Source organism: Dunckerocampus dactyliophorus, chromosome 10 (genome assembly GCF_027744805.1).
Source record: "Dunckerocampus dactyliophorus isolate RoL2022-P2 chromosome 10, RoL_Ddac_1.1, whole genome shotgun sequence".
Lineage (NCBI taxonomy): Eukaryota > Metazoa > Chordata > Actinopteri > Syngnathiformes > Syngnathidae > Dunckerocampus > Dunckerocampus dactyliophorus.
In genome coordinates this window covers 1,262,711-1,406,889 of record NC_072828.1, presented here as the reverse complement: position 1 = coordinate 1,406,889, position 144,179 = coordinate 1,262,711, and the positions used below count along the sequence as shown (strand labels likewise).

The window sequence follows — 144,179 nt, the reverse complement described above, 5'->3', positions numbered from 1 at the left end:
GCCGAAATGAGTTTTCTCCGTAGGGTGGCTGGGCTCTCCCTTAGAGATAAGGTGAGAAGCACTGTCATCCGGGAAAACTCGGAGTAGAACTGCTGCTTTACTGAGAGGAGCCAGATGAGGTGGCTCAGGCATGTGGTCAGGATGCCTCACGGACGCCTCCCTGGGGAGGTGTTCAGGGCACATCCGACCGGTTGGAGGCCTCAGGGAAGACCGAGGACACGTTGGAGAGACTATGTGTCTCAACTGGCCTGGGAACACCTTGAGAGGAGGAGCTGGACGAAGTGGCCAAGGAGAGGAAAGTCTGGGCCTCCCTTTGCCCCCGCAAGCCGACCTCAAAGTGATTCAAAGAGGACACATGCAACTCTGTTTCAACCCGCATCAAGGGTGACGTGATGCGACACCTCAGCAGATCTTGCAAGGCCTCAGTTCAGCGAGGATTTCATAGACTAACTCGTGAGAAGAGAAGAACAACATCGACCACAAGTGACAGAACTTACAGTCGTCAATTGAGTGTTTAATTTTGTATTTTCAAAATGAAACTTTTTTTTGCACTTGTATGGCAGTCCATTCCATTCCATTCTATTTTCCTCCGCTTATCCGGGTCCGGGTCGCGGGGGCAGCAGTCTTAGTAGGGAAACCCAGACTTCCCGGTCCCCGACCACCTCCTCCAGGTCCACCGGGAGTACACCAAGGCGTTCCCAGGCCAGCTGTGAGACATAATCCCTCCAGCGGGTCCTAGGTCTTCCCCGGGGCCTTCTCCCGGCTGGGCATGCCCGAAACACCTCACCAGGGAGGCGTCCGGGAGGCATCTGGACTAGATGCCCGAGCCACCTCAGCTGGCTCCTCTCGATGTGAAGGAGCAGCGGCTCTACTCTGATCTCCTCCAGGATGACCGAGCTCCTCACCCTATCTCTTAGGGTGAGTCCCGCCACCCTACGAAGAAAATTCATTTCTGCCGCTTGTATCCGCGATCTCCTTCTTTCGGTCATGACCCAAAGCTCGCGACCATAGGTGAGGGTGGGAACATAGATCGAACGATAAATTGAGAGCTTTGCCTTCTGGCTCAGCTCTCTCTTCACCACGACGGTCCGGTACAGCGACCGCATTACCGCTGCACCGATCCGCCTATCGACCTCATGCTCCAACCTTCCCTCACTCGTCAACAAGACCCCGAGATACTTGAACTCCTCCACCTGGGGCAGGACCTCATTCCCAACCCGGAGGGAGCAATCCACACTTTTCCGACTGAGAACCATGGCCTCAGATTTGGAGGCGCTGAGTCTCATCCCAGAAGCTTCACACTCAGATGCAAACCGTCCCAGTAAACGCTGAAGGTCACAGCCCGATGAGGCCATCAGGACCACATCGTCTGCAAATAGCAGAGATGAGATCTTAAGGCCCCCGAACTGGACTCCCTCGACACCTTGGCTGCGCCTAGAAATTCTGTCCATGAAAATTATGAACAGAATTGGTGACAAAGGGCAGCCTTGGCGGAGGCCAACGTTCACCGGAAACAAGCTTGTCTTACTGCTAGCAATGCGAACCAAGTTCCTGCTCCGGTTGTACAAGGACTGAATGGCACGTAGTAATGCGCCACCAATCCCATACTCCCGGAGCACCCCCCACAGGACACCGCGAGGGACACGATCGAATGCCTTCTCCAGGTCCACAAAGCACATGTAGACCGGTTGGGCAAACTCCCAAGTACCCTCCAGTACCCTTGCAAGGGTGTAGAGCTGGTCCAGTGTTCCGTGACCAGGACGAAAATCACATTGCACCTCCTGTTGCTGAGGTTCGATTAACGGTCGCACCCTTCTCTCCAGCACCCTGGATTAGACTTTCCCAGGGAGGCTGAGGAGTGTGATCCCCCTATAGTTGGAACACACCCTCCGGTCACCCTTCTTGAAAAGGGGGACCACCACCCCAGTCTGCCAATCCAGAGGTACTGTTCCCAACCTCCATGCAATATTGAAGAGACGTGTCAGCCAAGACAGTCCCTCAACATCCAGAGCCTTGAGGAATTCAGGGTGAAACTCGTCCATCCCCGGAGCTTTGCCACTGGGGAGCATTTTGACTGCCCCAGATACCTCAGCCACGGTGATGGAACTGTCCGCGTTCGTGTCCTCAGCCTCTGCTTCCTCTATGGAAGGTATGTCAGTGGGATTGAGAAGGGCCTCAAAATATTCCTTCCACCGCCCAACTATATCCTCAGTTGAGGTCAGCAGGCCCCCGTCCCCACTGTAAACAGTGTTACCGGGCACTGCTACCCCTTTCTGAGGCGCCGGACGGTTTGCCAGAACCTCATTTGAGGCCGACCGAAAGTCGTGTTCCATGGCCTCACCGAACTCCTCCCACACCCGAGTTTTTGCCTCAACCACCGCCGAAGCCGCGTGCCGCTTGGCCTGCCGGTACCTGTCAGCTGCTTCAGGAGTCCCACGAGCCATCCATGCTCGATAGGACTCCTTTTTCAGCTTGACGGCAGCCCTGACCTCTGGTGTCCACCATCGGGTCGGGGCTTGCCGCCACGACTGGCACCGACCACCTTGCGGCCGCAGCTCCTATCAGCTGCCTCAGCAATGGAGGCACGGAATAGAGCCCATTCAGACTCAATATCCTCGTCCTCCCCCGGGATGCAGGCGAAGCTCTGCCGGAGGTGAGAGCTGAAGACTCGACGAACAGGAGACTCTGCCAAACGTTGCCAGCACACCCTCACTGCACGTTTGGGTCTCCCGGGTCTGTCCAGCATCCTCCACCGCCATCTAATCCAACTCATCACCAGGTGGTGATCAGTTGACAGCTTAGCCCCTCTCTTTACCCGCGTGTCCAGAACATGCGGACGCAGGTCTGATGATACGACTACAAAGTTGATCATAGACCTGCGGCCTAGGGTGTCCTGGTGCCATGTGCACTTATGGACATCCTTATGTTGGAACATGGTGTTTGTGATGGACAAACTCTGGTTCGCACAGAAATCCAACAACATCACACCGCACGGGTTCCTCCCAATCACGCCCCTCCAGGTCACACTGTCATTGCCCACATGGGCGTTGAAGTCTCCCAGCAAAACGACGGAGTCACCAGTTGGGGTGCTCTCCAGCACCCCTCTGATGGACTCCAGGAAGGCTGGGTACTCTGAACTGCCGTTCGGCGCGTACGCACAAACGACAGTCAGGACCCTTTCCCCAACCTGGAGGCATAGGGAAATGACCCTCTCGTTCACCCGGGATGACTCCAACACAGAGGCACCGAGCCGGGGGGCTATTAATAAGCCCACACCAGCTCACCGCCTTTCCCCTGCAGCAACTCCAGAGTAGAACAAGGTCCAGCCCCTCTCGAGGAGTTTGGAACCAGAACCCAAACTGTGGGTCGAGGTGAGTCCGACTATATCTAGTCGGAATGTCTCAACCTCTCTCACAAGTTCGGGCTCCTTCCCCTCCAGAGAAGTGACATTCCATTTCCCAAGAACCAGATTTGGCTGCCGAAGACCAGGTCGCCTAGGCGCCCGCCCTCGACCACCGCCCAAAGCGCAATGCACCGGACCCTTATGCTTGCCCCCGCAGGTGGTGGGTCTACGGGGAGGAGATCCCGTGTGGCTTGTTCGGGCTGAGCCCGGCCGGGCCCCACGGGTGAGAGCCCGACCACCAAGCGCTCGCCTGCGAGCCCCTCCCCCAGGCCTGGCTCCAGGGTGAGGCCCCGGTATCCCACGTCCGGGCGAGGTGCAGTCCCTCCTTGTGTGTTTATTCATCAGGGTCTTCTGAATCACTCTTAGTCTGGCCTGTTTGCCTTGGGAGACCCTACCAGGGGCATATGGCCCCAGACAACATAGCTCCTAGGATCACTAGGGCACACAAACCCCTCCACCACGGTAAGGTGGTGATTCACGGAGGGGTGTATAGCAGTCACAAATGCTAAAGTTTACAACTTATTTTTTGGTCAAGTGGCCATTACTTCCAAAATGCCTGTACACTTAATAACATGCAGTATAATTGCGGAACAGATGACAGTGGTCCCAAGGTTAACAAGTTTTTCAGGTTAACATCCAAGATGTTTACTAAAATTGGATTGGATCACGTGCACAAGACAAAATCTTGCACATGATCACGCAATGCACTGTGGGCCGTGGGTGCCATTTTAACGAACACATGGAATGCACAAAAGACAAAGGCAATGGACCGTACCGAGACAACAAAACTGTAATTATTTCTGCATCATCTGCACGTAAAACTATAATTATTGTCTATAAAATGTGTTTTGTGTTAACATTTTGGGGTGTTTGGAATGGATGAATTGGATTTACATTGTTTTCTATGGGAAAACTTGCCTTGGTTAGATTCCGTTTTGGTTTAAGTCGGACCTTCCGGAAAGGATTCATGACGTTAACCAAGGCACCACTGTATTCTTTTATGTATTTTACATGAGTCAAATTTGACAGCAGCGCTACGTTTTGGAGGTGAACAAATTGCTGTTCTATGTTTGTTGTCCTTTTTTTGTCCAAGGGTGTCCACTACAGGTAAAATGATGTTTAATGTTCACTTCTCCATTTCATATGTCACGTTTGTGGCATTGTTATTTCAATGTAAAACCGTGCCAGCCTTTAACAGACCTCTATAGATTTTTTTTTGTGCAGAAACAGTTTAAAAAAAGGGATTGCCCTCCAAGCATAAACTCCTCTCCTCCTTCTCCCTCTGCAAAACTAGGTAAACGTGATGTGAAATGTTCAGTTGCCCATTCATTTGTCATTCTAATTATTTTTACATCATTTTCTGCGTGTAAAAATAATTGTTGTCGAGCAAATGTGTTTTGTGTTAACATTTTAGGGTGTCTGGAACGGATTAATTGGATTTAAGTTATTTTCTATGGGAAAACTTGCCTTGGTTAGAGTCCGTTTTGGTTTGAGTCGGCTCTACTGGAACAGATTAATGACGTTAACCAAGGCACCACTGTATTTCTCTCTTTTTTACAGGAAAAATAGCATCTAAAAAAGCATCCTTGGAGGAATTGTGTTCAATGGAGACCTTGCAATGCATCATTTTTGCCAACGTTCAATATTACTGCTTAATACTGCATAGTTACAGTGGAATTGCAGAAATGAAGGGTATCTTACACACACACTCTCTCACACCTCTGTGAGAGTGACAAAGCCATTATGTTAAAAGGTTAGCTCGACGGGAATTCCACTCGCACTTAATTAGTCTCCCATCACATTTGTCTTTTTTTTTTCTTTCTCGCTTTGCTTCTTTTCTCTCCTCGCTTCCCACAACGTTCGCTTGTCTCACCTCTAAAGATCCCGCTTTATCCCGCTCCATCTCTTTATGCCTCATTATTCACAAATCAGCTCTTTTACGTGTTTGTGTAGCGGTGCACCTGGACTACAGAGAGACATATCAAGGCTGCACACACACACTGGCGTGCACACAAACGATGCAGCGACATGCGCACGGAGTGTCTTCACGCCGCCGTGATCACGGCGAGTGCAAATAAATAAGCATAAATCCACGGAGTCGTCTGTCTGGCCGCTGCAAAGCTTGGTTGACCCACATATGCAGCAGGAGCCTGCTAATCTCCTCCTTTGAGTACAAGCAGTGAAATAAAAGGAGGGACGGAGGGATTATCAGCGGGCTGGGTGGTGGGGATGACACAGGAAGGGACGAGGGAACGGAGGGGGGGTGAGATGGAGGAGGAAGAGAGAGAAGTCCAATCCTGTTATGATGAAATGGCTTGACTTGAAATTGAAGGCATCGCTCCCTCCCTCCTTATCCCTGCACTCTCTCTCTCTACATATACAGTATATATCACAGTATATACTCATATACGCAATACATGCAGTATATATCTACTTCATTCCAAAATAGATGAGGATTCAGGTCACAATTTCAGCCAAATGCTGCACATCAGCACACACAAACCCACGGTGTCTTTATTGTACAAAAAGGAGCACCAGCTGACTGACTGACACTTTTGATGCACAAAGACACAGTGAGGCTGAAATGAAAGGAGGGAGGAAGGAAGGCCAGCCAGCTGCTTCATGCGTCCTCAGGAGTCCGCAGAGGAAAGCGTCCGGCTGCACAGCATCCTGACTCTCTAACACAACATCCTACAATATCCTGCCTGTTCTTGGGCCCCCCCCCCGCAGCCCGACAGGAAATAATAATCTGCTCCAGGGTGAAATTGGCGCAATCCTGAAACATTTCTACGAGTGTAGAAGAAGTTAACCAAATTCAATAACAGTAGAAGGTCAAAACACTCATACGCTGTTTGTTGTTACGCTCACATTCACATTGGAAGCCATTATTTCTTCTATCGATGAATGAATAAATGATCACTGTTTCGTGGCAGACCATGGAGTATTTTTAGTCCAAAAATATTGAAATATAAGCTGTATGTAATATTCTGGCCACTAGTTGTCAGTAATGTTCCATTATGGTGACATGACATTAGATTACTGTCAGCCATGGCATGTCCCACACGATGTTCTCCTCCCATCTAGAGTGGAAGTGGTAGATTTGTAGCTTCTTTATCCTTTGTCCTTCCGTCTCCTCCTATAGTTGCCGGGTATGTGGCCTACCAGAGCAAATAACCACTGGGGTCATTGCATGTGAAGTACGATGAGTGGTCAGCATCCAGCAGCTAGCTCTGCATGCGCTTTAAATTGTTTCTACTCAGCTGCTGCTGTGAAAGTCACGAGTGTTGTTCTTTACAACCAACTGGTCAAATTGGTTCCACTTCTCCTGACCGTGACAAGTGACTTTCCACAAACTAGGATTCAATATTAATAAATGGAATATTTTCATAGTGATGGCATAGAAAACCTGCTTACAATCTTCTAAATAGGCCTTTTTAACATTAATAGAGCCCTCTAGACATGAAATAACACCCCTATAGTCACCTTTATACTCCTACTACCCAATATAGTAGACATAAGAAGAGAAAATGAGACATATCAGACATAGAAAACCTGTTTACCACCTTCTAAATATGTTTTTTAACATTATTAAGAGCCTTCTAGACATGACATTACATTTGTATTGCCCATTATAGTAGATAAAATCAAAAGAAAATAAGGCATGTCAGACATAAATAATAATAACATAGACTCACATGTCAGTGGCAAATTACTATCATTGTTTTTTTTTTATCTCTTCTATCTCGCCTTGATTGTTTTCTTTTTAAATGAAGTTTATTATGACACTTTGGCAGAGCTGCTGGAAATGTGTATTTCTCTTGGAGGTGAATAAAGTATCTATCTATCTAGCAGTGCCTTGTTGTGTTTTTCTGGACAACGTAGCTCCTTGCGGCTTTAAAAGGCTTTACGCTCGTGTTGGCCAACGTAGTAGACAGAATAAGAGCAAATAAGCTATTTAAGACGTAAATAAAACTCCTGCTCCATCTCTAGTGGCCAATGTAGAGTACTACATTCACAAGTGCAATGCGTCCTCTGACCTCTAATTGTATTTTACTTCATGTACTTTCATCATTTAGCCATTTTTATGCTTGAAAACGCTTCATTGAGGCCAAGAATAAGTAAAAAAAAAACACGTATAATAGGCCTGAAACAGTGACTGTGAATATGAATTCATTTTTGGGGGGGAAAAAGACGATACTGCGAGGAACGACTGTATCGCTGATGTCTTTTGAGGTCATGAAGGGGTTAAAGTGAAAGCATAAAGTTTAACATCCAGATGCAGCATGTGATTGTAATGTCAAACACGTCCCCGCTTCTTCAAAGTGTCTTGGGGCCATTTGAGAAGCTTTTACAAGGGCACGCAAAGAACAGTTAGGTCTCAGCCAGGCATATTCAGATACAACAAATAAATCAATGGCTTTGGAGCGATAAATGACAAAGAAATGACCTGACATGAATGGAAAATGTAAAGACTATCTACAAGACCCCAGTGATCTTCATTTCATTTGTGGTCATTGACTAGCATTCCCGTAAAGGATGAATATTTCTATTATTCATCTGGCTTCTGCCACACTGAAAGGCATCTGTCTTAGCGGCCCTGCCATAACAAAGGGTCCACTGTTCTTTGGGCTTCATCATTTGTTTCATTGATAAATCATCACATGGCTCGTATTCTGTACGCTGTGTTTTACGTTGTTGGAAATATACTTGAAAATAAATCAATAAACCACTTCAATCACAAATGCATTTCAATTGATAAAAAATGTACGCATGACACAAATTAGGTGAAAGTGTTGGTATCGGAACGGTATCGCCGATACCAGCCTGAATTTGACTTAGTATAGGATCGGAAACAAAATCAGCGGTATCGTACATCACTAATATCAGTATAACAAAGCAATATGAGTATAACATGGGTTAGTAATATCAGTACAATATAGTAATATGAGTATAATATAGTAGCATGAGTATAATACAGTATAGTAATATGATAATATAATATAGTAATATGAGTATACCTATATGTATAATCCATATACTGTATGACTAATATGAGAAAATGCATTCAAATGTAGAAGTGGTGTGAAATGGAAGAAAGCACTGAAGGAGAGATATAGGCAAGGGGGGGCTGTGTTACAGTTCAATTCATGCTGGGACATGCGATGCCCGCCGCCGCTGCTGCTGCTGATGATGATGAGGAAGCGAGAGCGATAACAGCGACAGGATGTTAAGAGGAAGCTGGAAGCGAGGAGAGGAAATAAGTCGGCCGGTTTCACGATTGATTATTTCCCGCCGCAGCTAAGAGGTCTCTCTTTACCCTCCACTGCTTTTATCTCTTCCCAGGTCTTTATCAATGGCCTCTTCATCGCCATCCCTCCTGTTTGCACTCCTCTTTCATCCCTTCCATGCATCGCCACACCGCCTCACACATTCTTTGCGGCATCAGCCTCTTTTTTTCCCTCCACGGTTTCAAACGTTTGTTGTGACACCTACAGGAAGTCAACATGACGCGAGAAAAGCTCGGACTGGACTGTACTGTGAAGACTTGGTCGAGGACTCCGCAGCAAACAAACACTTGAACGCAGCCAAGCTTTCCTTGCACAACAAACTCCGCACAAGCTTGGAAGCAGACAATGAACGGATGGTCTTGGCAAGATGAAGACATGACGGTCAATGCAAAGCATGCCAGGGACAAAAACATGTCATGCTTTCAAAATAAAGGCACATCAAGTCATTATATTAGCAGAACAAAGTCACAACTGCACTACAATAAAGTCAGATTTTGTTACGCTGCAACATTCTATATTGTATTAAGTACCGTAATGCCTTTTTTTCAAGAAAAAAGCGTGAATATTAGAAGAATATTAGTATTAGTAAGAATATTATTAGTAAGAATAAAGTAATTTTACAAGAATTATGTAATATTTTTCAAGAAAAAAAAGTCATATATTTTTTTTGTTTGAATATTACAGGAATAAAGTGGTTCATTTCCAAAAATAATGTTTCTTTTTTCAAAATATTTTTTAAAGAAAATAACAATGTAGCCTTATGAGAATAAAGTCTTGTTTTTGAGATAAAAATCTTAATATTAGAAGACAAAAGTTGCAATTATACATATTTCAAGAAAAAAAAGTTGCAAGTTGTTTGAATTATTTTTTAGAAAAGGTCAAGTGGAACATCTCTACAATTCAGTTCTATTAAATTATAATATTATGTATTGTAATATTTACATTTCTAAAAACAATAAATGTCTTTTTTTTTCAAGAAAAAAGTCTTCATATTAGAAGAATAATGTTGCAATTTTACTAGAAATATGTCATATTTTATAAACAGTCTTATCATTACAAGACCAATGTCATTTTATAAGCACAAATTCAATAAAAGTCAGGAAAATTACATGAATAAAGTGTTCCTTCGCTCTATCGCAGATGTTTTTGGTGCAATTTTAGTGCTGTTTTTTTTTAACAGCATATGAACGCTGTTACAGGCCGAGCCTGGCCCTTTAAGAAGAATTGCATTGTGGGAAGTTGAGTGTTGTGGTTGGGTGCTTTAGCAGGAGGTGCTGGTGTCTCCCTCTCCTGTCTGCACCGCCCATTGTCTTCTGCATCCTGATTGGCTGTACACCATTGTCAATCAATCGCCTTCATGCCGTCTCCTGTTGTGGTCAAGGCTTCCAAACTAGCTAACCGTGTGAGGTGCTTGCTAAGCGCCAACACTGTAAACAATAGAAGAAACAGAGGAAGCTGTCGCAAGACGGTTGTAAGTCAAAGGACATTTGAACTTTGAGAGTGTTTCAAATGTGAGAACATGATCATGCCTGTCTGAGTAAAGTGTATCAAGTGTATGGTGGGGGCTTTTACAGCCTAAAACAAACAGTGTATCGTCATTGGAAACAAATGAAGTTGGCTACTTTGCAGATTTCACTTATTGCGGGCTATTTTGGGAACCTATCCCCCGCCATAACTGCGCTTATTTTTGTGTGTCCTTTTTCATGATGACAGAGCAAGTGTTTTGCTGCGTCTGTCTTCCCTTTCCTTTTCTGAAAGATTGGCAATCTTAGCCTGTGTTCCTCTTGTACATTTGTAGTGCTTTTCTGCGCCGCACGGACACAGAAGGATGATTTCCTGTCTGGCCTTCAAGTCCGGACCTCAGCTTTGTGTTTTGTGACGACTGAACCGACGTAACAACAAAGACAAATCAATGGCGGATAAAAAGAGACAAGCCTGGCGATAAGTCACCCTACTTGGCACTAAGAGAACCTCCACACAGTAAGTACGCTAACTCTTTCAATCCCACAAGTCTCTGGCTTTTAAAATGTGGTTTTCAAATCCAAAGTTATGACCTTCTGGGTTTTCTTCTCCCTTCCCTGCGTGTGTGCGCGTCCCTCCCTGTCGATACTGGTGTCTGCTGTCGGGGTTTGGAATCAATACGAACCATCCATCTGTCAGTTTAATTGTGCATATGTCGCGCTGTAGCTACCAGAGCGATGATTCCATCATAACAAAGATTATTTATGGCTTTCAAACGGCGGGCCGTGTCTTTGCTTTCAGAGCGGAAAGGAAGTGTTTGTTATATTCGCCAGCGCTCATACGCGCGCTTTCAAATACCATCAGTCAACGCATCTATTAAGTGAACCACCAAGTCACAAAGGACATAATTGGTGAAGCATAAAGGCTTGAACGTGTAAAAACTGTAGGCTTTCTAAAGCGTAGGTCACGACCCGCGCATACTCTTGTCTGGTGTTCCCCAAATCGCTGCATTTTTTGTTGTTGCTGTTGTTGGTGGAGAACGTAGTTGTGGTGACCATGAAGGAGTGAGATCTCGACACACATGGAGGACGCACAAAATATGTGAACGTGCATTGCCCGCACTAATTCCGCATGAGGGGTGCACGTGTGGCGCCACACATAGGAGTCGGCGAGTGCCAGAAACAAGAAAAACATGCGAAAGACACACGTCGGCCGTACAAACGACGCGCAAAGACTTACGAAGTGCGTACGTTTGTCCCGCAAGCTGAGAAAAACGTAAGCACCTGTGGAGTTTGTTTGACGTGACAAAGAACCTCAAAAATCAGCACATCACACGCGCGCCCTCCATGCCTTTCTTGCTGTTTTTGAATGTAGACCGGCCGTAGGAGCCCAAACGACCGGACCGCCGGTGACCTTGGCTTCGCTGAATCGCAAATACGCAGCGAACCACTGTAATTTACACCTCGTTCAGGGTTGCGTTTTTAAAGGGGACCCGTCACACTCATTTACGGGCCTTTCAATGGAGCAGCTACACACAAGAACCCGCACTGAAAGCTTTCTAGATCTTCCAGACGCTGCACCTCTTCCTGCAGTGGTTCCTGCCCTCCGTCCAAACGGTCTGCATAATTTACTCCACGCCCGGCCCCCCTCTAGGCACAAGCTCACTCCGCTGTGATTGGTCACACTCCCTCCGCTCTATTATGCTGCACCAATGTTTCCAGTTCCGGATACTAGGATCCAGAATATGAACAAATAGGGGACCTTTGGAATTTGCATCATAGGAAGAGGACAAATGAAGCTACGAACATGCAAGCAACACCATTACCAAGCCAAGACTCTGTGCAATCTGGACTTGTTGGATCTTCAAAAGCTATGGAGGTACATCCACGAGAAAACCGCCGTTACGAGAAATGTTATTTTTGTCAATAACTGATGAATCTTATGAATCCAGTTGCTGATGGTATGTTTTCATGGTCAAGGCATCTAAATCATCCATCCATTTTCTATGCCGCTTATCCTCATTAGGGCTGCTGGAGCCAATCGGGTGACAGGCGGGGTACACCCTGGCCTGGTGTCCAGCCAATGGCAGCGCACATATAGACAACCTATCACATTCATACCTATGGACAATGTAGAGTCTCCAATGAAGCTAACATGCATGTTTTTGGAATGTGGGAGGAAACCCCCCCACACACGGGGAGAACATGCAAACTCCACACAGAAATGCCCAAGGGAGAATCCAACCCAGGTCTTCCCATCTCCAGACTGTGACTGTGTTGGCCAACGTGCTAACCACTAGACCACCGTGCGGGCCAGGAATCTAAATATGTAGATGAAATAAACGTAGGACTAATATTTATGCTGTAAATCATAATATGGGGGGGTAACTATGGCGCTTGGCGGAGTGCTTTTCTAGTTTTTATATTTTTTCATTGTGCTTTTCTTCAAAGTAATGCTAAAATCTCGCCTCGTCTCATTCTCGTAGACCCAATGCCAGTCATGATCAACCACACCAGCGTGTTGCCTTTTGTGTATTTTGCCTTGAATGCAAGTGAATCAACAGGTTAGATATTTGCACACCTTCATCTCCAATGCAAGGTAAAAGGCAGCAGTGTTCTGTGTTTGGACAGACACCCGCTGCTTGATGTTGGCGTGCTATAATTACCCTCACCGCCAAACGACACCATGATGACGGGGTTAAAGTTAAGTGCGGCAGCCTTCGTTTGACTGCATTAGAACGTTTCAAACAATGGGTAGCTTTTCTGAACAAGCGCATGGGGCAGGCTGAAGCATCACTCTGTGATGCGGGAAAAGCTCATTTCCATATATGGAGGAGGAACAACTACATGACTGAAATAAACTCACACCCACGCAAATTCACAAACTGTCACTAATTGTTGGAGTGTACACAAAACACGCAATCTGATGAACACTCACACAGAGCACCGGTGCATTCTCTTACCTGTTTGTGCATCTCAATGTTCAGACCGTAGGACATTTCGTAGTACTGTGGAGACAAACAAACAAACACACAAAGACGTTGTTATCCAGCGCACATCAACAGTAAGAATGCACAACCAAATCCATCTATGTGTTGACATGCGGTTGGTATCGCACAGCAGCAGGATTTACTACGGAAAAGGATGCGTGCTAACTGGTAAACAAGTGTACTTTGGCCATTAGCTGAAATCTTTCAACAGGGCCGTCACAGGATGTCGCGAAATTAAGATTTGCCCTTCAGAAGAAAAAAATGTCTTGTAGGCACTTGGCCTGGAACCAAAATGAATAAATGAATCACACGATAAATGGAAATGAGGTGGATAATCAGTATATTGCCATGTGCATGCGTGTCTGTTTTCCTCCAAACAGGCAGGAAGAGGGTGGAGGCGGGGCTGCTGGCATACACACAGAGTGCAGAAGAGTGTAATGTACTTTGCAGTAGAAATGATATTAGTAGATTGCGATGTATTGCCGTATTTTGTCATTGTACTTTTCCCCAAAGTCAGGTTAAAATCTCGTCTTGTCTCGTTCCCTTAGACCAGGGGTCGGCAACCTTTAGTCCATGCTAACTTGGAATGACATCACATTCCCTACCATGCTAACTTGGAATGATATCACATTCCCTAACATGCTAACTTGGAATGATATCACATTCCCTAACATGCTAACTTGGAATGATATCACATTCCCTACCATGCTAACTTGGAATGACATCACATTCCCTACCATGCTAACTTGGAATGATATCACACTCCCTAACATGCTAACTTGGAATGATATCACATTCCAGTCCAGTTCTGGTTGGAGTTCAGTGATGGAGAGCGTAGTTCCAGGAAGTAGCTGGGTTTTCAAAAGTAAAGAGTTTGGCTTCTCAAAACCACATGTGTTCAAAAGACTAAGCGTTCAACTAAGCAGAACTACGTTCTTCATCACAGAAATCTGACCAGAACTGGACTTAGGAGACCAAGTGGGGGGTAAGCTGCTGTTAATGGACTACGATGTTGATGGGGATGTCATACAACTTCATGTCAAAACATCTGAACTATCCCTTCAAGAACGCAGTCCCACAAATTATGAATATTGTACAAAACCCCCCAGAACATTTTACGTTTAAAGGAAACATTTTAGGAATGTTGCCCATCATCCACAATCCCTATGTGAGACATGAACACACGTCTTTCTTTTTTCTGTGCTGTCTAAAGATATAAAAACAGATAAAAAGAGGCAGCTAATTAATGCACGTAATGGGACGCACCTACTCCGCCTCCAAAAAGCGCCAACAAGGCTCCATTTCCACCATGTGAGCTGCATATGAAGCACATTGTTATTATTATTGTTATGAACATTGTTACGCCCAAGAACTACGTTAAAGGCGTGGTGACACCTCACCACACCACACATGCTAGCTACTAGTCGGCTAGCGACGAGCTTCACTGCTGCTGCCGCCACTGCTGTTGTGTTTTTGTTTTTGACGCTAGGTGTGGCGTTCCTTTTTGTCTTGCTATGTGAAATCAATGCACCCAGGAAGGAAGTTCCCAAAACACCAAAGTATTACATGTTATCATGAAGCTGCATGGTAGCCTAGTGGTTAGCATGTTGGCCACAAAGTCAGGAGATTGGGAAAATCTGGGGTCGAACCTCCGTTTTGGCATCTCTGTGTTGAGTTTGCATGCTTTCTCCGTGCGGGTACTCCGGTTTCCTCCCACATTCCAAAAATCTGCACGTTAGGTTCATTGCAGAGTCTACGTTGTCCATACTGTACTGTAGGTATGAATGTGAGTGTGAATGGCGGTTAATGAATCATGTCAGGGACCTTTAAGCCTTTTAGAAAGGATGGTAAAAGAGTGTTGCGGGACACAATACAATACAGCCTGTTCAGCACAGCATCGTGTGAAGCAAGTCTGCTGGTTGCTAAACGTCATCAAATACGTCGACCACGTAACAACGCCATTCTCCTCCCGACTCCTGTCTTCTGAATCTCTGCAGATGAGGCCGCTTGCTACATGCATGTGCGGACGCGCACGTGATGCTCTGTGATGATGCTGATGGAGCGACGCTGGCATCCAGCCAGCAAGGCTCCATCACGGTGACAAAGTCGGCTTCGGCTGCTGGATGAACAATGTCTGACTGATGAGAGCGACACGACTCTCGCCCTCTCAAACGCCACTCTTCTCACTCGCCTCCGTCAGCCTCTCCTCTTTATTCCCATCCTAGCACGCAGCCTGGCTTTCTCTTCTTTTGCCTGTGCGGCTGTGTTGTGCCATCCTCAGGTCTTTTAGTCCTTTCTACTCATCGCTATCAATCATCCATCTTCCATTTCAACCCTGATAGCTTTGAATGCTTGTTCTCTCTTATCTCACTCCAGTGCTGATGTGTACTTAACTCTCTCTCGTTCCTCGTTCACCCCCCCCCCCGCATAGAAACACCCACCTTCGCATGGCAACGCTGTTAAAGCTGTCCCCTGGCTGCGTCTGGGATGTAACGGGCGCGTGACATCTTACTTTCTTCCATCCTGTCTCCCTCTCCTTATTCGTGTAGACCATCAGGCTCTTCACTTCTGTCATTACGCGACTCTCTTTTTCACTTTTGCACCCCTTCTGCTTCATGCCCACACAACCACGGTTACTAACGTTTGGACTGCACACAAAAGGGTGAAACTGTGGCAACTGTGCTATTATTCTTCTCACAAATGCACCACCAGGAGCCACTGTTATTCTACCCCAAAGTTTGACCCCCATGAGTCGGATCGACTGAAATTTCCCACGGAGCTCAATGTGCCCCACAAAACGCCCACTGTAACTTTCGGTTGTGTTACGTTTGCTCTTGGCCACCGTGCTGCCGCTCACTTTGAGGGTGTGGGCCATCTTCTGAGAACTTTTTTCCACACTCCCTGTGAGTTCTTTGCCATGAGGTGCCATGTTGAACTTCCAGTGGCCAGCATGAGGGAGAGTTACAACCGCGTCTACACTTGCACGCATTTTGCCTCCGCATTGTCCTGCAATTTGCCACGGCAATACGTGTGAAGGTCAAGGTCAAGGTCAAATCCATTTCCAACAGTTCCACTGCACAAAGCGCGGTGTAGCAGCCGATAAAATACGAAAACCACAGTAAAAGAAACAGCAGTAAAAGAATACACAAAAACAATAAGGCTTCCAATAAGCCAGTCCAGAAAGGTAACACTTCAATAGGGATTGAAGATGTTTCAGCGTTTGTGAAGATCTTTTAGGGGCCGCCTATTCCAACGTCTTGGACCCGCAACAGAAAGATTTCTGTTTCGATCTTGGAGTGGTTGAAAGCCACCGTGAGCTGGACATCACTGTTCTAGCAGCAACGTAAACAGACAATAAGTCCATTTGGCGATTTAAAGACCAAAAGAAGAATTTTAAACATCAACTTTGCTTAAATACAGTATGTTATATACTGTTTGTAAGTATGTTCTACATTGTTGTATAGCCAATGTATTCCACCCTTTTCACCCCGTGATCCCATCCTCTCTGAATGGGACTGTTTACTAATCCGTCACAGTGTGGATGCTAGGCCTGTCACGGTAACACATTTTGATGGTTGATAATCGTGCTATAAATTATCAACGATAATCGATAGAAAAGCTAGCCCTCGCCTCACTCATTCCTTTAATTTGAACATACAACCAATGCTCCCAGACACAAGCAGAGTGAACTCTCTTGTCATCCAGCCTGTGCGCTACAGCAAGACGAGGAAATGGAACAGGCATACGTACATGTCACTCATGTCCATTTATACAGGCGCCAATATTATCGAGCTCGTTTTTTTCTATCTTTCGATGAGTCGTTTTATGGGTTATCGTGACAGGTCTAGTGGATACACCCAGCAGGACGTCATGGAAGCCAAAGAGTGTTGGTACAGTGGCGGCGCTGCTCTGTTCTGCTCCAGGCAGAGGCAAGCAAGCTTTGGATTGGTGAAGAGGCCTTGACAATCGTGCGCATGTGAGACCCTGGAGACTGAAAAGAAGAAAGTCCACCTCACTTGTTGTCCCTTGAGAGCGTTGAATTAAAAATGACATTCACGGCAGCGCCACCATGTCTCAGTTCTATGGAGCGCTCATGAAGGAAAAACATCAAATCAAACGACGTTAAGTGACAAGTGCATTCATACTGAGCAGCTAAACTGAATGGGTAATGAATGCATGCAAATGAAAAAATGACTGTACACAAATGATTGCACACATGTTGTCCATAAATATGCAAATGCGGCAAACTTTACCACATGACCAGTGTTGCCAACACGTATTAGCGAGTACTCACATCACTCTTGACCCTTTTTTCTTCTGTTATTGAAGACTTTTGGAGACTCCAACGTGAAAAGGTGCACAGGGGCGTATTTAGTCATTTGGGGGCCCAAGGTAAACCCAGTCATTGAGGCCTGCCACATCCTTGTAGTATGGAATTTAGGCTGTCAGCCATGTTTGTATGCCCCCGCAAAACAATGTTAAATATTAGAGTTGATAATATACTAACAAGTTTGATTATGAGAATTTCTTTCCATTTCCTGAGCTAGATAACTTTTCCTGGGGGGTTATTATTACTTAACAAGTGAATCATCTCAACGCTTTTACTGCAATTGATTTAATGCGGCGTCACTCTCAGCTTCATCTGCAGAACTACTGCATTCTCCGCGGCAGACACTTGCTGTCGTCATGTGCTTACGTTTGTTGTGACGGCGAATAAGGTTGACACTTTCGGTGATTTTGATAAAAAAACTGTTGTCTTTCCTCTCACACTCTCCTCTTCTGAGTTCCGCTGGGGTGACTTATTTTTCTCCAAACCGTGACAAACAAGTTTGTTTTGCTACCGTCGTCCTGAAACAATCGGCACATGTGCAGTAACACGAATAGTCCACTCCATGAGAAGGGAGGGGGAGTGGTTGAAACCATCGTCACATATTACGCATTTTGATGTAGTTTTAAGCACGTGATTAAGACTAAAACAGTAACATGTACTTTATATTGTCGCTGTTTTGGGGGCAATATATGACACATTTAAGCCAAGTTGATCATTCATGTCAATTGTTTTTTTGCCGTAAAAAATAACATTGAAAGGCATATTTCCTGTGTTAGATGTGTACTTAAATATTGAATTATTAGTCATATTTTTTTAAAAACGGCAGTTCTTTCAGGGTGTGGAGGAGGCGGAGCTAATAACGTCTACAGTTCTCTATTCTCTCCAGTGCTTTCTCAGCCTGCATGGTCCAGCTGTGGCTGAACTGCTGCTGTTTGCTCTATATTTTATTATACTACGCCCGCTCGTTTGTTGAAGGCTTTTGCTGGAACACTCGAGGAGACGGAGTAAGCTTGTTCACATTTGAAAGACACCATTCGCCTCATTCGATCAGCAACTTGGTGGGACATGTGTCTTGTCTCTGGTGGATGGTGGCTCTGTACTCATTGAGTGCTTCTAACTCATCCAATACCAAAGACATATTTATACGTTTTTATAAACACGAACAACGTATTTATACGTCTTTTTTTGCGCAAGAGGTAAAAAGAGGTGATGATGCAACTCACCACTAATGCATCTCACTTGAGAGAAATTTGAAGTCATAAAAATGGCATTTGAAGTGCATCCTGTTTTAGTCAGGAACTGATATTTCCCTGAAACGTACCTATGTTCTACTGCTGATTACTAAAGAACAAAAAAAGGTAGAAACAAACTTTTTTTTTCTGATGAAAGAGGGGAGTGTAATGTTTCTTTTGGTAGGTTCCATGTTTATAAAAGCATACAACACAATATTCTGTGTGCCTTGAAAGATCAGCACAAATGGTCTAAAATGGCCGCTACTTCAGGGGTTGTCTTTTGGAAAATGGCTGGGATTGAATGAGTTCATTTGATGTTGTTTGTGTCTTATTTTTACACAATACATACTATATGATAAATTAGACGGCCACAATTTATGCATTGCTACTATTTGCGTCCATTCTGGTTTTCATTCATGCTAATCTACGCAGCATGCGCGACAATGCTTTGCTGCGTTGCTTAAGAGACGGACTGTCAAGCAGTTGCTAGTCTTCCGATACCCGGCGCATGTCTCTACAATCCATTCATCTAAGGATCCGTGGCTGATTCTTCTCCATCCATCCCATGCAACCGCATCTCTCACTTATCAACCGGATGTCGCATCTGTTCACAACCCTAATCAAACCTGAATATGAGTATCTCACATCAATTGGAATGTGATACAGTATTTATTGTAAAGAATCAATAAACACGTAGGTTGAATGTCAATGTAGTACATTACACTACTTAAAACTACATGCCAGTAGGACTGGTTTAGTAATACTGTACAACTTACGAGTGTGACTGCCTTTTTTGTGTGTTTTTTAATGGGTTCATGCTCATTTAACTGCCTCCATCCCCCACTGTGTCCCATTATATAATCCCTGTGTTGTGTCGCTACGCTCTACACTGCGTAAGACCACTTGTATGTGCCGTTTGTGTTTATGCAGGAGATGGACAAAGCGCGTGTGTGTGTGTGTTTGTGTGCACGTGTGTGTATAAGAGACACAGCCTGGCAGAAGGTCAATAAGCCAACTGGCTGACATCATTAAGCAGGAACGACAAACACTAGCCACCCAGAGAGCAGACAAAGAGGTGGGTGTGTGTGCGTGTGTGTGTGTGTGTTTACCACTGTAACTACACTGAGGCTTAAGAATGCCAGCCTTGTGTAAACAGCACCTAAACAGTAATCAATCTGCAGGCGATCACAGGCATGGTCACTGTGCGCTTAAAACCAAGCTATAACATGAGGTACACCAGGAAGTGACTTCACATCAACTTTATTTACTTACAGAAGCGGACACATTATAGGACATAGACCCCTAAAGACGTGTGCTAAATTTCACGGTGAAGCGGCTTAACACCTTGGGTCGATCGCATAAACGTCACATCAGTCACCTGACATTAAGCTCCCCTCCTGATTAGCTGTTGCTCCTCGACGGCATAGATGAAGTGGTTATTCCGTACGATGTCTATACTGTATCTATAACAAAAATTGTGCGTTCACTTGTAGCGGCTAGTTATGGAGAAAAAAAAGTCAATAGTTTGATGGCTTTGCTTCGCGTCCTGAACTCCACTATAGAAATGTGCGTTTTCTACACTTTGTTTGTTTCATTTCTTCTATATCGTAGTACATGACGTGTGTGCCTAATACTTTGACTGACATACTACTCAGGGTGTGTACACAACTATTGAGGAATTATGTGTAATTATCTTTGTTGGATTGAATTGTGAATTTTTGAATGATATCAACTACTTTGATGACCTGTAAACTTTGCAGCAGCGAATGTGAAATACTAATCAGTATTTACTGTAGTAGTTTAAGAATCGTTACTAATCGAACCGTTATACCCCTACTAATAACTGGCGGCCCTACTAGCATACACTAGTACCTGGTGGCCCTACTAGCATCACTAGTATGTGGAGGCCCTCCTGGTGGCCCTACTCGTGTATACTAGTACTTGGCAGCACCTGGGGAGTCTCTAGTGCCAGTCTGGGGAGTCTCTAGTCTCTAGTCTCTAGTCTATCATCTGCTTAGAACAATGTCCTTACATCTCTCCCCCAAAGATTGTCTCAATCCATGGAAAGAGCGGCCACTCCAGTTGCCAGGATTCAACCTTTGCGGACTACCATGACTTGGATGTGTGAGAATCTCTCTCAGCCATTGTGGATAGAAAGACAGCAGACTTTTAAGTGTCAATGGGGGGTTATCTAAATGGGACATCATGTGCTGGTGGCTTTACTGGACTCACAAAGCATGCGTGTACACACGTGAATGTAACTTGAGTTTCCCTTGTGTTTGTGTGTGGGCAAGCGAGTGAGTAAAAGCATTGTTCCCGGGTGTCTCACGGGGGAGCTTGTCTCGCTCATCTACCCTCCCCCACAGCAGGGATGGTAAAACATTTATGAGTAGGCTGGTCCAAAGCACATCAGAGGTCAGGTTAGCAGGCTACGAGTGATGACTCCATTAGTTCTGACATTCAGTCTGACAGCAGCTCCTCTTGCAGCCAGTTTCATCAGTAGGAGAGTTAACTCAAGTACTGCATGCAGGGAAGCGGGAATTTTAAGGAGGGCGGCTTACTTTGGGGGAGACCTGGTCCAGTCTTTTAATCCCTGTGTCCTGCCTTGTTTCTAGACTCCTCAGACTGCTTTAAGGCTCTTAAAAATCCATCCTCCCCTTCATCTGGCCCTCTTAAATCCCTAAACAAGTCCCACTCTTGGAAGGTAGCACAACTTGGAGACTCCTCCTTCCATTCTTTGGAATCCAAATGGTGGCCAAGGGGTTAGCATGTCGGCCTCACAGGCAGAAGATCAAGAGTTCTCCGTTTGGAGACAAAACATGCATGTTATGTTAATTCAGTGGTTCTCAATTATTTTCTGTCATGCCCCACTGGGGGACAGAAATGTTTTCATGCCCCCCCAATTTGAAATACTATTGACAAACTGAATTATCTGTACTGGACAGACTGAATTTGAAACTGAAACCAGCCAAATGCAACAAAATGGACAGCAGTGAAGCATACCAGTACAGGCGTATTTAAGAGTCAAACTACATGCCGGGTACGACACGTTCACACATGTTGGCAGGTCTGCACTAATACTGGAAGTCCTCCCTGCCTCTCACGCTCCCCTGACAGTTCGCCAACCCCAGCCCGGGGGACCCGCCCCACTACAGTATTTGAGAAGCACTGTGTTAATTGTAGACTCAGTGGTTGTTTGTGGATGTGTGTCCTGTGATTGGCTGGCTGATTGATGGATTGATTGACAGGGCGTACCCTATCTCTCAACCAAAGTCAGTAATAGACTAGCACCTGGCAGTCCTACTGGCGGACCTATTGCCAGCCCTACAAGCGTCTACTCCTACCTCATGGCCCTACTGGCGTCTACTAGTACCTGGAGGTCCTACTGGCGGCCCTACAAGCGTCTACTAGTACCTGCCGGGCATACTGGCAGCCTGCTAGCGTCTATTATTACCTGGCGGTCCTGCTGGCGGCCCTACTGGCAGCCCTACAAGCGTCTACTAGTACCTGGCGGCCATACTGGCAGCCCTGCTCGCATCTACTACTGGCAGCCCTACTAGCGTCGACTAATACCTGGCAGCCCTACTACTGTTTACTAGCATCTGGTGGCCATATTTCCAGTCCTACAAGTGTCTACTAGTACCTGGCAGCCCTACTAGTGTCTGCTAGTACCTGGCAGCCCTACGAATGTCTACAACTACCTGGCAGCCCTACTAATGTCTACTAGTACCTGGCAGCCTTACTAATGTCTACTAGTACCTGGCAGCCCTACTAATGTCTGCTAGTACCTGGCAGCCCTACTAGTGTCCACTAGTACCTGGCAGCCCTACTAATGTCTGCTAATACCTGGCAGCCCTACTAGTGTCCACTAGTACCTGGCAGCCCTACTAATGTCTGCTAATACCTGGCAGCCCTATGAGTGTCTACTAGTACCTGGCGACCATACTGGTTGTCCTGCTAGCGTCTACTACTACCTGGCAGCCCTACTAGTGTCTACTAGTACCTGGCAGCCATACTGGCGACCCTGCTAGCAACTACTAGTACCTGGCAGCCCTACTAGTGTCTACTAGTACCTGGCAGCCCAACTAATGTCTACTAGTACCTGGCAGCCCTACTAATGTCTACTAGTACCTGGCAGCCCTACTAATGTCTACTAGTACCTGGCAGCCCTACTAATGTCTGCTAGTACCTGGCAGCCCTACTAGTGTCCACTAGTACCTGGCAGCCCTACTAATGTCTGCTAGTACCTGGCAGCCCTACTAGTGTCCACTAGTACCTGGCAGCCCTACTAATGTCTGCTAATACCTGGCAGCCCTACTACTGTTTACTAGCATCTGGTGGCCATATTTCCAGTCCTACAAGTGTCTACTAGTACCCGGCGGCCTTACTAGTGTCTACTAGTACCTAGCGACCATACTGGTTGTCCTGCTAGCGTCTACTACTACCTGGCAGCCCTACTAGTGTCTACTAGTACCTGGCAGCCCTACTAGTGTCTGCTAGTACCTGGCAGCCCTACTAATGTCTACTAGTACCTGGCATCCATACTGGCGACCCTGCTAGCAACTACTAGTACCTGGCAGCCCTACTAGTGTCTACTAGTACCTGGCAGCCCTACTAGTGTCTGCTAGTACCTGGCAGCCCTACTAATGTCTACTACTACCTGGCAGCCCTACTAGTGTCTACTAGTACCTGGCATCCATACTGGCGACCCTGCTAGCAACTACTAGTACCTGGCAGCCCTACTAGTGTCTACTAGTACCTGGCAGCCCAACTAATGTCTACTAGTACCTGGCAGCCCTACTAATGTCTATTAGTACCTGGCAGCCCTACTAATGTCTGCTAGTACCTGGCAGCCCTACTAGTGTCCACTAGTACCTGGCAGCCCTACTAATGTCTGCTAGTACCTGGCAGCCCTACTAATGTCTACTACTACCTGGCAGCCCTACTAGTGTCTACTAGTACCTGGCAGCCCTACTAATGTCTACTACTACCTGGCAGCCCTACTAGTGTCTACTAGTACCTGGCAGCCCTGCTAGAGTCTACTAGTACCTGGCAGCCCTACTAGTGTCTACTAGTACCTGGCAGCCCTACTAGAGTGTACTAGTACCTGGCAGCCCTACTAATGTCTGCTAGTACCTGGCAGCCCTACTAGTGTCTACTAGTACCTGGCAGCCCTACTAGAGTCTACTAGTACCTGGCAGCCCTATTAGTGTCTACTAGTACCTGGCAGCCCTATTAGTGTCTACTAGTATCTGACAGCCCTACTAGAGTCTACTAGTACCTGGCAGCCCTACTAATGTCTACTAGTACCTGGCAGCCCTATGAGTGTCTACTAGTACCTGGCAGCCCTACTAGAGTCTACTAGTACCTGGCAGCCCTATTAGTGTCCACTAGTACCTGGCAGCCCTACTAATGTCTGCTAGTACCTGGCAGCCCTACTAATGTCTACTAGTACCTGGCAGCCCTATTAGTGTCCACTAGTACCTGGCAGCCCTACTAATGTCTGCTAGTACCTGGCAGCCCTACTAATGTCTACTACTACCTGGCAGCCCTACTAGTGTCTACTAGTACCTGGCAGCCCTACTAATATCTCCTACTACCTGGCAGCCCTACTAGTGTCTACTAGTACCTGGCAGCCCTGCTAGAGTCTACTAGTACCTGGCAGCCCTACTAGTGTCTACTAGTACCTGGCAGCCCTACTAGAGTGTACTAGTACCTGGCAGCCCTACTAATGTCTGCTAGTACCTGGCAGCCCTACTAGTGTCTACTAGTACCTGGCAGCCCTACTAGTGTCTACTAGTACCTGGCAGCCCTACTAGAGTCTACTAGTACCTGGCAGCCCTATTAGTGTCTACTAGTACCTGGCAGCCCTATTAGTGTCTACTAGTATCTGACAGCCCTACTAGAGTCTACTAGTACCTGGCAGCCTTACTAATGTCTACTGGTACCTGGCAGCCCTATTAGCGTCTACTAGTAACTGGCAGCCCTACTCGAGTCTACTAGTACCTGGCAGCCCTACTAATGTCTACTAGTACCTGGCAGCCCTATTAGTGTCTACTAGTACCTGGCAGCCCTACTAAAGTCGACTAGTACCTGGCAGCCCTATTAGGGTCTACTAGTACCTGGCAGCCCTACTAGAGTCTACTAGTACCTGGCAGCCCTATTAGTGTCTACTAGTACCTGGCAGCCCTACTAGAGTCTACTAGTACCTGGCAGCCCTATTAGTGTGTACTAGTACCTGGCAGCCCTACTAATGTCTACTAGTACCTGGCAGCCCTACTAATGTCTACTGGTACCTGGCAGCCCTTTTAGTGTTTACTAGTACCTGGCAGCCCTATTAGTGTCTACTAGTACCTGGCAGCCCTAGTAGAGTCTACTAGTACCTGGCAGCCCTAGTAATGTCTACTAGTACCTGGCGGCCATACTGGTGGCCCTGCTGGCATCCACTAGTACTGGCGGCCCTATCTGCGTCTAAGGGTCTGAGATAGGCTCTAGCTTACCTGTAACCCTAATGAGGACAAGCATTAGATAAAATGAATACGAAAAATGAATCTGTTGCTCCAGAGCAGCCCCTACAGTTGAAGAACAACAACTGCCACCAAAGGGGTTATGTTTCTATCATGTTTGCATCTGCATTTTTTATGTAATCAACCAGGATTTTGATGATTGTGTCAAGAATGTTCCCAAAACATTTGTGTTCAAAAATGATGCACCACAGCTGGCTTTGTCGGCCTTTTTGCTGTCCGAAAACCATAATTAGTAGGGGTGTCATGAGACACTCGCTTCACAAGACGATACGATATGATGCACGAGATTCTACGAAAAGGAGATGAGACGAGATTTTCACATTACTTTTAAGAAAAGTACAATAAAAAAACATACAACATATATGACAATACATTGCAGTCTACATATTGAATTTCTACTGCCGGTAGGTTACACTCTTCTTTCTGCACTATGTTGCACTATGCTACCAACCTGGCCTCCACCCACTGAAACCAAGTGACTGTAACAAAAGGGCTCACTCCATTCATGCTGTTGTTCTATGGCACAAACGTGCCAAGGTGTTGGGATGGGGCGCTCAGGACTATAAAAAAGTATAACGACGTCTTTGGTATTGAATGACTTCATTCATTTTTGAAAAACTGTGACAGAGTGATAATCGAACTGCAACATTGCAAGGGACGACTGTACTCCACATTTCCCCCCCACTTTTTTCTGCTCCCCCCACCAAAAGGCCCCTCTCTATTTTATATTCCCAGCATGTGTGGCTCAACCCTTTTACTGTTTCATATACTGCACCTTCCTTCTTATCTTCTCTACCCTCATGCCGTTTCTTCCTCAGCTCCTTCCTCCCTCTGCCCTGCCGTTACCAATTTGGTGGAGAAAAAACGTTGCTGAAATGTTGAAGCCAGCGTGGCATCCTGAATGTGAGAGATGAACTGTGGGCTTGGTACTAGTACGAGTCCATATTGTAGTACAGTGGTGCCTTGGTTAACGTCATTAATCCGTTCCAGAAGGTCTGACTCAAACCAAAACCAACTCTAACCAAAGCAAATTTTCCCATGGAAAATAATGTAAATCCAATTGTTGACCAAAAAACGTGCTAACCGGGGCGGATGCTAACCAAGGTACCACTGTAAAGCCAATCGCGGGTGAGTTTGTTTTCCATGTCCCCGCGTTACAAGCTTTTCTGCTTCATTTGATCATCAGCTAATGTTCCATCAGTTTCCACCACAAAGGGGAGATGACTGGGTTTCATCGAGTCACTATTTTGTGTTCTGAATTCGGATGAAACAATATTTTGTCGCTGCAGCACAGCCAATTAATTACACAGACTCCTGCAGAGCCTTTGGATCTCTCTCTCCTTCTCTCTCTCTCCCTCTCACACATAATGTGATTCCCCGCTGTGAGCTGTCACCCGCCAGTGGTCCTTTTTTATGTTTTTATCAGCCATTTATAGTAAACTCACTGAAATACAGAACAAGACAAAATACCTGCTGCACATTAAAGGATATTATATTTTTGTGACTTTTAAAGCAAGTAATTAATATTGCTGTATTTATTACAAAAAATATGTTTTTTTCCAGAGCAGCTTTTGGTTTTTCTTCATCCATCCGCATGGAAGAAATTGTGTGCTTCTGCTCCCTCATAATGAGGCGTTCAGGGACCGTTTTTAACACTGGCTTAGGTCCTCAAGTATTGTTGTGTAGCCTTGTAGACTACAAGTGCCGCGTGGAAAAAGTCTTTTAATGAGAGCAAGGCAAACCACCGCAGAGGAGAGGCTGATGAGGACAATTGCAAGTCTGCTTTTTGGTAATTGTGTGTGCACTTTTCCAGCATGTGAGCGCCACGTGAACAGTCATCATGCTACCATACATACGTACGTACACACTCAACACTTGCGTCTGACGCAGACACGGGCAGCGGGTGCGAGACGGCAGTGAAATCTGAGAGGCATGAATTATAAATGAAACCCCACACACACAAATACACAAACATTGCACATGTGTTTCTGTGTTCGTGTGTTGTTTCCATCTACTACTGGCACAACACGCTGCCGATATCTCAGCACGCGTGCAAAGACATTAGGAGTGAAAAAAAAAGCTTTCAGATTGAAAGCGGTGCAGTGCAGCCTGAAGTTGAAATTCAAACCCCTACGACTCAAGCATTACAGCGAACATCCAAGGATTTGTTTACATTTTGCTTTTCCTTTGGATTTTGCCTCAACAAGCGAGTTTTGAAAGGAGCCACAGTGTTGGGAATTTACAATCATAAAGTCCCCGACAACATACGTACAGTAGCTCCTAGGCTCAGCTGTCATATTAACTCAGTAGCAGTAGTTTGTTTCTACCTTTTTGCGGTCTTTAGTTATCAGCAGCGGCCGCACGGTGGTCTAGTGGTTAGCATGTTGGCCACACAGTCACTCTCCCTTGGGCATTTCTGTGTGGAGTTTGCATGTTCTCCCCGTGTGTGTGTGGGGGGGTTTTCTGGGTACTCCGGTTTCCTCCCACATTCCAAAAACATGCATGTTAGCTTCATTGGAGACTCTAAATTGGAGACTCTACGTTGTTCATAGGTATGATAATAGGTATAGGTTTGTCGATATGTGCCCTGCCATTGGCTAGCCACCAGTCCAGGGTGTACCCCACCTGTCAGCCGAAGTCAGCTGGGATAGGCTCCAGCATACCCCCGCAACCCTAATGAGGAGAAGTGACATAGAAAATGGATGGATGGATAGTAATGAGCAGTAGAACATTGGTACGTTTCAGGAAAATATCACTACGTGATACCATTACGTGCATTCTTAGCCGCCTCTTTTTAGCTGTTTTTATGTCTTTAGAAGGCACAGAAAGGAGGAAGACATGTGTGTTCGTCTCACATAAGGATTGTGGATGATGGTGCACTTTTCCTTTGAGAGAGTTTCACTTCTTCCTACACTTACAATACAGTTAAAAATGCTCCAATGTTATTTAAAACACAGCCTCCTCAGTTACTAAAGGTTTCATCTTGGTCCACAAGGCCCGCAACACCTCTAACCATCCCCTCCATCTCGTCGTAGAAGATTTCCTGCTTCTGGGACGCCAACAACCATACTCCCCTTCTGCCAACATGCCACAGGTCTCCACCACCTCCAGTTTCAACCTCATGGAGGAGTGGAACAAGACACGGGAGAGCTCCACACAACCAGAGCAGATGACACTTATGAGCCACTAACCAAAGTCGCACCAGGATCGGACCTGCCGAGGTGGGAGCGGATCACTCTCAACTGTTCGGAGCAAACATCTCCCAGCGGGGAGGGAGAGCAACAGCGGAGTGTGTGTGGGGGAACACCACAGTGTGTGTATTTGTATTTGTATTTGTATTTGTACTTTATTTATCCCACAGCAGGGAAATTCACCTGTTACAGCAGCAAGCAAGATACGCAAGTAAAGAATACATAGTGACTACAACATGGTTCAGGTGGTGCAGGTGTTGTAGAGCCTGACAGCGGTCGGTATGAAGGACCTGCGGAACCTCTCCTTCTTACACCGTGGGTGTAACAGTCTGCTGCTGAAGGAGTAACCCGTATGCTAAGTATTCCATGTTACTGTATGATGAATGTACCTGTTACTACACGCTCACAGCATGGATAGAAAACCACTAAACCTTGTTGGAGCTTTTTGGACGTGTTTTAGTAGCGGCCTTTCTAGGCGGAGGAGGTGTGTCCCATTACATACATGAATTACCTGCCGGATTGTGGGTGATGGACAAATTTCCAAAAAAAGTGCACTTTTTTGCTAGAAAACTTGGCTGGAGCAATTGTGTGATATGCCACAGTTGCTATTTCTTATACAAGAGAGAAAAGGTTTTATGATGGCAATTTGACATTCGAAAAGACTGAAGGACCTTGGGAGCTATGCCAAAGCTTTGGACGTTCCTTTCCTGCTGCCCCTCCCACCCGCCTATGTTTGGTTTTATTCATGGTGACCGCAAATGTGCTGTAAACACACCCATTTTTCACAAACCATGCGTGTCAACTTGAGCGGACACACGCTGGACCAGGTCCACATCAGGGGTGCTCACTTTTTCAGCCTGCCAACGACTGTACTGTACTATATGACCACATCCCAAAGGTCTACCTCCTACTATAGACACAGAAAATATATTGTATATTTATTCTATGTATTAATATGAGTATGTATGTACGATGTACATGTATATCAGGCATGCACACACTTTTTCAGCATGCAAGTTACAAGTAGACATGATCTATCTCTTAACCAGTAAACTTTGAAACTACGATACTAACTACTCGTGATTAGTATTTCACATTCACAGTTTCCAAGTTTACAGTGATATCATTCAATTCAGTATGGCGATAAAGATAATTACCCATAATTCCTCAATTACAAGTGAACGCATAACTTCCATCCATCCATCCATCCATCCATCCATCCATCCATCCATCCATCCATCCATCCATCCATCCATCCATCCATCCATCTTCTAAAGCTTATCCGAGGTTGGGTTTGCTTGGGCAGCAGCCTAAGCAGGGAAGCCCATATTTCCCTCTCCCCGGCTCCTGCTGGCGGATCCTGAAGCGTTCCCAGGCCAGTTGAGAGACATAGTCTCTCCGTCTCCTGGGTGTTCACCGAGGCCTTCTGCCAGTTGGACGTTCCCTGAACACCTACCCAAGGAGGCATCCGGGAGGCATCCTGACCAGATGCCCGAGCCACCTCATCTGGCTCCTCTCAATACGAAGGAGCAGCGCTTCTACTCCAAGTCTCTCCTGGAGGACAGTGCTTCTCACCTTATCTCTCACCATAAGGGAGAGCCCAGCCACCCAACGGAGGAAACTCATTTTGGCCACTTGTACTCGCCATCGTGTCCTTTCGGTCACTACCCCAAGCTCTTGACTATAGGTGAGGGTAGGAACGTAGATCCACCACTAAATTGAGAGCTTTGCCTCACCACAACGGACCGATGCAGACGTCACCCAATCCGCCTGTCAATCTCAAGTTCCATCCTACCCTCACTCGTGAACAAGACCCCGAGGTACTTCAACTCCTCCACTTGGGGCAGGATCTCATCCCCGACCCGGAGATGGCACTCCACCCTTTTCCGGGCGAGAACCATGGATTCAGACTTGGAGGTGCTGATTCTCATCCCGGACGCCTCACACTTGTCTGCGAACCGATCCAGCGAGAGCTGAAGGTCACGGCTCGATGAAGCCGGCATGACCACATCCTGCAGTCACCGAACCGGAACCCCTCAATGCTCTGGCGGCACCTAGACATTCCGTCCATCGGTGACAAAGGGCAGCCCTGGCGGAGTCCAACCCTCACTGGAAACGGGTCCGACTTATTGCATAGGCATCTTACCACTCACTTCATTTGTCCGTAGTCGGAATAATAAAGATGAGAGTTGCATCTCCATGTCGCTGGAGACATCTGTTCATCACTTATGTTGCAAGGGCGAATCTGGAGGAGCGCTTAATGTCGGCTGACTGATGTCACGTGGCATCTACAAAGTGACGTTTATGATGTGGGTGACACACACGATCGACCCACACCGCCTTCGCGATTGACCGGCAGCTCACGATCAACGTAACGGCCGCCCCTGGTCCACACAGACGGGTTGTGGACTGCATCACATCACGTGCCATTGTATGAATAAATAAAGCCGTCTCTTCAAAACCCCTTTACACATGTGGGAGTTAACACAAGCGCGTTGATTATGATATCTGACTGTTTTTGAAGACCTTGAAAGCTTCTCTGCGCTTCTAAACATTGCATTTTCAGGCATTTTCCACCGAGGAGCCTTCACACCTAAACAGCGCTTGCTTAACACATCCTGAGGCAACAGTTGCTTTCAGAAATGTACACAAGACTGCAAATCAGCATAAAAGTGAAGAATACGGGATTAGCATTGCTATCAAAGATATCACAGATGCATTTGAGCGCTAAAGGTTCGTGATGTGTGCGCACCGGCGGCTGATGTTGACTTTGCCGACAATAACAAATGTCTGATGTCATCCTGCGTGGTATTTAAGGATCCTAAAAGTGATGAATAGGAATAGCAGGAGCAGTGCGGCGTCGTGAGCAGAGCAGGGGGGGAAAACACCCCCCCCCGATGGAAACGGGCCTTAGTGTGGATGACAGGCCTAACAAGCTAAATATAGCCTTCTGGGTTATCTCCTCTGTGGGCACAGCCAGTCCGTTGTTGCTTCACATTATTTACGTGCCTGAGCTTGCGGTCCTTTGCTTCACTCACACACGCCACCGCTACTCGTTATATTCCTCCGTCTCCTCTCTTTTCCATTGGCTTTTCTCTCCATCTTGTATCACTCGTCCATCTCTAGCTCTCTCCTGTCCTCATCACACCCTCCTTTTCAGCCGCAATCTGCAGGGGGGGGGGGGGTTCCTCCGGTCTGTCACTCTCTCAGCCATTTTTCTCTGCCTTTGAGCCCCCCCCCCAACACTCCCCTGCCTCCTCCTCCTCCACCCCCCCGCTTCCCTCTCATCTCTGAACCACGGCCCGTGAAGCATGGCGCCATGTTAGCCATCCAAAATAAAACAGCCTGGGGTGCTAAGTGTGTAGCATCTTTACCTGCAGCTGTCACAGGGAACACATGGGCTCCGGTGTTACACAAGCAGACACACACCATCATCCTCACACACCACGTCCGATATGAACCACAATAAGACTTCTAATGAGCCCGTCTGAGCTGCTCGTTCTGCTCGGCAACAACATCTTCATTCAAGCATTTATTATAATAGATAACAAATGAAAAAATGAATCAACACAATGAATGAAAATGAAGCGGATGACCAACATGCTGCCATGCGCCCCCGCACGCGTCTGTTTTCCTCGTCTACCGCCTCCAAACAGGCAGGAAGAGGGTTCACGTTCAGCGCCAACGGCATGAACGGAGTGAGCCCTTTTGTCAGTCACACTGCCTCTTTGTCTCGGTGGGTGGAGGCGGGGCCGCTAGCATGCACACAGAGTGCAGAAGACTGTAGCCTTGTGAGGAGGAATGCAAGGTAACGGAGGAGAAATGGTATTTTTTCATTGTGCTTTTCTCAAAAGTCATGTTGAAATCTCCCCTGCTTCCTGGTGATCGCCATCGATGTTATTGACTTACTTTTTTACGTCACAGCATATTTTCCATGAAATTAGGCGTTTCCAACAAGTTATTGCAAGAATGCTAGAAAGTGTTGGATTTGCCCCACATCACCTACTTTTGTGGCTTTATGGGTTCACATACCTTTTCCGTGCTCAAAATGCTTTGGAAGGCCTTTTTCCTTCTAATCCCAGTGGTAGATTCCAGATGAATGCACATGGATACCTTCTCTGAACATGATCTCGTTCAAGAAGATCTATTTTTAATGTGTTCACCTGATAATTACTGTGCACCCCTAGTATTGTGCTAAAAAAAGCACCAAAAATGTTATCGGTCATGGAAGGGAGGCGGGTGAGTGGTCCAAAAAAAGGCAAATAACCAAATAAACATTGGTGTGGCTGGAGGGAACCTCCTGATGTCGCGATTTGATCAACTCCGAAAGACGGCTGTGAGTGGTCAGCATCCAGCAGCTTGACTGTATCTACCTCTGCATGCGCTTTATAGGACTGATTGCAAAACTCCTGTGTGTTCCACTTCCTGCAGCGCTGTCTACGATTAACTCATCACTGGCATTCATGCTGGCTGAGCAGCTTGCGTCTCACCACCGTTACAACATCGGTTCTGTTGCAGCTGTATTGTGCAACAGGCGGAACAGGTGCGTCCCATTACATGCGTTCTTAGCGGCCTCTTTTGACCCGTTTTTCTACCTTCAGAATGCACATGTTCATGTCTCAGAAGGACTGTGGATGACGGGCAACACAACGTGCACTTTTCCTTTAGAAGAGGGGTGTCCAAACGTTTTCCACTGGGGGCCACGTTCTGAAAAATGAAAGGATGCAAGGGCCACTTGGATATTTGGGAAAGCAACACATAGAGGTATGCTAAGATGCTACATGTGGCTCAAGAAAAAACTGCATTTCAGCTTTTTAAATGTAGTGAAAAGCTACTAAAAATGATTGTTTTTCCATAATAACGAGTTTATTCTTGTAAAATTGCCACTTTTGTTCTTCATTCGATTATGACTTTTTTTCTTCATATTTTGACTTTATTCCTGTAAAATGACAGACATGAATGCTTTTTCCATATTTGCCAACTATTTCTTTTCAGCTTCCCTCTTAAATGATAACTTTGTATCTTTAGAAAAAAATGTATTTGCTTTATTTCAACGTTGTCACTAAAATGATATTTTTCCTCATTTTACAAGTTTATTCTCATAAAATTGCAACTTTTTTCTCATTAGAAAACTATTTTTTTCTCTTACTATTTTGACTTTACTCTGCTGCTGTTTTTCATTTCTGCTGTTGATTTTTTTCATTTTTGTTCCCAAATATCTCAACTTCCTTCTTGTATATTTTCTTCTCCTAATATTTTGACTTTCTTCTCATGTTATCCATTTTCCCCCAACTTAAGTTTCCAAAAATGACAACTCTATTATTGTTTTTGACTTTAAAAAAAAGCAAAACCTTTTTTCTTGAGTATTTCAACTGCCTGCTACTGCAACGACATTTCTTTCATGCTAATACTTCATTCCTGTGAAATGAGGATGGATTACAGCTCTTCCCTTAAGTTAATTCTACTAATGACTTTCCCATTTTTGCTGCTGTTTTTTTTCTAGTTTTCTTGTTAAATTACATTTTTAGACTGTGCTGCGGGCCGATAAAATCACAGCCGCGGGCCACAAATGGCCCCCGGGCCTCACTATGGAGGCTCCTGCTTGAGAATGTATTTTCTATCATTAATATTCCATTTTCAGGAAATACCAGCTTCTCTCCAATTCTCGCCCGCTTCCAGTTAACGCCAGGTTCTTTTTGCACTTTCGGTACATAAACGGCAACACCTTTACGCTGTGGATACCAAATATTACGTCAAATGTTACATAAAACGACAATTTTATCAAACGTTTTAAAACACTTCCAATCATGCTAGCAAGCCAGCCATGTTTCAAAAGACAAGCCCTTCAGTAGCCTTTTTAGACCTTTTTAGCTGATCTTTCAGGGCACACAGAGCATTGTGTTGTATGCTTATACAAACATGGAACCCACCAAAACAAACATTACACTCCCCTCTTTCATCAAGAAAAAAAAGTTTGTTTCTACCTTTTTGCGTTCTTTAGTCATCAGCAGTAGAACATAGGTACGTTTCAGGGAAATATCAGTTCCTGACTAAAAGCAGCAAACAACTGCACCAACATGAACAACACAAAAAACACAAAAAACGTATAACGGCGTCTTTGGTACTGAATGGGTTAACAGTAAGGGTTTCACATTTTGGGAGTATCAGTCTATCGTCTACCACCTCTGTCCTCCCCACCCCCAGCTCACGGTCCTGATCCCGCCTGGCCCCCCAGGCACTCACCATGATGTAGTGCCGCTGCATCTCCGTCTTCTCGCTGGCCAGCTTCTCACACTCCAGCTTCAGGCTGAACAAGGACACACAAGGACATGCAAATGAGACACTTTCACTGGCGTGTCGCCAAGTATGGTCATTTCACACACGACCCGGCAGGGTGCAACACTCTCTCGCCACAAAGTCATTAGCGGCACAACTGGTCTATGCATTGGGCACACTCATCTGCCATGCGGTTTTTGCGTTTGGAGAGGCTAATCATGCCGCGCTTCTTTTACAAATAATATTCTTGCAAATAAACACAGCTTGTGCAAATAAGACAACACAAGTTACATGAGAAGGTTAGGGCTGTCAAATGATGGAATTTTTTAATCTGATTAATCACTGTTTCAAATTAATTCATCATGGTCAGGACAGGCGTTGAAAAACAGTTTGTCTCAACTAAAATAGCAGGTTCTCCTGCTATCAACAAGTATGACAGGTTAGAGCAAATAAATTACACAAAATTCCCACTTTTCCCTACAAACCTAACAACTGTTCCTGCTGCCACATTTTTCAGCCCATTTCAACCATTCCAAAGTCAAAATGCACAACTCAATCAGGACGTTTAGCATTCCTGGTATATTGCGGTGTCATGCTATGTGATGGCATGCTAGCTGTTAGTATGTTAGCATTGTAGCGTACTTTTATGAATATTTACAGACGCAGACAGCGCCACCATGCTGTGTTGCATGCTAATGCACGGTAATGTTAGCATAGTAGCATTCTCAGCCGTTTCGATCAGTAAAGGTCACAGTAACAATTTATGCTATCAGGTTACGTGTTAGCATGCTAACATTAGCACAGTAGCATTTTCTGCCATTTTTCTGCATATTAACATACACAGACACTTAGCGCTACCATGCTAGGTGTTACATGATAATGTTAGCATTAGCATAGTAGCCTTTTTAGCCGTTTTTATCAGTAAAAATCATAGTAACAATTAGCGCTATCATGTTAAGTGTTTGCATGCGAACATTAGCATAGTAGCATTTTCTGCAATTTTTCTAAGTATTAACATATGCAGACACTTGTGCTACCATGCTAGGTGTTGTATGCTAATGTTAACATGTTAGCTAGCATGTTAACATTAGCATGGTAGCATTTTTAGCTCTTTTAATTAGTATTAACATTGACAGACACTCTATCTATGCTATCATGCCAGGTTATGCGTGTGAAGGTTAGCATGCTAATATGTTAACATTATCACAGTAACATTTTTGCGTTTTCATGAGTACAAACTTATATAAAAACTTAGTGCTATCATGTTAGGTGTTAGCATGCTAACATTAGCACAGTAGCATTTTTTTACATTTTCCTAAGTATAAACATGTGTAGACACTACCATGTGCTACCATGCTATGTCATGCTTTGCAATTGCTTGCTCTACCTTTTTTGGTTGATTTTCCTGTGTTCTAAATGCTCATATTCATTCTGCATTTTGACACTCACGCCTTTCCTGCTCATTTCCGTTTTTCCCTTCATCTCTTCATTCTGCTTAAGCATTTACACGCAGTGTGTCATCCAGTGAGGTGATATATACTTGTAGTAAATGATATTAAGAGTAGGGACTAGGGATGATAAATAGCCTTTTGGCTAATTCTGTCATATTCTGTCATATGTTTATGCCCATACGGGCTGATAATATCGGCCCATCCCTGCTAATATGGCATTAACTCATACCGGAAATGTGAACATGTACCTGTGATACTGGGCCTGGAGGAACTGGAATTCCTCCTTGATCCGGTCCAGCGTTTCCAGGACGGTGAACTTGAAAGACTGGCCAGGTTGCAAGGGGACCTTCATGGGGGGGGCACAGACAGAAAGGCCGACATTTAATTGCATGTGTGTGCATTCAAAGTGTGCGTGCCTTTTCGCTATATAATACAGAGTAAGTGCATGTGCATGGCTCATGCGTGCGTGCGTGCGTGTGAGCGAGTAAGGGAAGATGAAAGTGAGAGGAAAGGTCACTTCCTCTTCCCACACATCATAAAGCTGTGTCCTTTCTCTGTCAGTGTTCTCCTCCTCCTCTAATGACTCTTCTACTTCCCACCCCTCCTCTTCCTCATCTTCCCCTCCCTCCCACTCCCCCACATTAGCGTCCTCCTGCCAGCTTGCTAATGTATTCCAGCCTACAAAGAGCTGCGAAGGGAGGAAATGTCATTAGAATAACTTAGAGGGAATCACGGCACCTGCTAAAAGCTAAAGAAGGAGCAACAAAACAAACATCTCTCAGGGGAACGCACCCCCACCCCACCCCACCCCCACCAGCCTTTCAAGCTACACACACACACACACACCACCTTCACCCACCATACTTGTCCTGAGGCTGGAGGCGGGGGTAAAACTTAATAACAGCGCCACCATGTGGTGTATTTGCCAGAAAAGAAACACGGGCTTTGCGCATGCTTTGACACATTTTCAACCTTTTGTGTGCCGCCAACACAAACAAACAAATACAGCGGTGTGAAAAAGTGTTTGCCCCCTTCCGGATTTATTTTTTTGTTTAATGTTTGTCACACTTAAATGCTTCAAAATGCAGTTTTTAAATGAAACTTTTTATTATTAAGGAAGAAAAAACATCCAAACCTACATGATCCTGCGTGAGGTTGCCCCCTCCAGAAAGAAAGTAATTGAAATCAATCAGTGGGGAAAAGGTTATAAAGCTCTGGGACTCCAGCCAACCACAGTGAGAGCCATGATCCACATGGGACAACCCTCCCAACCAAAGCGACCCCAAGAGTGCAGCAACGACTCATCGGAGAGGTCACAAAAGACCCCACAACAACATCCAAAGAAGTGCAGGCCTCACTTGCCTCAGTTAAGGTCAGTGTTCATGACTCCACCATAAGAAAGACACTGGCCACAAACAGCTCCAAGACCAAAAACAACATTAAGGCTCATCTCAATTTTGCCAGAAAACATCTTGATGATCCCCAAGACCTTTGGGAAAATACTGAAAAGTTGAACTTTTAGGAAGGTGTGTGTCTCTCAGAAAAAGAACATGATATCAACAGTAAAATCTGGTGGTGGTAGTGTGATGGTCTTCAGGACCTGGAAGACTTGCTGTGATAAATGGAAGCATGAATTGTGCTGAAGGAGAATGTTGGTGACCTCAAGCTGAAAGCAACTTGGGTTCTGCAGCAGGACAATGATCCAAAACACGAACAGTCGGATGTTGGATTGGCTTGAATGGGTTGACAAAAGTGCAAAGGCTGGAAAATTGAAAAATGGCCCATTCGTTTTGTATGGGAAAAATGTTGTGAAATTTGGGGAAATCTGGGACTGTTTTGAAATGTCTGAATGGATCAATAACTATTCCCCAACGAGCTGAACGATTCCATGCTGGACTGGTTTGAATCAACTGGAAAATGAACGCTGAAGCAGTCACACAATAAATGACGGCTGAGTGTTACGGCAACACTGGAAACAATCATCTGAGATTTCAAGAATAAAGTTGTACTTTTATAAGAGTATGAGAATAAAGAGTTAAAAGTATGAGAATAAAGTGTTACATATATGAGAATAAAGTGTTAAATGTATGAGAATAAAGAGTTAAATGTATGAGAATAAAGTGTTAAATAAATGAGAATAAAGTGTTAAATGTATGAGAATAAAGTGTTAAATGTATGAGAATAACGTGTTAAATGTATGAGAATAAAGTGTTAAATGTATGAGAATAAAGTGTTAAATAAATGACAATAAAGTGTTAAATGTATGAGAATAAAGTGTTAAATGTATGAGAATAAAGAGTTAAAAGTATGAGAATAAAGTGTTAAATAAATGAGAATAAAGTGTTAAATGTATGAGAATAAAGTGTTACATGTATGAGAATAAAGTGTTAAATAAATGAGAATAAAGTGTTACATGTATGAGAATAAAGAGTTAAATGTATGAGAATAAAGTGTTAAATGTATGAGAATAAAGTGTTAAATAAATGAGAATAAAGTGTTAAATGTATGAGAATAAAGTGTTAAATGTATGAGAATAAAGTGTTAAATAAATGACAATAAAGTGTTAAATGTATGAGAATAAAGTGTTAAATGTATGAGAATAAAGTGTTAAATAAATGAGAATAAAGTGTTAAATAAATGAGAATAAAGTGTTAAATGTATGAGAATAAAGTGTTAAATGTATGAGAATAAAGTGTTAAATGTATGAGAATAAAGAGTTAAATGTATGAGAATAGAGTTAAATGTATGAGAATAAAGAGTTAAATGTATGAGAATAAAGTGTTACATGTATGAGAATAAAGAGTGAAATGTATGAGAATAAAGTGTTAAATGTATGAGAATAAAGTGTTAAATGTATGAGAATAAAGTGTTAATATTAGGAGAATAAAGAGTTAATGTATGAGAATAAAGAGTTAAATGTATGAGAATAAAGTGTTAATATTAGGAGAATAAAGAGTTAAATGTATGAGAATAAAGAGTTAAATGTATGAGAATAAAGAGTTAAATGTATGAGAATAAAGTGTTAAATGTATGAGAATAAAGTGTTAAATAAATGAGAATAAAGTGTTAAATGTATGAGAATAAAGTGTTAAATGTATGAGAATAAAGAGTTAAATGTATGAGAATAGAGTTAAATGTATGAGAATAAAGAGTTAAATGTATGAGAATAAAGTGTTACATGTATGAGAATAAAGAGTGAAATGTATGAGAATAAAGTGTTAAATGTATGAGAATAAAGTGTTACATGTATGAGAATAAAGTGTTAATATTAGGAGAATAAAGTGTTAAATGTATGAGAATAAAGTGTTAAATGTATGAGAATAAAGAGTTAAATGTATGAGAATAAAGAGTTAAATGTATGAGAATAAACTGTTACATGTATGAGAATAAAGAGTTAAATGTATGAGAATAAAGTGTTACATGTATGAGAATAAAGAGTTAAATGTATGAGAATAAAGTGTTACATGTATGAGAATAAAGTGTAAACTCTGTTCTCGGAAATTTACAACTTTTATTTTCATAAATTTAGGACTTTTTTTTCCTAAATTTACAACTTTATTCTCAAAATGTCTGATTATTTTAACAGTCTGTCGAAACAGGCATTGCCTGAGACAGCTAAGAAAAGGAAGGGCTTATGTGACCTTTGGCCTTGAGCAAAGGTAATATTCCAACTTTTTTTCTCATGAATGTATTACTTTTTTCTCACAAAAGTACGACTTTATTCTCGTAAATGTACGACTTTTTTTATGACTTCATTCTGGTCAATTGGCGACTTTAGTCTCGACATCTCAAATGCTAATTATTTTTTCAATGTGGTCCCTGCAGCATCGGAGCAGCGTGGTGGCGTCTGGAACCAATGAAGTGCCACAAACGAGGGACGACGGGACACCAATGCAGTAAACGTCAAGGACTGATCTCGTTTTATCCTTCAATCACGTAAACAACAATGTAAGCAAATCAACAAGTCGCCCCAAACACACAAATCTGTCCATCCCAACTCAGCGGCACAGAGCAAAAGGCAACACGCTAACGCTGAGCTACAAGGTTGGCGGTTTCAGTGGCGAGCTTCATTAGTCTAGACAAGCACAATTCAATTAGATTTCAATTAGTCCGCCGGTGGAGGTCAGAGACGTGGTGGGTTCCTCCAGTAATTAATCCGCAGGGCCGAGCTGAGCCGAGCTAAAGTGAGCGGAAGCAAGACAGCAAGGGGATGTCTACATGGGCACCATGCACGCTAACTCTGTGTGTGTTTGGGCAGGCGGGGGTGCGGGGATTCTGACAACAGATCCCCACTGACCTTGATTTACACAGCAGACCCTATGGGGAGGGGGGGTGCTCAGAGTGTGCGGTACGGCAGCAGAGTTGATAGCGATCTAGCACATATGACCATGACATCACTGACTACTTTTTGGAAGGTGTTTGTCCCATTACATTCCATCATTTCTTACAGTATCAACAGTGAAATATGGTGGTGGTAGTGTGATGGTCTGGCGCTGTTTTGCTGCTTCAGGACCTGAAAGACTTGCCGTGCGGATGTTGCTGACAGGTCCGCCCCGCCCAAAGGCAGCCGCAAGCCCTGATGTGCAGCTCTACGCATGCAAAGTGCAAATGAATTGCTCTTCACCACAAGGGTGTGCTCTCACGAACCACAGTGAGTCACAAACACAGCATCATCTGTTATTCGCTGTTCAACTGTGCTCATTCTAAAAGGTTGTCAATAGCCAACGTGCGATGGGAGAACTTTGAGAGGCGCTGGCCGACATAAAACATGACTTATTTTATTTTGATGAAATGATGGACAATTTTAAATGAACAAACCAAGAATCAAGTTTATTTGTAGTTCTAAATGTAATTTAGGTGTTGTTACTCCCTTTCTTTGTCTCTCTACCAGGTTATGCTATTTTCTTACAGCATCATACGCATATTCTATGCAAATGACACAATGACGTCCTCTCGCGACATCTAGGACAACCGACAGCTACTTTTCTTACTGGAGAGTTGGCAACAGTGATGGTGGGGGGGGTAGCGGAAATGTAAAAAAAACGCAGAAATAGCAGCAGGCAGACGCGGTACTAGGCTACTCCTCGGCCTCGCTTTGCCACGCCCAACTGCCAGTATTTCTCAGATGTTGGCTCACACGATGTGAACAGTGTTGTTTCCAGCCACGTCATGAAGCTGATAGGCTGATGCTGTATCCATTAGCTTCACAACAGATATGTGCAAGACATGAGTGATAAATAAATACAGAACAGATCACGGCAAATTTGTAGTGCAATAATCCATAAGAACAAGAATAATTATAATACATAATAAAATAATAAAGCCCAGTCCTGTCAAGTGCAGTCCTTCCACGACAGGAGATATGTGATGTTACACATATCGGTATCGGTATCGGTTGATATCGGAATTGGAAATGGACAATAGGACAATATCGGCGTATCAGTGATTGGCAAAACAGCCAATATCGGACATCCCTGCTTCCATCCATCCATTTTCTATGCCGCTTGTCCTCATTAGGGTCGCGGGGGCATGCTGGAGCCTATCCCAGCTGACTTCGGGCGACAGGCGGGGTACACCTGTGGACAATTTAGAGTCTCCAATGAAGCTAACATGCATGTTTTTGGAATGCGGGAGGAAACCGGAGTACCCAGAAAACCCCCCCACACACGGGGAGAACATGTAAACTCCACACAGAAATGCCCAAGGGAGAATCCAACCCAGGTCTTCCCATCTCCAGGCTGTTACTGTGTTGGCCAACATGCTAACCACTAGACCACCGTGCGGCCCAGACATCCCTACTTGTAACTTTACATTTCGACTTTTAATTAGCAGCCAGTTAACTTAGTGCACTCCAGTTTGCTTCAAGACGCAATGGATCAATAATTAATCAGCATAGTTAATCGACTAATTGATTACATGGGAACCTGTTCCGAATAACACCTTTATGGGGTACAAACAGCAGTTAGAAGAGACAGCTCCATCCTTTGCTGGTGTAAAAAGGCGGCCAGATAGCGAGATTACAATCTTGCTTGAGGTCATTTAAGCGCCGTTAAAGATAAAAGGGACCCGAGGGGGGAAACGTGTACAATATTTACAAAGATGGAGGCGTCGGTGGCGTATGTGGGCCACGGCAAACATTTGTTGTTGAAGTTGAGCACGAGTATGTCGGGTCTCTCCTGTGCTGTGACAGATGGCAGCGCAGACTGTTTGGGGGGTCCGAGAGGCTGTCACCAAGGGCCAAAAAAACAGCCTATCGCCGCCCGTCTTCTCGTGTGTGTGTTTTTGTATAGATGTGTGCTCGGTACTTGTCTGTGTGTGTGTGAGAGCACGAATGCATGCGTCACAGAGGATCCTGATACCGAAAACTGATCCAGTTAATCTAGGCGGTGGATGGGGAGGAGGGGGAGGAAGGGGTCTCACACGTACGCGCACACACACACAACTTGTGGGACAGCAGTGAATCACAATTTGGACGCGCTGGCACGGGCAAAGCAGGGAATTAGGGAGGATTATCTATGGCGAGTCGAGGGAGGGGCGGGGGGAGTAAACAGAAGGAGGGGAGGGGAGGTCTGTTTTGACTTGATCATAAACAGGATGGAGGCAGCGCCCCTCGCCATGACCATCGCCACCTGTGTCAATGTCCCTGCTGTCGTGACGACCTCACCCAAGAATGGTTCAGTAATGCACAAAAATAACAACAACAGGCCTGCAACAGATAAGCACTACAAAGACAGACAGACTGATTGCATGGAATTGACTTATCAAAGTACAATGGAGAGCACTACTTGGCTGCAACCAGCAGAGGCGCTGTTGATTTTGTACAGAACATTCAGAGAGTCCCCAATCCCATTGTAAATAATATTTATAAAACCATATTTATGTCATCAGGCGTCTATTAACTGTATGCATTACTGGAGATATTCTAGTCGCAGGTATGCTGGAGCCTATCCCAGCGGCAGGGTAGACCCTGGAAAGGTCGCCAGCCACATTCACTAGAGATATTCCAAAAATATTCAAACGTTGTGTAAAACATCAAAGCAAACATTCCTTTTTCAAGGGCAATTGATGACAATAAAGGCAAGCGCAACTCACTTGAAACGCTACGCCACAAGCGTCGGGTATATTAGAATAATCACAAATGGTGAAAACTGATGCTACCGTTGCAGTACTTTCTGCTGCAAAAGTGCAGAGACGTCACAGATAACATCCACTGCATTCGTATTTAGTGTAGCATACTTCTAGACTAAGCATAGAGGGGGAAAAGACAAGTCGCATTTATTTACAAATGTATTTCACAAAATTCAACCTCACAATAGCACGTTTTGGCAAAATCGATATTTCCATTTGATGAACTTTTGATCTGATTTGATTATTTTTGCATGAACTTTCCACCTCTCACTGTTTCTTTGAACTTGCTAGCTAGATGTGCTCAGGTCGGCCTGTCCGCGCTCATGGCTGGCTTGTTTCCAATAGCGGGAGTGACGACTGAACAAGTTCCTCGCTCCTGTATCTTAGCACACTGATAGAAGCTTGTTTGTGTCTTCGTTCCTCACACTTCTGGGCAGACAGCGCTTTTGGATAGACTGCCTTCTGTTCAGTGTCGACTCAAAGCTTCGATAATAAAACAGACAAAGGACCACTTGTTTCTGTGGACAATCTTCATTAATAGAAAAAAATTGCCCAAACACACAAACAACAAGAGGCTGAACAGCTATGTTAGAGTAACACATTAACAGCTACTCAACTACACATTAGCCTTAAGGACATACCTGGGAGGCTAACTAAACAATTTGAACATAACAATAAGCCAGCAATCCCAACAAGCAATACCAGTAAGCAAGTTCACTAAGCTCCAAATCTCAGGGCGCCCTCTCGTGGATGTCCACGGAAATGTGCTCTCCTTGGTTTATGTCAATCAGTATGAATTAACAGCTACAAACATGTTCAATTACACGTATATTTTAATATACAGTCGTCCCTCGCTATATCGCAGTTTGAATATCGCTCCCAAACTAGATCACGGTTTTTCACCGTTTCGTGTTTGACTATGGCATATTCCATCCATCCATTTTCTATGCCGCTTATCCTCATTAGGGTTGTGGGTATGCTGGAGCCTATCCCAGCTGACTTTGGGCGACAGGCGGGGTACACCCTGGCCTGGTGTCCAGCCAATGGCAGGGCACATATAGACAAACACTCACATTCATACCTATGGACCATTTAGAGTCTCCAATGAAGCTAACATGCATGTTTTTGGAATGTGGGAGGAAACCAGAGTACCCAGAAAACCCCCCCACACACGGGGAGAACATGCAAACTCCACACAGAAATGCCCAAGGGAGAATCCAACCCAGGTCTTCCCATCTCCAGACTGTGTTGCCAACATGCTAACCACTCAGCCGACGACCAACTGTGGCATATTATTAGTCAAAAAATATTGAAAGACAAGTTCTGTGTAGTATTGTGGTCACTATGAATCAGTAATGTCATGAGACATGATGTTAGATTACATTACCTTTCACGCTCCTTGGAGACTGGCTACTGAGCTAGCAGAGCCCAGCCGACATGCCATGGCTGAGACGGAGTGAAAAAAAGGTTTTCCTCTCATTCTGCGTGGAAGTAGTACGTTTTTGGCTTCTTTGTCTGTCTTCCCCACTGCGTTTAAAACACTTTCTGACTTTCAAATCTCCATTGGGCATTTCTGTGTGACGTTTGCATGTTTCTCCGGGTACTCCCCCGGTTTCCTCCCACATTCCAAAAACATGCATGTTTCATTGGAGACTCTAAATTGTCCATAGGTGTGAATGGTTGTTTGTCCTGTTATCCTGTAGCCTGCGGAATGTGATGTAAACATAGAATAAGTGTGTAGAAGTGATTATAGGTAAAATCATATTTAGAAAGTCATAAATATTCCGTTTATTAACATTGAATCCTACTATCTGGAAATTCACTTGTCACGGTCGGGTCTGGAACCAATTAACCGCCATAAACAAGGGATTACTGGATAAGTTGCATCTGATTGTAACTGGCAGGACCAGCCAAATAAAAAAAAAAAAAAATCCGGTAAACTATTTAGATATAGGAGGATTGTACAAAGTCAACTGGCCATCAAAAAGTTCAGTGGTGATCATGCCAACTTCTGCAAAGTCTCTTATCTAAGCCGGCATGAAGTCTTTGAGAACTGGAACCGTCACATTCAAGTGCACGGTAGCTGCCGACGTCCTTGCACAACACTCGCAAGTGATACCGCAATCATCCATCTGGTGGCTGACGTCAGCGCGATTCGTTTTGCATTCTGTCTGAACGCCATCATCGGGGGCTTTGTTAGTCTCTCTCGGTTCATCTTTCATAACAGGCAACTTCTGTTTTTTCTCCCACCCGCTGGAAATGAGAGCGCAAGTGTGGAACAGATGAACGTCTGCGAGTGATTGGGTAAGAAATAATTCGATCTGGCTGCTCGTCTTCCTCGCGTCTCCCTGTTTTGCCCCTGGCGCGCTCTGCAGACGCACGAGTATCCACACGGTGTTGGCGGGCAAGCCCGCGCAAGAAGGCATCCGCAAACACAAACTTGTTCTTCAGCACATTTCTGGCTTCCACTTCCACCCCGTCGTTCTTCAACACGCTTTCTTCATTTTGCATGAAAGCGTCTCTGAGACAAGCACAGACACATTCGGATAGAGCATGAAATAATAATTGGCTGGTGAAATATTTAGGGGCAAAAGGCACAATGAATAGATGAGACATGCTGAGTTTTGGTGCTCCTGTGAACAACATAACAGCATACTGCTTTTGGACTGATGGGAGGACACCCTAGCAAGGCTGTGCCCGTTTGCAGTGTAGTCTTATGAGCACAGATCACGGATGTCACGGGTAAACACGAAGGGCCAGTCTAGAGAGTCTTTCTTAGGTTGGCCTTTAAATTGGCTGAAAGTTTGATAAGAAGCTGTGATGTGCAGCCGATACACGCAACATTTCAGTCGTAACACTATCAAAATATCTGCTTCTATAACGACAGCGTTTACCGAATTGTGGAAATCCAAGACTTCTGCAAGCAGCAGAGGCGCCGTTGATTCAGTCTCGACTAGTTAGCAGTCTGAAGAAGATCATCATCACATCAGCTTTGGGTCATCAACATTCAGGAAGCGACTTGTGAATTTTTCCCCTAGGTGATCAATGAGTCGTCCCTCGCCATATCGCGGTTAAAAATAGTTTGTTAATAAAGGATTGCTGTTTCGTGGATGACTATGGCTTATTGTTGGTCAAAAAATATTGAAAGACAAGTTATATGTCGGCGCAAGGTGGCCTAGTGGTTAGTATGTTGGCCACGCAGTCAGGAGATTTGAAGGATGTGGGTTCAAATCTCCATTGGGCATCTCTCTGGATTCTCCCCGTGCGTGTGTGGGTTTTCTCCGGGTACTCCGGTTTCCTCCCACATTTCCAAAACATGCCTGTTAGCTTCATTGGACGAACATGCCATGACCAACACGAATGTGCCATGGCTAAAATCAAGTGAAAAAAAGATTATCTTATCATTCGGTGTGGAAGTGGTAAGCTTGTGGCTTCTTTGTCCGTCTTCCCCACTCCGATTAAAACACTTTCTCAAGTTCAGAATAAGTAAATTGGAGAGGCTAACTAGTTAGCTCACTAGCTTGCTATGCTGGTCTTTCATCCCTGCAGTGGTCGCGTAGCCTGCGCAATGTGATATAAACAAAGAATAATTGGAGCGTAAAAGTGACTAAAAGGGTGTTACTTCATGCCTAGAGGGCTCTACTCATGTTAAAACCTGTATTTAGAAAGTCATAAACAGGTATCACGGCTTTTGTTACTCAGTGCTGGGTACATTGGGGCACTGTGTTTATTACAGCAAAGCCCGCTACTTAAGGAAATACGGAATTAATACTCAGCACATACGTGCTTATATTTTCAAGAAATCACACTGTTTTTAAAAATACATATATTCTTAGACTCCTCATTGTCTTCCAATAGTCTTTCTGCTGTTCTTCATGGGAGGTTCCAGAAGCTCAGTTGACAAGGGACCTGAAATGACTGGAAAGACCGAAAATGATCCATCAAGTCAAAAACACGGCATGCTCGCTCACTCGGCAGTACATTCATGCGCGTAATAAAGAAACGGCAGTTCATCCATGCCGTCGCTGAACCGGGGCAGTGGAGCCAACTGGCCCTGGCCGGCGAGGCTCACTGGGAGACGACAGTTCAGTATGAGTCTTTTAAGTAAAATGGCACCTATGGTTTGCGATCGTTGAGTAAAATTGAAAAATCGTCAGTTAAAAAATGTGAATCGAGATCACAATTTTACGATTTTTTTTTTGTCCAGCCCTAACAGTTTGTTTCGCTTTCTGATGTTTTTGTTTGTGTGTTTCTGTCAAATGCAGGATGAAATAGCGGACGAAACTAGCACATCACAGAACCCATTGTGTCGTGCATGGCAGTATCATTTTATTATGAAGACAAATGTTAGGGTGAGGGGTTGCAAGTCCAGGGGGGAGGCTTCAGTGGACACAGCTGCATGACAAACGCAAAGTCCAGGGTGCACGGAAGATTTTTTTGGATGTCCATAAAACTATTTTCAACACACACATGTATTCTCTCATTACTAGAGCGTGTGTGTGTGTGTGTGTAGGTGTGTGTGTGTGTGTGTGTGTGCGTGTGCCATCCGAGGCAACCGTTTTGCCATCAGCGTTTCTACTTGGTAATTAAACCAAAGTCAGACTTTGGACGCCATTTATTGTTATTATGTAGGGCCCTATGATTTCCGTGTTAACAGAATTGGCCAATAAAAACTGAATCTACTGAAACTCGTTGAAATTGACTTTTAAATGCTGCCATCCTGAGGAAAGGTTTCCCTGAACGAACTGAAGCATTTCCCCGGCAGAACGCTCAATCGTGGCGGAATCTCATCGCAAACACTAACCCGCCCCCTCCTGCACTAACCATGTTGAGAAGGCGACCTGTGAATGGAAGCTAGCGGGGTGAGCTTAGTTTAGCTGAGAATGCTAGTGGAGCTGTGTGTGTGCGCACGACTCAGGCCGTAGGAGTGTGTTTTAGAGTGTGGGTTTTCACGCTTGCTAATGCAAACCAGCATTTTACGATACCCGCTGACGTCGTGCAAGTTCTGAGCCAAATAGGGATGAGAGGCATGTTTATTCTTGCTCCCAGCTCGTCTTAACCATCAACAGACATTCTCAACACACACAACACACGTCCGGCCTTCAAAATAAGAGCAAGTTTGTTGAGGATGTTGTGTGTGCAGAGGCTGACATCCCATGAGAAAAGTCAGCCAAGCGACACTCTTAGCGAATGATGGCCAATGATGTATTGCATCAATAAATGTAAGCATTTAATTCGCAGATACCACAAAAGTACATACTCCATGCTGGAAAAATAAGTGTAAAATGTAAAAAAAAAGAAAATAAAACGTAATTGGGGAAAAAATAAAACAGATTTCATAGGGCCCTAATGATACACATGCAGCAGCACAAGGATACAAACGTGGACAGCAAACGCCACACAAGAAGCCAGCACTGAGGAGCAAATGTACACACAAAGCACGACAAGAACACATATAGTACACATAAAAGGCACACGCACAACAATGACAAGCCTGCACAATCTAACACGACTTCAACACGCACCAGGGGTGTCTGAACACTCATCATCTGGGCTTCTCGTTCATATGACAATGGATGGGATCATTTTGATAATGCATGGAAAGGCAAAGACACAAACACTCCTATTTACTAGATTACGCTTGTGTGAACGTCATTTCCAGTTCCACGGTTATCATCACACACTTCTTCTTTGCCATCAAATCAAGCGCTTCTTTTTTCTCCTGCCTGTGATGTTAAAGGCCTGTCGTAACTTCTTTCTCCTGAGGTCACTTCTAAACAGACATTTACCATAAGACCTCCGTGGTCTTATGGAGCGTGTGCCCGAATACAGTGCACCTTCCTGGGCCACGCCAGGTGGCTCCTCCCCCTCTATACTGTGGTTCTCCTGATAGTAGTGATGTGGTAGCAATGTCATGATATTTGATTAGGACTAATCAACAGGTGCAGTTGGTCAAATCCTAATTAGCTGCAATCCGTCTTACCTCCCGGCGTACACAAACTGCACTTACATCTAGGCCTGTCATGATAACAAATTTTGTTGGTTGATCATACTGTAAATTATCATCAATATTATCAAGATCTCGGGTACAAGCGGCCAAAATGAGTTTTCTCCGTAGGGTGGCTGGGCTCTCCCTTAGAGATAAGGTGAGAAGCACTGTCATCCGGAGTAGTCCGCATTGAGAGTAGCCAGATGAGGTGGCTCGGGCTTCTGGTCAGGATGCCTCCCGGACGCCTCCCTGGGGAGGTGTTCTGGCCAAATCTGACTTGAAGAAGACCCAGGACACGTTGGAGAGGCTATGCCTCCCAACTAGCCTGGGAACGCCTCGGGATCTGCCGGGAGGAGCTGGACGAAGTAGCCGGGAAGAAGCAAGTCTGGGCTTCCCTATCCCGACTCGATCTCAGATAAGCAGAAGAAGATGGATGGATGGATGGATGGATGGATGGATGGATGGATGGATGGATGGATGGAGATATACAAAAGGAATCGCTTCCCTGTAAAGTTTATTCCTGAGCTGCTCACTGAACTCACGATTGCATGAAGTCAAACACACAATTAGAGAGTTGTGTACGACAGTTGAGGCATATTTTCCAAATGTATCTTTAGCGTGTTTGAATTTGGTGGCGGTCCCATCCTAATTCCCCGACCTTCTCTGTGTCTGCACTTCAGTAGCACATTTGCATGAGAAGCAACAACAGGAAATGAATATTCCAGCTGCAGTTGTCTGAAAAAGAAACAGGAAGACCTACTTAAGCGTGCTCTGAATTGATGGCTGCTGGAAGGCAAACAAATGCACACGTGAAGGTGCATGCGTGTTTGGCACTCTCGCACCTCGCCATGGATCATATTCCGTGGCAGCGCCAGAAATAAAGCCGACAGAGGGGCTTAGAGAAATGGCGTTTAGATGTTGGCCGGGGTCAAGCTTGATCACAAAGGCTGAGCATGGCGGCAGGAAGCATCTGCATGATTCTTTAGTCTTTCCATCTTTTACTTCATGCCTTTCTCCCACTTCTCTCTTTATGAGTCCTATTAGCATTCTCTGTGCAGACATTATTGATTCCTCATGCCTGACTCTTGTGAAATGTCATTCATAATTCTGTATGATAGTTATGCATATGTGTGTGTGTGTGTGTGTTATCTGGCTGGCAAGTCGCTCTGCAGGCGGACTACACACGGCAAAGTGGCCACTGACCTATTTGTAGCACAGACACAGAGAATGACAAATAAATCTGATTATAGCAAGCAGGCCGCGCTCCCCCGGGAATAAAAAACGTCCTTGGTCACACTGAGCCCAAGCTGTCACTCACCCCTCTGGGATCTTTTTTTTTTTATTAGTCCCTGCGTATTTAACCTTTATCTCACTTTGCATTTAACCTTTACTTTTACTCTGGCAGCGACATTCACGCCAGTGTTTGACTGCACTTGAAGGCGGGAAGTGAAGGAAGAGGCTTTTTATATACACGCGTTGGAATGAAATGAGCATGATGGAAACACACACACACACACACACACACACACACACACACACTATAGTGAGTTGCCCAGACAGTCGGGTCACCAACACCACCAACCATCTACAGGATGAGCACTGTTGAGGGACAACATAATGAAGTTGATGACAGACCCAGAAGAAAAACATCAGGATGTGCTTACCGGATGCCTGCCCTGAGGGTACATGATCCCTGGAGAGGAGAGGCTTCCAGTCCGTTTGATGGCCAGGTTCGTCCCCTGGCCCTCCACTCCTCTGCCCTCCACTGGTTACACACTCGGAAAGTCCTCTTCTTCTTCTTCTTTTTGCAAATTCAGTCCAATGCTTGTTTATCCAAGAGTGTCATGAGAAGACCCCAGACTTATTCTCCTCTTATCAGTCTTCCTCCTTCTGTGATCAGTCAAGGTCCAAACATAGTGACATGACAGAATTACTTCCCACCCACCTCCCCCCTTCTTCTTCTCTCCTCTGCACGTCACGTCGCCGGATGCCCCTTCACCCGGTCATCCAATGACAGAAACATAAACACACAGATGGATACTCTTCTTCTCTGCTTGGTCTTTCCTCCTCCTCTGTGACACGCTGAGTGCTGCTGCAGAAGAGGAGGGATAGGCAGGGGAGGAAGAAAGAGAGTGCGTGTGTGTGTTAGCTTTGTTTTTTTAATATGAAATTTAAAAAAAATTAAAAAGCATGAGAGGAAAGCAGGAAAGAACAGCAGGTCAGTGGAGGATCCAGCGGGCTTTTCAGCAGCAAACCCTAGACTGTAATATATTGTGCCTGTTGGCTTCAACACAAACAGGACAGGCTGCTAAAGCTGCTCTTAAGGTGGACTGAGCAGATAGCTGAGAGAGCGAGAGAGAGAGAGAGAGAGAGAGAGAGAGAGAGAGAGAGAGAGTGATGGATCTTTTTGCAGTTGTGGTCACACAGACAAAGCAATCAGTCATGCACAAAGACTGATAAGGAAGTGAGATTCCCAAACAAATGCGGCCACATTCATACACGACTCATGACAACCATCAGCGCAGGCGCACGCACACACACACACACACACACACACGACTGTTAGTCAGGTTTGATAACGCCAGGCATATTATCTATTCTTCACAATGCGTGGCAGTTAAACCAGGGATTCTCAAACATTTTGGGACCAAGGCCCGCTCACAGGAGACAACATTTCAAGGCCTCCCTAATAATCCTGATGACAATTTAAAAATAATCCTAATAATAATAATAATGCTGCTATTTGTTCTAGATGCCATTGGAATTATTTATATTTACAACATATCAACCTAAATACAGTCGTCCCTCGTGAATAGCAGTTAATTGGGTCCAGACTCCATCGAGTTCAATGAGGAGCTATCCACATGGAAATGTTTTCAGGTGAAACTGACAAGTAATTATGATTTCAGCCTTTCATCCGCATGGAAACGGCGTTCTGGGTGACCTGAAACGGTAACGGCTTCCAGAATGGGACAATCTGAAAACGCCGGCTTGTCATTTCCGTTTTTCCAACAAAACGCTGTTTTACAGAAAGAATGTCACAGATCCATTGCCGTCACGTGACCGGAAGTGAGCTTTGACGACAAGCCAACATAATATCGGAGTATTTGGACGGACATGACTCACCCCAGTCGACATTCTCCTGACACTTTGTTGTCTTATTCTCTAAAATGACTCGCAGAAGTAATTCCACTTTGTCGTCAGTCTAGACGAGCCTTGGAAAGCGGAAGCGATGGCTTCTTTCTTCTTCTATAGTTTGGTGTGTGACGTGGTTCCGCCTGCATGTGTGTTTACAGAGCCACATGTAGGTGTGCCTTGTGTATTACAGTCTTCCCTCGCTCCATCGCGGTTCGCCTTTTGTCTCTGTTTCCTGGGTTGTTTAGTGCAATTTTTGTTTTTTGTTTTTTTTTACAGCGTATGAACGCGCATTGTGTTCTGCGATCTGATTGGCTAAGGGAGAACTCGCCCATTGTCTTCTGCGTCCGGATTGGCTGTAGACCAAAGTCAATCTCCTTGTGCCAGCCCGCACAGCGGTGTCTCCTGTTGTGTTGATCGTTAGCAAACAGCTCGCCTTGCAGTGTGACTTGCAAGTTTTCTCCCCGACAAAACCCACAATGTCGACGAAACATTCTGCACCCAAAAGGAAGAGGAAGCCATCCATATTGGACTTCTGGACATGCTGAAACTGCGGCAGTAGGGCACCATTACGAAATAAATGAATGTTTGGTTTGAGGAGGAGGAGGATTGCAGAAACATACAGTATTTTAACAAGGACGCAAAAACGCTACAGCTGAGCGGCGCCAGGAGTGAAATACACGTGAGTCACGATTAATAATTTCTTGTGTTCAACCTAGTAGGTTGATCACTGAAATTCAAATATGAACTTCGAGAGTTTTTAAACAAGAAAGAAATGTGATAAAAGGGTATAAAGTGTATGGTGAGGGCTTTTACAGTCTTAAAACAGATGTAATCATTGTAAACAAATAAAGTTGGGTACTTTCAGGATTTCGCTTATTGCGGGCTATTTTGGGATTTTAACCCCCGCAAAAAACAAAGGAACACTGTACATCCTTTTCAGCCAGTAATCCGTTCCCGTCTGGATGCAAGTATTTACTAATTCGCCACAATGTGTTTTATTCATTGTTTACATCACATTCACACTCTAATATCTAATTTGTAATCATGCTTATGTCTTATCAATGTTTTGTGTCATTACTGCCGTCTAGTGACCACAATACTACATATCACTTGTATTTCAAAGTTTTGACTAATAATAAACCATAGCCGACCACCAAACAGCTGTCATTCATTCATTCATTCATTTCTGAAAAACCACGATATATCGAGGGATGACTGTACTTCTGTTTCATAGAAATGATCTTAAATGAATTGTATTTTTCAAGTAAGAAATCTTAATGCTTACAAAAAATGAACAGTAACAGGACCGCAATCGTCCAAATCAAGGGTCTCAAACAGACCTTACCTGGGGACTGCTGGAAGTAGAGTCTGGGTGAGGCTGGGCTGCCTCAGGTATTCCACCGGGAGTGCTCTGGCTTCCCAGCAAGCCTTGTGGGCAGGCACGTGTTTTATAAAAAGTTAGGTACTTAAAGTTCAAGTAGTAGTAGTTCATGTGAAAGTTATCGGCTCACTGTTTCTTTTATGGGCCCAGTGGTTCCTACTCATGGTTACGCCCTTTTTAACAATACTTCATTCACGGACCCCCAAACTAGGGCTCGTAGACCATTGGGGGTCCCTTTATCCCAGTTTGAGAAACAAATGCACACAATAAAGGCAGTTTCAAAAATAAAACTAAAAGGTTTCTCACTGAGTGTTCGTTGCATTTTGCTAAGAGTTGACTAGAATTAGACAATAGAAGTAGCATAGAATTAAACAATGGATGCACTGTTACTTGAATTTTGCACAGACAGGTTCCTTGGCAACCTTATCAAGCTTGCAGCTGCTTGCACACGTAGAAAACAGACACCCACACCCTTGATTGAGACTAGTCGGAACCAGTTAGATGCAGACACATAGTCACATACTGAACCACTCAGGAAAAGGTGACGCCCCTGCATGGGCGGGACTTAAGAATAGCATAACAAGGTAGGCACTTCCAAGTTCCGGACCTCCCTGCTTCCTATCAGAGGTCCAGCGCTGTACTTAGTGACATCTTCCAAACAATTTCTTCACAAAAAATTATTGAAAATACAGAAAAGTATGTCCAACTAATGTCTTCTCGGGATAGACGAACTTGTACGTTTTCAAGAATTATGCAGAACTTTTCACAGTGACGTTGAAGACAGTGTTGCTATTCCCGTCCAAAGCGAGATGCTCGGCGACTGCCGAACACTAGACGATAAAAACACACTCCCTGCCATCCACGCATCAAACATCAACGTTATAAGCTTCTCCCTGGAAAACCAAGTGTAGGTTTGTATACCGATGGGGAGTCTATTCATTCTGTTCTTTGTCGTGAACGCAATACATAATCACTATAGATTATTATAATGTCTGTGGGCTTAAAACGTTACACGAAGTCACACTATTTCAAGTGTTTCCACGTAGAGAGCACCAGTCTGGCCCAGACGTCTTTTGGCGCTGCGCTTAATGACTTTATCCCGGGCAGCTCTGCCTTTGAACTTGATCAAACAGCCATTAATCCGCAACACTGGTGAATTGGACACAGCCGTGCCTCTTGGCATGTCATCGCAGGGTTTCCAGTAAGACAGAAAGTGCATTTCATAACAAGAAGGTCAGCCAGAGGGCAGCCCCAGAGTCTTAATTAAGGTCACATCCAGAGTTCCTATCATCCTGTGCAATCCATGACCAAACACCACTTCTTGGGAATGCCTCCTTCAACCAACCTTCACATTGAGATAGAGTTGCAACAATGAATTGATTAGTCAATGGTTCATCGATTACCCAATTAATCAACAATTATTTTGGTAATCGATTCATGTTTTTTTCATTTAAATACGCAAATATCCTGTGATTTCAGCCTCTCAAATGTGAATATTTTTGAATTTCCTTTGTCATCCTTGAAAGCATACCTATTATCTTTGTGTTTTAGCCCAAACAAGATATTCACACACATCAGCTTTGACTTTGGAAAGGAGTGATGGGCATTATGCCTCTTTTCTGATACGTTGCGGACCAAACCACTAACTGTTCTACTGTTTGCTTCATATTGATTTGGTCCATCTAGGGCAGGGGTCGGCAACCTTCACTATCAAAAGAGCCATTCTGCCCCCACTTATACCCAAGAAAAATAGTCTGGAGATGCAAACGTAGCAAGAGTTTTAGTCTTGTTTATAATTTATTCAACAGAATACCACAAACAGAAGTGAGGTTTGTGAAATCTTTTTGAGTCCTTCCCGTATTAATTTGTGTAAAAATGATCAAATGGTTTGGCATAGTGCAACAATACCTAATACCTACGTATAAGATAACCCCTCTTTTTTAAGGCCCAAATCTGACGACAATATCAAATCAAAGACAGCAAAGGACAGCATTTTCAATTTGAGTGAAATAACAACCGGTAGATTGCAATAAAAAAGGAGGTAACACTTTACAATAAGGTACACAAAATTACAGTAGTTAATGAGGAACGAACCTACCTAACCTTAACCACTACTCATTAGTTCCTCATTAGTTCTTCATTAGTTCCTCAGTAACTACTTTACACAATAGTTCCTCATTAGTTCTTCATTACTTCCTTAGTAACTACTTTACACAATAGTTCCTCATTAGTTCTTCATTAGTTCCTCAGTAACTAGTCTAAATTTGTGCCTTAGTCATTAGTTACTCATTAGTTCTTCATTAGTTCTTTGTTAGTTCCTCAGTAACTACTGTATTTTTGTATATGTTATTGTAAAGTGTGACCAAAAAGACCAAAAAATATGCAGTCAAACCTCCATTTTCGTAGGCCCCAGTTTTCTTATGATTCAATTTTCGTCTCAAAATTTTTCCCTCAGTTATCATAAACTCTCTGTTTTCAGACAGTATTGCACGTAACAAACTAGTACGTTTGCCCTGTACTCTTTCATTTATAATGAAGTGCCCAAACGTGTTAAGATGGAATATGATGGTGACCCTCCAAAGTGGAAAATATTCCATCCTCACACACCCTACACCCTACAGCTAAGAATTACACTGCAACCTCGGTTTTAGTTCCAAAAAGGACGAGTACGTGAGCGTCTTCATCGAGTACTCCAGACTCAGTGGAACACAAGTCTTTGTTGAGTATGCGAGAGTCAGTGAAACTCGAGTCTTGGTGGAGTACCCGTGAGTGAGAGAAACTCTAGTCTTCGTCAAGGACCTGTGTGTCAGTGAATCTTTAGTCTTCATTGAGTACTCCGAAGTCAGTGAAACTTGAATCTTTATCAAGTCTCAGTGAGTCGGTGAAACTCGAGGCTTTGTCGAGTACCTTTGTCAGTGAAACTCGAGTCTTGGTGGAGTACCCGTTAGTGAGAGAAACTCTAGTCTTCGTCAAGGACCTGTGTGTCAGTGAATCTTTAGTCTTCATTGAGTACTCCGAAGTCAGTGAAACTTGAATCTTTATCAAGTCTCAGTGAGTCGGTGAAACTCGAGGCTTTGTCGAGTACCTTTGTCAGTGAAACTTGAGTCTTCATTGAGTACTCGGGAGTCAGTGACACTTGAGAGTCTTTGTTGAGGGCGCATGTGTCAGTGAAACCTGAGTCAAAAATACAAATACATTTCATAGAGAATAATTAAGAGTATTACATGCAGAAAACAATGCTAAACAATGAATGAACAAAAATATTGGAGCATGGCACTTACTGATGTGGACTTTTGAAAATTTTCGCCAAAAACCTAATCATACGAAAAATATGGCATACGTAATTTGACTGTCCTGCACTTCTTTGGAGGAGTGTGGTCTTACACCTGGATACTGGCCTCACGGTAACAACAGTGCTATAGCCAATAAATACATTGGAACACTTACATTCGCGTGAAAAGACGTCATTCACACTACATCACCTGTCAACCACAGAGTTCCACTTCTCTCTACTTCCGGTTCCAGACATTACAAGCTGCTGAAATCACGGAAAGACTCATTCCAGAACCTTCTACGTCTCAATTGAGTCCATTCACACACTGACTGCGTCTAATGGCTGGTTCCACCTTAAAAAAGAAAAAAACTCTGCTTGCCGGGAGTCTCTCCTAGCGCGCTGAATGGACGAAGGCCACCACTGCTGCAGCCAATAGCGATCACAGACCCCCACGTTGGGTCCTGACGTTATCTGAAGGACTGGCCAATGACAGTGTAGAAGCCGCTTTTAAATGGACGTGGACGAGAACGAGGAAAGAGGAAGGACAAAGAGGAGTCTGGGGGGGGGATTGTGGGTATTGAAGTTCCGATTATTCAATACACACTGCATTCGGACATTTTGGAATGATATAACAAAAAAAGTTTAACCCTGACAATATCAATATGAATGCTAAATAAAAAATGTGCACGAGTTCAACTGTGATAGTAGAAGTTGTAATAAAAAAGACTACAAAAATGGCCACACACGCTTCTATGTGTATGTATGAATGAAGTGGGGGCGAGCCTGTAAACAAATGTGATTTCTTGACCTTGCAGTGTAAATGTTTAACATGAGCTTGTGTGTGTATGACTGTTTGGTGTGATATGTGGAGTATATGCCACAATTAGCACCACATCCAACTTATTTCCTGCTCCCCGCCAGCGGGAAAGAAGTGTGTCACTCGTGTTGGCATATTTAATATTGTTCGGTGTTCATGTGCTGACTTATTCACTCATTAGCGATGGCATTAAAGCTTTCAGAGGATACCACCAAGGCGTGTGTTGATTGAAAGTCTTTAATAGAAGCTACAGAGGAAGAAAATAGCCTTTTATGATCACAAGCAGGGGCGTGGTCATAAACATATTAGGTCAAGGCAACAATGACACTAACAGGTTTCTTATTAATAAAACAGGCACATCTTCCAATTAAGCCTCAAAAATAACATTTAATGGTTAAGTAGGAGTTAAAGTAACAGTAAGTAACAATTATCTGTTGCTCAAGGGCTCCCCCTACAGTTTTAAAGTGTGATTTACTTGGGAGTCAGTGAAACTCGAGTCTTCACTGAGTTTCCGTGAGTCAGTGAAACTTGAACACTCGGGAGTCAGTGAAACTCGCGTCTTCATCAAATACATGTGAGTGAGTGAAACTTGAGTACTTGGGAGTCTGTGAAAATCGAGTCTTCACTGAGTACACGTGAATCAATGAAACTTCAGCACTTGGGAGTTAGTGCCCATCAGGCAGCGAAACTCAAGTGCTTGGGAGTCAGTGAAACACGAGTCTTTGTTGAATACACGTGAGTCAGTGAAACTCAAGTCTTTGTCGAGTACTCGGGAGTCAGTGAGACACAAGTCTTTGTTGAGTATGTGAGAAACTCAAGTCTCCACTGAGTACTCGTGAGTCAGTAAAACTCGAGTCCTTGCTGAGGACCTGTGTGTCAGTGAAACTCGAGTCTTCAACGAGTAGTTGGGAGTCGGTGAAACTCGAGCCTTTGCCGAGTACCCATGAGTCAGTGAAACTCGAGTCTTCGTCGAGTACTAGTGAGTCATTGAAACTCGAGTCTTTATTGAATACTTGAGAGTCAGTGAAACTTGAGTCTTCATTGAGGACCCGCGTGTCAGTGAAACTCGAGTCTTCGTCAAGTACCTGGGAATCAGCAAAATTCGAGCCTTCGCTGAGTACCCAAGAGTCAGTGAAACTTGAGTCTTCGTCGAGTACCTGTGAGTCAGTGAAACGCGAGTCTTCGTCGAGTACCCGTGAGTCAGTGAGACTCCAGTCTTCGTCGAGTAGCCGTGAGTCAGTGAAACTCGAGTCTTCGTCAAGTAATTGTGAGTCAGTGTAACACGACTCTTTGCCGAGTATGTGTGAGTCAGTGAAACTCGAGCCTTCATCACGTACTCGTGAGTCAGTGAAACAAGTCTTCGAGTACTCGTGATTCATCTTGTGTAGAAAAGGAGAGTAAGGACAAGGATGACACATGAGGACGATGTCAAGAGCCCACATCGTGCAACATGCAGAGGCTAAGTGTGTGTTTTTGCATCATGTTTACCATTTGTAAGGAATGTAAAGAACAGGGGGGGAACATAGTGTCCGTGTCACGTCACGTGTACACACTCGCTGCTGCTGTGTGCACATGGCGCTGACAATATGAGCTGTGAAGTGTATTTTTATGTGTTTAATTGTGTGTGTGTGTGTGTGTGTGTGTGTGTGTGTGCAGGGCATCCAGGCTGCAGTAGTAAGCAAAGTGGTGATCAGCCAACTTGGCACACGGCAGTTGTGCGACTAATTGGAAGCGAGGCAGGCTGCACTGAACACATTGGCTGCTTGTGAGTCTGCAGCCACTCACGCGCTTGTCAGCCTGTTTTGTTTCCTGTTTTCTTGTTGTTTTATCTCGACTAAGTGACTGATTTCGTCTGTCAGTAAAATAAAGTGCACATATGAAACAGCAGTTATGAAGATGACAACACACCTGTCATTTCAGTGGGAAGGCACCCTTCCATGAAAGTTTGGTTTTTTTTGCTGCATGCTTTGAATGGGAAGAAGTAGTGCCATCTGGTGGACAAATACAAAAACACAAAATTGAATGCCAGTCTTCCAAAGTGAAATCTTAATAGGCTAACTCAAAGTACAAAGATGACTGTTCTAAAATGTTTCACCAATTCTTCACCAATCTTGGACAAAATTGACACGACAATAAAAAAGGGAAGGGGACAAAACGGTCTCAGGATCTCTTGGCAAAAATGCAAATAAAAGAGTTTAATGATTCCTTTAATTAGTCGGTCAATTAGTCAGTGGAGCTTTCGTTGTGTACCCATGAGACACTGAAACTCGAGTGCTTGGAAGTCAGTGAAACTCGAGTCTTTGTTGAGTACTTGGGAGTCAGTGAAACACAAGTCTTCGTTGAATATACTTGAGTCAGTGAAACTCGAGTCTTTGTTGAGTACTTGGGAGTCAGTGATACTCGGGTCTTCATCAAACACACTTGAGTTAGTGAAACTCAAGTCTTTGTGGAGTAGTCCAGAGTCAGTGAAACTCCAATCTTCATCGAGTACGCGGGAGTCAGTGAAACTTGAGTGTTTACCAGACCATCCGTGCTTCGTCCTTACTTGCTGAAGGCTACCTGCGAGCAGTCAACATGTCTGCACGTTGACGCTTACACCACACCGATATCTCACTCTGCATCAAATTCCCTGGTCGGTTCCTGCTGGAGTTCAATACTCTGCTGCGCTGTAACAAAAAGAAAAGAAAAGCTCTGCTGTTTTAGTCAATATGGCCTTCTTGTGTGCGCACGCATGACGTCAGTGTGATGTTGCAGCAGCAGGTGCAGCATGAAGCACACACAGCGTTAGCCAAAGGTGAGTGCAGAGCCTGAGAGCAGATGCGTGTTTGTGTGTGTGTCAGGAGAAATAATGCTGGAAACATATGTGTGTGTATGTGTGTGTGTGTGTGTGTGCGTGTGTGTGTGTGTGCGTGTGTGTGTGTATGTGTGTGTTGGCCTCGGTGCAGATGGAGGATGTCAGTGGTGAAAAATTCATGATGCCGTGTTTAGAGACTCCTGAGGGGATATGTTGATGTTCAACTGCTGGCCTTTGTGAGCACACACGCATACACACACACACATACACACACACACACACACGCACGCACGCACGCACGCACGCACGCACACACGCCTCAAAGGTGTGTGTTGATAACATGGAATGAAAGAGCTGCAGCAGACAAGCACACTACGATTGTGTTGCTTGGATTTTTTAAATCTATTTGTCACAAATGTTAGCACTGACGCACAAAAAAAAAGGTGCCTCCCAAAACCTTGCTCACACAATTTACAAGAATAAAGTCATACATTTATGACAACGAAAGTTGTACATTTACAACAAAATAAGTCGTTAATTTACGAGAAAATAAGTCATAAATTAACGAGAATAATGTTGTAAATGTACAACAAAAAAGTAGTAAATTTACAAAAATAAGATTGAAGAGTTTTGTTGTGATATGCACAGTAAAACAGGCAGTTATACCATGCAATGGAATTCTTATTCTGTTCATTCTCCCAAAAAAGAAAGAAAAAAAGTCATACATTTATACGAAAATGTCACAAATTTACGAGAATAAAGTTGTACAGTTATGAGCATAAAAGTCATAAATGTACAATAAAAAAGTAAATTTATACAAAAATTTATGAGAATAAAGTCGTACATTTATGAGCATAAAAGCCATAAATTTACAAGAAAGATGTCGTAAATTTCTGAGAATAAAGTTGTATATTTACGAGACAAAAAAAGTCCTAAATTTACAAGAAAAAGTAGTAAATTTCCGAGAATAAAGTAGTACATTTTTGAGAAAAAAATGGTAAATTTACAAGAAAAAAGTAGTAAATCTACGAGAATAAAGCTGTACATTTATGAGAAAATTTACAAGAAAATAAGTCCAACATTTACGAGAATAAAGTTGTACATTTAAGAGGAAAAAGAGGTAAATTTAAGAGAATAAAGTCGTGCATTTATGCGAAAAGAAGTTGAAAATCTCTAAACAGTATGTGAGCTACGTCCTCCCTGGAATGCCAACAGGAAGCAGTATAGACCGTGCCTTGTTTAAGCCCGCGAGTCTCGAGCGCTGGCCTGACGACCCTGCTAAAGGCTACACCGTGACTCCTGTCCCTCACGTTTACTGTGTCTATGTGGGAAATTGGTCGAAAGAGCCGAATAATGAGATGACATCGTGCTACTCCAGTAGTACGTGTCATGTTCTGTGTGCTGCTCTGCTGCCCTCTTTCTGCCATATGCTGCAGCACACCTCCAATCATATGAGCAGAAATGGCACGTTCAGCCTGGCAGGACAAAAGTCCTGAATGAATGAAAGTGTGTTTTTCATGTGCTTTGCTGGACTAAATTCTCTGATGTAGCGCCAGACGCCGTTTGTCATCCCTTCATTGCAAGCCAGTCATAAAGGCTGAGTGATGAATGTGATGACTCATGGAAGACTATGAGTGCACGTGAAACGTGCCAGTTTGTGTGTGTGTGCGTTACTTTCGTAATATTTTGTAGCCACAAAGTCAAAAGTTTGAGTTAACCCTGAAAGCAAAAGTGCCCTTTTTTTGGAATGTTGCCCACCATCCATATCCTCACGTGACCCATGAACACACCATGTCTTTCTCCTTTCTGCTAAAGATATAAAAACAGGTCAAAAGAGGCAGCTAAGAATGCATGTAATGGGACACACCTACTCCGCCTCCAAAAAGCACCAACAAGGCTCCATGTCTATCATGTGAGCTGCATATGAAGCATATTGTTATTACTATTGTTATGAACATTGTTATGACCAAGAACTACCTTACTGGCGAAGTGACACCTCGCCACACCACACTACCTAGCCGGCTAGCTATACCTGCTGTAATGTCAAAATCAATATTTCTGTTGCTGTTTTGTTGCAGTTGATTTTGTGTGAACTTTCCACCCCTCGCTATTGTGCTATCTTTATTGCACATAGCTAAAGGTTTAGCCGTTTAGCTACCTTGCAGCTGACTCCTCTTGAGAGCAGAAGAGTACTCCACCAGAGAAATGCACTTTCTCCCCCTGATTACGTCTGCGTGAATGTGTCTGTTCTGGCAGACAGCACAGCTTTCTTTTGGACTTGTGTCCTGAAGCTTCCATAAATAGACAAACGACAACTTGGTTTCTGTGGACCATCTGACCATCTCAGAAATAACTGCCAAAACATCTTGGCTTCAGAAAGTGGGATCCCAGGATCAGTTACCTTAGACAGTACCTTAACACTGAGTCACATACTGTGCGAGCCAGGATGCAGAGAGAGGGACCCGAGTGCAGCTAAAAATGTTATTTCTTTAATTGTAGCACAGCAGGAGCACAATCTGACGCCAACAAGCGGTAACAATCACACACAAAGCACGACAAGACAAACAAAGGACCATGCACCTGAACTACACAGAAGGGCAACTCAAATTAGCAACAAGTGCTGGTGATAAAAGGAAAGGAAAGTACACAAACACAGAACAGGACAAAACAGGAAGATCTACCAAAATAAGAGCCTAAGAAGAGGAAGTGAGGACTAAAATGGAAAACAACAAAACAGTCACGCGGGTAAACATACGGGGCGTGAGACTGCATGAAGTCATGAAGTCAGCAAAGGCTACCATCAGTACTACACTACGCTGCCAGGGACTGAAACCCTGCGGTGCAGACGTGTCCCCTGCTGAAGCCAGGACACGTCCAGGCTCGTCTCAAGTTTGCTAGAGAGCGTTTGGATGATCCAGAAGAGGATTGGGAGAATGTGATATGGTCAGATGAAACCAAAATAGAACGTTTTGGTAGAAACTCAACTTGTCGTGTTTGGAGGAGAAAGAATGGTGAGTTGAATCCAAAGAACACCATACCTACTGTGAAGCATGGGGGTGGAAACATCATACTTTGGGGCTGTTGTTCTGCAGAGGGACCAGGACGACTGATCCGTGTGAAGGAAAGGATGGATGGGGCCATGTGTCGTGCGATTTTGAGTGAAAACCTCCTTCCATCAGCAAGGGCATTGAAGATGAAACGTAGCTGGTCTTTCAGCATGATGCAACCAAGGGGTGGCCTCGTAAGAACCATTTCAAGGTCCTGGAGTGGCCTAGCCAGTCTCCACATCTCAACCCCAAAGAAAATCTTTGGAGGGAGTTGAAAGTCCGTGTTGCCCAGCGACAGCCCCAAAACATCGCTGCTCTAGAGGAGACCTGCGTGGAGGAGTGGGCCAAAACACCAGCAAGTGTGTGGAAACCTTGTGAAGACTTCCTGAAAGCGTTTGACCTCTGTCATAGCCAACAAAGGGAAGATAAAGTATTGACATGAACTTTTCTTATTGACCAAATACTTATTTTCCACCATCATTAGCAAATAAATTCTTTAAAAATCAGACAATTTGATTTTCTGTTTTTTTTTTCTCATTTCATCTGTCATAGTTGAGGTTCACCTATGATGAAATAGGAGACCTCATCTTTTAAGTGGGAGAACGTGTGCAATTGGTGGCTGACTAAATACTTTTTTGCCCCACTGTACATACAGGGCCACATTTGTAGGTTAAATAAAAAGCAAATAAAGTAAAGAAACAAAAAAGTGTTTTTATTTTGGAAAAGTACATATAATGCCATTTTTTGCATATAATGCCATTTTGCTTTGTTTCTTTCTAATGCTATTGTTTCTCCTTTCTTTTTCAGTTGCTGCCATGAATTGGACTGGTGAGCATCGCGCTTTCATTGTGGAAACGTTGATCAAAACAAAGGAATCTGTAACTGCAACACAACGAGCGTTCCGTTTGCACTTCAATCTTGGTAGACATGATCCGTACCAGCAAACACCATCTTGTTATGGTCACCAACTTCACAGCTACTGGATCTGCATTGAGTGTGTGGACAAGAATGGATCCCATTTGGAGCTTGAGCCTGACGGAGGAGGAGCTGATGATGGCCTCGATGGGGAAGGATCCCATAAACTTAGGAGCTCGCTTCCTGCTGGTCCCTGCTAGCGGCAAATCCTTAGCCGACAACCACACCTCCTGGCCCACCTGATAGTCCGGTGCCGGAACCCTATGGCGATCTGCCAGGCGTTGATTACGTGCCGCTGTCCTCTTACGTGCCGCAATAGTCTCCCGCCAGATTCTTCGGGCGCGGCGCAGGTGGGCCTGAACGGATGGGACTGCAACATCCGATTCCTGAGAAGGGAATAGCCGAGGCTGGTAACCGTAGGCAACCTTGAACGGTGACATACCTGTGACCGAGCTTATAAGGGTGTTGTGGGCATATTCTACCCAGGGGAGGTGGGAGAACCATGTTGCTGGATGCTGGTGGCAAACACATCGTAACGCCGCCCCCAGGTCCTGGTTGGCCCGCTCTGTCTGGCCGTTGGTCTGAGGGTGATGTCCCGAGGATAGGCTGACAGATGCTCCCAATGTTTTGCAAAAGACCCTCCATACTCGGGACGTGAATTGAGGGCCCCTGTCGGAGACAATGTCCAGTGGAATGCCATGAATACGGAACACGTGTCTTACCAATAGCTGTGCTGTTTCCAGGGAAGAAGGCAGGCTTGGCAGGGCGATGAAGTGGACCATCTTGGAGAAGCGGTCCACTATGCTCAAAACAACAGTCTTGCCTCGAGAGGCGGGTTGTCCGGTAAGAAAGTCCAGGCCGATGTGGGACCACGGGCGGGATGGGATGGGTAGTGGCTGAAGCAGTCCAGCAGGAGCACGGTGAGGAGTCTTGCTTCTGGCACAGACAGAGCAGGCCGCGACAAATCCTCTTATGTCCGTCGTCATGGATGGCCACCAGAACCTCTGTGCCACCGCGGCTTGTGTGCGACTGACCCCAGGATGACAAGCCACCTTGGACGAGTGCCCCCACTGTATGACCTCAGACCTGAGTCTTCCTTGTGGACAGCCTTGAGGTGGTTCCATTCCGTTGGTGGCCTCGGAAACCCTTTTCTCCACCTCCCACTGGACTGCCCCTAACACCCGAGCCACAGGTATTATGGTTTCCGGTGCAGCCTCCTCCTCTGTGGTGCCAAAAGTCCTGGACAGCGCGTCGGGTTTGATATTGCGTGAACCGGGTCTGTAGGTAATGGAGAAGTTGAATCTGGTGAGAAAAAGAGACCACCGGGCTTGACGGGCATTGAGTCTTTGGGCAGTCCTGATGTAAGCAAGGTTCTTGTGATCGGTGATGACCATGAATGGAAGAGCTGCACCCTCCAACCAATGACGCCACTCCCGCAGCACGAGAACGATGGCCAGCAGCTCTCTATTGCCCACATCATAGTTACCATCTGCTCTTGTGAGGCGACGCGAGAAGAATGCACACGGGTGGACCTTTTGGTCGACTGGGGACCGCTGCGACAGGACGGCTCTCACTCCCGTATCCAATGCGTCGGCCATTCGACCACCGCCTGGATCTTAGCGGGATCGGCACGTATCTGGCCCTTCTCCACTATATACCCCAGGAAAGACACGGAGGTGGTGTGAAACTCGCATTTCTCTGCTTTGACATACAGCCGATTCTCGAGGAGTCGCTGGAGGACAAGCCGGACGTGACGGATATGTTCTTGTATGCTCCTAGAAAAAATGAGCACCAGGTGATAAGCGTTCCGAAGATCTAATTTAGAAAATACCTGTGTGAGAAGGCAGAGTCCATCAAGGGAAGAGAGTACCGGTTAAGGAGAGTGATAGTGTTAAGTCCTCTACGTATAGTCGATACATGGCCTAAGTGACTTATCTTTCTTGGTGACAAAGAAGAAGCCCGCCCCTAAAGGTGAAGAGGACGGGTGGATAAATCCTGAAGCGAGGGATGAGGAAATATAATCCTTTAAGGCTTGTTGCTCAGGAACCGACACGTTGTATAATTTTGCGTTAGGTAAGGTAACATCGGGTAGCAGGTCAATAGCACAGTCGTACGGACGATGCGGGGGCAGAGTTTGGGCGCGATCCTTACTAAAAACCTGCTTAAGGTCATGATAAATCTCGGGTACGCCGGATAGTTCGATCCTCTCTTCGACAACAGGGATAACCGGAGTGTCTGTGACGGCAGAGCGCAAACAATTTGCGTGACAAAAGGGGCTCCAGTTAATGATACGCATCTGGTTCCAATCAGTAGTGAGATTATGTAATTTCAGCCAATTGATTCCAAGGACTACTGGAGCGGAGCAAGACGGCATTAAATAAAACCGGACCTTCTCAAAATGATTACCTGATAACCTGAGTGACAAAGGTTCGCTTTGGTGAGAAACAGCCGCCAAGAGACGCCCATCCAAGGATTGAACCTCTTTAGGGGAAGCGAGCTCTAATGTCTTGAGGTTACAAGCTTTAGCAAAGTTAGGGTCTAGAAAGCAGTCATCTGAGCCAGAGTCGATTAGCACCGACACCTGGATATTCTCCCCCCCTCCCATGATAGTTCCATGGATCTGCAGTCTATGTGGGGGTGCATCCGTCTGGCAATGAGCCGTATTGGTCGTATACTCACAGTTACCGAGCGCGGGGAGATCCCCGACTTTAGGTTGATCGATCCCAGATGCCGATGTGAGGCTCTTGGTCGATCCCGAGGTCAATCCCTGTCTCCGTCGAGGTCTGGCAGGACACTGTTGTAGCCGGTGATCCGGATCACCGCAGTACAGACATAGATCCATCTTGCGGCATCGGGTCCTTTCTGCTTGTGTGAGGCGACGAGCTCCCAGCTGTATCGGGGTGTCCATTGGCTGCTCTGCCGGTAAGTAAGCTCATAATGAATGCTATCCTATCTTGGTCCGAGCCATAAGTGGTAGGCTGTTGGTTGAACACCAGCGAACATTGATGCAAAAATTGTTCACATGACTGTGACTCACCCGAAAAGCGAGGAGGGTGAGGGATATTAGGTTCCCGTCCTGGGCTAGGAACCAACGGCGTTAACGAGCCAGGGTTGGGATTAATCAGTGCAGCTGTGGCAGCCTCGTCCTCCTGCGGCAGGTGTGCACACAACCTAGCGAGACGTTGGTCCATGGACCCGACAGCCAAGGAGAGTGCAGCAATGGTGTCCATGAGGTCCTGCAGCTTCTTATCATGGCCGCCAACCAGGTGGCCCTGATGAGCCAAAGCACTGCGGAAGTGATCCATCTCCGCGGGATCCATTGTGGCCAGATTGTTCTGTCACAAGGGGCGGATCCCAACGCAGAGACAGGAGTCCAAAATAAGATACAAAAGGTTTAATAACAGAAGGTCACCCGAGAAAGGGAAAAACACAACCAAGGCAAAAAGTACAAAACCAAAAGTATAAACAGAAAACGCTGTCAGCAAAAGGCTGACAGGAAATAACTATGAATTAACAAAGAACAACTACAGGCAAACCTGAGCCGGAACAACGGTAGGTATACAAGTCCAAAAGCACGACACAGAGCGGTAATGAAGGGGAGCCAGAAAGCAGGGAAGCAGGTGAGGAGCCGGACCAAGCGGAACAGGTAACAAGGGGTAGCAAGGAGTACAATCTGGCACTGGCTTCTCGTTGATGCTGGATATATGAAGGGTGCTTGATGTGATTGTCAGCAGGTGTGTGCTGGGAACTCCACCCACACCGGCTGAAGCTGCACAGAGAGCAAACAGACAGAAGGCGGCAGCAGAGCGACAAACACCATCGTAACACCATTGGACTGATATCATTTTGAAAACATCATCAAACAGAATGGCATTATATGTACTTTTCTTCTTTCTTTACTTTATTTGCCTTTTATTTAACCTACAAATGTGTCTATATATCCATCCATCCATTTTCTATCCCGCCGAGGGGAGAATCGAACCCAGGTCTTCCCGATCTCCAAGCTGTTACTGTGTTGGCCAACGTGCTAACCACTAGACCACCGTGTGTCTATATATGTGTCTATATATATATACAGGGTCAGGCAAAATGATATTATATATATATATATACAGTATATATATACTGTATATAATATGTATTATATAGTGTATATATATTATAATATGTACTATATAGTGTAAACACTAAGTCCCCTACTAACGAACATCGGAGGTGCAAACTTCAGGAGATACAAACACAAGCCGACTAGTCGATATTTTCATGTGTTTTGCCTTATAAGTCCATATTCATGCTGTACATGCTTGACCAGCAGAGGGCACTGTGACACTGCTAATGGGACCAACAGCGGAGAACAAGAGGAGGAGGAGGGGAGGAGAGAGAAAGCTACATTGTGGCTATATGATACAACCCGGACAGAGCGTGTGATTAAAGTTGATGAAGAGTTAATAGGCCTGCTTAATTCTACACCACCCACAGAACACTACCTCTTTTAGAAGAGTCTAACCACCACCACCGTTTGTTCTTTTTTTCAATATCTCCTCCTCCAACTCCTCCACAATGACGTATGCTCGACCACTCCTCTTCAAAGGTAAATAACATTTATCATTACGTATTATTATATCACTTTTATTATTGTTTTTTTCATTCATTATCCTGGTTTCATATTACTACTGCATCCAAACTCATATTTACATACATACACATATACTGTATATGTATACACGTACATGTAGTACCTATATCATTGGTAATACTACCTTTTACCCTACTTAAGAACAATTCAACGTAAGAACGGTCGTCTGGAACCAATTGTGTTCGTAAGTTGGGGACTTAGTTTATATACAGTGTATATATATATATATATATATATATATATATATATATATATATATATATATATATATATAATATGTACTATAGTGTATACTATAGTGTATACTATATATATACAGTCAAACTTGTCTATAGCGGCCACTAGAGGGAGTCTGTAAAAGTGGCCGCGATAGACAGGTGGCCTCTATAGACAGGTTGGCATCCAGTTTGAATGTTGACGAGTAGAGGAAAAAAAAAGAAAAAAAAAAGGGGGGGGGGGGGGGGGGGCGAAGAAATAATAATAATAATGTTGACCAGTAGAGGGCACTGTGGGACTGCGGATACAAGTTGTACAGCACTACTGATGTTTTTATTCTTTTCTTGTGTTTTCTTTCTTTTCTTGGGAGAATGAACAGAATAAGAATTTCATTGCATAGTATAACTGCTGTTTTACCATGCATATGATAATAAAACTCTTGAATCTTGAATCTACTAGGCTTGTTATTATCCATGACCCACAGAACAAAGCTGTGCTAGTAATGTCATACGCTTGTTTTTAATATTTTACTTTTTATACGGCAGAGTGTCATTACAGCTTTAGTTCATCGAGAAGTGACGGTGGGCGTCCCGAGCAGGAGAGCTAGGCTCAGTGCTAGCTGTGAGTTTGGAGAGAGTTGGGAAGTGTGTTTATGTTGGCGTGGATGTAAAGTCCTGCAGTGTTCTCCGCTGTTAATAAAGCCATTAAAGTGCATCGGCGACGTGAGTCTCTCCTTCCCCACAACAAGCGGCATTACAGTATTGACCAGTGCACACCAGGAAATAAACGGTATCATTTCTTGCAGGCATTGCCGGGACAGCTATGTAGTGGGGCTTGTTTAACCTTTGCCTTGTGGGCAAGCAGGAAGGAGAGACGATGCTGAGAGATGTGTGTGTGTTCTGAGCTGCTGTCTGGTGGCCGCGTTCAATAAATAAAGTTGGCAGAAGCAACAGGAGAAGTTTCCTTCTTTGCTTCGGAGCTGAATAACACTGACAAGTTAACAGACTAGTAGCGAACAGAAAAGAAGACGGCTTTGTTTGTGTCGAATACAGAAGATGAGGACTTTGATGGATTTGTGGATGAGGATTGATGAAAAATAACGTGAGTACATTCTAAAATACTTCAATTAAGTACAACCCAACTCAGTTTTGCTCCCGCTGCCGCATGCATGCTAGCGTATGTTTTTTTTTTTATTGTAGCGTCGCTGGGAGCACGTCCTGTTCCCAGCCTACTTTGCGGTAATGTTTTGGTGCAAATGCTCTTAAAGTTACATGTTTGACCAGGAAATAGCAAGCTCAAAAGAAGACGGCTTTTTTATGTGGAACAACTGACAGTTTGTGTGGATCTTGTGAAAGATTGTGACTGAGCTAGGACTCAGTAATTAAAGTCTACACACGACGGCTTCATTGATTGAAAAACAAAACATTTTCGTGCATGAAGCTTCTACTTGAGTTGGTAATTTGGCCGCTATATGCGGTCAGATATTGACCAAGGGAGACAAAATGGGTGGCCGCTGGCCGCGTTGGACAGGTGACTGCTATACACAGGGTCTATAACATGTACATTTGCTGGGGGGGATTTCTCAGTGGCTGTGATAGGCAGGTGGCCGTTCTATAAAGGTGGCCGCTAAGACAGGTTTGACTGTATATATATATATATATATATATTGTATATATGTACTATATAGTGCATATATATGGACTATATCAGGGCTATTGAGAGTTTCCAATTAAGCTAAACAGCAAGAAGAAAACATGAGAGAAAAGCAAATGAGAAAGAAAAAGAAAGAGAGAGGCTGAGCATCTCAAAAGACATGAAGACGCTAGTTTGTGTTTGAAGAGGAAGAAAGCAGGTGGATCTCATGAGGAGGACGAGGAGAAGGAGGAGGAGGAGGAGGAGGAGGAGGAGGTGCCACCAGAGCAGAGAGTTAGCCGGAGGTGTTTTCATACTTGAGCGGCGCTGATGGATGAAGGTTGGTCGAGTTGTGAATTAGTGATGAGGATCGTGATGAAAGCGCTTCCACAAACATCACAGCCGAGCAGCTCGCCTCAGCACCGAAAAGGAGGCTGGAGGTCTCCTTGATGGACACGATCGGACCGGACCAGACTGGCCTGCTGGTGAACTTGTGAATCCTCAGCATCCAAACATCCATCCTGCGCGTCGACGTCTGCACAAGTCAGTGTTGACGCCTTGGATTTGACACCAAACTTTCATCGACTGGAACTGTAAAACATTCCACCCAACTTCTCCGAGCTTCCTGAGAGCACGTGTGGCCTGCAGACACCATCATCCTTCCTCCATGTGTCCTGCTAACAGCGCGGAGCTCTGCTTATCGGCTGCTTTTGTCTGGCATGTGATGAGTCAACTGCAATCGACTCGAGTTTAGTTGGGGAAAAAAGTCTTTGAAATGGTCGAATCCATTGGAAGTCGTCGTTATGTAGTGGAAGTGGTCTCGTCAAACGTCCCATCATGCAACAGCGCTGACAGAGAAGGAAGAACAACAGCATCTAACGGCATCCATCTAAGAGCCAACCACTCCTTTCATCCACTCTACAGGCTGATTTTTAAAACCTGACATTTTAGTATTGTGGTGAAATAAGCGAACAGGGGTTAATAGTAAAACATAAACATAACTCGTAAAGCACTCGGACAGCGCAGACCTCCGCCAGGCGCCAAAGCCCCCCCATATTGTGATTCACAACATAAATATTAGTCCTACATTTGTATTATCGACATATTTAGATTGCTAATTTTATCATGCTATCAGTACTAACATGCTAACTTTAGCATGCTAACACCTAGCATAATCGTGCTAAGTGCTTATACATATGTGTCTAACTATGAAAATGGCTAAAAATGGTACTATGTTAATGTTAGCATCCTAGCAATGCTAACATGCTAATGTTAGCATACTAACACCTAGCATGATAGTGCTCAGTGTTTATATATGTGTTTACCCATGAAATTAGATAAAACTGCTAGTATGCTAACAGCTAGCATGATAGTGCAATGTACCCGGAAGGCTAAATGTCCTTAATGAGTTGAAAGCTTTGATGTTGGATGAGTCGCTTGAGAAATGTGGAAGTGGTAGAAGTGTAACCCGCCCTGTTTCGCACCGCCCGCACCGGGTCTCGAACGCAGGACCTTCGCAATGGGAGGCGAGAGCGCTGACCACATGGCCAAAAGCCCGGAATGTTGACCGCGTGTTCAGCGCAGCTCTTGAGGCACAGGGAGTGAGGTTTACCAACGTACACTCGCACAGCCTCACAGGCTGGCATCCGCTACACAAGGTCATAGCAGTTATAAGAAAAAGTGTGAATTTGGGGAAAATTTTAAATTTTGGATTTTGGATCACGCCCAAAATGTAATCAGTTCCTTCATAGCCCATTTCCAACAACTCCTGGAAATGTCATCTAAATCCATTGAGAACTTTCCAAATGATTTTGAACACGGACAAACAGACAGACAAAGGCGGGCGCTGCGCTTGGCGGAGGAAATAAACGCGCTTCATACTTTGACTGAGGACAGATTGACGTTTTTACTCCCATGAACCAGGAGGGCATGTCTGCTTCCAAAGCAAAAGTAAACAGGCAAAGAGAGATGACACGTTGATCATCAACCGATCAAAGCCTGAGCGTCCGTTTGGCTGCAGAGGGCGAGAAGACGCCACATACTGGATTTCACCGCCTGTCTTTGTTGTTGGCTAAACTTGCACAAAACCTTTTGGCATTTTTAACAAACTATTTCTCCTAATATTAATGTTTACTATGATAGAGACTCAGACATCATCATAAATATAAATAACAACAATGATGACAAACGCTTCTCCACCAAAACAGCAGCAGCAGAAGAAGAGTGTTTGTTTGTGATGAAAAAGAACCAGAATTAACACAACAGCTGCAACACATTGTTTCATGCCATCTCGATGATTTATCTGTTTGTGCTACGCGTGAGATCAGCACGGCCTCACAGCCAACGTGACGTAACAATGTGGAACATACAGAAACCAACAGGTAGTACACGTCCTGTAATGCTGAGGAGACTGAGGTCCTTTGGTGTGTGCAGGACTCTTTTACGGACCTTTTATGACTCTGTGGTGGCCTAAGCCATCCCAGGATCAATAGGCTGATCAGGAGAGCGAGCTCTGTCCTGGACGGTCCTCTGGACTCCGTGGAGGAAGTGGGGGAGAGAAGGATGTTGGCTAAGCTGACATCCATCATGGACAACACCTCTCACCCGCTACATGACACTGTTGTTTCCCTGGGCAGCTCCTTCAGCAGCAGACTGTTACACCCACGGTGTAAGAAGGAGAGGTTCCGCAGGTCCTTCATACCGACCGCTGTCAGGCTCTACAACACCTGCACCACCTGAACCATGTTGTAGTCACTATGTATTCTTTACTTGCGTATCTTGTTGCTGCTGTAACAAGTCAATTTCCCTGCTGTGGGATAAATAAAGTACATACATACATATACAGACTGTATACACATAGTACTTTAATGTAGTACATATTCCTCAAGCAGTGCAGTACAGTGCAAATACACTGGAAGCTTATGTGCATACTAATAATATTCACCGGTACTGCGGCTGGTGTATTGTAGTATCGTGCGTGTACGCTGTTATGGTGTCAAATGTTGCTGTGCGATCGCTGGAATGTTGTCAACATAAATGGAATATTGATAAGATAGACTTCATCATACAGGGAAGACTCCAGGGAGGGAAGGAAGGAGGGAAGGAGGGAAAAGAGGAAAAAAGGGAAGGTCAGTTGCAGAGAGGACACACGGAATTCATGTGTGTGTGTGTGTGTGTGTGTGTGTGTGTGTGTGTGAGAGAGAGAGACAGGAAGACTGTTTCTCATTTGTCTGTTTCCTGCTGCTGGAGGGAAGCAGCTGCTACGCTCACGCATGCACACACACACGCATACACACACACACGCATGCACACACACACGCATGCACACGCACATGCATGCACACGCACATGCATGCACACGCAAACACAGCAGCGACTGCACAGGTAGACGAGGCGCTAGCAAACAACCAAAACATTTATCAGACTGTTTTCTTTTGCGACAATGTACTTGAAATGATTCCTTTCCAGACGAGTGCAGTCTGTGGTCATCAATACATGACTGATGGCAACAACCGCTGCAAACTGTCCAGTGATATCACATCCAGTGATATCACATCCAGTGATATCATATTTCAATTAGCGCTCCAAGTGTTGCGAGCGACGCTCAGGAAGAAGAAGACCGACAAGTCCACGTGTTCACACATTGTCCTCTTTGAATCACACAAACGTGGAACAACATTTCAGTCACATGATGGGGTCGGCCAGGAAGGGGCGGGGCTAGACCTGCCAAGGGAACACATTTTGCATTTTTTGAGACCATTTTTTCTTGAATGATATATAATGTACTTGCATAATAATGCACGTACATCACATCAAAAGCAATAGGCTTTTATTTGTCAAGAGTGTTTAAGATCGAAATCGGAGCATCAGAGCTTTGACGTGATTGTAAAAGCTTTCTTCGCGTAAGCTAGTTGGATGACAGCCTTCCTGCTCCGCTTCTACAAGGACCCAATGGCATGCAGCGGCGCCACCAAGCCCGTACTCCCCAAAGGACACCCCCACAGGACACCGCGAGGGACACGGTCCCATGCCTTTTCCAAGTCCACAAAGCACATGCGGACCACTCGGGCAAACTCCCAAGTACCCTCCAGTACCCTTGCAAGGGGGTAGAGCTGGTCCAGTGTTCCGGGACCAGGATGAAAACCACATTGCACCTCCTGTAGCCAAGGTTGGACTAACGGTGGTACCCTTCTCTCCAGTACCACCCCGGTCTGCCAATCCAGAGGTACTGGGAGGATTTGGGTTGTTTTGTTTACGACTGTGCCAGACTGACTGGCAACCGACAACATCTGTTTCCAAAAACAAAACGTTTATGAACAAAATGTGTCCTCAGAGAGGACAAAATGCACAATGCAAGAAGTACAACCAAAAGATGGCAAAAGGGTACTACCAAAAATAGTCTACTAAAGTAGTAAGCAGAACACTCGATGAAAAGGAAAACACAGCTACAAAAAAACAGAGCAAGAACTTTGGCACAAAAGACGAAAGCCAGAAAGCGAGGAGACGGTGGCAAGCAACACGAGGTCGGGCTGGAGCGTGAAGGTAAAGGGACCAGGACACCCACCAAGGAGACCACCACAGGGCCCAGGACAACCATCAAGAGTACCAGACGCCCATCAAGGTGACTAGGAGACCATCAAAGGTATCAGGCCGCCCACCAAGAGGACCAGGAGACAACCAAAGGGGCCGAGACAGACGCCCATCAAGGTATCAAAGGTATCAGGAGACACACCAGGGGGACGAGGATACCCACCAATGTTACCAGAACCCCCACCAAGGGGATCAGATGATCATCCAGGGTGCCAGAGGACCAGGACCCCCATAATAAGAGGTCAATGCGGATAGCCATGAGAGGTCTAGCTGACAAACGAGGTGTCCAGGAGACACCTAACAGGGGTGGCTCACCCTCAGGCGATCCCAGACACAAAACAAAACAGAAGTCTAAGAAGTCCAAGAGAGGAGATCCATAAGGGGTCGAGATGACCAATGATGTGTCCAAGTGAAAAGAGGACCCAAAGTGGAGTTAGGGAAGCCTCAGTGTTGCCTGAACCACTCAAAGGAGACCCAGGAGGCCCAAACAGGGTCAGGAAAAGGAAGGGGGGCTCAATCAACCAAACTCTCCTGCAAACCAGCAACTAAAAAATAACTTGTAGACCTTCCCTTTTCTGTTGGACACACACACACACACACACACACACACACACACACACACACACATGCACGCGCGCAGGGTGCTATGGGGATATGTACTCAGCACGGACCAGGAGATTAGAAACGCAGGCTAAGAGACGCTTTCCCATGATGCATCTGTGGGAGCATCCGTATTAGACGAGCTGGGTCAACACTCGCTGCTGCTCCAGCTGAGGACGACACACACACACGCACGCACACACACACACACACACGCACAAAGCCTAACAGGGTGAGCATATTTTTGGTGTGCACCAACCAAAACCAGAACCACACGTCCATATAAAGCAGGGTGGGCAAAACTCTTCATATCGATGGCCATCAAACACAACGACATACTTGCTCACGGTGCAACCAAGTTCCTGAACACAGATGGATGTAGTTGGATGGCAGGACTAGAAATCTATACGTCCATGTAGTGGATGAAGCGCTACACCCTAGTGCAGGGGTGTCCAAAGTGCAGCCTGGGGCCATTTGTGGCCCGCGGCTGTGATTTTATCAGCCCGCGGCACACTCTAAAAAATGTAATTTAACAAGGAAACTTAAGAAAAAAAAACAAGAGCAGCAAAAATGGGGAAAATCAATCAAAAGTCAATCCAGCAGGGAAAAAAGGCCTCATTTCACAAGAATAAAGTCATAGTGGGAGGAAAAATGTCATTTTAGTAGCAAGAAATTGAAAAAGAAAAACGTTTTTTTTCTATTAAGACAAAACAATGAACAGAGTTGTAATTTTAAAAACTTAGGTTGGGGGGAAATGGATACCATGGGGATAAAGTCCAAATATTAGGAGAAGAAAATATACAAGAAGAAGGTTTTAATATTTGGAAAATTATACCAAAAAAATCAAGAGCAGAAATTTTACCAGCGTAAAGTCAAAATATTAAGAGAACAAAAAATTGTTTTCTCATGAGAAGAAAGTTGCAATTTTATGAGAATAAACTTGTAAAATGAGGAAAAATATCATTTTAGTAACAACGTTGAAATAGAGAAAAAAGACATTGTTTTAAAAGATAAACAAACATGATGTGAATAAAGTTCTAATTGCTGTACAAGAAGAAGATTTACAAGAGGAAAGCTGAAATGAAATAGTTGGAAAATTAGAAAAAGACATTACAAATGGAAAAACCACTGTAATTCTACAGGAATAAAGTCCAGATATGAAGAAATAAAGTCATAATGGAGTGAAGAACAAAGAAATAAAGTGGTGTTATTGTGTAAAAAAGGTGATTTTAGGAGCATTTCTCCTCCATTCCAGATATTTTCCAAAGGTGAAATGCAGGTGTTTCTTGAGCTACATGGACTGTAGCTTCCTAGCATGTCTGCATGTGTTGTTTACTAAATATCAAAGTGGCACAGTTGCATCCTTTCACTTTTCACTATGTGGCCCTCGCTGGGAAACGTTTGGACACCCCTGGCTTAGTGGATGATGGATGGGTGAATGACAGACGTGTGGATGAGGCCTGAGATTGACACGCCGGTGTGTGTGATGAGTGTGCAATCAAGACGTAAAGAAGAGCAGGGGCGGGGTGAAGATGGAGGAAGATGAGTGTGCAGTGAATGACTTCATCAGGATTCATCAAGACGCTTCTCTTGCAGCCTGTCACAGAAAGGAAAGGTAGGTTTAGTGTGGATGCTGTGACTAGAACACAAGGAGTGAGAAGCATCCGTGATGTTTATGGTCGGCCATGTTCCAGAGGTCACGTGAATCAACTAACGTTGCACACGTAAGAACAGTTTTTACATCAATTTGCCTTGACAACTCCTCCTAGTGGATGCAATGAGAACTACACGCACCTCCTGTAAGACATTATGATATCAAATATGCGACCCGTGGATCGTATTTATCAGGTTTCATGCAGGGCATGGTATCATTTAGCATCTTTTAATATTGATTTTGTCCACCTTCTATCAGTCTCGGTATGAGCATTCTCCTCCAAGCACAGTGTACCCATAACGGCAGAGACGAGATGGTGTCTCCATTCTAATAAGTCAAACTTGTCTATAGCGGCCACTAGAGGGAGTCTGCAAAAGGGGCCGCTATAGACAGGTGGCCTCTATAGACAGGTTGGCGTCCAGTTTGAATGTTGACCAGTAGAGGGCACTGCGGACTGCGGATAAAAGTTGTACAGCACTACTAGGCTTGTTATTATCATGGTTCATGGTTTTAATCCTGAACATGCATGAGTCAAACAGTAGCACATCACATAGTACAATTCACAATTTTGCATGTCCAAAAAGGAGTAGGAAAAAGCAAAGCTTATTTAATCCTACCTCTCATCAGTTTCACATCAGTTGCAATACATTTATTCACCTCTTGTTCTTCCAAGTGTACTTTGTAGGTCTACATGACAATGTAGTGCAATCATAGCCAAGGTTTTTACTTACTAAAAGGAAGCTAGAGGCTTAATAATAACTGATAGAATATATCCACCACACACAGAACAAAGCTGTGCTAGTAATGTCTTACGCTTGTTTTTAATATTTGACTTTTCATACGGCAGAGTGTCATTACAGCTTTAGTTCATCAGGAAGTGACGGTGGGCGTCCCGAGCAGGAGAGCTAGGCTCAGTGCTAGCTGTGAGTTTGGAGAGAGTTGGGAAGTGTGTTTATGTTGGCGTGGATGTAAAGTCCTGCAGTGTTCTCCGCTGTTAATAAAGCCATTAAAGTGCATCGGCGACGTGAGTCTCTCCTTCCCCAAAACAAGCGGCATTACAGTATTGACCAGTGCACACCAGGAAATAAACGGTGTCATTTCTTACAGGCATTGGCTGGACAGCTATGTAGTGGGGCTTGTTTAACCTTTGCCTTGTGGGCAAGCAGGAAGGAGAGACGATGCTGAGAGATGTGTGTGTGTTCTGAGCTGCTGTCTGGTGGCCGCGTTCACGAAATAAAGTTGGCAGAAGCAACAGGAGAAGTTTCCTTCTTTGCTTCGGAGCTGAATAACACTGACAAGTTAACAGACTCGTAGCGAACGGAAAAGAAGGCGGCTTTGTTTGTGTTGAATACAGAAGATGAGGACTTTGATGGATTTGTGGATGAGGATTGATGAAAAATAACGTGAGTACATTCTAAAATACTTCAATTAAGTACAACCCAACTCAGTTTTGCTCCCGCTGCCGCATGCATGCTAGCCTATGTTTTTTTATTGTAGCGTCGCTGGGAGCACGTCCTGTTCCCAGCATACTTTGCGGTAATGTTTTGGTGCAAATGCTCTTAAAGTTACATGTTTGACCAGGAAATAGCAAGCTCAAAAGAAGACGGCTTTTTTATGTGGAACAACTGACAGTTTGTGTGGATCTTGTGAATGATTGTGACTGAGCTAGGACTCAGTAATTAAAGTCTACACACGACGGCTTCATTGATTGAAAAACAAAACTTTTTCGTGCGTGAAGCTTCTACTTGAGTTGGTAATTTGGCCGCTATATGCGGTCAGATATTGACCAAGGGAGACAAAATGGGTGGCCGCTGGCCGCGTTGGACAGGTGACTGCTATACACAGGGTCTATAACATGTACATTTGCTGCGGGGGATTTTTCAGTGGCCGCTATAGGCAGGTGGCCATTCTATAAAGGTGGCTGCTAAGACAGGTAGTTTTATATTTGTCTTGAAAAGTTTAAATGTTTGCCCTCTCAAAAATGCACTTTGAATTATTTTTTCAAAAAGATGGTTTTGTGAAGAGCCTTTAGAATAATTTGTATATTATTTTATATGTCATATTTCCATTTTCTTAAAATTAATTTATGTATTTAGTTCTAACATCACATTTGAGTCTTTTATCTTGTGTTAACCGGGTGGGAAATATCACGACCTATTTTACCTGATTTCATATTTTCTATTTATATTTTTGTATTATTTCTGTGTAATATTTTGTCATTAAAATATAAAAAAATACACTTCTTATGATTTCATATGATTTTGGATGTACATTTGCTCACAAAAATCACATTATGTAAAAAAAAAACAAAAAAAAACATTTAACAAGTTAAGATCGTTAGAAAATGTTATTTTTTTAAATTTAAATCAGCATCTTTCATCAGATTTCGCTCCTGCTGCCCGTGATCGGCAAACATTTGTTGCTGACATGCTGGCTTGTGTTTTTGCCAACGAAAACTAACAAACTAACAAAGATTTGGCTTCCAAAAATGATGAGCTCTTCTTGTTTGACTTTACAACTAAATGGTGATGAATATGAAATATTCATCATATATTTTCATTTGAATAATAATTTCATTGCTTCATTATTTCATTATTCTTTTATCATTTAATTTCAATATTGTTCACATTTTTATTTAGATACATTTTCATTCATTGTGGATCATTTATCATGCTAACATTAAGAAATCTTTTTCGTCATGCTGAAAGACTCCCAACACTTGAAATAATTGGAGTCAGTGGGTGCTGCTGTTTTGGGTAGCGAACAAGTTGGTCATTTTTCTTTACGGTGTGTGTGTGTGTGTGTGTGTGTGGGGGGGGGGGGGGGGGGGCAGTGAACATTCTTCTCTGTATGACTTGATTGACTTTATTTGTAAGGCACCAGAAGTCCTTCTTCCTTACTGCAGAACATATTTCACATAAACATCTGTTTGTACTTTTTTTTGATAGTTGGCTTTTTTTGTTGCTTTTTTATAACTTGTTTAAATGCAGTATTTATGATTTCAGACACAAAACAATTTCACCTTCCGGTTTGACATGATACACAAAAGTATTTAGAAAAAAGAAAAGAAAGACCTTTACAAAGCTTACATTGCAACAGCACAAGAATGATCCAGGAGAGAGAGAGAGAGAGAGAGGATGCATTGATATACACAGAAAGCTCTCTACTGTATGTATGTACTGTATGTATTTTATATAACCTCCAGCTACAACAAATACATACTCTAATTGATATCAATACAGAATAAGATTCTTTTCATTAAAAAAATGCTGCCAAGAAGAAAAGAAGGATCTCGCTGCAGGCCATGCATGCATTGGTGCCACGTGTACGGCGGGAGGCGGGTGTGCTGCAACTTGACTCGTTACTTCCATGCAACGTGTGGATTCACGTCATCACGCTCGGCCAGGGAATCCAATCCTGGTCTTTGCTGCCCTCTGCTGGCCAACACGCACAACAACATGCACCCTCCGGACGGCGTTGACGTCCACATCTCTTGTCGTGTTTTTAGTACCAAGGTGCTTTTTTCCATCAAAAGTTCGGCCGCTTTCACGCAGAATCGAGGAGTAACGAACAATCGGGCATTTCTCCACACGCCAATCACACCACGGCGCCAGCCAGCGTCTGTTGTGGCGCGTGCAGAACACGTCAGACGCTGCCAATTGCTTTCCTCACAACGGGAAGCGTGTCACACCCCTGTCCCAGCATTGCGGAGCAGCCTTTCACACAGGCGGCATGCGACCTCCGATACGACTTCCGGTCCTTCACGAGATGGGGATAGAGGTGGCAAAATGTCAGCTGGCACAGGCTGCGTGAAAGGAGCTTTTGTTGTACGCCAAATGAAGATATTTCTAGAAGCTGTTGAGGAAGAGTAGTGGTGTGCCAAATGATTCCCACCTTGAATATTTCAATCACAAAGCGAGGGCACTCACGCTGCTCCACAGGTGACATTTACGGGAGCAAGGAATGTATTTTTATTGTTGTTCTAATTCATTTCTAGATAGTTTTATTCTGCTATCTTATTTATTTTTATAATTACCTTCTATATATTTTTATTCTGCAATATTATTTATATTAAAACAAAAATATCTCAAAATTCATTGATAAAAAATATTGCATAATAAAAATATATAGAAATTAATGATAAAATAGGTATAGTAAAAGCTTTTCAATATTTCATAATATCTAGAAATGAAATACATTTTTATAATTTATATATTTCATACATATTTCATAACAAAAATATATAGAAATTACAATACATTTTTATAATTAATTTCTATATATTTTATTATATACAAAAATATAGAAATATGATAAATTGTAATGTCTATATATTTTTATTATGCAATATTAAAAAAATATATTGCATAATAAAAAGAGATAGAAATGAATTATTAAAAAATATTATTGCATAATAAACATATAGAAATTATTCCAAAGATAATGTAATTTTCTATAAATGTTTCATAATAAAAACATATAGAAATGAATTCTAATACATTTTTATAATGTCTATATATTATTATGCAATTTATTATTTTATTATGCAATATTTCATTTTTCAATGTATACATTTTGTAATAATTATTTTCTATATATTTTTATTCTATACAAGGGTATATAAATGATCACAAATATGAATTTCCATATATTTGTATTATGCAATATTATTAATTTGTATAATTGAGTTCTATGTATTTTTATGATGCAATATTATTTGATGATTTCTATTTATGGGGTGTTTCATAACACTTCCTTAATTGATGTTGAATGGAATGTGGGGAAAAGAAATCTTTTCCTGAATGTTCTGAGCTCCTGTTTGCATACCAGTGCCAGTGCATGCCATAGAGCAGAACGATGAGTAGCTGATGTCATTTCCTCTTTAGATGGCATCAGTCGTGGTTTTTGTTTACTTTCAACGTGGGTTTGGACGTGGGGGGTTCCGAGTGGGATGTTTCCTACTTCCAAGCGGTCTGGAATGCAGCACAGGCCTGTTCGACAGCCGAGTGGGTAGCAGAGAGTCAGGAGGAGGAGAGTAGAATATACAAGGTGAAGCTTCATCATCAAAAGAGAGAAAACATTCAGTATAAAAAAGAGAAAGGATGCGAGGATGAAGGAAAGTCCTCCCAGTGAGAGGTTGCTTAAAGTCAAGTGATAAGCTTGGAGCTCCAGAAAAGACCAGGACATAAAAACAAGAGCTTCCAATGACGGGCCGCCTCCGCCACCGCCTAATCGGACTTGTCTCCGTCGTCCTCACGGTGGCTGTCGGCGCCGTCACGCGACGCTTTCTCTTCCTTGGCCAGCTGCGCTTGGGAGGCCAGCAGGGAGGAGAGGGAGAAGAGGCCAGAGGAGGTGGTGACGGCGGGGAGGCTCGGCTGGCTCAGGCCCAGCGGCAGGGGGGTCATGGGGAGGGCCAGGCCCTGGAGCTGAGACAGCTGGTGGGCCTGAAGCTGCTGCTGCATGGAACACAACTTCCAGTCAGTACACAACGCCTGCTTATTACACAGCATCAGTCATAGTCTATATGCCGTGTAACACCCACCCCCCCCAGGCAAAGCACCAAGGCTTCATGGACTTCTGTACACGATTTACACACGACTTACAGTTTTCACATTAGGAACTGGACTATGCGTTCAATGTCCCTACAATACGTAACCTTCTGCACTCCACTCCTCCACACTCACTCTCTCACTTCCTCCTTGCTGTCATGTGTGATTCTTCCGTTCACACGATCCCTGCCGAGCTCCTATCAAAACGCACTTCTGCCACCTTGCGGCCGTTTTTTGTGGCTTAAAATGGCTCTGGAAGCGACGTGCCTTAGTGGAGAGTTCCGTCACCACCACTTTTTGCCTCTCGTGCATAAAAACGTAAAAGACGTATAAATACGTTGCTGGGATCGGGCGTTTGGGTAAACAGGTCTTTGGTATCGAAAGAGTTAAAAGCAAGCAGTGATTCCCAACGACGGTGCCGTGGCAAACCTTCCAATCTCACTTCATTGATCTGAAAATGATTATCCACTACAAATAATGCAGCTTTCTTCATCCATATCTATATCTCTATCTACTGTATGTCTATATCTATACCTCTATCTACGTCTACATCTATATTTCTATCTACTATATGTCTATATCAGGGGTCACCAACGTGGTAGCCCCCCCATGACCACATGAGGTGCCCGCAAGCCTGCTTGTCATTCAGGTTTTCAGTTAATAATGAAAGAACAGTAGAAAGAAAAGTACAGTAGTACCTCGCATAACATAAACCTCCTTTTACATAAATTCCACTGAACATAAAGAATTTATGTAAAGTTTTTGCTTCGTATTTCAGAAGAAATTCCATATAACATAAAGCGTCAAGTCAGTGCAAGTCTTTTTTTTTCTTCAATCAACTTTATTAATGCCTCAAGTCGGTGCAAGTTCAGACTAACACTTGGTGACGCCTTCTGACGCATCACGCTCTCATTGGCTGATTATCGTGGCACCGCCTCGGCTCTCATCTCATTGGCTGATTATCGTGGCACCGCCTCGGCTCTCATCTCATTGGCTGATTATCGTGGCACCGCCTCCGCTCTCATCTCATTGGCTGAGTTATACAGCACGTACGTGAGTTTGTGTGAGAGACAGACTTGTCCCTTCAACCTCCTTCCTCTTCGTAGTCGCCCTGAAACTAACTTAAACAATTAAGTTAAGTTATAAATTAAATTTGGCACACAGCATTATCGTGTAGTGCGTGTGCGTTTGTCTGTGAGACCAGCTGACTCTTAGACTCTTTAAGGCTCGTCCTCCTCCTCCTTCCTGCCTCCACTTGCACTCCTGATCAAGACATCTCGTGAACGGTAGGATTGTTTTTGTTTTTCACTTTTATTCATTTACAGTAATCTTATTTATTAGCTTATTTTATATTGGAATGTTACTCTACTATGTTTATGCTAACGTTTTCTTATATTTTCCCACCATATGTGGTGGACTTTGAATATTTTGAAGTGCCAAAGGGGTGAGTTTGGGAAGATCTTGGAACGGATTAGGCTATTTACATGTATTTTACGCTTCGTATAACATAACATCCCTATAACATAAAGGTTCTCGGGACGGATTATTTACGTTGTAGGGTTCTCTACTGTATTGTGAAACATAAAATGTGAGTCGTGGATACCAGCATTTTGTGAATGTTTTGGTAAAACAAGCATATTTGATCTGTTTGGGTTGAAATAAGCTATGAAAATCATTTCTACAAAAATGAGTAGCTTGTGGCCATTTTCATTTTCTAAAAGTAGCTCTCACAAGGAAAAACCTTGGTGACCCCTGATATATATCTATACACCTCTATCTACTATATATCTATACTTCTATCTACTGTATATCTATATCTCTATCTACTATATGTCTATATCTATACCTCGATCTACTGTATATCTACTGTATATCTATACCTCTATCTACTGTATATCTATATCTATACCGGTATCTACTATATGTCTATACCTCTATCTACTGTATATCTATATCTACACCTCTATCTACTATATATCTATATCTATTTCTCTATCTACTATATGTTTATATCTATATCTATACCTCTATCTATGTCTATATCTATTTCTCTATCTACTATATGTTTATATCTATATCTATACCTCTATCTATGTCTATATCTATTTCTCTATCTACTATATGTTTATATCTATATCTATACCTCTATCTATTAGGGATGCTCCGATTGATTGGCCACCGATTAGCATCGGCCGATTTGCCGTGTCCTCCGAACACTGTTTGTTTAAGGAACATGAAGCCTCACGATGGTGATACCATCATGGTGATACCATGATGATACCATCATGAGGGTCTCCTAGCCTGAGTAGCTCATCAAAGAATATTTGCTTCAACTCTTGCAATGCATGAATGAGTAACCGAATGGATGAGTGAGTGAGGGAATTAATGAGTGAATGAATGAGTGATTGAGTGAATGAATGAGTGACTGCGTGAATGAAGGAGTGAATTAATGACTGAGTGAGTGAATGAATGAATGGGTGATTGAGTGAAAGAATTAGTGATTGAGTGAGTGAATGAATAACTGAATGAGTGAGTGAATGAATGAGTGATTGAGTGAATGAATAAGTGATTGAGTGAGTGAATGAATGGATGAGTGAGTGAATGAATGACTGAGTGAGTGACTGAATGAATGACTGAATGAATGAGTGAGTGAGTCAATGAAGGAGTGAATGAATGATCGAGTGAGTGAGTGAGTGAATGACTGAATGAATGAGTGAGTGTGTGAATGAGTGAGTGAATGAATGAATGTGAGTGAAACATGCACATGAGGACAGCATGAGAAGCAGTAGAGGTGATGATGATAATGACACATAAGAAGCATTTTTTCCAGGCTGGACAGACCGTACCCTTATGATGGAGTTCATCTCTGGGGGGGTGACCTGCTTGGCCCTCTCAATGGCTGCCAGGACCTGCTGCTGGTGCTGCAGACGGTGACGGGTGGGGGGGTGTTGGTCAATGAAAGGCAGACATAAATGAGGGGAGGAGAGGTTGGGCAGGAGAGGTGGAGAGGTTAGATCAATATCAATCGTCCAAACACAGACCTGACAACCCTGCGGCCATTGAGCTATTCATACACACACACACACACACACACACACACACACACACACACACACACACACACAGTGAAAGCCTTGTGTGTCATCGGTGGATGGATGGTGGGGGCTGGTGTGCCATAATGGTTGGAGGTGGACCCCCTGGTGGAAAGATAAGACCAACAGCTTATCTGAATCACACAAGCATTTATTACACACACACACACGCACACACACACACACGGCGGAAATGAGAAGCGGGGGCGGAGGAGGTGGTGGTGGTGAGAAGTGTGGGGGGTGGGGTCACATACACATAACACACATACAGAGAGGGAGCGAGAGAGACTAAGTGAGGAGAGAAAGTGATGTGGAAGAGAAGAGAGAGGAAGTGATGCTGATGCTGAAGAACACGAGGAGAGCAGTGGAGGTTGGGATGCTGAGCCGGGGGGGGGGGGTCAGTGTGGTGCAACAGGTAATGAGGCGGGGATGAGAGTGATCTCATTGCAGGATGTAAGGAATGGGCCTAGGGGTCAGATGGCTCAGTGACATCTCGGTGTCAGAGTGTGTGTGTGTGTGTGTGTGTGTGTGTGTGTGTGTGTGTGAGTGCGTGTGTGTGTGTGCGTGTGTACCTCCTGTGACAGGTAAGGGAGAACTTGGGCACAGATTCCATTTAATCTCTTCACAATCTCAGCCTGTGGAGGAAAATAAGAAAGGTTAGCAGAGATTTACAGTGGTGCACTTTTATGTTGGCTGCTGGTCATCATGAAGGCTTCATCAGTGATAAATCAGCATGACGAGACACGGCTGTGGACAAACCCACAAGCAGGGAATGTGCTTTTATTCTGGAACTGTCCTGTACTGCATGCCTTTTCCTGTTTTTCTACTTTTATTTTTATCCTATTTGCATTGATTCCAGTGATGGGCGGAGCAGTGGGGCACCTGGGGGTTGACACCTGCGGCCGCTTTAAAGCACAGCTTAGCATTCATATTTCATATCTCCTGTCTTGCCCTGTCCTTCAAGGTTTGGAATTTGCAGAAGAGCACCAAACATGGGACATTGAAAGGTGGAAGAAAGTTTTATTCTCCCTTGACGGTCCTGATGGCTTCCAACGTCACTGGCATGACAAGGAGATCCCACCTGAGACGTTTTCTACCATCATGATCCTTCAATGGAACAATGGAGCTTCGGGTTGCGCAGGGGCGTCAAACGACAGAATGCTATGTGGAGATGTTGCAGGGGTCATCCCGCATGACTGTGTGGTCATGACTGGCTTTTCAACAGGACAACTCTGCACTTCACAAAGGACTTCTTCTAGAGGAATAAGCTCACTCTTTTGGACCATCCTGCATGCTCCCTCATCTAAATCCAATGGAGAACATTTGGGGATGGAGTTACAAAAATGGACATCAGTTCCAGACAGTGGAGCAACATTCCCATTGGCCTCCTGGAAACCTGGCATCAAGCATGCCCAAACCAACAATATACATTTTATTTCTATTTTAGGCTTTTTCTTTAGTTTTGCTCTTAACTTTTGATCAGCCTATCTCACTTTAATGCTTCTTTTTTTTCCCACTCATATTTCTACTTCTCACATTTTCAAGCTCTATTTAGAACCTTCTTAAGATCCAACAGTGCAAAGTGTACTCTCTTGCAACTTTTCAACTGCTCTTAACATTTCGGTCAGGAGTGTTTTTGCTGATTGTCATCATAGAAACTTCCACACTGGAACCTCTAAGGCAGGGGTGTCAAACTCATTTTCATTGAGGGCCACATCGCAGTTACGGCTGCCCTCAGAGGGCCACTTGTAACTGTCAGTATATATGAATCTAAATATGAATATAACCTCATAATATTATTACACAGTTGCCCATGCATTACATTATTATATTTTTACTAACAAATTGATGGATAACTTGCTTCGAAATGAAAAGTGAAGTGAGAATGTCATGGTGACAAGCAGACATTCAAGTACAGTAGACGCCCCTACGATGTAAATAATCCGTCCCGAGAACCTTTATGTTATAGGGTTTTTATGTTATACGAAGCGTAAAATACATGTAAATAGCCTAATCTGTTCCAAGATCTTCCCAAACTCACCCCTTTGGCACTTCAAAATATTCAAAGTCCACCAAATATGGTGGGAAAATATAAGAAAACGTTAGCATAAACATAGTAGAGTAACATTCCAATATAAAATAAGCTAATAAATAAGATTACTGTAAATGAATAAAAGTGAAAAACAAAAACAATCCTACCGTTCACGAGATGTCTTGATTAGGAGCGCAAGTGGAGGCAGGAAGGAGGAGGAGGACGAGCCTTAAAGAGTCTAAGAGTCAGCTGGTCTCACAGACAAACGCACACGCACTACACGATAAAGCTGTGTGCACAATTTTAATTTATAACTTAACTTAATTGTTTAAGTTAGTTTCAGGGCGACTACGAAGAGGAAGGAGGTTGAAGGGACAAGCCTGTTTCTCACACAAACTCACGTACGTGCTGTATAACTCAGCCAATGAGATGAGAGCAGAGGCGGTGCCCCGATCATCAGCCAATGAGATGAGAGCGTAGGTGGTGCCCCGATAATCAGCCAATGACAGCGTGATGCGTCAGAAGGTCACCGAGTGTTAGTCTGAACTTGCACCGACTTGAGGCATTATTTATTATTTATTATTTATGTTATATGGCATTTCTTCTGTAATACGAAGCAAAAACTTTACATAAATTCTTTATGTTCAGTGGAATTTATGTAGAATTTATGTTATGCGAGGTACTACTGTATTTGTTTTTGAAAAATGCGTGGAATGTCTTGCTGCATTAGATCATACTGACGTTTAGAAGAACCGCATGCAGTACAATTTTTCTGTCAAAATGACAGATCAAATACATTTAGAAGGGCAGAGGTGAAGTGCCTTATTGACATGCATTATTCCAAGGGTTTCAAGGGCCGCATAAAATGATGTGGTGGGCCACATCTGGCCCCCGGGCCTTGTGTTTGACACCAGTTCTCTCAGGTCAAACGCATGGAAAGACGTTGATGAGCTGCAGTCTACACTAGGCCACTAGGTGTCACTAGTAACACACCAGCGCCACACTTGATCACCAGAGCAACAGGATTTTATTGCAGGTTTGAATGATCTCACAACAGACATCACGTTCATCATCATCATCATCATCATCACCACAACAAATGTTGTGGCTGTACTCCAGCTAAAACTCAACTCCACACATCTGGAAGATAATGACTGAACTGCACGGTCTCGAGTCTTATTTATGTCTTAAATGGATTATTTTCTTTTATTATATCAACTATGTTGGTTAATAAGCGTGTAAAGGTGACTATAGGGGTGTTATTTCATGTCTAGAGGGCTCTAATCATGTTAAAAAGTGTATTTAAATGGCCATAAACAGGAGTTCTATTCCTAACATATGTTATTTTCTGTTATTATGTTTACTATATTGGGTAATACGAGTGTAAAGGTGACTATAGGCGTGTTATTTCATGTCTGGACGGCTCTAATAATGTAACAAAAAAAAGACATTTAGAAGGTGGTAAAGAGGTTTTTCTATTCATAAATAAGGAATAAATAAATAAGGAAGCCTACTTATTGGAAATTCACTGATCACGGTCGGGTCTGGAACCAATTAACTGCCAAAAACGAGGAATAACGTTGATGTAAATCCCACTAATCTCTTCCAGACACTCAAAAATATGAGCAAAAAATTCATTTTATAGAGAATAATTCTAGTTTTACATGCAGAACACAATGTGAAATAATAATAAATACAGTACAGGACAAACCGCCTAGTTTGGTACGTGCAACATCGGATGATAAGCCAGGCAAAATCTTAGTGAAAAATGTTGTCAAAAAAACAATCATCAAAACCTGGAGCTTTTGGAAAATGAGGTCCTATTGCAATTGCGCCAGAACAAAAAGTATTTTCCACCATAAGCTGGTGCGGACGTGGTCACACTTGTAAATATGTGATGGCGGTATTTCCTGACATGCATGTTCCTCCTGCCAGTCGTCTTCCAAAGAAGAAGAAGAAGAAGAAGAAGACAAAGAGCAAGATGACAGAGTGACGATAAAAGCTTAACAAACATAAATGCTGCTGAAAAAGTGGAATATTTGCACGCGTGCAGCGAGTCCCTCTGAGACGCTTTCAACGTGCCATAGCGTTTGTGTGTGTGATGATGATGATGATGAGCATATAGACGAGCAGAGCGCTTGATGCTGTGCTCTGCATGCATAATAAATGTTAGCAGGATCCCTCGACCCTCATCTCGCCTCCAATTACGCTCCAACACAATTACCCCTCATTTGCATACCTTGGATGGATTGGCTGATTACCACCAAATGTGATAATGTGAGAAAGATAGGCATTGGCCACAATTAGCGTGTGTGTGTGTGTCTGGGTTTGAGAAGGTCATACCTGATGTTTCTCATACGAATGAGAGCGTGGCTGGAATAACTAAACCTTGTTTTCTTCCTACAGGGATTTAAAGGTTAAGCCTGGGAATATATTTTCAACAAACCCCAAGGAAAGACCAGAAAACACACTTTACTGATACCACTAATCAGTATGGTCCATATTGCTCATATACCACCAATCAGTATCATTCTTATAACTCATTTAATCAGTATCATCCATATAACTCATACTACTAATCAGTATCATCCATATAACTCATATTCTACTAATCAGTATCATCCATATAACTCATATTCTACTAATCAGTATCATCCATATACTGTAACTCATAAACCATTAATCAGTATCATCCATATAACTCATATACTACTAACCAGTATCATCCATGTAACTCATATACTACTAACCAGTATCATCCATATAACTCATATACTACTAACCAGTATCATCCATATAACTCATATACTACTAACCAGTATCATCCATGTAACTCATATACTACTAATCAGTATCATCATTATAACTCATATACTACTAACCAGTATCATCCATATAACTCATATACCATTAATCAGTATCATCCATGTAACTCATATACTACTAATCAGTATCATCCATGTAACTCATATTCTACTAATCAGTATCATCCATATAACTCATACTACTAACCAGTATCATCCATATAACTCATATACTACGAATCAGTATCATCCATATAACTCATATACTACTAATCAGTATCATCCATATAACTCATTCTACTAATCAGTGTCATCCATATAACTTATACTACTAACCAGTATCATCCATATAACTCATACTACTAATCAGTGTCATCCATATAACTCATACTACTAACCAGTATCATCCATGTAACTCATATACCACGAATCAGTATCATCCATATAACTCATATACTACTAACCAGTATCATCCATGTAACTCATATACTACTAACCAGTATCATCCATATAACTCATACTACTAACCAGTATCATCCATGTAACTCATATACTACTAATCAGTATTACCCATGTAACTCATATACTACTAACCAGTATCATCCATATAACTCATATACTACTAACCAGTATCATCCATGTAACTCATATACTACTAATCAGTATTACCCATGTAACTCATATACTACTAACCAGTATCATCCATATAACTCATACTACTAACCAGTATCATCCATATAACTCATATACTACTAATCAGTATCATCCATATAACTCATTCTACTAATCAGTATCATCCATGTAACTCATACACTACTAACCAGTATCATCCATGTAACTCATACACTACTAACCAGTATCATCCATGTAACTCATATACCATTAATCAGTATCATCCATGTAACTCATATACTACTAACCGGTATCATCCATATAACTCAAATACTACTAACCAGTATCATCCATGTAACCCATATACTACTAACCAGTATCATCCATATAACTCATATACCATTAATCAGTATCGTCCATATTTGTGTTTTATCATTCCTAATACGTGCTTTGTCATTCATATTATGTGTATTATTCATATTCGGTGTATCATCATTATCACAGGTGTTAACTTCTTGATACACTTGTGTAGTCCAGCTGTTGAACAGTACAAAACATGAGATGCCTCCTCTCTACTTCCTACGCTACGCCATCAGTGGTTCTAGCAGTGTGATGGTTAACATCTTCTTACACTGAGATGACATCCCATACGTTGCCCGTGCACTTGATCATAGTTTCATGATGGCGCCATGATGAGTTGTCCATGCTTTTCACGGTAAAACGCTCACTCACATCCTACCTGCCAGACGACTACAAGCACTGAGCTCCAAAATGACTCCCGATGTGGAGGACGAAGAGCAAACAGGCAGAAAGGAGAGAAGCATTTCCCAGCAGGATGGACGGATGGAAGGACGGAAGGTGTGCATGTGAAGGAGGGAAGGAAAGGAATACAAGTCAGCGTGGAGACCGGAGGTGAGCAGCGCAAAGCGGGGAGGGTGATGGTGGGGTGGTGGGGGTTGCCATCACACAATGGGCCTGGACATGAATGCTCCTCGACACCCGTTTCCACACATCCTCTTCCATTTCAACTCTCTAATGGAAGCAGCGCGTCTGCACACGCTCACACGGCACACAAAGACACTCGGGTGCACGGCGCAGGATTAACAGCAGTACACAAAAACACACATATACTGTATCGTCAACGTGCACACCCATGCTTGCACTGTAGCCAGTGTTCAACACGGGGAGAAAAGAACAACACAACACATCATGAGCACGTACACACATACAGGATGCACCAGCAGACACACACACACACACCTCTACCACATAAAGGAGATAGATGTGTGTGTGTGTGTGTTGCGCCTGTATGTGTGTCTTTGTGCGAGTGCTTGCATGTGCAGGACTTTCAATCATGGTGTCAATGCCTCCATGCTTCTTCTAATACGCCTGCCAGCATCTACCGTCGGTCCGAACACTTTCTGTGTGTGTGTGTGTGTGTGTGTGTGTGTGTGTGTGTGTGTGTGTGTGTGTGTGAGAGAGGGACAAGAGCAGGAATACTCCCCCTGCTTGAACCGAACCAACTGATGTACGAGCTCCCAACCTCCGTGTCCCCACTCTTCTCGTCTACTCTTTCAAATAAGCGTGGGTGTCCAAACCTTTCCCTCCAGCGAGGCCCAGGGTCGTCAAAAATGAAAGAATGCAACTTTGCCATTTTGATATTTTGTAAAGCAACACACAGATATGCTAACAAGTTAACAAATATATCAATATCATCTCAGCGTTGTCATATAAGTAAAAAGCCTATTATTAATACCAAATGGACTCTTCTTTCCTGTTGTTGTTTTTTTATTTTCCAAACGTTGCAACTTTCTTCAAACATTTTCTTCTCGTAATGTGATGACTTTATTCCCATAATATTTGGGCCATATTCCCATAATATTAGAACTTCTTCCCCAACCATATTTTCCCAAAAATGACAACTTTATTTTGTTTTGTTTGTTTGTCATAATGTTACAACTTTTTAAACAATAACAGTGCTAATAAAATGACATCATTTTTCCTTACCAGTTATTCATGTAAAATTCTTTGCTCTTAATATTTTGACTTTATTCTCCAAAAAAATACAGCATTTTTTCCCCTTTTCTGCTGTTTTCTTTAAATGTAATTTCCCAACTTCATATGACTTCATTCCCGTATTTTGAATATATTCAAATAAGATTCCAACTTTTTCCACAACCACATTTTCCAAAAATGACAACTTTATTCATTGTTTTTTTTGTTTTTCATATTTGAACCCCCCCCAACAAAAAACGTCTTTCTTTAACATTTCCACTTTGTCACTAGAATGTTATTTTTCCTCATAATATTATGACATTGTTGTCGTAAAATTGACTTGTTCTTGACTATAACTTTTTTCTATTAATGTTTGACTTTAGCTTTGTACAATTACTAATGATTTTTCCATTTTTGCTGTTGTTTTTTTATCTGCTTTTTATCTGCCTTAAATCACCGTATTGGCTTGGAAGCAGTGGACCAGGTACTTGAAATAGTACCTGTAAGTACCTGTTTCAGGGGCATGAAGGCGCACGTAATTTACGCGGGCCAATCAGGGTGGGGGTGTATGGTGTTTTATGATTTCTGGTCTTCATGTGGGTGGGAGGCGGGAGGCGGCAGGTTGGAAACAGCGTTATCCACACCGCCAACAAGGCTGGACTGATATTAAAACCCGGGAGCAGCAGCTTCAACCACCTCAGTGGCCAATCGTAGATCGATTCGCCATCAGTTGCGCTTCCTCCGGTTGGCGTCGCAAATATAACTGATACAAATTTATGGCTATGAACAAGCTTGTTGTGAAAGCCAAGTTAGCATCTTTCAACAAATAACCATACAATAACATGCACTACTTTCCCCACACACGCATGTTAGCAAGATAGCTGTTATAGTTGGCATTCACATTTTACAGATGCTTTTTTGAGTGATTCAATTCACTGCCGTGCCAGCAACTCTCACACAGAAAACACTACAGGTGCTCCTCCCGTGACCACGCAAGGCCATAAGCAATGACAAAAACAAGGAGTTAGGTCAGCCTGGCAGTAGGATACCTAGTCCCACATTGCTACACCTTCGTGATGTCTCCCAAGCGTTAGGCGGACGCTTCTGATGGGGTGTCATTTGTATTATTTACTTGTATTAATGTCTCTTCTGTTGTTGTTGCTTAATTTATTGGTATATATGTTTATGTGTTTATGTTTCTTATGTTCTTATTCTTTCATTTGTTTTCTTTCTTTTCTTGGGAGAATGAACAGAATAAGATTTTCATTGCATGGTATAACTGCTGTTGTACTATGCACATGACAATAAAACTCTCTTGAATCTTGAATCTCTTGAATCTCTTGAAAGAAAAGGAAAGTGAAAAGCAAAGTGGAATTAGACATGAGCAATCGATGCACAGTGGAGAGACCCTGATCAACATTGTCTGCAAACACAACAACCATCATGAAGGATGAAGATGATAAAAGGATCTGCTCCTATGAAATGGAAAGTGATAACTATGCAGTGTAGCGCTTTTATTATTGACACTCAATACGTCTCTCCCTTCCATGCAACGCCCCTTCCAGTGTGCAAGACAATAAAGGGAAGGACTTGTTCTCTTTTTTTTTTCAATGACTGTTTATTGATGACTTCTTTCAAATGTAGATGGAAGTGTAGTTTGTGCATACCTGGAGGTAAGAAGGACTGGAACTAATGAGGATTTGTTGATTTGTCCTAATGAAATATGACATGACTACTACCACATCACTACTACCAGGAGAACCAGAGTATAGGGCGGCAGGGAGCCACCTAGCGTGGCCCAGCAAGGTGCACTGTATTCAGCGGGCACACGCTCCGAACAGCCGGTGTGACGCCACGGAGGTCTCTGGCAAACATAACTCTCAATCATAGGATTCTCAACATAGGATTGGAACTCGTCCAAAGACCCAAGACCTCCTGTATGTGGTGCTATTGCATCACATGACAATATGTACAGTATATCCAACATCACGTAGACGGAAGAGTTAAACATTGACTCACCTGTTTGTGCATCTCAATATTGAGCCCGTAGGACATCTCATAGTACTACACAAAAGACAGGAGACAAGGAAGTGTTGATCATTCCTCAAAGGTAGCAACATTGCAAGACAGATACTGCTACACCTTTGTCACATATATCAAAAGCCAAAATGATGCCTTTTTTTGTTGAAAACATGGCCACTGATTCTCTCATTTGGCCCTAGAGAGGTCCTGTAAATGTCCTCCCACATTTGCCCCAAATCTTCCCATAAAGTGCTGTAAAAAGACTCCTTCCCCCTCAACACACACACAAATATTATTCATAATTTGAGATTTTTGTAAACATGAAGGCCAACGTAACGCAGCACGCCCTGGCCGGGGATCCAATCTGCGTCCACAGATCCCCAATCAATGAGAGCCGAGTGAGCAGCGCCGGGCAACGAGCTAAAAGGCGGAGCTGTCCGCTCGTTGTTCAGCACAGCTCTTCAATTCATTCAAGGCGTCAGGGAGTTAGCTTTGTCACCCTTAGCTTGTTACACCAGCATGTTTACATGAACACTTTTCTATGCTAAACATCCAATCACTTCCATGAAATACATTTCCAAAAGTATTTCTTTATTGGTTATTAGGCACTGACATGCTTTCTTATACTTTCAACTGAAAAACAAAACTCACAGCCGCTCCAAACTATGTCTACTGTCAAAATATTAACATAAGGGATGCTCCGATCGATGGGCCACTGATCAGTATGGGACGATTTCTGACCAAAATGTAAACAATACCTAACCAAACGCAGTGTGTCTTAAAGGGTCCCTGACGTGATTGATCAACTTTGCTTAAATATGTTATATGTTGTTTGTTCCGTTTTTGAAAGCGGACGGTAAATTTGCAATAATGACATTTATAGTCGATGGCGCCACCCATGAAAAAAGTAGCTTACATTTCAGCCCCGTTTCCGGAAGTGACGTCATCGGGGTGACAACTCTCAGCTAAAGCAGAGTAAACACCTCATCAAAGGTACAGTACGTACAGTATTCCACAGAGACGTGTGTATGCAAAAGGATGTCCGGGTTATTTCTCCGGGTTTTTTTCTCTCCAATATTCAGACAATAACAAAAGTGACACTGATTCAAAATCAGAAATATTGTGATTGATGAATTTTTATTGAAGTGCAATTTTTGACACTTTTATTTTCATTCCTTGTTTGTTTCATTGATTTTATTTAAAAGCTCTTGACATTCCAATTCCAATGTTAAATACTCTTGACAAATGACAGTTTATTGCTTTTGATACGGTGTACTCGCATTATTATGACATATATTATCATTACATTCATGAAAAAAATAATGTTGACAATAATATCATTAATCGGCAATAATTGGTAGGACAATTATCGTCCAGCAAAATCGTTATAACAGACCAACGTGTTCTGCACTTCTCGGCCATCGTACTTATAAACACCAAAGACGTGTTTAGAAACCTGAACACCCGATCCCAAAGACGCCTTTTTGTGAAAGAGACAAACAGAGGTGATGACACAACTGTACTCTACATAACTTTTAGAGCAATTTTAAGCCATAAAAACAGCCACACGCATGTGGTCTAGTGGTTAGCATGTTGGCCACACAGTCACAGTCTGGAGATGGGAAGACCTGGGTTTGTTTGTCCGTTTGGCATTTCTGTGTGGAGTTTGCATGTTCTCCCCGTGTGTGCGTAGGTTTTCTCCCACATTACAAAAACATGCATGTTAGGTTCATTGGTGACTAAATCAGGGGCCACTGGAGGTAGAGTCTGGGCCTCATCAAGTATTGGGAGTAAGGCTCACGATAACGATAATATCTAAAACGATATTGGGTATGCTGCAGGAAACACGTCTAACATGCTAGCGCACTTTAAGCGGTATCATCCGACAGTGAACGTTAGATCTACAAGAAGAAAACCAGCTTTGGGCAAACCCCGATAACTTCAGCATATAAACAACCTCTAGCAAACGACTCCGACCGGGCCAAAGCAGTAACACACGGTATTGGAGTTTTTATAGCCACGAGATTACGACCACATTCAGTTGTTGAGAGCGCTGGCTTTAAGCACAGTCATGGAAAAAAATGCTTAGACCACCCTAGTTTCTTCAGTTTCATGTTCATTTTAATGACTGATACAACTAAAGGTACCTTTGTTTGGACAAATATAACAATGACAACAAAAATAGCTCATAACAGTTCAATTTTTTGGCAGTACAATGCTACAGCTATTCATGGAAGCAATTTTGGTTATCATCAAGAAAACCATGGAAGTTGCTAAATATCAGCTTTTAAATTCAAATCTTATGAGCTATATTTGTTGTCATATTTGTCCAAACAAATGTACCTTTAGTTGTACCAGGCATTACAATGGATCAGTAAACTGAATAAACAAAGGTGGTCTAATCAGTTTTTCCATGACTGTACAGCATATGATTAAAGTTCTTGTACCTCGCTACGAAATACCATCACTTCCTCACTTTAGCCAGAAAGTTATACCAGCACTTTATGGAAAAACCTAAAAGTGATGTAGTTAACGAGCTATCACGTGTCCGCTATTTCACTTAACGACAGATGGTTGAGGGCTGCACGTCTAGTGGTTAGCACGTTGGCCAACACAGTAACAGTCTGGAGATGGGAAGACCTGGGTTGGATTCTCCCTTGGGCATTTCTGTGTGGAGTTTGCATGTTCTCCCCGTGTGTGTGTGTGGGGTTTCTGGGTACTCTGGTTTCCTCCCACATTCCAAAAACATGCATGTTAGCTTCATTGGAGACTCTAAATTGTCCATAGGTATGAACGTGATTGGTTGTCTATATGTGCCCTGCCATTGGCTCGACACCAGTCCAGGGTGTACCCCGCCTGTCGCCCCAAGTCAGCTGGGATAGGCTCCAGCATGCCTCCGCGACCCGAATGAGGAGAAGCGGTATAGAAAATGGATGGATGGATGGACAGATGGTTGGACTTCACGTGCAACAGACATATTTAACTGTAACTGTCCATTACATTTCGCCACAATGTTTAAACACAACAGTTTATTTTATTATTATATTTCTATGTAAAAAAAACTCAGTCTAATGGGTTGCTTTTATTTATTTAAAAAAATGTGTTTGCATTTTTTTTTTAAATAAAAGCATTTTAAGTCATTTTTTCTGCCTTTTTTGTACCGAAAAGAACCAAAGCGAGCACTTCAAGGAACTGAACCGAACCGAAATGACATTTTAGTGTACCGTTACACCCCTAGTATTTACATACCTGTTACATGTTGTGCTGTCATTTTGTGTGTGTGTGTTAGCACCGTGGTTGTAGGCAGTGTTGTGTTTAGTGACCCCCATTTGTCCATGTGACACACTCTTAGTTCCGTGGTAGCTTATGCTTTCACCCTGTGAGCATCATTGGCTTAACTTAGACCTTGTGGGCCGCATTTACAGTCGTCTTTCCTGTTAAGTCGCGGGCCGCAATGTGACTTGGCGGGCTGCAAATGGCCCACAGGCCGCGAGTTTGAGACCACTGCTCTAAATTGTCCAATTGTGGGCATTGTCCAGGTATGAATGTGAGTGTGAATGCTTGTTTGTCTACATGTGCCCTGGCAACCAGTCCATGGTGTACCCCGCCTGTCACCCAAAGTCAGCTGGGATAGGCTCCAGCATACCTCTACAACCCTAATGAGGAGAAGCGGCATAGAAAATGGATGGGTGGAAAAACGGAAAGAACGTGGAGGAGTGTAGCGTGCCGAAGGTTACGCATTGTAGGGGAATTTTAACCCATGCCCACACGCACGCATGCACACGCAGTTTAGTTCCAAATGTGAAAATTGTAAATAGTTCCTGCCGTTATATTTGTAAATACATTGTTATTTTGATGTAAAACAATTGTTTTTTGTCTTGTTTATGTTGCTATAGTTGTTTAGATATTTGAGCAAAACATATTTGTGTCAAAGTGAAAGTTATGCTTGAAATGTATCTTCTCACAAAAACTGATATTTCCCTGAAACTCACCTATGTTCTACTGTTGATTACTAAAGAACAGAAAAAGGTAGAAACAAACCTTTTTTTCTGATGAAAGATGGGAGTCTAATCTTTCACACTCATATCACTATTTATTTATTTTTATTATTTATTTATTGGTATTCATGTCTCTTCCGTTGTTGTTGCTTAATTTATTGGTATTTATGTTTCTTATGTTCTTATTCTTTTTCTTGTGTTTTCTTTCTTTTCTTGGGAGAATGAACAGAATAAGAATTTCATTGTATAGTATAACTGCTGTTTTACTGTGCATATGACAATAAAACTCTTCAATCTTGAACCTTGAATCTTCTTTTGGTAGGTTCCATGTTTATATAGCCATAGAACACAATATTATGTGTGCCTTGAAAGATCAGTCAAAACCAGTCTAAAACGAACGCTACTGAAGCGGTTGAATTTTGAAAAATGGCTGGGATTGAATGAGTTAAGGGTGAAGCAGCAAACATTATGGAAATGACTCATAAAGATGAATTGATAGCAAAAAGGAAGTGAGTGACACAGGAGAGACAGTTGTGATTAAGAGCTTGTGTTGTCTTTGTGTGTGTGTGTGTGTGTGTGTGTGTTCAGTGTTAATGAGAGGGGCCCACCCTCTAGGCGTAAAGCCAGTTAATCACCCACAATGCTATCTATCTGTACGAGGACCTGGCATGGCCAAACAAACAACACACACACACATCCACCCACATGCAATTCCTTACCTCTGGGTCAGTCTCACACAAACACAATCACGTCATATATGTGTGCACCACCTAACACACACACACACACACACAAACACACACACACTCATGTGGAAGCTCCCTAAAGTAATTACAGTGCTTGGGAAATGGAGGTGCAGCTGACTGGGGGAATGCCGGGGTGAGGGGGAAACCTGATATGCTATTAGAGGAAGAGTGTGCGCACGTGTGTGCATGTGTGTGTTTGTGGCATTAACTAGAGAAATCCAAACAAAATTGCACAATCGGGGCCAAAGGATGCTGAAGCCAGAGAAAAAGGCACTTCATGAGCAGGGCATGTCAGACGTGGCAAAGGACACACAAACAGGTGAGAAATGCAGGTGATGGTGAAAGCATGTTGCCTTCATTCTGTCAGCCAGCAAGTACATCGTATGAATGCACTTCATTCAGCACCTTATTGCTGAGTCAACGATATTGGCTCATATTGCATTTCAGCAAACATGCGCTAAAGATTGGCTTTACAACTAAAGGTGACTAAAAAAGGTGTTTGCAGTCGTTCCTTGCCACTTCGCCGTTTGATTTTCCCAGCTTCATTCTAGCACGTGTGCACGCGTGCGCATGTGTGTGCATGGCTTCAAATTTCCCAACAATGCGGAACCTTCTGCACGCCACACTCCTCCACGCTCTCGCACTTCCTCCTTCCTGTAATGTGTGATTTTTCCATCGATGATCCCTGCCGAGCTCTTATCAAGTGCACTTCTGCTACCTTTTGGCTGTTTTTATGGCTTAAAATTGCATCATCACCTCTTTTTGCCTCTTGCACAAAAAACATATAAATGCGTCTTTGGCATTGAATGAGTTAAGCATTTTCAAGCGTAAAAACTGTTAAATGAAGAAAAATACCAATATATATATATATATACAGTCAAACCTGTCTTAGCGGCCACCTTTATAGAAGGGCCACCTGCCTATAGCAGCCACTGAAAAATCCCCCCCAAGCAAATTTACATGTTATAGACCCTGTGTATAGCAGTCACCTGGCCAACGCAGCCAGCAGCCACCCATTTTGAAGAACAAGAGGTGAATAAATGTATTGCAACTGATGTGAAACTGATGAGGGGTAGGATTAAATAAGCTTTGCTTCTTCCTACTCCTTTTTGGACATGCAAAATTGTGAATTGTACTATGTGATGTGCTACTGTTTGACTCATGCATGTTCAGGATTAAAACCATGAACCATGATAATAACAAGCCTAGTAGTGCTGTACAACTTTTATCTGCAGTCCGCAGTGCCCTCTACTGGTCAACATTATTATTATTATTTTTTTCCCTTTTTTCCTCTACTGGTCAACATTCAAACTGGACGCCAACCTGTCTATAGAGGCCACCTGTCTATAGCGGCCACTTTTGCAGACTCCCTCTAGTGGCCGCTATAGACAAGTTTGACTGTATATATAAAATGCTGACTCATTATAGCCATCTTGATGTGGTACCATTCAACACGCTGTCCAGAAAAAACAAGGAACTCTCCCAATGCAAATGGGTGAGTCTACATTGTCTTTTATTTATGTCTAATATGTCTTATTTTCTCTGACTATGTCTAGTATATTGGGTAAGAGGAGTGTATAGGTGACTATAGGCCTGTTATTTCTAGTCTCGAGGACTCTGGTGATGTTAAAAAGCGTATGTAGACAGCCATAAGGGTTTTCTATCCTACGTGGTGGAAATTCACTTATCACGGTCGGTTCTGGAACCAATTAACTGCCATAAACGATGCCTTTCATTGTCTGCGTATGTTTATTATGTGTGTGTTTATTATGTGTGTGTTGCTCTAGCTGCCACCAAGCTGAGTGTGTGCAGATGAAGAGGAGTGTGTGTGTGTATGTGTGTGTGTGTGTGTATGTCTCATGGTGTGGCGGCACAGATTAGATGAGATTAAAGCTAGTCAGAGGATCAATTAGAGGCCAAACATCAGAAGGCTACATTGCCAGATACAATGAGATTAGCGCCGAGCTGGAGCATGGTGCACATCTGTGTGTGCATGTATGTGAGGAGAGGGGAAAAGATGTAGGGCGGGATAGAAGTGAAAAAGAAGGGGGGGGCTAGAGAGATAAAGGGTGTGTGAGCGTTTAAAGGATTAGTGTGTTGTGTTTGTGATGTTTCAGTGATTAGCTGGTGGGATCAAGCAATGATTATGACCAAGTGGAATTACTCGCTTGGTTGTGGAAGTGTTGTTTTGAAAGTCCACCTCATATTATGCAAGTTAGTCCTACGTATTTATCTTGCAGTATTTAGTTTCTTTATAACACGTACATGCTGCACGGTGGCTCAGTGGTTAGCATGTTGGCCACACAGTTGGGAGATAGGGAACACCTGGGTTTGAATCTCCACTTGGTCGTCTCCGTGTAGAGTTGGCATGTTCTCCCCGTGCACCCCGTGCGTTTTCCTCCCACATTCCAAAAACATGCATGTTAGGTTCATTGGTGACTCTAAATTGTCCACAGGTATGAATGTGACTCTAATATGTGCCCTGCCATTGGGGTGTACCCCGCCTCTCGCCTGAAGTCAGCTGGGATAGGCTCCAGCATACCCCCGTGACCCTAATGAGGATAAGCGGCATAGAAAACGGATGGATGGATACCACGTACACTGTTTGCTTGGCTTTAGTTCAGGAAAAGACCATGGATGACACATCAGTTAATGTCAGGGGAACTTGCCCCCGACCACCGATGAACTAACAAAATGACAGAGAACAAGATTTGAGATTTCCTCGCGCAAGGAGAGAGCGTCCATGCCACACTGCAACACTCACTGGCGAGCCACTCTCTCCTGCTCCTTTTTAGTGTCATTAACGGGGGTCCCACATGCAGTAGGTGGATGTAGTGAGTTAAGTTTCGATATTAGTCACAATTAATTACGGTAGTGGACTGAGGAAGGGGCTGTGGAGCTCACGTCTATGAAATGTGTTTATGTCCTTGAGATGGTCCATATCTGCTCTGAGCTCACGCATGGGGGAACAACCTTGGTCATGTCTCACAACACAGGTGCCCCGTTATCTCCACCGCTTCCTCCCAGTCCACTCACAGCACTTTTTCATTAATACAGAATACAGAGAACCACGTTTGATTAACTTCAGATAATAAAATATAGTAAGAAAATCCTTAACAGTTAACTACCAACATACAACATGAATAATGGATGGATGGATGATCAATGACGGATGAATGGATGGATGATGAATGGTGGCTGGATGGATGGATGATAAATGATGGATGAATGATGGACGGATTATTGATGGATGGATGAATGATGGATGGATCATAAATGATGGCTGGATGAATGGATGAACGGATGATGAATGATGGATGAAATATGGATGAATGATGGATGGATGAATGGATGAATGAATGAACGGCGGCTTGACCCACCATGATGTAGTGACGCTGCATCTCTGACTTCTCACTGGCCAACTTGTCACACTCGAGCTTGAGGCTGAGAGGAAGAAGAAAGGAAGACAAGGAAGGGAGTGAGACATAAGCATAGCATGGTTGCGCTGTCCACGCCAGTCAACATCACGTCTTCCACTTTTGGCAGCGTCATCACCATCATCATCACCGACTCCACCTTCATTACAAACAGCACCCTCCCCCGGCCTTGCCATCTTCATCATCTTTACTGTCCTCATTCTGACCTTCAGCACCACCACCGACGTGCAGTGGAAACATCGTCACAGCTTGACACTGCCAGCTGACGCCTGCAGGTCAAAGTCCATGTGAACTCTGCACACATGCTATGTGAAAATGTGTGCTTTCTGAAGTAAAAAAAATCTAAATATAGCGGCGGAACGTTCCCAGCGACCCGCTTCCCTGCGACAGCCATTAGCTATAATCACATCAGAGCTGATGACACGTGAGGCGACAGGACAAAGGAGGACACGTCAACAAGTCAGGCAGTTAGTAAAGCGGAAAGACAAGAGGTAGAAAAGCAGGTGTAAAGAAAATGTGTTGATGGAAGGAGCTGGTTCCGACGCACCAGTCTGACAAGGCGTGATCTGATGTGAGGACGGGATAAGGCAGGGATGATGTGAAGGTATGCTTGGCGAGTGGCACGTAGGTCCACATCAGGATACACGTCTGTTTGATGGTGTGTGTACATTTTTGCCAAGAAGGAAAAGCTCCATTAGAGTTAGAGTCGTGTCATCACTGGCACCCGGACGCCACACACAGATTATATTGTCAGATTACTCACAGTTAGCTTCACTTTTGGCATTTTGCTAATCCACATGTCAGGGTGTACTCCCATTGGCCATCGTAGCGTGTTGCTACCCGCTGGCCTGCACCGCTCAAGGACTAGTTTTAGCAGAGGAGTACACAGTGTGCAGCTCACGCACAGATAAACTACTCTAAACGCCGGACAGTGGCCACCATCATTAATGTACAGTTTGCTTTCAAAAATGGAACAATGTAGAACATAATTACAAATAATACATAACATATTTAACCAAAATTGATCAATCATGGCAGGGGTTCTTTAAATTCTTTATGTGAAAAAATGAAGTCAGGTCTATTTGATTTTTTTGCAATTTTCATTTTGAGTAATTAGAAATACTGCAATAACTCTTATGCTTATCTGCTGTATTCTTTAGCATATCAGATTGATATCAGACATTATTTATGTTGCATTTGATTTGAAATATAAATGTATTTCTGATTGCAATCAAGCCAGCACTTGATTAACAATGATAGGATAGCATTGTTCATTACCGCCATTACTACATGGCTTGACAAAAAACACGAATTATATCACATTAAACACATAATATTAAGTATTAAATATTTACAGAGCAGTCCAGCAAAGGATGCTGGGAAACAGCCTGTGCCAATTCATACGTGATCTTTGATTTTTTTGGAATAAAATGTACTCACATTTTTAGAATGGGGTATAATATGCAAAACAAAATTAACACTTTAAATCACGTATGACTACAGAACCTTAAATAACAAAAATTAGTAAACACTGAATCCTGATTTTACTATGTAGAAATGATGTAGTTTTAGAAAATAACATTTTGCACACAAAAGTCATTTTTTCCAGTGTATTTATGCGCTAAGAAATGGAGGAAGGCTTATACACTAGATTGTGAGATACAGTATACTGTATATCCAGTGCTGTGTGTTTCATAATGTGTTTTTTCATGCGACTGTGAGGTTTATTTCGTGGTGTCGCCATCAGGCGTGCAATGTGGTTTTGATCAACACTGGACCAGCGCTACACCCTTGCAAGGGTACTGGAGGGTACATGGGAGTTTGCCCAAGCGGTCTACATGTGCTTTGTGGACTTGGAAAGGGGGTGCTCTGAGAGTACGGGCTTGGTGGCGCTACTACGTGCCATTGGGTCCTTGTACAGCCAGAGCACGTCCTGGTTCGCATTGCCATCAGTAAGTCAGGCCTGTTTCCGGTGAACGTTGGCCTCCGCCAAGGCTGCCTTTGTCACTGATTCGGTTCATAACTTTTATGGACAGAATTTCAAGGCGTAGCCAAGGCATCAAAAGGGTCCAGTTCGGGGGCCTTAGGATCCGGTCTCTGCTATTTGCAGACGATGTGGTCCTGATGGCCTCATCAGGCTGTGACCTTCAGCGTTTACTGGGACGGTTTGCATCTGAGTGTGAAGCTTCTGGGATGAGACTCAGCACCTCCAAATCCGAGGCCATGGTTCTCAGTCGGAAAAGGGTGGGTTGCTCCCTCCGGGTTGTGAGTGAGGTCTTTCCTCAGGTGGAGGAGTTCAAGTAGGGTCTTGTTGACAAGCAAGGGAAGGTTGGAGCGTGAGGTCGACAGGCGGATCAGTGCAGCGTCTGCAGTAATGCGTTCGCTGTACCGGACCGTTGTGGTGAAGAGGGATCTGAGCCGGAAGGCAAAGCTCTCAATTTATTCCCCCATCTATGTTCCCACTCTCACCTATGCTCATGAGCTTTGGGTCGTGACGTTATACAGAAGCGGCCCCACTGCATTCAGACCACGCACAACCGAGTAACCGATTCATGTTATACATGATGCCAGACCCTCTACTTTACCACTGCTCCCCCTCTAAATGGTGAGTTGCTTCTGGTAAGGACCTGGGAATTACGAATGCTATTTCTACTATGTCTACCTCTGGTGGATAATTCTAAGTACCACAAGTCTACTACCTTTGGTGACATCTAGTGGTCAGCTACGGGGTCATTACCAGGTCACTAGACAGGACTCACCCTAAGAGACAGAGTGAGGAGCTCAGTCATCCGGGAGGGGCTCAGAGTAGAGCCGCTACTCCTTCACATGGAGAGGAGCCAGGTGAGGTGGCTCGGGTATCTGGTCCAGATGCCTCCCGGACGCCTCCCTGGCGAGGTGTTCCGGGCATGGCCAGCCTGGATAAGGCCCCGGGGCAGACCCAGGACATGCTGGAGGGATTATGTCTCACAGCTGGCCTGGGAACTCCTTGGTGTCCTCCCGGTGGAGCTGGAGGAGGTTGCTGGGGACTGGTAAGTCTGGACTTCCCTACTGAGACTGCTGCCCCCGCGACCCGGACCTGGATAATGTTGGGGTGAGCGCCACACATGGGTGAAACAATGCAGAAGAGTACGCACCCTTGTTTTTCCTGCATAGAATGTTTCTATAAATAGCGGTGAAAGACGTGTGCGCACATTTGACCCGCGCTGACAAGCTTTCTAAATGAGGCCACTGATCTGCTGATTAGCATCATCTTTTCTTGCCGCTGACAGCCTGCACATCCAAAGCAATAACGATCGGAAAGCTCTACACAAAGAGCAATGGGGGCATCATCTCAAAGCAAACTGTTTTTTTTCTTTTTTTTGTGAATCTGAATAAACTGAAGCATGGCTAATACATCCCACATGACCACTGCTTTTACTGTCTCTATCCAAAATGCTCACATTTCTGCTCCTCGTGTGTACATTTGTAGGCTGTGTGCTGAGTTGTCATGGCAACAGCCCCCTCCCCCCCATCGCCACCTCCCCAGTCTCCCTGGGATTGGCGCTCATCAGCCCCCGGGCATGCACCGCTGCTCTCAAAAGACACTTTGATGGACTTTTATTGCTGATTCTTCCGTCTCTAAATCGCTCCTGCTGTCATCTTTATTTTGATTTATGTATTCCCTGATCTATTTATGCATGTGAGTGAGGGGAGGCGAGGAAGGGAATTAGGAGGAGGAGGAGGAAGACAGAGACAGATACAATGGCTGCTAGTATACCCAGGGGAGCGCCTGTTGTACATTTGCCTTTTAAAGGCTTGCACAACAGACAAGCACAGCGCTGCAGCAGATCACTACAAAGCTGCCACTGTGACTCCCACACCCCCCTGCCTATCTCAACCCCCCTCCCTCCCTCTCTCCTGAGTCAACAGGCAGGCACTGTATGCATGCTCTCTGTCAAGAGTCGGCAAAAAAAACTTTTCTTTCAACTGCGCTTTGGCTGTGAGGCGGGGTTAAACACTGCTGCTCACCATTGTGGGAGTTACCCAAACCAGAGGAAGGAAAAATACACCCAGGATGTTACTGACAGGTCCGAATGCCATCAGTCAAGAAAGGAATCACACGCAATATTCCTTTGTGGGAGATCAGGTAGAAAGGAACAACAAGGAAGACCAGACTGCCTTCAAGTCAACTCACACTAACAGCTGTGATGTCTCGCCTGTTTGTATACACTACACTCGGGCTGGGCCATTTTGGCAAAAATCTGTTTTAATTTAGATGCCACACTGGACAAACTGGTGAGAAATGCGGGCTCTGTCATTGGCACTGAGCTGGACAGCCTGACATCTGTGGCAGAGCAAAGGACACTGAGGAGGCTCCTTTCCATTACGGACAACCAGCGTCATCCGACGTACAGCATCATCTCCCCACAGAAAAGCAGTTTCAGTGGCAGATTACTATCACTGCCCTGCTCCACTGAAAGACTGAGCCGATGATTCCTCCCCCACGCCATGCAGCTTTTCAACACAACGGTGGGGGAGCCATAAAACACACGGGACTGGACTCCACATTTATTTCTTTATTTGTTGTTATTCTATTTTCATATTTTTCTGATCCCTTCTATCTTGCCTTGTTTGTTTATTTTGAAGTGATTAAGTTTATGATGACATTTTTGCAGAGCTGCTGGAAATGTGAATATTAGCACAAAGCAACATCATAACATTTCTACAGTAGACCCTTGATGCCTGTGTGACAACTTTATTGAGAAAGAAAAGAGCAGCCATACAGCGTTTTGATGTGTACCTGTGGTATTGCGCTTGGAGGAACTGGAACTCATCCTTGATCCTGTCACACGAGTCAGACGTGGTGAATTTCAGCTGCTGCGATGAAGCCTGCCCAGGAGGACAAAACACCACACCAGATCAGAAAAACATCAGCAAGAGATAGAGCAGTGTTTCTCTTCCATGAGTACAAAAAGAAAAGTGCTACGTGAGAAAGGATCACATTCCCCCCCACACTAGGGCTGGGCGATATGGACCAAAACTCATATCCCGATATATTTATGTAGAATATCAATATCATATATATCACACATGGTTCTTCCATCACATGTTCTCACACACTGACAGGTAAGTGACCAAGTCCCAATGAGGCTTGAGTGTCATTTATCAAGATTCAAGGTCAAGATTCAAGAGTTTTACTGTCATATGCATAGTAAAACAGCAGTTATACTATGCATATGACATTCTTATTCTGTTCATTCTCCCAAGAAAAGAAAGAGAATAAGAACATAAGAAACATACATAGCATATATTTATTGAAGATTAAGAAACATTTACATTTGAGATCCACCCCGTTGGCATCGTGCCTCGAGGATGTGTGGATCTCCACTATGCGGGGGGCGTTGCTTTCACTTTTTTACCAGAAAACTCTCCAAAGACGCCAGAAAAAGTAGCTAGATTTGTCGCTAGTCACATTTGACAAAATATGTCGCCAAGAGGGTTTGGAATGTCGCCAGATTTAGCGACAGAGTCACCAAGTAGGCAACACTGGAACTTGTTGCTTCCTTCATGTTCTTCTGCTCCGCCCCTCCTCTCTCCTCCTTTATGCATGGAGGGGGGCTCAGGAGCGCTGACAAACACAGCAGTGATGAGCGAGACAGACCTCCGCATCAAGACACACGAGAACAGCACAAATCCAGTCTATATCCATATGTTATGTACTATATTCTAAGAATATAGATATATATCGCCCAGCCCTACCTCAAATCACACCACACATCCTTACACGTTTTCTGGCATATGCACTCCTCAACCGCTGCACACCAAACGGTGAACATGTGTCCAAACATGGCCCCCTACTCTGGTGCCTTACCTACGTTTTACTGCTGATTACTAAAGAACGCAAAAAGGTAGAAACAAACTTTTTTCTGTTGAAAGACAGGAGTCTAATGTTTCTTTTGGTAGGTTCCATGTTTAGATAGCCACACAACACAATATTGTGTGTGTCTTGAAATGCCAAATGTCATGAGACATGGGGATGTCCTCATCTTTTAAACAACGAGCCCCATTTCATTTTGAGTAAACACAGGCCAGGAATCACAATCCCTACCTTCAACAAACAGCAAACAGCAAATGCCTCTCACAAATAAACGCCAAGTGACGAAAGACCTAAATCTAATGTTATTTGCAGATGATACTACTGCTTCTAGTTCTGGGGAAAGCACAAAAGAGCTCATGAATAAAGTCGCAGATGAAATGGCCATACTAAAAGATGGTTTCATTAAAATAGATTATCCTTGAACCTAATAAAACAAAAATAATGCTATTTGGTAATAACAGAAAGGACACGTACGACCAAATGCAAATAGACGGAGTGAACACTAAAAGGGTGAAGGAAAATACCTTTCTGGGGATCATAATAGATGAAAACATGGACTGGGAATCTCATTTTAAAATATACAACATAAGGTGGTGAGAAATTAGCTAAATTTGTCCTTGACCAAAAATCACTTCATCCTCTTTACTGCTCTATGGTATTACAATATCTATCTCGTTGTGTGGACATATGGGGTAATAACTATGAAAGTAATCTTCACTCGCTAAATGTACGGAAAAAAAGATCAGTTAGGATAATCCATAATGCTGCGTATCAGGGATCCCCCGGTCCACATTTTTCGGTTTCAGATCCGATCCGATTCTTTTATAGTCTTGCTGATCTGATCCAATCTTTTTTTTTGTTTGTTTCTTTGTTTTTAATAATAGTAAGCTTTTGTTACAAACATGAATTTGTGGGATTACGCAGCATGACCAACAATATCGTTTGACTTTTGTAACAAACCTCTGTGAGTCAGGTCCCTAATCCAATAAAATATCCAATACACGATACAATTGGACAAAATTGGTGTGTAAAATACTTTTAGGGTAGGACTAATCATTTGACATGCTTACAGAATTTGTGGTGTGATTTAGAATTGACTTTTTTTTAACAAACTCTCTTAGGGCCCAGTGAAATCCATTGTAATTTTTCCCCAAATCTCGTTTTCATTTTTTAGCATTCAGTTTTTTACCTTTTCTACTTATTTTACACAGAGTGTGTGCTATTTGGTTAGTGACACAGACGTCACGGATGTAATTCTAATCGCGGTATTAATGTAAGATATAAGATAATGTAAGACACTCTTATTTTGTTTACACAATTAGACAAATGTCACAAAGAGTGCTATTATTTTGAAGGCTGGAATGTGTTGTGTGTTGAGAATGGCAACAGACGGTTGATACGCGCTGGGTGCAAGATAAGCGTGCCTCTCGTCTATTTTCACTCAGAACCTGCACGTCGTCAGTGGGCAATGTAAAATGGTCCTTACATTAAAGCAGTAAAACACAACACAATGAAAATATACTCGTCCAGTCGCGCACACACGCACACGCACACACACACACACACACACACACACACACACACACACACACAGCTGCACTAGCTAAACTAAGCAAACCCCACGAGCTTCCATACACACTACGTAACAGAGGAGTTTCCAAGGTTTTTCGCCACCATTTCGACATGTTTAGCGGTGTTTGAAAGGTCCCTATTCTCAACCAGCAGTTAGAGCGGCACTTCCTGTGCGAGCTTCCTTCACCATAACGCAGCATTCCACGCGAAGAGAGAGGGAACTACTGCTGTAGCTACGGAGCTGAACATCCAATGTCCAATGTGAAACTAACTTCACCTCGGTACACCACGGACATGAAGACATGGTGGTTTTGCGTTTTCGTCTTCTTCTTGCGGGTGGCGTGAGTCGAGTGACAACCAGCTTTGAGGCGCATTGCTGCACCTACCATGTTGGAGTGTGGCCCGGATCGGCCCGATCTTGTGGCGGAAGCCGATATTATCCCATCTTCACAAATACAGCGGATCGGCAGCCGATCTTGATCCTGAAGATCGGATCGGGACATCCCTACCGCATGTAGAGAACATACAAATCCTCTATTTCTAAAACCACAAATATTAGAATGCGCTGATCTAGTAAATTCTCAAACATCTAAAATGATGCATAAAGCAAACAATAACCTGTTACCCAAAAACGTCACACAATGCTTTTCTACAATAGAGGAGAAATATGATCTCAGGGAAAAACTAAAACAATGCTAAAAACCCAAAAAGCATTTCAGTATGTGGAATCAAATTATGGAACGGATTGAGTAAGGAACTCAAACAAAGCACAAAGATGATGTGAAACGGACGAGGGGTAGGATTAAATAAGCTTTGTTTCTTCCTACTCCTTTTTGGTCAAGTGGAACTGTGAATTGTACTATGTGATGTATTCCATTGTAACTTGTATGCATGTTCAAATTAAATGAAACGATTACCATCACCATTACCAAGCTACTAAGTAGCCAAGTGCACTTTTCCTTTAAGAAAAGGTTTAAAATGGAGTGGGGAAGAAGAACAAAGAAGCCCAAAACGTACCACTTTCACACTGAATGGGAGGAGAACTTCTTTTTACACTATCATGTCGGACATGCCATGGCTGACTGCAAGCAGTGTTTGGGTAATCAAATGTTACGTCTCTAGACTGGAACATTACTGACGCCTGGTGGCCATAATGCTCCATATAACTTGTATTTCAATATTTTTGGACTAATAATACACCATCGTCAGCCATGAAACAGTCATTATGTATTCATTTATGTATTAACTATATTTTGAAAAACGGAATAGGTGTGTCCTATTGCGTGCAGCTCGGCTATTTATCTTTTTATATCTTTAGAACACACAGATAAGAGAAAGTGTGCCCATGGGCAAAACTCCAGTGCACTTTTCCTTTAAGGTGTAGAGCAACAACATGGCCATGGTGGTAAATGTTGTCCTCTATTAAGTTGGCCCAGCGACAATTAGACGTTGCAACCTCACAGGGGGCAGCCATAGTTTAAGTAGAAATATGGCCACCTCCCCAGCATGTCGCGTCAAGGGCTGTTTGTCAGAGCCTAACATAGCAACGCAGAACAATCATTCTTCCACCACGCTTGACTAATGCTGTTTGTTCTCCTTGTAAATCTGTCCACTTTACATTCTCACGGATGACGGATGATGGCCTGCTTGTGTAAACCAGCAAAGCCAGTGTCAAAGCTGACCAGGGCCCACATCTGATTATTTCTGTCTAGTCTGCATCTTGGCCCGGGTGGGAGAAGGTGACATTTTCCCAGTAAGAAAACAACCATTTGACAAGTGATTGCAGTTCCAGACTGGTGCTATTAGGGATAGCCTGTCCTCTGCTCCCCTGCTATGCCACTCAGCAAGCAAGCACCTTAGCATTCACACAAGCACAGCCATGCAGGGAACATGCTGCACAACACATGCTGCAACAACTCCATTCATATGCACTACAAGCTTTTATGCACACACAGCGTACAGTACTGCAGTATTGGCAACTAACTACTGTAGTAGCTTTAAGATCACAGTTTTCTCAACTGTGCAGTGGAGCCTTCGTCCCGACAGTCAATGCTTACTGAGGCGTTTGGTCAGCAAAGTAAATATAAACAAAACGGTATTTTTTGAAAACGGTTTCCAGAATGGGTAGGGAAAAAAACGTTGGCTTGTCGTTTTCGTACAGACAGCCGAAACCACTGTTTGTCAGAAACGATGACATCACCGAGCCTTTGCCACCCTGTCACCATCACGTGACCAGAAGTGAGCTTTGATGACAAGCAAACATCCACCCATCCATTTAATCCTCATCAGGGTCGCGAGGGTACGCTGGAGCCTATCCCAGCTGACTTTTGGGCGAGACTGGTTGGCAGCCAATGGCAGGGCACATATACACAAACAATCATTCACACTCATACAAACTCATACCTATGGACAATTTAGAGTGGCCAATGAACCTAACATGCATGTTTTTGGAATGTGGGAGGAAAACACGCGTGCACGGGGAGAACATGCACATGTGTGGCCAACATGCTAACCACTAGGACACCATGTGCCCTGACAAGCTAACATAATATCTGAATATTTGGACTTGCACGATTCACCCCTCTCCACATTCTCCTGATATTTTGTTGTCTTATTCTCCAAAATGGCTCGCAGAAGTAAATCCACGTTGTCCTAAGTCTGGATGAGCCTTGGAAAGCGGAAGACGACGAACTTGTGCTTTCTTCTTCTATAGTTTGGTGTGTTTTGTGTGTGTGTGTGTGTTCACAGCGCCACACGTGGTCATCCCTTCCCTTGTGGATGCAACTATTTACTAATCCCGCACAGTGTGGACACTCATTTTTTTCAACCCGCCACAAAATAAATAAATAACAAATTCCGGGAATGTTCTTGTGTGCTAGGGTGCCTAAGTTGGTCCCGCTTATGTCGACCAACTCATCATCAATGTATGCCTGTGAATAATGTCATTCATCCGGGTCACTGTATTCTCAGGGCAACCGGACTGTTCAAATTGTCTTAGAAGATGTTTGGCAAGCAGGCTTCATCAGTTCATGCTCAAAGACTAGGTGGGACACACACCAGTCAGACTACATAGGACAGCTGTAGTCTGAGCGCTTGCAAGATCCATCTATTTATCCTGTAAAGTAGGAGGCATGTCCAGACAGGAACGGTTGGCTCTTCAGTGGTGTCAAATGACGATGGTGGTCTTCTAAGACGACCTCAACAGTCCAGCTGCAATGGATTCAACGCCCTGACAATCATCAAGGTGTTTCTCTTATCACTAAAAAATGCCCACTTAAGCCGACGTCCACATGAAATTAGCGACCAAAGGGATCATTTCCAGGAAAAATAGGCCTGTTCATGTTCATTTAACAGAAAAGTGCACTTTTTTTTGGAATGGTGTCCATCATCCACAGTCCTTATGTGAGACATGAACACACGTCCTTCTCTTTTCTGTGCGCTCTAAGGATATAAAAACAGGTAAAAAGAGGCAGGTAATTAATGCAAGTAATGGGACACACCTATTCCGCCTAGAAAGGCTGCAATGAAAACACGTCCAAAAAGCTCCAACAAGGTTTAGTGGTTTTCTATCCATGCTGTGAGCATGTAGTAACAGGTACATTCATGATAACATGGAATACATGCAGTATTTTGGAAACTTCCTTCCTAGGTGCATTGATTTCACATAGCAACATAGAAAGAAACGCCACACCTAGCGTCAAAAACAAAAACACAGCAGCAGTGGCGGCAGCTCCAATACGTGACCTTTGTGGCCTGAGGCATTGTGAGTGAGTGAAGCTAGTCTCCAGCCGCTGTGGTGTGGCGAGGTGTCACTACGCCAGTATGGTAGTTCTTGGGCGTAACAATGTTAATAACATTAATAATAACAATGTGCTTCATATGCAGCTTACAATGGATCCTTGTTGGCGCTTTTTGGACGTTTTTTCAGAAGGCAGAAAAGGTGTGTCCCGCTACATGCATTCTTAGCTGCCTCTTTTTATATCCTTAAAACGCACAAAAAAAGAAAGACGTGTGTTCATGTCTCACATAAGGAATTGTGGCTGATGGGGCCAAATTCCCCCCAAAAAACTGTACTTTTCCTTTAACACTTAACAGTGAGAGTTACGTAATATACTTGAACACCTCATGTGAACAGCCCTGCACAGCACAGTGCACAGAGCATGAAGTTGTTGACTGATATATGAACAAATAAGTCATTTTGATGGTTATGTGATGGAAAGTGTTTCATGTTAAAGATATCGTTGATATCGCCGCTTGTTTTCTCCATGATGTGATTGTGGTCTGCAGTGTCGCCTTGTCCTGCATGGATGAGTTCTGTGTGAGAGACACAGCCCAATAAATGCCAGCTCTACTGTTCCGTCTCTGATGCAGTGTATCTCTGTGTGTAAGGGTAGAGTCTTCAACATGAAAACCTTCTGGCGTCTCACAAAGATCCTGAATAACAGAGAGAATGTTAAATACTGCCGTGTGCCGTGTGAAAATGCAGTGCGAGCGATGACTTCACTGCTGCCGTACAGAACCCTCCCTCTACACAAAACAAGCTGTTGCTGAGAAACGTGAGCCTGTAAAGTAAAATAACCTCTTTCCATTATCTCTGTGGACAGTACTGGCGTAGGAATACAATCATCAAACAGCAGCACAGCTATTTGGTTGTGTGCCACACTGAGCATGTGTCAACACAAGGCACTTAGCTGCAAGCCGCCTCACACATCACGCTGCGATAACTGCTCCCTGCTCCGCTTGGCTTTGGCTTTCTGTGTGTGTGTTTGTGTGTGTGTGTGTGTGTGTGCCTACAGGTTTAGACCCAGTGAGCCAGGAGCTGGAGTTGTTGCCCTAGATCTGGTTTGCTCCCCTTGCAGCAGCCATTTAAAATTGCACTTTTTGTTGCAGCCAACAGGCCTCGATAGACTTTCCTTTTGAATGGTGGAGACGGCAACAGGGACAAGACCTTTTCAAACGTCTGAGTAGACACTTGTGTTGCCATGGTCAAAAAGGCTGGTAATAAACCATCCATCATGGCTTTTCTGCAGTCAGTTGATTGGTCAACATTCAACAATGAGTAACCAAACATAGCAAGAGTCAGGCTCGGCAAAAGACAAGAATTTTTACTTGATTTGATTTTTATCTCCAAAAATAGCCAATTTTTCAACAAAAAGCACATCTCACTCACCGTAAGTGGGTAATTTATTTATAAATATGTGATTTTACAGCAAAATGTACAGCAGGGTTGCCCACACTTCTTCACCTTTGGTGCTACTTTTAAAATACCCAAAGCTCTACCTCCGAATATAAACACAGAATAAATAAAGAAAAATAACTACATATGTTTTGGCTCGTGGGACTCCTGAAGCAGCTGACAGGAGGGCTGGGCGATACATCATTATTATTAATATATCAATATTTACGTTAAGCACAATATCATAAACAACCATATCGTTCATATCGATACAGACTGGATCTGCGCTGTATCTCCCTCATCTCTATGCACTGTGTGTGAGCTTCTGCCCCGCCTCCTTCCTTGCATGCAGGAGGATGGAGGAGAGGTGGAGCAGAAGCCAGACAGCTCAGTCTTCAACGAAAATGGAGGATGTGACATCATCTGCGGTGGGAGAAGTAGTCAGCAACAAAAAAAGCAGTAGCTCTGTAATTTGGAGGTACTTCGAATTCAGAGCATTGAAAAAAATAGATGTTTTCACCGCCTTAAAACTTGGCACAAACTCCAATAGGAGGAATGTGTGAAGCTGCACGCTGGCTGCACAACTCCTCAAAGCTCACTGCTTCTTTTTCCTGTTGCTCTCCGCACGAAAAAAAAAGCAAAGTGGTATGCTATTATAAAGAGGTGTCCGATCACATTGCTAAGATATGGTCCCCGTTGCAATAGTGGGAAAAAACGGCTTTAAAAAGTCATGAACTTGCGATGTCCAACAAGCTTCGCAGTCACAGTGATTTAGCACGACAAGCTCTACCACAAACGTACAAGGAAGTCAGACAGTTGCTAAGCCTGATGCACTTGACAGGTTGGTTTTCCTGGCACAAAATAAGGACATGCTTGTGTCTTCTAAAAATGTTTACCTAAAAATAGTACTGTTTAATTTGAAGTATTTTTGAGTTGGTGACATTTTTAAATTTCCTCCTTCATATCTTGTCCTTTTGTTATAAGCTGAGGATTTGAGCATAGCTAAAGGTTTGTTATAAAAAAGATGATATTGGACTTGTTCTATATTTATTTAAAAAACAGTGGCGTACTATTTTTAGTGGCTTTGATTTTGTCTAAACTCACTTTGCGGAAACAATATCAGGATATATGTTGTATATCAACCTAAATATATCGCAGTATGAGTTTTGGTCCATATCACCCAGCCCTAGCTGACAGGTAACAGCAGGCCAAGCGGTACACGGCTTCGGCTGCAAAAACTTGGGTGTGGGAGGTAAGGCCATGACTTTCGGTCGGCCTCAAAGAGGTTCTGGCAAACAGAAGCCTGCTGACCTCGACTGAACATATAGTCCGACGGTGGAAGGAATACTTTGAGGCCCTTCTCAGTCCCACTGACATACCTTCCATACGTAGAGGAAGCAGAGTCAGGGGACCCCAACGAGGACATTTCTATCACCTCCAAATCCGAGGCCATGGTTCTCAGCTGGAAAAGGGTGGATTGCACCCTCCGGGTCCGGAATGAGGTCCTGCCCCAGGTTGGAGGAGTTCAAGTATCTCGGGGTCTTGTTCACGAGTGAGGAAAAGGTTGGAGTGTGAGGTCGACAGGCGGATCAGCGCAGCGTCTGTGGTGGCTGTACCGGACTGTCGTGGTGAAGAAAGAGCTGAGCTGGGAGGCAAAGCTCTCAATTTGAATTTCCAATTCAGCATGAAGTAATAAACAAGAGTGTAGAAAACACTTATTTCTATAGGGGAGTTCAGGACATGAAGCAGAGCCATCAAACTATTGACTTTCCCCCATGTTTTCCTACATACTGTAACTAGCCACTATTAGTGAAAGGATGGCTTTTGTTATAAATGTATGCATCTTATTGCCGAGTTTATCCAGAAAGTGGATCATAGATGAAAGATAAAAGCTGCATTTCCGTGTGCCCTCTGTCACATCACCACCTCATCTTTCCTGCGGAGGAGCAACAGCAAATCAGGGGGGAAGTTAATGTCAGCTGACTGATGTCATATGATGTTTGTGACGTGGGTAACACCAGCAATCGACCAACACTACCTTTGTGATCCATGTAATGGGCACCCCTGATGTAGAGGGGTTCACTAGCGGACATTTTAGGTGTCCAAAGTGCAGCCTGGGGGCCATTTACGGCCGGTGACTGCTTTTTTACTGGCCCCCAGCACATTCTAAAAAACGATTAAACAATCAAATTTAATAAACAACAGCAAAAATGGAAAAAAAGCAGTAATTTTACTAAAATAAAGACAAAATATTAAGGGAGTAAAGTCATTATATTAAGAGAAAAAAACAGCATAAAGTTGAAATATTATAAGAAAAAAAGAAACAAACCAAACAAAGAATTAAAAGTAAAATGTTGATATATTTGTAAAATTAAAAATAAAAAACAGTCAAAAAGTAATGTAAGGAGAAAAAGTTCAAAACAGTTCACTGATAAAATGAATTAATATATTTTATATCTGTAAATATATATATTAAAAACATGCATGTTAGGTTAATTGACGACTCTAAATTGCCCATAGGTATGAATGTGAGTGTGAATGGTTGTTTGTCTATATGTGCCCTGCCATTGGCTGGCGACCAGTCCAGGGTGTACCCCGCCTGTCGCCCGAAGTCAGCTGGGATAGGCTCCAGCATGCCCCCGCGACCCTAATGAGGAAGAAGCGGTATAGAAAATGGATGGATGGAAATATATATATATATATATATGTGTATATATATATATATATGTGTATATATATATGTGTATATATATATATATGTGTATATATATATATATATATATATATATATATATATATATACACATACATACAGTATATATATATACATACAGTATATATGTGTGTATATATATATACACACACACATAATATTAAATATTTTGGGGTTTTTTGGTAAGTAAAAGTGGGCCCCGCATCTTTTGATTTTTCAGTATGCGGCCCTCAGTGGAAATAGTTTGGACACCCCTGTTTTAGACCATTTGGACTGATCTTTTAACAGGCCCGTAACCAGGGGGAGTTTGGGGGGTTCGAACGAACCACCCCGCGGGCGACCAAAGGTCCCTTGGTTTAAAAAAAAAAAAAAAAGCTGCTATCAAAGTGTGCAATTGTAACGGAGTGTAGATGTGCTGTGATAAATGAAGGCAGAAGTGTTGCAACAGCGCCTGTTGCTGGTGAATAGTGGCATGTGCACATTGCTGCAGGAAGTTGTTAACTGTTAGAATGAGACATGCTGAGTCACGTTTTTGCACGTTTTTGGTGGTGTAATGTTTACTGTGTGTTTATATTTTGTCATATACAATGTCATGTGCATTTGATAGTGTTCACTCATTGGAAAGAGCCAGTCTGCACTTTTGAGTGAAGTTTTATAGACTTTAATGCAGTTTCTTTGCTGAACTAACTTGGAATCATTTATGTGCAATGTAGATGATCACCTGTCATTCCTCTGTAAAACTGTTGTTACAGGTCATATTCTATGTCATTGTGACTGTTGTTTTCAATATGCTGTTTCTACTTGTTGCTACTTTGCTAATGCTAATTGCTGGGCCTCATTTAGTATTGCATGCTGTGCAGCAGTAGCCATGTTGATCACGTGAGCTGTGTTCAGGGACATCACGCAAAAGAAGTTTGAATGTGTTATCTTTGTCCTGTATTGTAAATTGGATTACAAAATATTTCATTGTATGAATATCAGCGCACCTGAGAGACAAATGATAAAATGTGAAGATAATAATGTGAAGGGGAATTAGAAAGGGTTAGCCAACCAATATACTACACCATCACAACCAATTGGAACACTTTTTGTTTTGTAAAATGGAATCCAAATTGCTGTAGAAGTGCTCTGTTAAGAACTGTTAGGAATGAGACATGATTATCCCGTGACCAAAGTGGACGCTCACCTGTCCTGCATTGGTCACCTGCATTCCCCCACATCAAGTTGGGGACCGTCACACGATCCCGTTCACTTCCCCAACATCAGGGTCCTCCTTCAGGTGGCCTGTACCATCCCAGTAACATGGTGTGAATGTGAGCTAAGTGCCAGTACCTTGAAGTGTCTGAACACCTACATGAGGGCCAGTATGACGCAACAGCGGCTGACCTCGCTGGCACTTCTCCACATTCACTACAAAAAGGTTATCAACCTGGAGGAAGTGGTGGACATATTTTCCAAGAAAGATGATACTGAATGAGCGATAGGTAAGGCTGAAACACATTGTAGTGATTCATATAGTGTAGGCCTGTGGAAATAGCATCCACCACTGAAGCCATGGCATGCTCAGTCGCCCAGTAAACTGATGAACTTATCTAAATAGGGCAAGCTTGATGTTGGCATTTTGCCCTTAAGCTTGTCATTTGGAGGAAATAACATTGTTGTTATGTCTGTCCACAATATGCATCACAAAACAGTTTTTTCGGGCTCCAAATGCAAAATTTTGCCTGTTCTCACACCCTCGCCCCGCTCGCTTCGCTCCATTGCAAAAGGTCCGTTCACTCAGATTTTTGCATCCCTCCCGAAAAATATCTGGTTACGGGCCTGTTCAAGGCACACAGATTATTGTCTTCTATGGCTATATAAACGTGGAACCTACCAAAAGAAACATTTGACTCCCCTCTTTCATCAGGAAAACCAAACAAACTGATAATGCTTTTTGTTCAAGCATTGACATTTCACCCGTTGTTCTCTGGTCCTTGAACACACCATTGTTGTGTGCTCTGTGAGTTGCTTAGGTTTGTGCAGCTACCAAAGCGCTAAACACCGCAATCAATCGGGCCTTAAAGCATGCAGTCAGGTGAATGATCCACCATGAGTAAAGGGTAGCCATACATCTTATACCTGAGATGTGTTTAGCAAGTGTGTGAGGCACGCCAGAGAACAATGGCAATTGAAGAAAGAAGGGGAGGATTCTCGAGCTGAATTGAATTTAATAATTTTATTGCAAATGGTGATCCGAAAGCTGAGGTCAACACTAACGTCAAGGTAGAAGTTTTTTTTTTTTTATGCCTGTAACAGCAATTAGGTGGTTCCACAAGAGGGTTGCTGAACTGGTCGACCATCTCCATGCAGGGTTGACATCTTCCAGGGTTTATTATCTCACTCGGCCATAACAGGGTGCTGTACAGGAACAGCTCACAACAGATGGATGTCCATAATATTCATAAAACACTGGCGCAGCACAGTGACGCATGCCATCTGCTGTGATGAGAAAGGTGCCTGCATCATGCAAGAGGAAGAGGCTACCCTGGAAATAATCATGTGAGCGAAACCAGTAAGTTTCAGCATTGAACATGTGTGCGTGTGTGTGTGATAGGGATAGATTTGGTTTGTGTGCAGGCCGTGATAAGCTTGTGTGGATGATGCTTGGCTGCTCGAGGGACAAATATTCACTGCCATGAATCATGCAGCCCACACAGCCTCTTCCTCAGACACACACACACACACAGGCAGCACTTAAATGTAGGACAACCTCTAATTCGATTCTGCCCTGCTCCTTTGAGACGTAATTAAAGCATTAAAAAGCTTTGTGCACTGGCGAGGCAATTGAGACAGTCTTCAGCGAATAAATGGGATTTGTCGTTTCAGGAAATTACTGCCCCGCCTTCCTTCCCATCCCACCTGAAATCCACTCAGAGACACCCCCCCTCCCGAGCTCCACACACACACACACGCACACGCACACGCACGCTCCCTCTTCTTTGCCTCATCATTACCATCTTTGTGACATCTAATGCAAAACATCATGTATTTTTTAAAATAAGAAGAGGAACCGTTAAAGGCAATGGAAGGAGAAGAACATTAAGGCTGCATTTTTTTTTAAATGTGCACACACACACACCAGCAGGATACATAGGAAAACATCCTCTTCTGTATAAATCCTGCCTAAGGGCAGCAGGAGTGTGGGGATTGTATTTCCTGAAGCACTGTCTGACTGTTTACATCTCAGTCTGGTGTGAGTGCGTGCGTGTGTGTGTGTGTGTGTGTGTGTGTGTGTGTGTGTTGGGGGCAGGGACAGAGCGCAGGAATTGTAAGCACTCGCTAATGACTGGATGTTATCTCGCTCCTGCTCTTAAATGGCTGCAGAAGATCTCCACTGACTAATAGTTTGGCCTATTTCTCGGCGCCAGGCTTTTTTGTCGTGCACCATAGCAACAAGTCCAGTCAAGGACGTGATTGCAGCTCATCCGCTTTCTGTGTCCGTTAAAAGACTGCTGTCAGACTGCTCTCGTTCACTGTGGAGGCAAACGGGAAAGAGAAGCGCCTCCGCAGAATATTCATCAAGCAATACTTGAATTCAAGATAAACTACAAAGCCCATTTCTACTCCAGTGATTTGGTTCAGTTCAGTATATCAGGGGTTCCTCAGCCACTGGGCCGCAATGATTTTAAAAAATCATGAAAAAAAATACATTTGTAAATAACTACATCGAAGTTTGTGTAAATGCCTATCAATTTTGGAAATATGGGCTGGAGCATATTTTCAATAGTTTTTGTGTTGTGTTGAATTTCTGTTGTTACACATATTTTGCCTGAGTGTTGTGTGGCAGGTTTTGCTCAAACAGTCGAGCAGAAGGTTCACCTTTCCAAAATTCATTTCATTTTCTTCTACTTTAAAAAAAGTCTTCAATTACCCAACAACAGTCTGAAATGTCAGAGACTAGCTCTCTTTCCTCGCTCTGCTGTGCCTCCACGGCTGGAGTGACTGCCCAAGGAGGCTCCGCAGGTGATGTCACAGCCAAGATGGCAGTGGTTCTGAACCTCGCTGGAGGGCTTGTCAAAATCACCACTTCATTTCAGTCTTATTTCATAGTTGTTTATCAAAAACGTTTTATTAAGTTGAGTACTCTCACTTTGTTATTATTTTTTCAAATGTCATGAGCACTTTAAATGCACCATTTTGTGTGTGCTAACTTTGTCCCACATTGCACAGATAGACTACTATACTGTATTTTTACCCATTTCCTTTCATCTCATATTTGCTCCCAAATGCTGTGTGGGATTGCATAAAGATAAGATTTGATGACCTTATTGAGTACTAATGTGTATATTTGTTCTCTGAAAAACAAAATCCAGGTTGGTATTGGTGGATGGTGGTTCTATATTAATTTTGTGCTTTTAATTTGATGTTGCTCCTGTCTTAGTTTTACACAATACATAATAAATCCTTCCATCCATCCATCCATCCATCCATCCATCCATCCATCTTCTTCCGCTTATCCGAGGTCGGGTTTTGGGGACAGCAGCCTAAGCAGGGAGGCCCAGACTTCCCTCTCCCCGGCCACTTCGTCCAGCTCTTCCCGGTGGATCCCAAGGCGTTCCCAGGCCAGTTGGGAGACATAGTCTCTCCAACAAGTCCTGGGTCATCCCCGAGGCCTTCTACCGGTCGGATGTGCCCTGAACCCAGGGAGGCACGATTGAGGAGGTCTTCAAAGTATTCTTACCACCGATCCACAACATCTCAAGTCGAGGTCAGCAGCATGCCATCCCCACCATACACGGTGTTGACTGTTCACTTCTTCCCCCTCCTGAGACGGCAGATGGTGGTCCAGAAACCATGAGCCAAAAAGGCCCAATAGGACTCCTTCATCTTGATGGCATCCCTCACCACTGCTGTCCACCAACGGGTTCTGGGATTACCGCCACGACAGGCATCAACCATCTTACGGCCACAGCTCCCATCAGCTGCCTCGACAATGGAGGCACGGAACATGGCCCTTTCAAACTCAATGTCCGCCACCTCCCTCGGAACATAGTCGAAGCTCTCCCGGAGGTGGGAGTTGAAACCCCCTATGACAGGTAACTCTGACAGTCGTTCCCAGCAGACCCTCACAATACGTTTGGGCCTGCCAGGTCTGACCGGCATCCTCCCCCACCACTCCCCCACCATCAGAACCAACTTACCACAAGGTGGTGATCGGTTGACAGCTCCGCCCCTCTCTTCATCCCAGTGTCCAAAACATATGGTCGCAAGTCCGATGATATGACCACAAAGCCAGTCATCGAAATGCGGCCTAGGGTGTCCTGGTGCCAAGTGGACATGTGGACACCCTTATGCTTGAACATAGTGTTCGTTATCGACAATCTGTGATGAGCACAGAAGTCCAATAACAAAGCACCGCTCGGGTTCAAATCAGGGGGGCCGTTCCTCCCAATCACGCCTCTCCAGGTCTCACTGTCGCTGCCAATGTGACCGTTGAAGTCCCCCAGCAGCACAAGGGAATCCCCTGACGGAGCACTCTCCAGTACTCCCTCTATAGACTCCAAAAAGGGTGGGTATTCTGAAGTGCTGTTTGGCGCATAAGCACAAACAGTCAGGACCCGTCCCCCCACCCGAGGGCGGAGTGAAACTACCCTCTCGTTCACCGGGTTAAGCTCCAACAAGCCAGGGCGCAACAAGAATTGCCACCACTGCCCGTTGCCTCTCACTGCTGGCAACGCCAGAGTGGAATAAAGTCCAGCCCCTCTCAAGAGGACTGGTTCCAGAGCCCATGGTGTGCGTTGTGGTGAGTCCGACTAGAGTCGAGCCGGAACTTCTCAATCTTGTTGACCAGCTCAGGCTCCTTCCCTACCACAGAGGTGACATTCCACATCCCAAGAGCTAGCTTCTGTAGCCGAGGATCGGACCGCCTAGGTCCCCGCCTTCGGTTGCCACCCAGCTCACTCTGCACCCGACCCCTTTAGCCCCTCCAATGCCCATGTCGTCTCTTTGGGCTGTGCCCCGCTGGGCCCCATGGGTGTAGGCCCGGCCACAGACGCTCGCCATCGTGCCCCTCCTCCAGGCCTGGCTCCAGAGGGGGGACCCAGTGATGCGCGTCCGGGCAAGGTAAAAAGTGGTTCAATTGTTTGTTTCATCATAGGTGTCTATTGAGCCACTCTATGTCTGGTCCCTCACCTAGGACCTGTTTGTCATGGGTGACTTACCAAGGGCATAAAAACCCCTGACAACTTAGCTCCTAGGATAATCGGGATCATCCTCCACAGCTATAAGGTGATAGCTCAGGGAGGAGTACATAATAAATAACGTACGATAATGACATTTGGGGGAATACAAGCCGGTTCGTGGGTCCAAAAAGGTTGGGGACCACAGCTGTACGCTACGCAATTGTTGGTCTTCATTTTGGAACTTGAAGAATTATGTGAACTGTATGAGAAAGTGGAAAGGAAAAAGTAGCTCTGTTTGACCACAAAAACAAAAAAAAACAAATGTGGCTCACAATCTTCTTGGTTAGAATTGAGATAGAGATTCTCTGGGACCATATGCTTACGTTTGAAAGAAATCATACTTTTATAAAGAGTCCATCAAGTCAAAAACATGGCACGCTCGCTCATGCCACAGTACGTTCACGCCTCGGTTCTCGTACACCCAAGTATCGTTTTCTGCATGTAAAACTAGAATGATTCTGAATTAAATGTATTTTTTGTTCATCCTTTTGGGTGTCTGCAAGGGATGGATTGGATTGACATTATTTCCTATGGGAAAAATGTCCTCGGTTTTCATATGTTTTGGTTCTGGAAAGAATGAATGATGAAAAACAAGGTACCACTGTACGTTTATGCACATTAAGTAACGCCATCTTTCTTCCCACTGGCTGATCACCAAAGAGCCTCACCAGCTAGGGCAACATTGCCAACTCACCCTGGCCAGCGAGACTCGCTGGGGGACGGGGAGACGCCGTCAAGGACAGTGCCGCGTTGCTCCTTGAAAAAAAATGGCAGCGTTTGTTTGTGATGCATTTTGTTAAGTAAAACAAAACAATCATCCTCATTTAGACATGAGATGGCATGTTAGTAAGAATCCATTAGTGTGAATTGGGATTTTTTTTTGTGCAGGCATACAACACCTGCACCACCTGAACCATGTTGTAGTCACTATGTCACTTTGTATTCTTTACTTGCGTATCTTGCTTGCTGCTGTAACAGGTGAATTTCCCTGCTGTGGGATTAATAAAGTACAATACAATACAATACAATACAACACGGGGTGATTTATAAACAAGTCTAATGCACAACACAGCAGCAACAGAGCCAATGTTGTAATGGCACTAAGTCAGCATTAACTCATTCTGTACCAAAGACGTAGTGATACGTTTTTATAAACCCGAACGCAGATCCCAACAACGTATTTATACGTCTTTTAAATTTTTTTGCACGAGAGGCAAAAAGAGATGATGACGCAACTCCCCACTAATGCATGTCTCTATCAGAGCAATTTTAATCCATAAAAATGGCCACAAGATGGCAGGAATGCATTTGGTAAGAGCTTGGCAGGGATCATAGACTGAAAAATGACAGGAAGGAGGACGTGAGAGTGTGGAGAAGGTTACGCATTGTAGGGACATTTTAACGAATGCACACACATCGTTCAGTTCCAAATGTGAATACTGTAAATAGTTCATAGTGTTTCATTGGTAAATAAATTGTTACTTTGATGAAAAACTACACTTTTTTGTGTGGTTTATGGTGTGGTATAGTTGTTTAGATATTTGAGCTGTCACAAAAGCAAAACATATTCGTGTCAAAGTGAAAGTTATGTTTGAATGTATTTATGCTTGAATGTGTCTTCACAAAACGCTGGTTTTCTCCCGTTGTTAGTCAGGAACTGATATTTTCACTGAAACTTACCTATGTTCTACTGCTGATGACTAAATAACACAAAAAGGTAGAAACAAACTTTTTCTCCTGATGAAAGACAGGAGTCTGACGTTTCTTTTGGTAGGTTCCATGTTTATATAACCACACAACACAATATAATGTGTGCCTTGAAAGATCAGCCCAAATCGTCTAAAACTGAAGGGGTTGCTTTTCGAAAACTGGTTGGGATTGAATGAGTTAGTAGCATTGATGAGTAACGTGCAGGACTTTCCAACAGCTGAGTAGCTCATTTTAGATAAAGCTGCTGGATGATGACCATGATGCTTCAAATGCAGCTCCTGACATCCTGTAGAGTTAATAAAAACAACATCAGGGAGTTGCCTACAGACCCTAGCGGATATTTGCTTTTGTAGACCACGCCCCCCTGCGACTATCTCCCACATCTGATCTGAGTTTATAAACCGTCACAGAAAAATTCCATCCTTTGCCCAAGAATTAGGGGTGTCACGAGACACGAGATGAGATGATACACGAGATTGGGCCTCCGAGAACGAGACGAGATGAGATTTTAACATTACGTTGAAGAAAAGTACAATGGAAAAATATAAAAAATATACGACAATATATTGCAATCTACTAATATAATTTCGACTATGTTACACTCTGTGTGTATGCTAGTGGTCACGCCTCCACCCACAGTGACATAGAGACTATATGACTGAAAAAAAGGGCTCACTCCGTTCATGCCGTTCTATTGCAAACACGCCAAGGTGCTGAAAGCAATGCACAGAGTGAACTCTCTTCCTGCCTGTTTGGAGGAAAACAGACACCCATGCACATGGCAATATATTGAGGCCGCCAAATGATTGAGTTCAATTACAGTTACTGTGTGATTAATTCATTTATTTATTGTTTTCCCAGACCCAGTGCACACAAGACATTTTTTTCTGAATGAAAAATCTATGTTTTAATCTCTGAGATCTTGTGGCAGCCCTACTAAGAATACCTTAAACATACAAACATACATACTGTGATAGATGCCTCAAGTGTGTGTATGTGTGTATGTGTGTGCGCATGTGTATGTTTGTGTGTCTTCAGGATTGTGTCTTCAGCTGCTCTGGACAGGGGCTTTGGAGCGCAGAAAGAGCCTAATCCTGTTTGGGCCAGGAATTTGATTTTGATTATTATCTCTCACGAACCAAGCCAAGGCTTAGTCCAATTTCCCGCACGCACGCCTCCCACTTGCAGCCCGGGCAGATTTGACCTCGTTAAGATGCTTTAAAGAGGATTATTCTACTTTTATCACTTGGAGTGAGCTGCCCTTACAAACATAGACTTGGCACAGAACTACCTTGGACCCCCCACCACCCCCACCTCACCCCCCCTCATGCAAGGCCAGCCAAGCGTGCAGTAAAAAGGCACACAAACATGACACTTATGGCATACTGCCCTGCAGACACAGATGCACAAAACACACACACACATAGCTGTGACAAGGTAGCGGGGCGAGGCATTTCATAGCAACATTGACACACACACACACACACACACACACACACACACACAGAAAAAGAGTGTGGAGATTGCTTAGGCGAGGGAAATGGGCAATTTGTCAAGAGTGGGGGAAAATGGTGAAGCAGACAGGGGGGTGGGTGGCGGGGGCTGAGGGTTTAGAGACCATGTCTGAGATTAAAGCCAGACGTGTGGATGGGGGGGGTGGGTGGTGGCATTAAGATTATACCCCGTATGGTTGTGCAGATGATTGATGTTTGCTTGTGAAAACCAAGATTATTACTCACAACAACATAAACGCAGGAGGAAAGGCAAGGGATAAGTAAGATTAGTCTCAAAGTTTGCAGCCAAGTGGCCAGTAGACACTGTAGCTGCATGGATGCATATGATAATAATACCAATCATTGATTAAACTACATTTTATGTTACAATGTAGCTGCTTTCAAAACATGCAATATATCAAATGACAACTAAACACGACTTTGAACATTTTCCAAATGATTTGCATGCAGACATGAATTTGTGAATGTATGAGCCCGGGAAAATCCTGCATGGAAGAATGAAGTAGTGATGAGCCGGATACTCGTTATAGACGAGTACCCGTCACAGATACTGCATTTTTGCAGCATACAAGCATGAAATGAGTACAGCTTGTCATTATCCGTAATTGTCATGAAGGAAAATCAGACTTATGTATTCATTCTTCACGCGCTGTGATTGGCCAGTCACACACAGCGACCTCCCCTCCCTAGACAGACTCCCTACAGCCGGAGAGAGGAGCCATGCCTTGTTTCATTATGCACGCGGTATGTTTGACAAGACAGAGTTGAAAACGGCTTGTGTCACGTCGTGTCACTGCTGGTGTTTTTTTCCGTCTGCTTGCTTCTAATTTGGCTGGTGGTATAAAGTCAGTTGGAGAACTTTGCTCGTAGTACCGAACGCGCTGCTTTTGAAAAAACTACAGTGAACAAGGCTGACAATTTATTTCCTTGTTTCCATCACTGGATGTTTGCATGAATCACCATGAATGGCTCATCCCTCGTATGACCTTTATTTCACGTTAAAATGTGAATTGCATCTACAACGAGTCCATTCCAGAATCCGCTCCAGCACTTCCGTCCAACAGTGTCCAGATAGAACCCACATGATCACAACAACGGCAAGGAGTAGGAGTGATATTATTATGTACAGCAGTATTATAAAGTGTTTTTCATTAAAGCCAAAAAAGCACATCGCAGCCGAGTGCAAAACTTGTCACGCACGAGTTCCCTGCGGTGGCACAGAACCGGAGAGGTTTAATAAGCCCGACCTCGTGGCACACACAAAAAAACAGCATGAGGATGTCAGCAAGACCAGGGCTCCTTCAAACAACCACGGCTGTCTGAAACATTTGCAAAGTGTGAGAAATTCCCATAAGACCGCAAAAAGTCATTAGTGAGAACAGAAAAGAGCCAGCCTCTGTCGGTGGTGAGTAATGTCGGGTCGAAACGTTTCATTGAGCACCTGGACCCTCGCTACATGATTCCTACCTGATTAGCGGACCAATAATTATCAGGCCGATATGAAGGAATTATGACGTCATACCGATGAATCCAATTACATTAAAAATAGCTCTAATAACCAATCATTTAAAAAAAAAAAAGCTCCAATGAGTCAAGAAATCAAGCGCTTCCTTTTCCTCCTGCCTGTGACGTTAACGGCCTGTCGTAACTCCCCCTGAGCTCACTTGTGAACAACAACATTCACTGCCACGGCGTTTGAAAAGTACAAAAGGTTTGCCAGACACCTCTATAGTGTCCCGCCTGCTCGGAACATGTGCCCGAATACAGTGCACCTTGCTGGGCCACAGCAGGTGGCTAATCCCCCTCTATACTCTGGTTCTCCTGATAGTAGTGATGTGATAGTAGTAATGTCATCATATTTCATTAGAACTAATCAACAGGTACAGTTGGTTAAATCCTAATTTGTTCCAGTCCGTCACCACGTGTGCACAAACTTTACACTTTAAAAAAAGTAGACATAAACAAAGTTATCAGTTATCAGTACCATATCTGCCTTGAGAAGCAGAAAGTTAGCGGTATCGGTTTCATCAAGCCTTTTCTAACATTTGACACCACAAAATAAGTCCTTAAAGTATGTATGGTTCATGCTGATACTGACCAATAGACAGATGGATCCTGGACAAAGAAAGGTTGCTGTCGCCTGTGCTGTGCATCATGATGGTATGTGAATGGGATGTTGGGCGTGAAGCAACACATTGTCCCAGTCACCATTCTTAGCCTTCTTGGGCTGCCAAACAGAGCAGCTAATTCTCCCGTGTGTTCTGCTGTTGTTTTGGCCGGTCTAGTGGGGGCGCTCTGGTGGGGTTGAGGCCAGCTGGGCCAATCAAGCAAACCCCTGTCGAGAGCTTTGTTCCTGCCCAGCACAGCGTTCTTCACCGGGGAAGGCTTAACTCTACGCACCACCACCACCACCACCACCACCCTACATTCCCCCTCGCCCCCAGTGCACTTCTCACAGGGAAACACTGCTGAATACTGATGCAGCGCACACGCACACACCTTGCTCACGCCAACAAAGCACAAAGCAGACATTTACAACAGCACAAAGCAATGTCAACAACAAAAAGCCATTCTACCAATCTACCCAAATAAGACACCAAATTGTAGCATCTACCAGCACATCTTGTTGGTACATTCAGTGCACACCACTAACAGGAAACTCTCACCACATTATACACTCCTGATCACAACGTTACAACCAGTAGAACAATGTCAAGAATGTACATTTTGCACTGTTGGACTTTTAGGAAGTTCTAAGTAGAGCTTGAAAATGAAAAAAGAAGAAGAAATGGGAGTGCGACAGAAAAGCAGCATTCAAGTGAAATAGGCTGTTCATCAAAAGTTGAAGACCACAGCTTTGAAAAGGCAAAATGTTGGTAAAAATGTGTATTGAATGTGACTTAGTGTCAGGTATTCACACTGTCATGATCTCTTGATGGCAAAGGCAACAAAGTTTTCTGTCTTTGAAGGCGGTGGTATTGTTGAGCTGCATAAGCAAGGCCTCCCTCTCGCAGCGCGCCATTGCTGCCGAGGTTGGACGCAGTAAGACAGTCATTTGAACCTTCTGAAAAACATCCTGAGGCTCGTGGAACAAAAGCGTCAAGTGATAGTCCCAAAAAAATGAGCCAGAGAATCCCATTGGCTGTCTGTCAAGACACAGGACCATCCTCGGCCCAAAGGAAGGCTGTTACTGGTGCCGAGTGCAGTCCAATAAGCATCAGACAAGAGTTTCAAGAACAAAAAAAGATCTTCAAAGGCCTGGTCTCCTTCAAGGTTTGGAATTTGCAGGAGAGCACCAAACATGGGACATTGAAAGGTGGAAGAAAGTTTTATTCTCCCTTGACGGTCCTGATGGGTTCCAACGTTACTGGCATGACAAGGAGATCCCACCTGAGATGTTTTCTACCATCATGATCCTTCAATGGAACAATGGAGCTTCAGGTTGCGCGGGGGCGTCAAACGACAGGGGGCCATGTGAAGATGTGGCAGGGGTCATCCCTCATGACTGTGTGGTCATGACTGGCTTTTCAACAGGACAACTCTGCACTTCACAAAGGACTTCTTCTAGAGGAATAAACTCACTCTTTTGGACCATCCTGCATGCTCCCTCATCTAAATCCAATGGAGAACATTTGGGGATGGAGTTACAAAAATGGACATCAGTTCCAGACAGTGGAGCAACATTCCCACCCGTGGAAACACTGGCATCAAGCATGCCCAAACCCATTTTTCACCTCATTAACAAGAATGGCACAGCTACTCATTATTCACTCCTGTTTTACAGTATACATTTTACTTCTATTTTAGCTTTTTTTTTTTGTAGCTATGGTCTTAAACTTTTTGATCTTTCAAGGCACACAGAATATTGTGTTCAGAAAAAAGTTTGCTTCTACCTTTTTCACTCCTTTAGTAATCACCAGTCGAACATAGGTAAGTTTCAGGAAAATTTCAGTTCCCGACTAAAAAAAGTGAGAAAACCATCAAAATAAAAATTTATTTACAAAAAATAACACCATGAACTATTTACAATTTTCACATTTGGATCTTAACTATATGTATAGTACCTTTTTAATCCCACAGCAGGGAAATTCACTTGTTACAGCAGCAAGCAAGATAAGAGTAAAGAAAAAAAGTAAAGAAAAAGTAAAGAATACATAGTAACTACAACATGGTTCAAGTGGTGCAGGTGTTGTAGAGCCTGACAGCGGTCGGTATGAAGGACCTGCGGAACCTCTCCTTCTTACACCGTGATGTGAGCATGTGTGTGCCTGTGTTAAAATGTCCCTACAATGTGTAACCTTCTGCTTTCTCAATTAGTCCTTGCTATCATGTGTGATTTTTCCATCACATGATCTCTGCCCAGCTGTTATCAAATGCGCTTTCGCCACCTTGTGGACATTTTTATGGCTTAAAATTGCTCTCAAGTGAAATGCATTAGTGGAGAGTTGGGTCATCACCTATTTTAGCCTCTCGCTCAAAAAAACATAAACGACGGATAAATACGTTGTTGGGATCGGGCGTTTGGGTTTATAAAAACGTATAAATACGAATGAGTTCATTTAGAAATGTGCCCTGCTCAACTTAAAAGAGAATAAATAGAATCCAGATTGCAGGGGTGTCCAACTTTCATCACTATTAGAGCTATCAACTTTTTGTCTTTTGATTCAATTGTACACCACTTTACGTATTTAGGGGCCGCACGGTGGCCAAGTGGTTAGCACGTTGGCCACACAGTCAGGAGATGGGGAAGACCTGGGTTGGAATCTCCGTTGGGCATCTGTGTGGAGTTTGCATGTTCTCCCCGTGTGTGGGGGGGTTTTCTGGGTACTCCGGTTTCCTCCCACATTCCAAAAACATGCATGTTAGCTTCTTTGGAGACTCTAAATTGTCCATAGGTATGAATGTGAGAGTGTTTGTCTATATGTGCCCTGCCATTGGCTGGACACCAGTCCAGGGTGTACCCCGCCTCTCGCCCAAAGTCAGCTGGGATAGGCTCCAGCATACCCGCGACCCTAATGAGGACAAGCGGCAAAGAAAATGGATGGATGGACTACTTTGTTTACCAACAACATTCAACACCTATAATAAAAAACTACTAAGAGTTGAAACAAAAATCATCTGGCGAGCTATGAGACCCCTGTGATGGTGTCACCATCATAAGGCTTTATGTTCCTTAAACAAATAGTGTTCGGAGGACAATGAAGGAAGTTTATATGCACATTAGCTGACGTCTGCACTGACACACAATGTGAATGCATGAGTGAGTGTTTCCAGGTTATTTCTCCATTTTTTTGGTCAATATTCAGACCAACAAAAGTGACACTGATTCAAAATCTGAAATATTGTAATTGTGATTTTTATTGAAGTGCAATTTTTGCTAAAAGAGAGTGAGAGTCCATTTTATTTTCATTGGGTTTTTTTTGTTTGTTTGTTTATGTGCATGGCTCAGATCAAGGGTACCCAAGTGTTACATTTTCGGAAAAATGTCAAACTGCTGGATAGACCTTGGTAATGTTATAAACACAAACTTCAAACATTGCAAAACACACACCCAACATACCAAAGCTCGAGACATCTTCCATTTCCCATAGCAACCCTCCCAAGTTCACTCTTCACTCTTAAATGTAATGCACATAACTCGGTGGCCACTTTATGCTGTTATCTCTGCATAGATTTGACTTTTGTTAGAAAAGTAACTTATATTTGAGAGAGTATCATAAAGTAAATAAAAACAAGTGACAAATATAGGTCTTGAGTTAAAGCTCTGAAAATATGGCAAAGAAAAATGGACCTTCAGTCGTTAGCATGCCATTGTTGTATCACTACAAATACTACAAATCCCATCAGCGTTCTTAAGACTGTAATGACATCAACTTTGACCTATCAACTCCACAATACAAGCTAATCATTGCAGCACTGTGGCAACATGAGCCAGGATTCAGTGAAATGCACGGAGTGATTGGTTCTTGAATTATCATGCTAAAGACCTAAAATTATAAAGCCATCTTTGACCTCCCATGAAGGACACGCCGATCGCTTCCGGGTTAAATACGGAGCAATTTATCAACGAACACGCTAGAATTTATTTGGTTCCAATAAATGTCAACGACATATAATATGCCGGATAAAAGTAAGTAATGATGAATAATTTTGCCCACTTCGCGTGTTTTTTTTGCCGCTTCGTGCACACGACACGGACGGCGACCTACGAGAGGTAAAAACAACGGCTGTCAAAATGAGTTACACTGCTTGAAAAATGTGTGACTCACCCGATGAAAAAAATAATTTCAAAGTACATAAAGATCTTCTCCAATATATCTAAAAATGAAAAAATCGTACCTTAGACTTGACAATGGTTGTTAAACCGCCGATTGCTCGTCGAATTGAATGATGCTGCTTGATGCTGCCGAGGTCGTGACTGAACGTACATTACGCTAACACAAAATGGTGGACACGGTGAAACATTCCCCTGCTGAACGCGTATTTGGCGAATAACCGGCGGAAGGACACAAGTTTTGTTTGGCCCAAGAAGGCACTTTTTATTTTCTAATTCAATATTTACTAGCAATACGCAATGTACACTGTGAGCTCGGAGTGTACGTACATTACTGTGTACGTACACTTACAGTGTACGTACATTACTGGCCTGAGACGAAATTTAGGTGTGTTAGACTTTTGTTCAAAAAATCTTATTTTACTCTTTTATACACAAACAATCTCTTTAGTTGCAGAGTTGAGTAATTATTCTATGAATATATACCATTGTAATCATCATGGGGTTTGTTTTTCCATGGAATTATGTTCTTCAAAACTTTCATCGGCAGTCGGACACGAAGGTTATGTACGTTTCACTAATGATTACACGACAGTTATTTTTTTTTTACACTGAGAATATTTGAATAAAACACATTAGAAACCAATTTCAGACATCATTCTTTAATTCTAAGAAATCATGACAAAATTATCAGAGAAAATAGTTAATTTCACAACAAAAGTAGACATGCTCAGCTCTCTCTTCACCATGACGGTCCAGAATGGCGACCGCATTACTGCAGACACTGCGCCGATCCGCCTGTCAACCTCACGCTCCAACCTTCCCTCACTCGTGAACAAGATTCAACATTCAACTACATTCCCAACCCAGGGGGTGCAATCCACCCTTTTCCCACTGAGAACCATAGCCACGGATTTGGAGGTGCTGAGTCTCAGCTTCACACTACGATACAAACCGTCCCAGTAAATGCTGAAGGTCGCAGCCTGATGAGGTCGTCAGGACCATATCGCCTGCAAATAGCAGAGACCAACATTCACCGGAAACAGGCTGGACTTACTGCTGGCAATGCCAACCAGGCTCCTGCTGTGGTTCTACAAGGACCCAATGGTACGTAGTAGTGCGCCGCCAATCCCTTCCAGGACACCGCGAGGGACACTGTCGAATGCCTTTCCCAGATCCACAAAGCACATGTAGACCGGTTGGGCAAACTCCCAAGTACCTTCCAGTACCCTTGCAAGGGTCTAGAGCTGGTCCAGTGTTCCGTGACGGGACAAATTTTATTATGTTGTTTATTATGTTATTTAAAAGGTCTTGACATTACAATTACAATGTTAAATACTCTTGAGAAATGAAAGTTTATTGTTTTTGATATGATGTACTTGAATTATTATGCCATATGTTATCATTAAATTCACAAAAAAATGATGTCAAAATAATGTTGAAAATAATATCGTTTATCACCACAAATTTGCAGGACAGTTATCATCCAGCAAACTGCCAAGTCATGGTGACAGGCCTGGAGACGTGTCATTTTGCTGGCAAGCCTACGAGACACGGCATGTAGGATTTGCCGCCGCACTCCCGACGTTTTTTCTGATGGGCTTTGAAAGGCGTTTATCAGCATATGCCGGTCACGTGTTTTTTGTGTATAGTGTGTGTAGTAAAGCACCCTGCTAGTATAAAGTGATGAGTATTATGTGTGTTCATGTGGATTTCCTTGCTCTAATTGAGCCCACAAAGACATGTACCCACCCCCCCCCTTCCCAAGGCCCCACTCCGCTGAAAGCATTTGGACAATCATCCACTGTGGCCCTTCACCAAAATCAACATCACCTGTGACCCGTGTCCTCAACTTGGCTACTCCAAAGCAAGGCCTCCTGCGGCGGCGGGGGGGTGGCTGTGTTTGTCATGCTAATCAGCTGGCCTAACCTTAATGACACAGACATCTGCTGGCCTGCGTGTGTCAACCCCCCCCCATTCAATTTGTTCCCTCAGCATACAAAAAGAAGATAAGACCCTTGAGGCTGCTAAGAATGTGTGTGTGTGTGTGTGTGTGTGTGTCCTCGTTGTGCAGCAACAAGGGGAAATGTTTTTATTCCCATGTAGCAATAATTACAGCACATTGCCCCCCCATCCCACCCCACCCACCTGCAAATTACACATGACCAGCTTTGCTGCACACACACAGATATGTGCATGTGGAACAATGGAGGGAGGGGGGAGTTTGTTTAATGGGCGAGACGGGGGACCACCAGGATTATGAACCCCCTCCCCTGCAGCCGGAGGTTTTAGAGAGAAGGCTGGGGGCTACTCTGTTAATTCAAGTGGTCTTAATAATGCCTGTGCACCCTCTGCCCATGACCCCCCCCAACCACGACATTAGATCTGGAAAGAAACACCCGATAAAGAAGGAGGAGGAGTGTGTGTGTGCAACCAGTGGCCATGTCTGGCGGGGTTTGGGGGTGGGGGGGCTACGGTGTTTCCTCCATATTACTCCCACTTTTGGCACTTTTCGCTCCGCTTTCATGCCACAAGCAGCTTTGTTGAAGCTGCACGAGGATTAATCAAGGTAAAAAAAAAAAAAACAATATCCCAAATGCCATCTGGTGGGTCAGGCGTGGGACCACCACCAAAAGCGACTTTTTACCTCTTAATCCAATGAAGTGTGCCCATGACCTGCCACAGTGGATTACTAAACATCCATGCAAATAAATACCTATTACATTACGTCCTAAGCAACCAAGATTAGCTTCCATCTTAAACGTGCAAGCCCACACGTGGGGGCAAAAAAATCCACTTGATTCTGCAACCCCAAGGTCAAACACACGCCCTTCCAAAACACTGTCCATCTCCCCATTGTTGGTCTTTTCATACAAATAATAATTCATAGAAATACACCGGTGCCTCGGTTAACATCATGAATCCTTTCCAGACAGTCCGACTCAAACCAAAACGGACTCTAACCGAAGCGAATAATAATGTAAATCGAATTCATCCCTTCCAGACACCCAAACTTGTTCACACAGAAAACATTTTATAGGCAATAATTGTAGTTACATGCAGAAAATGATGCAAAAATCATAAGAAATGACAAATGAATGAACATTTAACCCTTTTTCATGTATGAAGTTTTGCCACTGCTATTTCAAAAGGTTGCAGATAGGCGTACTGTGAATGAGAGCAGCTATCAGCATGAGCAAACGTTTGTGATGGGAGTCAAGTCACTCATCTAATTTGCGTATTATGACGTCACCAGGCTCAGAAATGGTCAGATCCGTGTCTCCACGCACCCAAAAGCATCATCAAAATGCCTGATCCGCTTGTGGTACTCTTCCTCATCCCTCCTCATTTAGAGCGGAATCTTCAACACCGCTGCCGCCTCCTCCGCTTTTAGTAGCGTATTTTCTGCTGGGGATTCTACCGCACTCGTGCGGTTTTACACACAATTTCATCCACCTTTTTATGGCTTAAAATTGCTCTGAAGTGAAATGCATTAGTGGAGAGTTGCGTCATCACCTCTTTTTGCCTCTCGTGCAAAAAACCCCATATAAATAAGTTGTTGGGATGGGGCGTTGGGGTTCGTAAAAACGTATAAATACATCTTGAATGAGCTCAAGAGAGGATACACCGCAGCAGTCTGTCAACACGCGGTAATGCGTGCGACGTCACTTCCCGGATGCTTTGCGCTCACATTAGCAACTTCCTTTTAACGTGAATGACCACATAAAAAATACGGATCAGAACAAAAAATCCGAAGTGGGCATCATGCCCTGCAGTGTGAACGTAGCCAAAGACGAGGTGGGACACACAGCAGTCAGCCTTGAGCTGTCTTATCTACACAATGACTTCTCTCTACTCCATCATTCCAAACTACCGACGCTGTGCTGCATTTTCTTTTTTGTATCGAGTACAACGCTAAATAAAAATCATCTGTCATTCAAATGACAGCACCATTATCGTCGTCATACCAACCCCCCACCTACCCCGGAGCTGCTTTATCATGACACTCTTATCTATGAGTGCCATGCTTTCAACTATCAATGTACACACACACACCTACACACACACACACACACCATCCCTGTGAGCTATGATATAACAATACTAGCGTACTGCATACACACTCATCCCTCACAATATCATATTTCCATCATCACTCTCTCGCGATATCATGGCTTTTCACAAATGAATGAGTGATAAATGATGGCTGTCGGATGACTAATAATAGACTACGGTCTATTATTTGTCCAAACATATGGAGATACAAGTGATGAAAAAAGTGTGATAAAAAGTGTAAAAAGAGGCAGCTAAGAATGCACGTAATGGGACACACCTGTTCTGCCAATAAAACCTTCTGAAAAACCTCCAAAAAGGCGCCATTTCCATAATGTGAGTAAACAAAACGTAAACGTAACGTAAACGTAAACAAAAACTAATAGGGGTGTAAAGGTGACTATAGGGCTGTTATTTCATGTCTACAGGGCTCTAATGATGTTAAAAACCCTAGGTAGGAAGTTATGAACAGGTTTTCTATGCTCTAACTACCAAAACTACCAAATCATATACCGCAGAAGTTCATTTACTGTACTCGGGTCTGGAACCAGTGAACTCATTCCAATACCACATTTTACGTTTTTTTGCACGAGATGCAAACAGAGGTGATGACGCAATTGCACACTAAACGAGGTGACCGTTCGTTTTAAGCCATAAAATCATTTGGTAAGAGCTTGGCATGGATCTTTTGCATGACAGCAAGGAGGAAGTGAGAGAGCGTGGAGGAGTGTAGCGTGCAGAAGGTCACGCATTGTAGGGACATTTTTAAGCATCCACACACATAGTTCACTTCTAAATGTGAACATTGTAAATACAGTGTTCCCTTGCTTCATCGTGGTTCACCTTTCACGGAATTTTTGTAGTGCTTCTGTTTGGGTTTTTTTTTTTTTTACCACGGTGTATGAGCTCTGTTACAGGCCGAGCCTGGCCCTTTAAGAAGAACTGCATTGTGGCAAGTTGAGTGTCTCTCTCTTCCCTCGCTCGTCTGTCTGCACCGCCCGTTGTTCTCTGCGTCCTGATTGGCTGTAGACCATTGTCAATCAATGTCCTTCGTGCTGCCCTGCCGTGTCATCGCTAGCTTGCAAGCTTGTAAATGAATCTTGGGTTCATCTGCAGCAACATGTTTTAACAAGGACACAAAAACACTACAGTAAAGGCACGAGAAGCTCCGGTCCAACAAACACCACTTTTCTATTCCAGCAGCACAACAAGCACCAGTACACTCGCAGATGTGCGTGGCGTGTGTTTTTTACACCTGTTGGCCCAAGCATACGGGATAAATGGATGCGGCAAGGGCCAACACCCAGAACGGCACCACGCCCACCGTGGTCAACACATTGAGGAAATATTTAGGACGTTTTTCATCACTGTTTTACATTTTTGTCTCTGTTGGTGACCAAAACAGCAGCACTCACTGAGACATTTTAGGTTATGCCGAGAGGCCAGTTTTTCTAGCATTTTCTGGTGCTGCAGGAGGCTCTTCAGTGGTCGCTCCGCAGCGTTGTGTGTTTGTTAGCGAAGTGCGACACGACGGATTTCGTGTCCGATAAAAGAAGAAAAGAAGTTCATGAATAACTATTAAGGGCTGCAGTAAGAATGAAAACTTGACTCACAATTCACACACGGCTCCGTTGACCATTCTTTCAGCAGACAAACATTCCAAACCTCAAATGGTCGACGCATCAAAGCGTCCATGTTTTCATTTCAGCATCCGTTTTAGAGCATGAAGAGCTGGTATCAGAAGTATGCATATTTCAGTATCGATCCTCACATCACCAATGTTTGTGTTTCCTGGGGAACTACGTGCCTTCATGATCCCCACCCCGCCTACAAAGTGGCTTAACATCCAGTTTCACTCCTACAATATACGAGACTAGAGTCGTAAATTTACCAAAAAAAAATGTTGAATTTATGAGAATAAAGTCTCATTTACAAGAAAAAAACTCATATTAAGAGACTAGTTGGAATATTACGACAATAAAGTTGTACACTCATGAGAAGAAAGTCGGAATATTATGAAAAAAAGTTGTACATACGATAAAATACATACATACATACATACATACATACATACATACATACATACGATAAAATACATACATACATACATACGATAAAAAAAATCTTCCATTGCCGAGATTAAAGTCACAAATTTACGAGAATAAATTTGTACATTTATGAGAATAAAGTCGTACATTTACAAGAATAAAGTTGTACATTTACAAGAATAAAGTCGTAATATTACAAAAAAAGTTGTACACTTACAATAGAAAAATGTATTTGAGAATAAAGTTGTAATACTATGACAATAAAGTCATGAATTTATGAAAATGAAGTTGTAAATTTACAAAAATAGCATCGTAACATCACAAAAATAAAGTTGTACATTTACAAGAAAAATGTCGTAATATTACGAGAATAAAGTTGGACATTTAAAGAATAAAGTCATAATATTACAAAAAAAAGTCATAAAGTTACAAAAAAAAAGTAAATTTACAAAAATAAAGTCATACATTCAAGAGAATAAGGTTGTAATATTAGGAGAATAAAGTGTCAATATTAGGTGTTAATATGGGGTGTGATGGTGTCACACGTGTCAGACTCTCCAAAAAGTATCCACTGAAGTTCCAATTGAATATTTGATGTTTTCTTTTCTTCTGCTATCAGAGTATGTTGCTGTGGACATCATCCTTGGGTCCATACCAACATTTATTGCATAATCGCATGCATGACCTAACACAGGCCCGTTTACCAGTGGGCATTTTTTCTTTTTAAGTGTTAAAATTGACGGAAAAGTCTTGAGAATGTGGTTGTTGTGCGCTGCGCCCCCTTTGTTTCACGCTAATTGCACTGCGGTCACGGGTGGACGTTTGTGTCAACTTCGTCCTCAACACGACATGGACGAAAAAAGGCTAAGAAGCTTCCGTAATAGAGTTTTTCAACGAGGGCTGGAGGGGGGGGTACTGAGCTTCTGTTACCATGGCAACGTGGATTTCAGGTTGACACGGGGCAGTAACGTCCAAGAAAATAACACATTTGCATATTATTTGCTGAATGAATCGCATGACGACAAAACACACACACACACAAGAAAGACAAAGAAGAATCAGTAAGTGGAGGAAAGCAACACTTACTGAGTGTCTTGATTGTGGAAACATCATGTCAGTCCCTTTGTCCTTGCCGTCCTTTCCCCAGCTGTCAATGTTTCTATCAGGCGTCCTTAACCGTCCTTTGTCCACAGCTCGCTTTAAAGTGGAGCTGTCCAACGTTAGCAGGACGACTAGCTAACGGCAGCTCGACACCCACAACAACCCCCGGAACGTAACAATTCTAAATAAACACAAAGCGGCCGATGCGACGACGAGAAACGACTAAAGTCTGCCGGAGGACCGACACGAGGCAAACGTCGTCTTATTTGTGCGCGTGTCCGTGGGCAGGACGACAGCATCCAGCTGTCAATCAAAAATGATTCATCGTTTAGTGTTTGGAAGCTTCGCTAGCTTGCTAGCTGCTAGCTATTGCTTTTGGTTTCACTCGATAGTTTTACTTTCAGCTCCCTTTTTTTTTTTTTTTTTTTTTTACTGCCAATGAGCAAGAGAAATAACACAAAAAAGGTTGCTGTATTTTGTCGAAATTGTCTGCTGGTAGTTTGAGTCCTGTTTGACGTCCCAGCAAGAACCAAGAACCAAGACGCCGCCGACGCGAGCAAAACTTCCCAGATCGAATCAAATGTCTCCGAAGCGGGAAGGTTTGTCTTTACGGATGGAATAAGACGGAAACGGAAAGTCTTCTTCTCTCCACTGGAGACTCGATGGCTGCCGCATGGACGTACACGCCCCACATAGAATTACAGGCACAGGCTCGTATCTACGTCACATAGATCTACATCTACAGCAGCCGCAGGAGCAGCATGGCCATTTGTGGGCAGCGGGCGCCCTCATGTGGACATATGAGTTAATGCCGCCCGCGTCGATGGCTCACGTACAATGATTATAGTTGAGTTCCGATACATTTTTAAATGACATTTGAAACATTTCAATATAACATTTAATGAAATAAAAAAGGAACATTATCACAGCTTTTCTTTTCTTCTTGTCACCCACACACAAGAAGAGGCGTTGTGACGCTAACTTGAAGGTATGATCAGTAAAATGTCATTTTTAAAATTTATTTTAAATGTCTTAAAAAGTGAAAAAGGGAGTGGGGGTCTTCTATTGGTGGAAATAAAGCAGCTAGAAAAGTGAGCAGGTGATGGAGCTACACTGGAGAATAATAATAATAATCTGACATTTACAGAATAACGTGGTCAATTTAGGCGGAAAAAAGTGGCAACTTTATATTACAGGCATTGCTTGAGACAGCTATGAAAAGGGGCGGACTCGTGGAGGGGGCGGGGTAAGGGAGGCGGAAGTGAGAAGGGCTAGTAGCCATGCTAATCTAAATGCTAAATTCTCAACCGCTCTGTTTTGCTGCCACGTTATAAATAAATGCTTGCCTGAAGTAAGAGGAAAGTTTCCTAAATTTACGACTTTATTCTGATAATATTACAACATTTTATCTCATCAATTCGGGACTTTATTCTTGTAAATGTTCATCTTTATTTACGTAAATGTACAACTTTATTCTCGTAAATGTATTTTTTTTCTTGGAAATGTATGGGGGTTTTTTCTCGCAAGTTTGCGACTTCTCATACATTTACAACTTTTTTGTGTAAAGTTTTATCTTTGTTCACGTAATATGACTTTTTTCTCGTAAATGTAGGAAGTTATTCTCACAAATGTAGGAGTTTATTCTCCTAAATTCACAACGTTATTCTCCTAAATTTATGAGCTATTGTCCT

The 144,179-nt window shown here is 43.6% G+C and overlaps 2 protein-coding genes and 1 long non-coding RNA gene across 10 annotated transcripts in view; 1 reads left to right on the top strand and 2 right to left on the bottom strand.

Annotated features, from left to right (window-relative positions):
* Positions 1–57,239, bottom strand: part of tle2b (TLE family member 2, transcriptional corepressor b) — a 113,840-nt gene extending 56,601 nt beyond the window's left edge. Inside the window, exons 1-7 of one of the 7 annotated variants that reach the window (XM_054789657.1) lie at positions 57,066–57,239; positions 56,870–56,958; positions 51,307–51,357; positions 50,930–51,155; positions 36,397–36,494; positions 34,665–34,728; positions 13,115–13,159 (exon numbers count right to left, since the gene is read on the bottom strand). In XM_054789657.1, the coding sequence (XP_054645632.1) occupies positions 13,115–13,159; positions 34,665–34,728; positions 36,397–36,494; positions 50,930–50,953 (231 nt within the window). In that variant the 5' untranslated portion in view covers positions 50,954–51,155; positions 51,307–51,357; positions 56,870–56,958; positions 57,066–57,239. Of the gene's footprint in view, positions 1–13,114; positions 13,160–34,664; positions 34,729–36,396; positions 36,495–50,929; positions 51,580–53,748; positions 56,772–56,869; positions 56,959–57,065 lie in introns of those variants that run through there. The other 6 variants (XM_054789658.1, XM_054789655.1, XM_054789656.1 and 3 more) reach the window with 6 other exon arrangements.
* LOC129188727 (uncharacterized) lies at positions 10,066–29,336 on the top strand. Its single transcript, XR_008572688.1, has 3 exons — positions 10,066–10,162; positions 10,490–10,671; positions 28,266–29,336. It is a non-coding gene; the product is annotated as an uncharacterized LOC129188727 (long non-coding RNA).
* A 25,137-nt stretch (positions 57,240–82,376) lies between the features above and the next one.
* On the bottom strand, positions 82,377–143,178 carry tle5 (TLE family member 5, transcriptional modulator). Of its 2 annotated transcripts, none has more exons than XM_054788822.1 (7): positions 142,474–143,178; positions 109,027–109,115; positions 104,190–104,253; positions 96,063–96,107; positions 87,173–87,235; positions 86,355–86,429; positions 82,377–83,412 (listed from the first exon to the last, which is right to left on the bottom strand). In XM_054788822.1, exons 1-7 carry the CDS (start codon positions 142,498–142,500, stop codon positions 83,188–83,190), a joined length of 588 nt encoding a protein of 195 aa, XP_054644797.1. In that variant the 5' UTR covers positions 142,501–143,178; the 3' UTR covers positions 82,377–83,187. The 2 variants fall into 2 exon arrangements, with proteins under 2 accessions (XP_054644797.1, XP_054644796.1); XM_054788821.1 differs by having other exon boundaries at positions 82,381–83,415.
* Between the last annotated feature and the right edge of the window lie 1,001 nt (positions 143,179–144,179).

Bases quoted from the DNA above. Each gene is read 5' to 3' on its own strand.
- tle5 (XM_054788821.1), bottom strand. From the start codon at position 142,500: ATGATGTTTCCACAATCAAGACACTCA. The intron at 104,254-109,026 runs GTACACATCAAA...TCTTCCTCTCAG, and splicing joins CTCCAAGCGCAATACCACAG to CCTCAAGCTCGAGTGTGACA. The intron at 83,416-86,354 runs GTACGGTCTGTC...TGTTCCATGCAG, and splicing joins AGATGAACTCCATCATAAGG to CAGCAGCTTCAGGCCCACCA.